This window comes from Oenanthe melanoleuca, chromosome 6 (assembly GCF_029582105.1).
Source record: "Oenanthe melanoleuca isolate GR-GAL-2019-014 chromosome 6, OMel1.0, whole genome shotgun sequence".
In the NCBI taxonomy this organism is placed as follows: Eukaryota; Metazoa; Chordata; class Aves; order Passeriformes; family Muscicapidae; genus Oenanthe; species Oenanthe melanoleuca.
The window spans coordinates 20,198,299-20,312,129 of NC_079340.1; the positions used below are offsets into that span (position 1 = coordinate 20,198,299).

At 37.6% G+C, this 113,831-nt stretch overlaps 1 protein-coding gene across 8 annotated transcripts; it reads right to left on the reverse strand.

Annotated features, from left to right (window-relative positions):
- Nucleotides 1-1,992: 1,992 nt before the first annotated feature.
- On the reverse strand, nucleotides 1,993-94,414 carry BLNK (B cell linker). 8 transcript variants are annotated; one of them, XM_056494389.1, is made up of 26 exons: nucleotides 94,324-94,414; nucleotides 86,972-87,034; nucleotides 63,574-63,620; nucleotides 31,043-31,108; nucleotides 25,926-25,982; nucleotides 23,828-23,877; nucleotides 22,837-22,877; nucleotides 21,836-21,992; nucleotides 20,482-20,651; nucleotides 19,944-20,025; nucleotides 19,103-19,183; nucleotides 17,667-17,692; nucleotides 17,110-17,141; nucleotides 16,682-16,777; nucleotides 15,921-15,963; nucleotides 13,054-13,081; nucleotides 12,689-12,761; nucleotides 12,087-12,117; nucleotides 11,062-11,104; nucleotides 10,258-10,336; nucleotides 9,807-9,838; nucleotides 8,517-8,582; nucleotides 6,847-6,926; nucleotides 4,443-4,526; nucleotides 3,912-4,067; nucleotides 1,993-2,714 (listed from the first exon to the last, which is right to left on the reverse strand). In XM_056494389.1, exons 2-26 carry the CDS (start codon nucleotides 87,026-87,028, stop codon nucleotides 2,595-2,597), a joined length of 1,797 nt encoding a protein of 598 aa, XP_056350364.1. In that variant the 5' UTR covers nucleotides 87,029-87,034; nucleotides 94,324-94,414; the 3' UTR covers nucleotides 1,993-2,594. The 8 variants fall into 8 exon arrangements, with proteins under 8 accessions (XP_056350364.1, XP_056350361.1, XP_056350362.1 ...); XM_056494386.1 differs by lacking the exon at nucleotides 94,324-94,414 and adding an exon at nucleotides 91,512-91,620; XM_056494387.1 differs by lacking the exons at nucleotides 25,926-25,982; nucleotides 94,324-94,414 and adding an exon at nucleotides 91,512-91,620.
- Nucleotides 94,415-113,831: the final 19,417 nt, after the last annotated feature.

The following is a 113,831-nucleotide window of genomic DNA, read 5'->3' on the forward strand; positions in this document are numbered from 1 at the left end:
CTGAGTGCCAATTAATTTATGTCCAGAATGTAGGAAATGGTAACTTGGTACAATCCTATACCTGCAACTTGCTTAAACCTTCTCCGGCTAAAACTGTGTTTCAAAATATATCTGCACCCTAGTCCTACCAGGCTATAACAGGTCTATCTTGGGTATGGAAAGCAGAGTAACCAGCCTGCTTTCTTTTTTCCTGTACAAAACAAGTGTAGCAAAGTAGGCAGTAACATACTTGTGTGTTTGTGTCTGTGTTTTTGGGGGGGAGGGGGTTTGTTCCCCCATGGAGCCTTACTTTGTGCCTAAGAAGTTCTCATTTCAGGCTGATTGGATTATTTTGTGGAAGGTTGTGTTGCCTAATCAGCTCCCTGCCTTGTTTTGTTGTCAAAACGATAAGGTAGTCCTGTAATCATGTAGAACATGGATAAAAATAAAGTAGGTGAAGGTAACTGGCCTGTTAATCTAGAGCATATTTATTATTTGTATGTCAGTCACAGTATTACACGTAGTTCTGAGCACTTAGAGCTGAGGGGCAGGAGCAGCAGTGCTTTAAAGTGCTTAGTGCTAATCACTTTTTAAAAAAAGTGATACCTAGTCTGTATGAAATACTTTTGAATTTCCCTTGTTCATACTGGATTTTTCCCCCCAGTTCTAGAATGATGGAGATACTGCACACTTAACTTGGAAAGAATGTTTGAAGAACGTAGAGATTTTGAGGAGCAACACAGAAAGTTTTGCAGACAGACTGTTAGTACCAAGTTTAAATACTATTCAGTACATGAATGCAAAGGAAGTTAAATACTCTCTGGCTACTTTTTCAGAGTTCTTCCATTATGAGTATTGCTTGAAATAGCTTCTAAAGTAATGCTTAAAGTAGCTAAATAATATAAAAGTATGCCTGTAGAAGGAGTAAATTAAGCTTGCAGGCACTACTAACTTTTGGTTAATTTTGACACCTTGACTTTGCAATTTTAATGTTCTAAACATTTCAGTAGTATTAAGCATAGTATTAATATAAAACCAATACAAACTGAGCAATATCCTAGACATAGCCCTTATGTCAGACTGTAAATGGCTGTCATAGGTAGGCTTGTGTGAAGTCTGTAAACATTGTTTCTTAGTCTGTAAACATTATTTCTTACTTCCAGTATCTTACCAACTTACAATACTTGGGTAAGTATTGCCTGTTTTGCAGAGAGGAAGCTGAGATGCCTCAAGGTACATAGGTAGCCATGTGCTGAGCACTGGCAGTGGTGTACAGTTCTTTCTAGAAGACAGGTGCATGACTTTTAGAAGCAACTGATCAAAAGCACAAGAAGGTAGTTGCAGAATACAGCTACACTATGGCCCAAAGTGACTTGCTGAGACTTTGCAGGTCTTGACTCAGTCTTGCCTTTAATATCTTGAATATAGTGCTAGAGAACACTGCCTAATTTGGAACAAAAAGAACAAAGTAGGTGCATATGAAGTGCCAGTTTTGGAAAATACCTTAAAGATGGATGAGTCTTCAGGTCCAGTGAAATCAAACAGTGCTCAAACTAATTAACAATTGCTTCCAGAAGTTTTGATGCAATTTATACATTTATCAAATTAATTTTCACCACTTGAACATTTGTGGAAGTTTACTTGGTTCATAATAATACAGTAAGTAAACCATTGTGATAGAACAGGCTATCACATAAAAGTTTTTTTCCTGTGTGTGTCTCCATAAACAGTAATTCAGCAAAAACTGAGTGAGTAATTACTTTAGCAATGATACAGTGCATCTGGATCACCAGCAGTAGGTAATTTGAAGACAAAGATTTGAGAGGTATTAAGCCAAATTATATGTGTGTGTATATATATATATATCTATATGAGATAGAGCTGTAAAAAGTGATACTGTTTATAAATTGTGAAGGAGCACATACAAATATATACATTAAAACATCAACAGTAGTGAATTGATGCTTTCTTGCTGGAAGGGTACTAAGAAATGCAGTCCAGTATTTGTTGAACTTATAGTATGTTTAAATTTTATTTGTACATTTGAAAATACAAACAAAAACATCAGTGAAACAGGGTGAAGCTGAGGGAAAGTACAACACATGTCCCTAAATCTAAAACATTCAGGTGGATTTATTGCCACAATCTCAAAATACAGTCCTATTTTCAACTTGTGCACAGTGGTACATTAAGTCAAGTTGCTCTAATTTCTGGGGCTGTGCACTTTACAAAGAAATTGCTGAAAGCAGTGATATGTGGTAAACATAAATCAAAAGAGTAGATCACTGTGGGTATTCTTATTTGTGAAACAAAAATGTCCTCTAAGAAATCTATCTTCAGTCAGAGGAGCAGGCTGTGGTATGGCAGTTGTTCTTCCCGTGACTTCGGATACCTGTGTTGTCACAGATGACAGTGTATCTGTTTTGGCTTCCTGTGTTGCATGTTATAAAAGTGACGTGGGGTTGAACTCTGTGAAATGCATTTCTTACTACTTTGTAGGTGTTCCTGAACAGTGTTTCCCATCATTTTGGATTTTCTTCTTTAATACCTTGTCCATGTCTTGGTATGTTGAAAGATCTGATTAAATAGGTCTTCATTTTAGCAGTTCAGTTTAATTAAGAAACTCTTACAATATGTTTCAGTTTTGTTGAGTCTTTTGTGTTGTTTTGGCTGTCAATTAGAACCAGGGAGGTGCGTTGATGATTCTCTACTATTTCAGCAACACTGTCAAAGCGCTGGATAAAGAAAACAAAATAATGAGTGCTGGCTTCCTTTAATGCTGTAGTATCGACAGTAATCACTGCATCTTTTTATCTTTACTTCTCATGTAATTAAAGAGTTAAACTACTTGTTACCAAGTTAGATGCTTTGCCTTTTAGTGAGAGCACTGGTCCTTCTCTTACATCTCATTTTAGTCATAAACAGATTAGATTTAAACAATAGAAGATATTACAGGCACCAGCTGTCTCCTCCTTTTCATTTGTGACTGCCACCTGCACAAACTGAACCACTGATTTTGCTGTGGGCCATAGTGAACTGACATTTCATTTTACCTTAAGGTATAGTAGGCTATAGACTGGCTGCTCAGAAGCTGTGGCAGATGTGGTTCAGCCACCTCAGAGGCAAGGCTATGTCCAGGAGTAACATCTATAAAACTGTTCTAGTTGCACAGTTTTAATGTTTGTCACTGTAAATTAGTATCCAGAATCTGCTAGGTCCTTGCTTGGATTATCTATTTATCCTGAGGTCATTTTTCACCCTTTGTTGAAGACCAGGTGAGCTCAAGGCTATTACACTTTCTCTGATCTCAAAACTGATGCCTGGGAGGCAGATAATTAGTCTATGTCAAGCTTACTTTCACATTGCTGAAAAGCCTGCTCTATGCAGTGATAAACTGTTTTTATTGGTATTTGTGTTCCAAGTTTCTGTTTTGCTATCAGAGTAGTTATCTCTGTGGCAGAGTAGATAACCAGTGATCTTTTCACTCCAGAGCTAAAGTTTAATATTTCCTTTAGGTGAAAACAGTATTAACAGTAATATCATTCTCATTTTTGATAGTATTAGGGTTTGTTTTTTTTTTTTGAACATGGCTGTTCTTTCTTTGCAATTTTCCAAGAAACATAACTAGAGTCTTAGAGAGAATAAATGGAGGACCATAAACAGAAAATTTATCTAGTGGCTGCAGCTCTTACCCTGTTAACTTCATTTAAACAGCTCTATGTTTTAAATTTGATCTGTGGTTTTAGTGACAGTGTACAGGAGCTGTTATAACACTGGTTTCTCTAGCTTGACAGATCAGTTATTATAAAGGGTATATTTTTATCTTCATACATGAAGAATCATTTTGGTCATAGTGCAATGTATCTTAGTCCTTGCTTATTAAAGGTATATAATTGAAAACTGTTAGGAAAAATACCCCCACATCATCTCACCTCTTCACCACTTTTTTCTCTGCCCAGTGCATATTGTCTTGTTGATTCAATAAATCGTATAGGAACGTTGTACACTCTCCTGTTGTAAAACACAACCAGTGTATATGGTTGCCGTGAGTCCTGTCCAGAACTCTTCCTTATTAGAAAAGATCCATCCTAAGGAGAGAAAAGTAGTCAGTGTATTTAGCTCATTTCTTTCCAACAACTTAGTTTGGTTTTGCACCTCTTTTAAGGGGGTGTGCATGAGCTAGAAGATCTTCCTCATCTCTCTAGTCTGCAATAGCCTCCCCTGCAGTGCTTTGGTCTTTGAGTTACACTAAAATGCAACTTTGTGTTGCAATGAAAGTCAGCATTAACTAATGTCACCACAGTAATTGCTGTCAGTTTGACAGTACTTGCATGACACAGTAGTTCTGACCTGTTCACAAAGCAACTGATGCTCTTTGAATTCTTCTGGTTATCTTTTAATTTTTTTTCAGTTTGTTTTTTTTTCCCACCCCGTAATACAGACATTCTTTAAAAGTGACCTACCTTGTTTGATCGGTACAATGCATCTTCTGCCATTTTCCTATCACAGGTAGCAGCATACCATGCTTTACTGTGAACACCAGCATCCTAAAAAGAGAGGAACAATGTTTCACCTGTAAAATAATAATGATAATAATAAAGAATATGGCCTGTAGGGGAGTTACTGCTAAATAATGACAGCTATGAAGAACTAAAATGCAGAAAACATAGAGTTTAAAATAGTCTTTAACAGGAGTTCACAGTTTTGGTTGGACAGAGGTAGGGCAAAGAAAAACTGGAGTGTCAAAACGATGGTAACAGATTTGTGATAGAAGGCTGATAAATGACAAAAGAGAGATGCCCTGAGGAGAGGAAAGCAGTCAGGTTCAACTATTTTAAAGACAGATAGAAGCTATTCCAGTAGAATTTAAAGAGGAACAAATGTTGAGGAATAAAGAGACCATTAACAATTTAAATGCTGCTCAATTGTGAGCTTGAAGTGTTTGGATTTGGTTGGTGTCTAAGTTTCCCATATACTTAATGCTGTATGTGAACACAATTATGATAGTCTCCACCTGGACAAGCATGAAGATTGGGTAAGGTTTTGCTCCAGCTTTACAGTAACAAGCTTAATGATAAAATTAATTTTTACATAGGCTTGTAACCTCTGTACAAAACAGATTAAAAGTTGCACTTTATAACTGAGTTGGTCTAGCTGACTTACTGCTGCCAGAGAGGGAATGTCTTGGCTTCTCCTTCGTGCTCATTTTGTTGCTCATCTGATCCCATAGTGAGATAATTCACTTTATTAATCTTTCAGGGGAAAAAAAAAACAACCAAAAAAACTTTCCTTTTTTGTTTTGTCTTTTTTAATGTTTGACTGCCAAGCTAGTTTTCTATCAGTTTATTGATTTGGCTCAACCCACTGCCTGATCAGGAAGGAATACAGAGAAGCTGGGAGGGGAGCTGACTGCGAGGAGAGAGCAGAGCCTCAATTTTGATGGCATTGCGCTGAATTCTTAGGCTGGCTGAAGCCATAACATATAATTTTAACTTCAAAAATTTCCCATGTATTTCTCCAGCCACACTATTCATTGGAAAAAGAAAGGGTGAGAGGAATTGCAAATATGAAAGGTACTTGCCCACATAGAGAATGAGTCCAGTGAACAAACCTTTGTTCAAAAGAAAGAATCAATGGGCCCCAGACCTTTCTTCTACCACTATCTGTGGCCTATAATGTGGAAGCAGACAGCTGCTGCCAATGTTTGGATGAGAACCAAGCAGAGTGAATGTCATGGGAATGAATGACATCTGTGAGCACCTGTATTGTGCAGGATGCTGCAGCAAATGACACCACTGTATATATGCTAGGAAAATAACACTAAAAGCTAAAATTTTTTTAACAAAATGGATCTTCTGTTAATTTCTGCTTCTGCCCATGGCTGTTACATAAAAATTACAAATGTAATTGCTACAAGCTGATTATGTAGTCTTCTGGATTGCTTATTTGAAAGTAATTTTTATAATAAGTATCTAGTATGACATACAGTTAAAATGTTTCAAGAACTTCAAATCCTTTGTGTTCTTCATTGTTGTATTATCTTTGTCATGTCAGACTTTAGAACACTTACTGTTACTGATTCTGCATGATGGAGCCTTTGTTTTACATTCAACAGAACTATTTTTATCTTGTTTGTGACTACTAGGCTTATAAGAATGGCTTTTTGCGTTTTGTAGTCTCCCTTCATCCAAAATGAGAGTAAGGGGAATAACACTGAAATGAAAATAACCTTGCATTTGCTTAGATCATTCAAAGCTTAATGTTGCAACAAAACACATAAAAAAAAGAATTGGCCATAAAACTGACAGCATTAACTTTAATGAGAAGAGATCTGTCTAAAGGAACAGGAAGGAGCTAGACTTGGGAGAGACTAAAACACATAGGGGAGGCACTGCAGCATCATTGTGTTTGCTTACTGTACTTTTTTTCCTGTACACAATTTGTACAGCTATAAGTTAGAACAAAGGAGGCAATTAAAAACTCTTCATAGCCATCTCTGTCAAAGACTAAAGTACATCACCACAGATTTCCTTGTTTCAATGATGTTGCAAATATGAACTGAAGGGTCAGGAAGACTTGAAACTAAATTTTTTTGTTGTGTAGTGTGCCAAGATCCAATATAATACTATTTAGATATTTTTCTACAATTTGTTAAACCTCTCCTATGCTATATGTTGTGAGCATATTTTAATGAAAGCTAACATTGAGATTATTTGTGCTACAGAAAAGCCTCATTGCAAAAGGGGGCATAGAAGCCCTCCAACAAAAGGAGTGTCATTTTCTTTTGAAAGGGGGTAGGAGTGGAAATACTATTTTATAATAAAGGATAAGGAGATTTATGTAATATGAATTTAGCTAATATTGTACCTGGTCAGCAGAACTTGAAATAGGTGAAGTTCTGCCAGGAGGGGAAGCACCCAAAGAACGGTTTGCAGCTTCTGGCACTTCTGGAAAAGAGAACGAAGAACATGTAAGTTTTCAAAATATGTTTATTGACATATGTAATGTCAAGATGTAAGAAATTGATTTGTTACAAGAACTTTGGAAGATCTGGAAACACTTGACCTTTAATATCACTCAGGAAACCTTTTTTTTCTACTGGAAATGCTATGTAAGTGCTGGGACAGTTGCCTGCCCAAAAGGTAGCCTTGCTTATGAAGAGAAAACCAGTTTGGATAACAATTCTGTTATTAGCCAAAACTAGACTTAGAATACAAGAAAAAAACTCTTCCACCAGCAAAGTGAATGAATGTAGCAATGGATAAGAAAATGCAGGAACATGATATAAATAATGCTCAGTCCAGGGTGATAAGCAGCCTTACCAGTGAGGGAGTCAGGAAAATGAATGTACTTCAGAGATAATTATTTACCAATTTAGACTACCTGAACTGTTTGTATGCATGTACAAGTAGTTCAGGCAGCTAAATGGAGAAGCAGAATTAATAAAAAACATTACAATGCTTAATTATAATTGGAATAACAAAGCATAGTTGAAAATAGTTACTAGGGCTGAAATACAGATTTAAGAGTTTAATAAATCAGAAGCAAACTTTTTGAGTGTTGCATAGTAATGATATGATAGAAATAAGTATGGATAATTGCTTTCTGGTAGAAAAGAATTTGGCCCAAGAGTGTAGGTGTTTGCTATAGATACTTGTGAACACTGCTGGATGCAAATTAATACACTAGAGCAGATCATTGTTGAAAATTGAGTGATACTTATTTTGTTATTATGGGAGGCTTTTTTTCTTGTGTTTTACTTATTGAGGAAACAAATGCTACTATTTCTGGATATGGTGCTCTGCAGACTGCATTGTCATATCTTCACTAATAAAATTCTGATTTACATATTGGTTTAGAAAGCAATAAGAATGTTATAGACAAGACCATACAATGACCAGAATAAAAAATTCATTTGGACTAGAGAGCTCAAAGACAACTGTGTGAAGTACATTTAGAACTTCTTTTGTAGTAGAGATGCAACTGCCTGGAAGCTGCATCCCAAGGGGAGGGGAGACATTGTAGGGAGAAGTTTCAGCTCTCAAGGAATTAATAATCACCTGAAGAAGGCTATTCATTATTACGGATTTTGGTTTTTCTGTAAAATTTTGACTGACTGGCTGTTAAAGCTACAGCTGAAAGTAGATTCTATGCATAAAGCAAGAACTGCCAGGAGTCAGTGATATTAGCAAATTAGACTTGACAAAAGGATATTAAAATAAGTAATGAAAGATGCCTTGGTTGTATGTAAAAAAGTAATGAGAGGGCTTTCTGCAGTAAGAATTTTAATGACTTTAAAGATAATCTAGGTGCTAAACAAATAGTAGTTCTGGCACAGAAGTGGAAATTTCCACATTCAAATTGGAAGTAGAGCTTAAATAACTTTAGTACAATTGAACTGATGGGCTCAGTTGATATTTACCTGGGAAATTTAAAAACTGGCACGTGAAATTCAGGAGTGGTAACAATTATTTTATGTAATTTTCTAGTCAGGATGGTACCAAATGATTAAAGAATACCAAATATAATTGCTATACCTAAAGTGGAAAAAGTGACTTGATCATCTACAGGGCTTTTTGTCTGATTCCACAGAACACAAGGCCCTAGGAGAGAATATGAAGGAAATAACATCAAGATTTGGAAGTAAAGATACAACTAGCAAGAGAAAATCTGAATCTTAGCCAAGCAGATAAAATGTTACAGCTCTTTCATAAAATAACAGAGTTCTACAAAGAGTGAATGTGGTACTGTACTTGATCTGGACTTCAGAGGAGCATTTGACATTGTGCCACAGGGGAAATAAATACTTATAATGATGAAGATGGAAGTTAGCTCTAGGCCTGTTTGGGGACACAGAAAAGATGGCAGGTTATGCTGAAGGGACATTAGTGATTATGGGACCAGTGGTATGTGTTATAAAGTTGTTATTGGACCTGGCACAGAACAGGATTATGCTAAAGAAAGTTTACTAATCAGAGCATCATTTAGCACCACATGGTGTTGAAGAATAGTTACAGTTCCAGGAGTAGTAAGAATTTATGCTTCAAGCTGAAACACATCAATTGTGTGACAGGAGCAGACAAACTTGAGTGCATCAGTCAGGAGCATTAATGTGAACCATATTATACTTCCTCAGCACAGGAGATATAATTGCAACATGCATCAAGCAAATGTTTCCAGGAAAGAGATATGCTAAGAACAGCATGTAAGTTCTGAATAGGTACAGTGAAGGGCTTACAGGAAGGTCAGACAAGTGTCTGCTAACAAGCAACTAGAAAAAAGTTGTATCTAATTTACACTTCTGTACAAAAAGGGTTTATACATATATTACCTAATTTGGTTTTAGCTGTGAACTGAAACACTGAAAAGCACTATTTAGAGAAGAGCTTTAGCATTTGCTATTATAAAAGTACCTTCTTTTTTCTTCCATAGAATAAGAATAAATTTAATGCAATAATAATCTGTCTTCTAGGCAACAAAAGCCTGGAGCAGCCCAGAAATGTAATATTTAAGATTTTTCTGTGACAAGAAAGATTGATGGAATCTTTATTATGATGGGAAATGACCCAAACTGCCTTTACTAGAAATTTTTAGTATTCATAAATGTAAATGAAGCACCCATTTTCCATCAATAATCCTGAGATACTCTCTTAATTTTACTAGCTGAGCTAAGATCCTGGATACTTGACCTCCTCTTTGTATGCATTACAGATACATTAACTCCAAATTAATTAATATGCAAGGTATTTTGAAATAATTTTAATTCAAAGATTAACTTGAAATTACACTTAAATCACATTTTGTTTCAAAAACTGAATTGTACTTACTTGGCAGTATTGAGGACTTTTGGAGCAGAGGCCTGAAATAAATGTTGAGAGATTACAGAAAGGTCTGAGAGGATGTACCCAGTCCTGATAATATGAAAATTGAGTATTTGAAGCATGCAGGGGTAGAATGTGTTCCATCTCACCCATTTGTTCATTGAGAAACATGGGTCTGATGCACGTATTTAAAAAATTATATCCCACTAGCAGGAATTTAAGCAGGTTTTAAATCTCCATCACCTTATTACAGATATATCCCCTCATACTTTTTGGTGATGATTATAGTATTTGTATGAAATAATTTGCCATGCTTTATTTTTTTGCTACTGTGAGGTTTTAGGAATCTCAGCTCTAAAAAAGTAGCAAGAAGGCTCCAGTGAAAAGAGTGCTCTCCTTTGAGCCTCTCACAGCTGGTGCACTGAAATACTCACAAGGGGATGGAAAGGGATCTTACTTTTGGGTACCACTTGGAAGGGGGGGAAGTGGAAGTCCCTGGTTGGAATTGCGCCGTCGTTCTGGTGCCGTAGGTTTTTCTGGAGTTTGAGAAAACAAACGGTAGAGTCAAGATTTCTTCAGAAATATATTATCCCAGATTAGGGAGTCCCAGTAGGTGAAGGAGGATTTCTTTGCTATAAATTTGGTTTTTTATCCTTACATGGCAGCCTGCCATGGCGCCGCTTTTTAAAACTAATTCTAGGCAAATATCTGTGCTGTGGATGCTTGGTGAGACTCCCTGACACGGAGGGAGGGTGCTGGAACCGGCTGCCTGCAGGGGCTGGGCTGGCAGGGGCATCCCAGCCTGGAGCAAGGCAGCAGCTCCTGCTGAGCCTTGCCTGGAGGAGCTGCCACCTCACACAGACACAGAGATGGGATGGGATGGATTTCCTGCCTGTGCCAGGGATGGGCTCTTGCCAGCAGTCGGCTCCATAAGAGATGATTCTGGCTGGGTTCAGGACCCGTCCCTCCCTTCCCCCTTCTCCACTTCCAGGGCTACACGGGCACGCTGCTGGTCCATTACTGTCGTACATTACCCTGCCAGTAACCTCGGCAGTTTTACTGAGACTGCTTTCAGAGAACAATGACATTCAGTGCAACTAAGGCTGCTCAGATCCAGTTTGAAATTGCTAAAACCAAACACCCCTCAAAAACCTACAGTAAGTTGAATGTGGTGTTGTTAGTTTCATGTTTTTAGTTAAAAAAAAAAACCACCAAAATCATATACATTTTTCAACTTTTTTACAGTAGAGCTGTAATTTACCTTCACTTGCAGTTAAGGTCTCTCTGGAAGGTAAACATGGTTTCTGCAGTAAAAGAGAAAGACAACCAAGTATTAACTGGCAACTTGTATAGCAAGGGTTTATCATGCATACACTTTATGAAATAGCTTAGAATTGACAACATCCTGGAAGAATTAGGAGGCAGAGACACAGCCAATAGCCATTCTGTGAAGAGCCTCTAGTTGTATGACCTTGAAGTTTGGGATTTTGCAAAGGAGATTAGGAAAGAAGCCCAGTTTGTGGGTATAAATAGATGGAGAAAAAGAAAACTCTAGATGGTTCATTCTTATCTCAGGCCCAAAAATCAGAAGTCTATCCCAAATACTTGCAAATCAAAATTTGATTTTCACCCTGAGCTATGCACAGAAATATCTGAACACATTTCTGTTTACTGGAAGTTAAACTGTCAGTTTAGCTAAGAGTAAAACTGGAACCAATCTACCAGTTTTAATTTTTTTTGTTTTCATTTTGAAACAATGATAATAAACTGCCAGCTTCGAAACATTTTTCAAATTAATTTCTTTGAAGATTTCAACCAGTCCTATTATTTTCTGCCACAAGAAGTTTTGGGATATTTTTTGAACGATGAAATGCTTACTGAAAAACCTCAGACGAATTCTGATAAAATTCCTGCATATTTCTTGAGCTATCACTTGCAGTGAATTCATATTCCTCATAGGCAGCCCTGTACATTCTGGGAATACTTCTGAATTGCATGTTTTCCTGTTTATTTCTCATTTATTCAGTTAATGCACTGTGCTTATTGTTACATCCTAGAGCATTGAATTCAAACATGGTTTTGATAAAAATATTTTTCTGCTTGAGCAGAAAGATCACTGATCTTCATTCATGTAATAGCATTCAAATATTTCCTGTCTTCATAACTCTTTCCCCTAGTATTTTTGGCATTTGTCTTGTACCCAAACCCATGATAAAATTAAGTTTTACAATAAATTTAAAATCTAATAAAATTTTGGGTTGATTATACAATTACAAGTCAACTTACTGGTGAAATTACTGCATTAGAAGTTTTCTTGCTGAAGTATGGAAGAAAACGAAAAACAATGAATTTGGTTACTTAGCAGATACATGGATTAATTTAGCAAATAAGCATCAGTTTCATTGGTTCTCAGGGTATTTCTATCTTAGATGGGATTCACTGTATACTTGTAGCAGTTAGAAACAAACAAGAATAAATAAGGAAAAAGGTGCAATATGACAACTCAGTAAAGGTACTTACACAAGGAAGCTACAACTCTGTCCAATACTTAACATGACTTGGATGGGGCAGGAGAATTTAATGAAAGCTTTCTGCACTTCTAGGCTTGCATGTGCTAGTGCTGCAGTATGGGACTGAACCAGACAAGGCAGCCAGCATCTGCCATCAGTGGCAGGCAGTGAAGGGCAAGGCCACTTGGCATACAAACAGTATTCCTCCAGAAATAACAAAATAACAGCTTGCCTTTACCTAGTCAGGATATCTTTCACAAACAGGAATAAATATTATTTCTGAATTCTAATTGTTATAGGCAAGGAGAGGAGTAATCTCCTAATAAATCTATTAAACCCATCCCCATCAAAGAAGTATTTTTATCATTTTTTACTCACAGGCCCCTTGGTAATGGAGATGGAGTTGCTCCGGTGGGAAATCTGGATTCTTGTGTGTTATTGAACCTCTGACCTAGAGGTGCAAGAATATTTAGTATGCAATGTGAGCTGCATCTGAACAGTGGATTTTCCTCAATGCCATTTTAGTGTTAATGTAATAAAGGTAAAAAATATCCCTTGGTTTAATTTTTTTCTTAACATATTTTCAGTCTAATTATACAAGAGAAGAGCTCAGTAACACTTCTTGCTTATTGCTGACTGTACAGATAAAATATACACTGACACACCATACTGCATGCTGTATTATGATAACTGGTGGCATATGAGTCCCTCTCATATTGCTGTGTTTTCATCTGAATACTTACTTTCATCATTATTGTTTGCTTCATGGTCCTGTAATAGAAAAATAGGTTAAATTTGATATGAAGGAATTAAAAAGGTAATTACTGTGTTCAGTTTTAAGTCCTTCACTAGCAGAAGGACATGGAGCAGGGAAGGGCAACAAGGTTAACAAAGGGACTGAAGTACAAGTCTTATGTGGAGTGGCTGAAGGAGCTCGGGGTGCTTAGCCTGGAGAAAAGGAGGCTCAGGGAGGCCTTACTGCTTTCTACAAGTACCTGAAAGGAGGGTAACAAGCTTCTCTTTTCTCCCAGCTAACAAGTGACAGGACAAGAGGAAATAGCCTTATGCTGCACCAGAAGAGGTTTAGATTAGATATTAAGAAAATTTTTTTTCACTGGAAGGGTGGTCAGGCATGGGATGGGCTGCCCAGGGCAGTGGTAGAACCACCATCCTTGGAAGTGTTCAAAAGCCATGTGGATGTGGCACTTACTGACATAGTTTAGTGGTGAACACGGTGGTACTGGATTAACAGCTGAAACTTGATCTTAGAGGTGTTTCTCAGCCTGAATGATTCTTTGATTATTAAATGAGAACTACATGAATAATCAATATGGTTGTGGTATTTGTAGTAATTTTTAAAGAAACATTTGTACAGAAGGTATATAGTATCCAGAATACTTTAATGATGTCAACTGAAAATTTTTTAGCAATCATCGAATTTTGAACTTTCTAATAATCTTGAGATTGCTTGTAGCAAGCATTGAGAAAATTTGGCCTTAGTTTTGCAGTGAGACCTTTTTGGTTAATGTTTCATTTCTGACCTGGAAGACAGAAATTTTGCAGGAGATTTGACTGTACTAAAAACACATCTTCCACTGAATGGAGGAAACTTAGTAGACTCTCTTGTCACCATGCTAGAACTGAAGCTAATCCACCTAATTTTCTGGCTTCTTTTGGAGATGCTTAATTTTGGCTTCCATTTCTTGACTTTTAGGGAATCAAGACTCCCATCTGATAAGTATCTTTCAAAGAGGCACCAGTTATTAATTTGTCTGTCTTCATCTACCCAGCTAACGGCTTTTTCACTACTGTTAGTGACAAATGCATCCTTCTCTGGCTGAAGAGATATAATCCATCACCCAGCAGTTGAGGAAATGAGACATGGCAAAAATTTTCTCCCAGTCAGCTCAGGCCTTTGAGAAGAACAAGGGTTACAGTTCTCTGCACATGATCAGTGTTGGTTAGTGCTGACAACAGATTGAATGGGAGCAGTTAACAGATGTTTCAGTTATTGTTTTGGCTTTGTCAGTGTGCTGTAGCCAGGGTTGGAAAGGAACAACAGAGCATTGGATAAACATCATGCTCATTACCACGTGTTTGTTTAAAATTGTTAAGGAACTTACAAGACAAGCAAGGACCCCAAAATTTGGACTGCACTGGGTAACTCCTTCCTAGGCTGACTCTTGTGACAAACTGGTGAACTGCAAGCACCCAGGAGCTGAACACACACATTGCATAAATGAATGGGAGCTTCATCCTGGAGCTGTAACTCACTCAGTGTGTGGCTCCAGCTTAAGGACAGTCTCTTTTTATTCTCTGCAAAGCTAGGATGATATCCATCTTACATGTAAGCTCTGAAAATGCATTAATGGAGAGGTTTCAGCTGCAATATGGCACTCCAGTCTGTTCTGAAGCAGGAGTATTCTTAGTGCTGACTGGATAGTGGAATTTCTGTCCAACATTCTCCCTTCAGGCTCAAGTTTTTTTTCTTATCTTGTATTGGTAAGAAAAGCTGAGAAATCAAACTATTTCATAAAAGAGACATCCCAAATTTGCACTGCTTAGGAATTGTTCAGAATCCCACAGGATAGAGATCAAAATGGGAAGAACTTTGGGATGAGGTGGAAGGGAAACTAAAATGCTGATGCTGTGGTATGTACAAACTGCTTGGTACATCTAGAAATTTAAAGACTGAAGTAAGATTATAAGGTGCTCATATACCACCTGCACTGTGTTACCATAACATCTAATCCTATTATATGACCCCAAATTCCTAGTTTTAAGTGTCTAATTTCTCAATATAGTTATTGGTAGACTGATTATTTCTTGGGGACAATTCCAAGCATAGGGCTGGGACAAGGTCTGAGCACGTAGCTTTTGGCACAGATGCTGACATAGTTACATTGCTCTGCTCTTGATAGCTGGCTTCTCATGCAGACCCTCTCAAGCTGGCACAGCTGTAAGTAGAGCTATGGTGCAGACCAATTTATAGAGCTAATCCGTCTGAAGAATAATCTTTGACTATTTGCTTTTGCTCATTTCTGCAGTTAGACAAGTATCCAAATAGTTTGCTTCAAAAAAACCAGCAGAGTGGAAGGGACAGACTAGGGATAAGAGCAGAGGGAGAAGAGGACTGGCTGAAACACAGCCTTAGGACCCAAGGCTGGTAATTAATCCTTTAAGGACTGCATTTTCTAGTGATACGGGTTACTCAGACTACCCAGCCTGACATTTTAGAAGGTTTCCACTTTCAGAAAGCATTAATCATTCACCATCTGAGAGGAATGAGGCTCAAGGAAAAGTGCAAAATCATCCTTTGCTACTTATGGTTTCTGAAGTACAGCTCATATTTTTTAGTACAAGAAATTATTTTTGTGGACTGAGACATATATCCCTTAAAACACTTGAACTTTTTCTTGGATCAATACAGGTGTCCAGTGCTTTTTTGTCCAAAAGATTAATGGCAACAATCACAACATCAGATGAATATGACATTTGGTCATCTGTTTCTGTTATTTCATCCAGGTAATAAATAGATGATCCATCTACTTATATTTGAAAAGGGACTAAATTTAACACATTCTTTTAGAGTGGCCCATTAATTACTCACTGTTTTTGGATGAAGACGACTTCTGGGGAGAGGCAAAATATTTCTGAAAAATACACATGGTAAGTTATGATGAACAGGATTTATTTATTTAATTGGCTCAGATAGACTTAAGATCTAGAGGGAAGGAGGTCTGCAGTAAATGGATTTGATTTCAGCTCTGCACAGACAGTGGTTGTGGTGATGCTGTGCTCTTGGTGTGGAACTAGAAGAGCTTCTGTCCTAGACCTTGAGTCCCCTGTGATTGCACAGGACCTCACCAAACACCCTCACACACAGAGTATTGTAGATGCCTCCTTCTGGGGGCACATATTTTGCAAGATAATGACCCAGAGATGAGGCGGGGTTATGAAGCAGCTTTCTATGCTTCTGGGGACACAGTGAAGTATGCTGCACACTCAAGTATTATTTTTCCCTTTTCCTCCAGAGACTTGGGATATAAACCACGGATTTACTGTGCCCAGTTTCTTTACAAGCGATCTTGTACAACTGCAAAAAGATCTAGTTTGAAGAGATGGCTAATAGGACCTTAAACTTGCTTGTAGAGATATTTTATCCGTGTACCAGATCCCTAAAATTCAAGCAAATTGGCTTGAATACAGAAGTTCACAAAGCAATGAGAGCTTTTGATTCTCACCTTGTCCTAACATCCCTAGTATTTGAGTGTCCTGACAATTGTCTATTGTCTGAAGTCTATACATTAAAGAGAACAGAATTTTTTCTCTGCTAATATTTCCTATTGATCAAAGCTCCTGTTAACTTACCTGGAAGTATCCTGCTTAGGTGACTCTCTGGTCACACTGTGCATGTGGGAGTGCTCTGTATTCTGAGCAGGCATAAACATGAGTGGCTTGGTGAACCTAGTAATGAAACATTAATTAACAAAGGAAAATTATATTTAACAACAGTGAATATAAGGAAAACATCTCTTTCTTCTCCCCTTCCCCCTCAAAATTCTAAAAAGTAACCTTAAGAGTATTTATTTTTGATATATATTACATTTGAGTTATTGAAATGATCATAGAAATGGTAATATTTTTGTAGATAATCTGAAAAGATATTTACTGTATATATTTCTTCTGTTACTGTACTTCTTCTAAAGAAATAATTATCAGACATGTAGTATCTAGATGAGAAAATATATTTTCTGACAGTTTAAAATAACGCACAAAAATTCATAGCAATGGGTTACCTGGTTACTGGTGGTGGTGGTGATGGTTTTTCCTGTAAGAGAAAATGCACTTAATTTTTTTTGTCACTTTTTGATTCCATAAAATAAATTTGTATGATCCTATTTATGTCACCACATCAAGATATTATTTTTGCACTGTGATACAGATTTCTACTAGAGCTCTGTCTGGTAATCTACATTAGGATGGGAGAGGCAAGAACTCAACATCAGTAAATCTGCTTTGGCCATATGTTATGTCAGTACCAGGAAATGGGAAAAAAATTACTGTGTCAGAACTGTCACTGCTCCTCTGCTGCAGTTCTGCTTCTGTAAAACATTCCCTTAGGCAGCTGCTTCACAGATTGGATCATTACCACAGAGGACTGGGAAACTTTCTCCTTCCCATTTACTCTTTTGAAATGGTTTGCCAGCTTTTCTGAAAAGGGAGTGTCAAAGCTTTAAGTGCAGGAAGAGATTTGTTCCCAGTTTTCCCTTCTGAAAGACTGATAATCTTTTCTCTCAATCACATTTGTACCCTGCCTGAGGGCAATGGGAGTCATACTGTTGAAAGGCCTCACCTCTTCTTCAGGAACCTCGTAGACTTCTATAGGACAGGGAAGAAATGAAAAGCATTCTTTAGTGTAGCATAAATATACTGCATGTTACCATAAAAGCTGATCCGAATTTGTCTGATTTTACTTCTGACTCTGGAAAAATAACTTGGAGAAACTGCTCAGAATTTGAATCTGCCACCAAAACCCTGGAGCAGCAACACCCCCTGTCTTCTAGTTGGAACTTCATGTGAAGTCACAGGAATTGTGATATACAGTCACTATATTAATCAAGTTTCCTCCCACTGCAAAACCTTTTTATTGATTTGTTCTTCTTCTCCTTCCCTCCCCTCTGCAAGCACTTGTATCAGTTTGGAAAAAATGCATTATCACACCTGTACTAGCATTGAGCCTTTCCTTGACTCAAGGAGGAAGAAATCAGATCAGTCATAAATGCAAGCTGGCTCATTTCTATGGCCACCTGAGTTCTGACCCACAAGTATATTTTAATTCAGAGATCTTAAAAGAAAAAAATACCAGCATCTTTATTTATGCCCAGTTCTTCAATGAAAACAGAATCCTATTTTAGTGAATTTCATGTCAGGTTTCACCACTTTACTGCTCCCAAGTGTCTCAGCTCCCACCAGGGGGAGATGTTTTATTTTTTAGTAGCATCTGTCAGGAGCTGGTTGTTACTCAACACTGATATACAGAAAGGCTGAAATTGAAAAGGGCATTTTAAAATGTGTGGAAAATGACTCACGAAATCTTAAGTAATTAATAAAAAATGTTACTTTACAGGTGTAGTTGGTGACTTTAAAGCTAAACACATTGCTAATGAATATGCAAAGCTTTTTAAAGAACCTGGATCATGTCTGAAAGGTTATATCCAAGCAATTAGTGAGATAGGATGCAAAACAACTCTAAGTTGGCAGAGAGAGATTAAACAAGAATATCTGAATTTACAAAAGCAAATAGGATGCCTCTTATTTGCTTCTGCTTTTGTTTCTTTTTCCAAATAAAATGCTCTTTACAGAACCTCAATGGGAACACACTTATTAAAGGCCATACAAGACATCAGTCTGTACAGAATTTTTATATGCCTAAGTCTAATGGTCTAAAAGTATTGGGTCTTGATTCTTATGGTGATATGGGATTACTGACATACTGAGTCCTATAATTCTTTTTGCTGTATTGATCCATTTGTGTTCCTCCACTAGAGCAAAAGACTAAAAATAAATTAATTGGGGCAAGTAACTCATTCTAGTTTTATTCACGCTTAAAATGGATTTACTATTCAAGCTAGACAAAGCAACTGCTACAACACAGAAAGGCTAAAGGGGAACATATTTTTGTTTTACTTTAGTATGTCATAGGGTTAGTGGTGTGAATACATCAGGCATAATTTAGTATTCCACAGTCTTACATTATTTTATTCTAACAGCACTGCAAGCTCCACGTACCTTGCATATTAGAAGTAAGAGAAGGCTTTGGAGAAATGGGGGGGGGTGGCTTTGTTGTCTTCATAAATCTGTTCACAGGTGCTAAAAACATATTTTATTAATGTATTTGTGCATGTGTATATATACACATATCTATTTATATATATATATACACATCTGTTAACAAACTAACAATATAACATTTATACAATAATAATCAATATTAAATAGGTCCAAATGACAATCTTTTGTGTGACCTTGAATAAATCAACTGAGTCAGAAAGCAGCTCTCATTTTAAAAAACAAGTATTATTCAGTATTCCAGCCTTTGTGAAGAGGTTTGATACTGTCAGTAATGTCAGAGAGCAGAACTACATACCCTTCTCTGTTTACTTTTCACCTTTGGGCTGTAATAGTTTCATTCTCTAACTAAATATACATATATATATAATGCAATTTAAAAAAATACAAAAATAAAAGCAAAGTCAGTCTTTATGTACTAAATCTCAAAATGCTTGTTCTTTCCCTGAAACACTTCAGCAAACAGAGAATTTTAATGCTACTGCTCCCTTGGATGAGAAGGTAGGTCATATGTCATAAAAAGCCTCCTGGTTGCACAAGGGCTGGACTTTGAAATAGCTGAGTGAAAGAGGCAGAAATTAAATGTGTCTTCCAATAAAGTTAAAAATAATTTTGGCCTTGTTATAAGCCAAAGGAGCCAACTGCCTTTTTGCAGGCTGTGATCACTTTAATTGCTGCATCTCCACACTTTGACCCCTAGAAACAGACATTAATTTGACCCTTTTTTTCACTCTTATTCCTAATAAAGCAATAATTGTAAGTTTAAATGACTAAAACTCACATCTTGTAGGTAGCGACATGCTGCTTTCTGTGGGTTCAATATAGTTATCATCATCATTGTCCACTGGCACAATGTAGTTATCCTATGAGAAATGCAAGACAAAAAATCCATCACATCATCATGTCAACAACCTCTTGGGACTGAAGCCCTGGCAGCAGTTTACAATAGCTGCCATTTCACAGTTACTCCTATTTCAAACATTTATCATCCTATGTGGAAGGGAATACCAGAGATTGAAAACTGTTTGTGAAATTATTCCACTGGTGTGTAGAAGCCCTCCCTTCCCTCTGGTCCTGGAGTAGCCTTTGAGGTGAGTCTCTCCCCATTGCCTGCAGCTTATTACAGCTGATCAGGAGCTATTCCATGGCCTCCTTGATACTCAGAGCAGGCATATATCCCCTAGGAACCAGTATGGTACCCTCAGGTCACTGTTAGTGGTGTACCAAATGATTTGTACTGCAGAGGCTAAGAAAGAGACCAGACCATGACACTGCTATGACATTTACACAGTTAAAACAAGTATATCTGCAAACTTTACCTCATCATCACTGCACTCCTTAGGCTTTGGTGGCACTTTTGGTTTTGCAGCAGGAGATGGCAATGGCATGGATGGCACACATGGTTTCTTTGGTCTGGACATGGCTGGACTGGGTGTACTTGGGAGAGGTTTGTTGATGGGAGGAAGCTGTGGGTTACCACTGCGATTGTCTTTTAATTTGGTAGAAAACAACAATTTTAGTAAAAATTACACATTAGTCTCTGTACTTTCTCCTATGCTTGTGCAAAAGTATTTGCTGTGGCTGCAGCACAGGTCAAATGGCAGACCTGAGCACAGCTGGACTTGATGTTGAGACCTGTGTGTAAACAAGTCCTATTTCACTGCACAGGACAGCAGCCTAGCCCTCTCTACCAGGCTGCAGAGGGTGCCCAGACACTGACTGTTGTATGAACAACTGTCTAACCTTGGGGAAAAGGTGGTGGCTGGTGGTGTAGTGCATATGAGACATGAGAAAAACACACTGGGTGGGACTAGAACATGAATTATGCTGGGTTGTCTGGGCTGTCATTTTAACAAGTCCTTCCCTTTTCAAAGAACACACAAGTGAAGAGCTTATGAACTTCTATGAGTTCAAACTTCCATGAGTACATATGTGGTATTTTAACACTTTGATGAATATTCTACAACCAGTAACAGTCTGGTATGATACAAAAATGAAAGCAGGCATTATGTCAGTATTTATTTTCTCCACGTCTCGAATCATCATTTAACTGAAGCGAACTTTCATTCACTTCAATGCAACCTATCCATAGTTGAAAAGAATCAAATCAGAATGAAAAAAAAATCCCTTTATACTGGATTGATGTAAATAAAATCTCAATCCTGTTCTGTTTTTCAGGATATTTATCATCCTTAGTACTAATTTTGAAGAACAATAATGAGTGAATATTTGGGCTACTGTTTTACTGCTTTGGGAATAATGACTGGAAAAACAGAGAAGATTAAGAAGGGACCTGTCTAGTCTTATGTGCCTCATCTTTAATAGGAATTCCTGCATTAATACATGTGGATTAATTTGGAGGCTCAAGTTAATAGTATCTCCCATACCTTTGTTTGAATTTTGTCATTAGTAGATGTCTATCAAAGTCTCTAGGACACATTACATTAAAATTATAAACATCACTACTGGCATTACTAACCTGTTTCATGCTGTAAAAAAAAAAAACAAAAACAAAAACAAAAAAACCCATACTCCTGAAGGCTTAAGAGCTGAATATCAGAATTAATAGCAAGCTCTTGAGGAAAGGACAGATTAGTGCATTTGAGGCCTCCTCTCCTGGTACTGATCAAAAAGCAATTATCAAGGTGACATAGTTAACTATTCCATAACTACCTGCATATTCACCCCTAGAAACAGGGAATGCAGAGGGAATCTTCTTTTTCTCCTTCTCACTTGGAGGTGGCTCATAGCTGTCATCAGGATTCTCTTCACTGGGGACCACATACATCTCCGAGTCAGAGTGGTCATCTGGATTTTCATAATCACTGTCCTAGAAAGACAGAACTTTCCATTTCTCATCTCATAGTAATCTCTAACAAAAATATCCTTGCAAGAGCGTGATAACAAAATTACAGCAATGTACCCTTGAATGGTCACATCATATTCCCTTTTAGTGCCTCCTCTTGCCAAGAGGCACTCTGCCTCCTCCCCTTCTGCTCCTCCCAGAAGCTCCCCATCTTCTTGCTATCTCCAAGGAGTCCTTTCACCTCAAGAGTTCAGTCTTCAAATTATGGACCAATAGCTTGTTTCCCTTCTCAGGACAGTTCCTTTCTAGATCCAGCTGTGACTCTTGATGTGTGTTGTCACTTCCTCTCCCTTTCCTGTTAAAAGGGTACTCAACATCTGACTCCACAAGGAAACTGGTCACTTCAGGCTGACAGTTGCACCGTTACTTTACATGGCTGACAGCCATGAATTGCTTCATTCCAATGTTTGCTAAAATCTTAGCAGTTTTCATTTTTAGTAAGAAGTGGCTTTCTTCTCCTCACACCTCCCACCCTTCCTGCCCCAAATAAAACCTCTTACTAATTTCTGAAATCATAATTCAGTTTAGGAAGTCCCTTAAATCGATGCCGTGTGCTTACTTATCAAAAAACCTTAGCATTCATGGTGACCATTGACTGTGCTTCTGAAAGTACTTCTAAGTTTAATATAAAAAAAATTGAGGCAGCTGAAAATCAGTGGCTAACTGTGAATTAAACTGATGTAAAAAAAACCCATTTCAATAGTATTTAGTTCAACCACAAGTAGACGACTTAAAAGGAAACTTGTATTATTTCTTGTGCTAACTTCTTGCTACGGTAACCTCTTACTAGCCCAAAATATGTACTTACAAAATCATCTGACCATTGATCCTCTTCATTGTCTGCATGTTCTAAACCAAACATTAGAGTTATTTAAGGAGATGCAATAGTGAATGCAAATGTTTATCTTAGATTGGTTTTTCAATCTATACTTATCACATTCAGTTAAATAGAGTGAGGAAGATTTCCAGAAAGTTCTGAGCAACACAGCTGGTTTAGACAGAATAGTAAATTAAATGCCTCCTTGCTTATTTTTGATAAATTATTTTAGAACTGTTGGAAAAGCATTAGAAAATGACAAACTGTGCATGGTCTGAACAGCAGAACATGCACTTTAACCACAATGTCCTGCTAATTCATCTCATTTTCAAGTAGGGGTGACAGTTTCTAGATAATGGAATTCTTGCTGACCTCTGGGCCCTATAGCTTCTCGTTGGTTAAAGTGCCAAGACAGCACACTAATTACAAGTGTTTATGTTAAACAGGGAACAGTTACCTGACAACTTCCAAACTCCTGTTTTCTTCTATTCTTATCTTAACAAGATGGCTGTTAACTTGTAAAAATAGCCATAAGCTAGTTTGTGGGCAGTGCTGTATGATAGGCAAATAGAGATCTACCTTTAAGATAACTCATGATGTCATCATTATATTAATAGTATTAAGATTTTAAATTTGTAGTGATGCATTTGTTCAATTTCTTCTGTATTTACTTTCACAGTTTCTATAAGGAGGGACCAGATGCAAATTCTCCTCCATTTTTACAGCAGCCGAGATACAGAACTCTGATTAAGACTGATTTTGAAAGAGTGGTTACTTGCTAGTCTTCATGCTGGCACAATTCATATTTTTTTCTTGCCTTTCATTTCAGAGGTGTGAACTACCTTCAGAGTTGTTGATAATGGTATCCTGTTCTCTCATTAAAAACAAATTATGAGGCAATGTATAACTGAAATACTGTTAGGCATATAGATAGCAAATTAACACAGACATGCAGTTTAAATTTACATTAATACAGCCTTACCTGAAGCATAATCCCTTTGTGGTAGACTTGGCGGTGGCTTTTTTTTAAGCCTGTAAATTATAATTATTGCATTTATGATCTCACAAGTAACATTCACTATAAGGGAACATTAGCCAGACATATAAAAAAGCTGATAACAAAAGATACCTGCAGCTAAAGAAATACAGATTACCATCACAGATGCTTAGCAAATAGCTGTAGAAGAATGCTTTGAAAAACTAGAAACTGATAAAACAATAAAATAGAATCTGAGATTTTAATTTCTTTTTTTTTTTTCCACTAAGAACATATGTTGAAAGGACAGCTTTCTTGCTCACCCCTTCTTCTTCATTTCCAGCAAGAGAGAAAATAGGGGGCAGAGATAAATGATGATCTAGTGGAAGATGAAAAACTGTTCAGGTTCACAGAGGCTTTGTTAAGACTATGGCATAAGACAGTGGTGTAGCACTCTCCATTTGTATTTTTAGAACAATAATTTTGCATACACTTTATTTGATGATTAATATTTAAATGTATACTAGGTTTCTCAGTGAAAAATTCTACTTTTTTATGATTATTTTATGATGTTATACTCCTTTTTGGTGAAAACTGTTACAATTGCATCACATACCAAGTGAATCAAAAGATAAATTGTAGAAATACTGAAAGGATCTTTTTGGCAATACAGGCAAGTTCATGTTTGTGCATGTGTATATATATATATCTAGCAAGCAGAAGTACACGTGTAAACACAGTGTAAGCACATATATATATGTATATGTACTCATGTATACTCTTCCTTACTAACTTGCAGCTGTCCAAAGAAGACTTGAATTACAGTTAGTTGAATTATTTCGCTACCCTGTAATGAAAGAGAAGAATTTGGGTTTAAAGTCAAGATGAACACTGCATGTGTGACATCACATGCCAGACTGATGCCTCTGCAGAGGGAAAAAACAACAACTCTTTGTTTTTAGTAGCCAGACAAGACATTAAGATAATTATTCTTTAAACATTAAAAAAACATTAAAATTATTCTTTAAAGTGGCTTTTGAACACTGTCTGACAGATTCCTTGTAGCACTGACGAGATCTCACCACAGACCTGAAGCTTTGTCCACTAAACTGATGACTTCACTCATTCTTCAGTCAGGTCGTAACAAATTCATTTGCAAAATAAGCGAATAATTAAAAAAAAAATCCTCAAAGAATTTAAAATGTTTTTTTCAGGATCTCTGAGCAATAGTGTTTACAAATGTTGCTTTACCACACGAATTTGACACTCAGTTTTTAGGTACTGAGCTTGCTGCCTAGGTATCATTGTTCAGGTACCACTTTTACTCAGGGCGGTGGCATGCTGGCACTACCACATCAACTTACAAATGTTCCTGTCTGCCTTGAGAAATGCTTTGGCTACTTCTGAGTTGAATTAATGGAATTCTGTTGTTCAGATAGTCACCAAAAACACCCCATGCACATGCATGAATCAATGAACAAAATGGTGCAGGCATTGCTAAAATTCAAAAAGCCCAACCTCCCCAAACCAAACCAAAATCAAATCAGGAAGATTATTTTTGCAATGTTAACCTGCTTTGTTCATGGCTAACCACCCTAATGATGGATAGCTGTCTCTTCAGAGGTTTCAACTTCCTGAAGCATAACATAACTTTACTGTACAAACAGTAAATTAAAAAGCATTCTCAACAGCTCTGCTCTGGTCTTCTGTCCAGGTTAGCACAGCCATGTTAGAAAGAAAATCCCAGGGCCACTGCCAGGGCTCATCTCACATCTTAGGAAGGGGAAACCAAGATCTCTTGATGCATTTTGCAACATGTCTACCACGAGTTGTTTGGAAATGGTGGAGACTTGAAAAACAGTGGAACTGAGGCAAGAGTAAGAGGCTGTCTGGGTCATGGTATAAAGTAGATGGCTTAAGCAGTATCACACATTTCTAAGCTGCTAAGCAGAAATCTTCCACACTTGGTCCCAGGCCCTGTAAATCCTGGCAGTGGCCCTGGCAGAAAATGTAAATATGTTATAACAAAAGCACATGAGGTACAGAACAGAGGTCTGTGTCTAAGCAGCCTATCATGCTATGGTGCAGCTATGGAATAGCATACCGATCCCAAGTATCTTTCCCAGTTTTGCAAATTAAGGCCACTTGTTCATTTTGGAACCTGAATATCAATAGAAGAAAAGAAATAATGTTTCTGTCACAAAGCTGAAACAGTTCACAGCCACATCTATATTTGCTAGAATCTTTTGAAATATGTTATTTATTCTAAAAGTCAAATCCACTTAAAAAGTAGTTTTCACAGTACTGGTATGATTTTCTGAGTGCCAGACCTGTAATCCAGGCTCTTCTGAAGTCAGCTGGAGCTTTACTTTACAGGAGCCAGAACTCTACCCAATGTGCAAACCACAACACAAGACACAATGCTATGCCAAGGCGTGGTTACCCAGCAGACAGATCCTTGCAGAATGGCCATTGACTCTGTCCTGTTCCCTGAAGTTAATGAGAAGGGACTGGAAGAATCAAATGCCATCCAACTGAGCATGTATATTTAAATGTATTTAATCCTAGTACATATATTGGAGCTACAAAGAATAACCAGGTAGCACTTGAGACATTTCATATAATGGGTTATAGATGCTTCTCACACAAGAATAGAATGCAGGATACAGAAATTCAGAACAACTTTTAGGAGAATAAATAATTCCATTTTTAAGTAATTCCAAGATTTCCCCCTATAATATGCTGAGCTTGATCCAACAAAACATTTAGTCATGAACTTAACTTTTCTAACAAATATGGTCCTGTAGGAACTGCAAATATTGAGTATTTCAAATTTGTAGCACATTTTCCTGCATTAAGTGAAGAATTTTAAATGAAACCGCAGCAGAGGTCTGGGTGTTTTGCTCTAGCAACACTTAATTTTACAAGCTACACCAAGAAAAATAACCAAATATACATATTAATAGACCTTCACTTGTAGCACTTAAATTTTCCCACAGGTGCATTTCCCTACTAGTTTCTGTTCACTTCCCAGCATTTAAGATACGCCTGAAAACTCTTTATTTTCAAAAGTCCTTTGCTTTTTGTATTGCTAGGTCTGTACAAAGTCCACTCCCTTCTTAGGAACCATATTAACATAAAAGTTTTAATGAAAATTATAGAGATATCTTTTCTGAGTATTTATAGTATGTATAAGCTTTACATGCTCTAGATCATCACACTTGTGATTACACAATAAATTAATTGAACTTTGCCAGAAACAGCTTCAGAGGTCCAAAAGATCTGATGTGAACAGAAACTTTTCCTGAACTGTGTTCTCATGACCTAGTGGAATAGTTTGTTACAGATTTGGAATTATGCAGCAATTGTACAAGATAAAATTTAAGTGATTTTTTTATGTGTTTTTACTACTCTTTAACACGTGCTATGGCAGTTATAATAATAAAAATCCTGATGCTCAAAACATTCTATTCAGCTACACAGTAATTTTCATGTTTCTTCAGCATAACAGTTAAAATTAGGTATTATACTTTTTCCTGTTTTCTTTTTCTAAGTGTGGTACAGCGTGATTTTGGTACTTTCTCTCACTTCCTGGTTCATAAAATACTGCTTTTCCCTCCGCCAAGGGTTTGATCACAAATGTCTTTTAGTTGGAGCTATGCAGATTAAAGAGACATTTAGTGAGACAACAACTATTTTTCTACCTAAAGTTACTGCCCTAATTATAAATGGTATAGAAAAATGGACCACACAAATATGAAGACTAATAAGCTGGGTAAAGCATTTTTGTTCAGTTTTTCAGGTCACATGGCAAATGTTCAAGAAATGAACATATTTGGATAGTGTGCAGTCAGAAACATGAGTACAAGTGCATGATTTCTGATGGCTTTGTGAAGGATATGATATTACAACAAGGTGAATAAATTGAATTTCTTGTTTCTTATTCAACACAGTAGGTCAGCACATACCAAAACTTTAGGTGAAGCCCTGACTTTGCTGTACATGCAGTGTGATGTTAATGCCAAGTTCAGTGGAGCCAGGATTCCACTGAACAAAGCCTAGAAGCTTAAAGGTTATGATGCACAGATGAGTGTTATGTCTTTACAATGTTTTTTAAGCATAGGTAACCATCCTACATCATGAAACCTATGATTTCTCTGCTTCCCTGTCCTGTAGTACCAAGGACATGAATATGAAAAAAATGTCCCCAGCTCTCACTGTTTATACAATGCTGGCTACACTCATTGCTTCTACACCTGAGTACATAATCCTCCTTGACACTGATTTGCACAGCAGCTGGGACCCAGTGCTGTAAACAGTTTTGCAGGTGATTAAGGGCAAGCAGGTGACAGCTATCCTGTGGTGGCCCATATTTTTACTGCCAGAAAACCTTGAGTCGGAATGGGGAACAAACAGGAACTTTTAAGCAATGAAAAAACAACCATCTATTTCTTTCCTGCTACCAGGACTGTTCAGCCTGCTTTCCAGAGAGCTTTAAGACACACATGGATAGTAGATGAATTCTTCCCCACCTGCACCCCACAGATGAACTACACTGGCTAGCAAAAGTCTTGATGCAAGACTTTTACAATTCTGCATAACTAAGAGCCAATCCAAATTTTAGAAGTGTTTTAACAATACTGATAATAGTATAATAGTCCAATGTACTTCACAAATATTTTATAATTATTTCAATTTGTGTAGCAGAGGCTTACAGCATACATCTGAGTGGTAACTTTAGATTTCAGATAAGCAAGTACACTATTTGAATTATTTCTACTTGTAATAGTGTGTGTTTGATTTTTATTTTCTTTCCCAGCATATGGATGAATCTATGCTACACAAAGCACATTTTGAATAAATTTTTTCCTGCTTCAGTCATGTTGAGAACCTTTATATTTAATAAAATAATCCTTTAACTGAAATGGAAGTTGTGATCACCTGGATAACCATGTTTTAGAGAAAGTATCTACAATCAAACAAAAAGCCCCCAAAGATTGCATAGTGAGGAACAGCTAGCTCTTAATTCTGTAAAGCTTAGCACCTCTTGCACATATCAGTGTTATCAACTCATGCTTTTATTGCAAGTCTCATTATGTGCTGGGTTCAAAACTTAAACTCTGAAGTCATGTGCAAATATTAGAAATTCCTCAATCTTTAAAAAATAAATTTATGATCTTCATAACTGTAAAAATATTATTATGACTCAGATGAACCACAGTAACATCAGAAATATTATTATGCTTTTATACCTTGGTGTGTGTTCTTATGAATGGGAGAGTTGACATGTGAGCTTTGTGCTCCAGTCATACTTTGAGTTTTTATGAGTCTGCTGTTTTATATAGATATATATATTTTTTTTTAAATTTTATTTTATTTATTTATTTTTAGTCTTGACTGAATCAAAGAATTGCAGTGCTATAGCAGCAATCTTTGACACTTAAGGATGACCTTCCCAGTTTCTGCTACATTTAGTTCATGTTACTTCTCCCTTTTCTGTTCTTCCCCTCTTACTCTCTAGGAAGAACACACAATGAAAGCAATTCATTAACAACAGAATTTATGTTCAGGCAACTATGGGAGACACTTGGTAGCCTCAAATGATAAACCTCAGATGCTTCTGTGGTATTCTGAGGCCTTTGAACTGAGGCCACTGAAACATTATTAATTACAGTTAAACAACTATTGTGAAGTAGGTAGCCACCCTTTATTAAAAAGCAACAACTGTAAGAAACTCTCTTTAATCCCCTCCCCTCCAAAACCCCACCAAAAGCCTTCGACAGCCTAGCAGCTCTTCCCCGTGAAAATGAGATTTTTGTAGATGAGCGGGGAACACAGTGGTGACTGTGTTAAAAACAAAAACACAAATTAAAACCTCAAGTATTGAAAGAGGGCCATTTAATGGCAAAATCTCCTTTTGTGCTTGCATGGAAATAAGTAAGTATAGCAAATTACTGGGATTAACTGTGAGCTGCAGAAATCTGAGAGTGAATGAGAAGGAGTAAAGGAAAAATTATCTCAAAAATATGATATATCAGGTGTTTTACCATCAGAGACTGCTCAAGGTCTGTGGGAAGAAACACAGCTGTGGAAATGAGAGCACAAAGGAGGACCAAGATTACTCCTCCTGCCTGGGGAACAGGGGAGCCAGTCAGTCCTGCTGCTCTAGGAGTGTGTCCCCCTCCTCGGGTCCAGCAGCTGCCCCACAAACACCAGCCCTGCCTTGGCTGAGCCAGCCTGGCTCTCCTGAGCTCTTGCACAGCCAAACCAGGCAGGGCCCTACTGCTCCTGCTTCCTATACACGAGAATTAGCTGTTTCCCTCGAACTCAGCCATCGTGGTACCTCTTTAAAAACAATTTAAAATAATGCTTCCACATGTCTTTTATGTACAAGAGCTGTATTTCTGGAATTTAGTATGGTTGTCCTGGAAACATTGCAGATAGGGTGTTGTAATTAACTTCTAAAAGCACTTAATACTTTTGTTGTCAATGACCCATGTAAAGAAACACATCTGAATGAGAAAATCACATCCAAATGGAATTTCAATGCAAATGAGCTGTTGCATTAAGGAAAGTGTGCTAAATAGCTAATTGCTTTAAATAGATGTTTGACTGGAAACAGTGAATAGTGTATTCATTTGACAAGGATGCAAAATTAGTGGGATTTCTTTCTATGTATAAATACATATGAATATTTTATGATACATTCATGCACGTAACACAATCTGCAAGTTGTTCAGCACATCTTAGTAGAATAAGGGTGTTAGGTAATGCTGGATTTTGTTTTATGACACTGAAACACAGGAGGACTTAGTACTTTTATGGGAATTTTAAGTATGATGTCTGACCAGTTGGTTCAAGGTGGAGCTCAAATTCAAGTTAATTGCAGCAGGAAGCCTAAACAGTTGACTAAGGAGAAAGGCACACATGCAAACAATAAACAATTACCAATCCCAGCAAAAAAAAAGGCTCTCAAATAATGTTTTTTTCAAGCCTACAAACACAACCTATCATTGGACTCCAGTTCTGCAACTCCTTTATGATAACCTTAATACTGATGACAATTCTGCAGGTTGCAGTCTGAACCAAAGCTCTTTGCATGCACTGAAGTACATCCCTCTGGAATGACATGGTCCCATCAATAAAGTACTACACACCACTATGCTCATAGTCCAAACTTCCCCACATCAATAAAACTAGGGAATGGCATTGCAAACTTACTTTTTGAACTTGTTTATTATCCCACTTTCATTTTTCTTGATGTCATGCACCATCTTTTGAAGCTTCCTGTAAGATATTAAACAAAGCCAGCATTAAATTACCAAGTGGTTGAGCAGCCATTAATATAAATTAAGAAAAATACGCTCAACATATCTTCCACAAGTAGTTAATTTAAGCAGTTAAATCATTTGTGCATGAAGCTTTCCTTCCTTTTTAAGAGCTCTTTAGCATTATTTGTGTTATCCTTCTTCTAAATACAATTAATTACAGTATAAACAATCAATTTAAGAGTAAGTGCATCAGGAAAAGAGAAGTCCTTGCCTAAATTTATAGTTTAGAATATTTAAATGTTAACATTTTATCTAGAAGCGGTTTTACAACACTGCAAAGCTATAATGGTGATGCCCTCTGATTTCTGACCATACATGGGACACTTAACATGAGAATAATGGACAAATAATTCACAAGCAAGCACATTTTTAACTCCTGCTGAAAACTATTAATTTACAGCAAAACAACATAGTGTTACCTGCTAATATAAAGAAATTAATTACTTATAGCTGTGAGAAACAGGTGTACAGCAAAACGCTCCAAAATTTCCAAAAACAATGTACTACACCTATAACAGTAGCTTGGATTATTATCTAAGCTAACCAGATAAATTAAATCTGAGGTGAAAAGCTCAGAAGAACTTCTGCTTTTCTGTTGTATTTGTTGGGGTTTTTTTCTTAACAGATTCAGCTTCTGGTTCTGCTTGAAACATCAGAAATAGCCATCATCTGCAGTTTGCTGTTTCTGTGTTGTGCCCCAGCTGGCACCTGGCAGTGTCTATAAATGAAAAGTAATGAGGAATGAAAAGAATGAGAGGAGATCTAAATGGTTTAGTTCTAGTTTGGGGAGAATGGTTGTAAGTGTTTGTGTTTCTTTCAAAAAGGCTTGCCAGACTTCAATTAAGGATGGATGTCAGCATCAGTTACATTTCTTTTGTTGTTTGTCAGAGATAGGATCACCAACAAAAATCTAATTGTAGATTTCTATCTGAATATTGCTTATTGCTCATCACTGACACTAGTATCATTATATTAGCAAAAATATTACTTTATTAAGTAATAAATTAGGTAATTAGGTGGGCTTTTTCACATTACTGGTTTTATTCTATATTGTCATTTATTTGCTAAAAATCTTCACACATGCATGCAAATAAGATGCAACACAAAATTGATAAGTACAAGTACCTGAATTTGCTTTTAATTTGATCATATTTAGATGAATTGATTAGAACATCATGGATGTTCCATAAGTCTTGAATAAGGTAGTTTAAAATATCATTTTATTATATGTTTATATTAACATAGGGTGCATTTGAATTAGGAAATCACACGCACTTGTGCTATTATGATATTTTTTTCATGCAGATGGACTGAAATGAAAACACTCCCATTTTCTGAGTAGTCAAATTTCTTAAAAAACTGTGTCTCTTATTCCATATTCCTTTTCTTGAGGCATTTAGATTTCTAATTACAACTTTGATAAATTAGAGAGTATCTAATATACATTAGTGCAAATTTTTTCAGTTTTTAAAGTTACATAGCTCTTAGAGGAGTTGTTAAAATACTTGTTTGCTGCCCCTGGAGAATTTAACTTTTTTGAGGCCTGTGAGATAAGCAGATAACCAGTGCACTAAGTGGAGAGTGCAGGAAGTCATCAAGCACAGCTGATCACTAGTTCAAGTGGAATCCCCTTGACCCATGGAGTTGAATGAGCTGCAAAAACCAGTCTGTCCAGTTAGCAGAGGCTGAAATTTCTTGAAGTGCCAGGCCATATAAAAAGCAACAACTGAAAAGCTTTAGTCTGTTTGATTAGTGATCTTAGAGAGACAGAAGAAAAGATGTGAGCCAGATAGAAAAGTCTATGGCAAGAGGATTCTCCAAATCTTGAGACACTCAATCCCAAGCCCAAAGGCCATTCCACAGCAATGAGGAAAGTGAAGAACAGAAGGGCATTTATACACCTAAAGTTTTGACTGAATCTACATATCTGACTTGCACTAAAATACTTGTTGAATGGCTCTCAAATACTTGAGACTATACTCCAAGCAAAGGGAGTTGTGAGAGGACCTCACCAGAGCAGCAGCCCCACAGCAGCCAGGAGATGGGGGCTCCTATGGCCCAGTGTAGGCAGCCCTTGGTCAGGTACATAACTACAACCTCTTTCTTCACAACACGGCTGAGTCAGGAGCTCATTACCAACTAATGTTTATTCTCTAGTGCTCTCTTGGGATGAGCAGATACTAGAAATACTCAAGGACCTCCATCAGCTAGTATTGTAAATAAAAATAATGAGTAATGCTTGTCTTACTTGGTGTTGCATATAATTAAAGATAATCAAGAGGTAAAACTTAAAGTTGCTTCTTTAACTACAAGCTCCAACTCTTCATTAAACCTGCTTGGGATGTTTTTTTATGCAAAATCAGGTTTGCAGATAAAGGTGCAGTCTGTGTTACTGCTAATCTTTGAAAACACATTTCAGCAATATATATTTTGAGATCCATTTTAATTGTAACTTGTATGGGACCCTTTGATCAGGATCTCATGGTACACAATAGATTTTCAAAGTTCTGTAGATAATAAGTTTGGAAGTCTTGGCTGTAGGTGCTTCTAAAAAACTTTAGGTTTCTTACAAATACATTAGAAATTCCTCATGTTGGAAGGAAAAATAAAAAAAGACAGAAACCTAAAGCAAAACACTTTTTAGCCCTGTGTTCCTATTTTTGTAGCTAAAAGCTCCATTAATACAGAATTATCAGATTTGTTGACAAAGGGGTCACTAGCTGTGATACATATGTGAAGGAAGGTGGAAACTTTTACCGCTGTAAATGCCACACATCCTGAAAGAAGGATTTGATATGTGACAAAATACCTTGCTGCACTCAAGAACTGGCAGAGCTGCCTCGAGATAAAACAAAATGAAACAAACCCACCCTCTCTTTGAACTGCTCACAGTCAGCTTATGAGGAATAAGTGATGATGAAGTGAGGATGATGGGTCTGGCCTGTGACATCCCCACCTTCAAACATCACCTGGGAGCTTTTGGCTCTTTTGCATACACACTATCCTACAAAAGCTTTCCAAAAGTGAAATAGCTTTTAAAGAGAAAAATGAAGAAAAATAAAGTGTGTAACAAGTTTACAACTCAGATATGAGATGAGGTACAGAGACTTGCGAAAGAGATGAATCTTAATTTCAGACAGATTTGTGCAAGATGGAATTCTCCCACCATTTAGATTAGTTTCTGAGAAACTGTATTTATGGGCATTATAAATCTGTGAAGACATTTACCAAAATGTATCCTGTAGATAAGTATGTGAAGGCTCAGAGCAGTCAGCATGAGTGGCTCCCCAGTGGTCATGACCTATCCCTGCTCCTGGAAACGGAGGGATCTCTAGTGTGCATGGGCAGCACAATTCACCCACTTGTGCCCAGTGAACCCAGTGCTTTGCTCCCTCAGTGCACAGCTGGCTGTCAGGCTGTTATCTGTGCCTGTGTCACCTGGAGAGTGACAGCCCATGGCAAGAGAATTTTGCAGGGTCTCTGGAATGGGCACAGGGACACAATTGCTTCAGAGTGTCTGGCTGTGAGCACCTGTAGCTGAGAGGGTCCTGAGAGAGTTTTTGGAAGGAAGGCTGACTGCAGCATCACTGAGGAGTGGTAGCAAAACAAAAACTAATTTTAAATTATTTACAGGAAATTTTCTATATTACAAGAATACCTATTTCTGTTTATCTGGGGGATGAAAATTACACCTTCTTACATTTCTGGTGTTTACAGGACTGTCTGAATTACCTGTTTTGCCTCTTGAAAAATCCCCATCAGTACTTACAAACCAGTTTCTTTAGTTAAAGAACAGCAGAATTTTGAACATGATATATTGACAGGTTTGCTAGGGCAGCTTTACAAGCAATATTAACACACTCAACATTAAGGGACCTGTATGTTCCTTCTCCTCCTCACATCAGTTAGGTCTTTAACTGATGAAGCTGAATTGGTTGTAAAATAGTAAAAATAATTTTAAAAACAAACACACTGTAAATCAGACAATTTGCATGCTAATTGCAACTCTTATAGCTTTTTGGGTACATCTGTTTCTCACTGGCAGGACAATCTGTAGTTCTGTACCTAGAAAGTCATATTTTCTGAAGATTACTATGTATATTCACTTGAAGTAAGATTGTGGATAGGTGCAGCATTCACTTTTGGCTTAAGAATAATCACATTACAACAAAAAAAAAAAGTTGTTTTTTAGAGTTTTTGTTGGTTTGTCTGCGCTCTTTTTCAGGCAAATTTAAATAATTAGCATTAGAAACCTAGAATGGGATTTAGTAAATGCAAATTTAGACTTAAAACAAAAATTCTCCAAAAATACTCACTTGCCTCAGCTATGAAATTTTACAAGAACTGCAAAACAGAAAGCAAGGAAGAGTATAATGAAATTTGGAGACTAAAAGCTAAGTTATTAGAAGACAAAAAACAAAACTCACAGAGCAGAAAACTAAAAATTGTTACAGCTACCTCTATTAACGAAAAGAAAAAACCTCTCACATTAAAATATGAAATAAAGATAGAACAGCATGTCCAGACCCATCCTTTATGGCTTTTCACAGCACAATTATTCCACCACCTTCTCCCCAGCTGCTCTTTGTTTTGTGTTTCTATTATCCTTCAGTTTTATAAACAGCTATGCAGGTGACCAAATTAAGAAAGTAAGTTATTGTTTCTGGACAAAGGAGAAGACTCTTGCTTACTTTTGGGGTTGGAACCTGCTTACCTAGAAGGGGATTTGTAAAAGTACCACCTGAGATTTTGAAAAGCATGAAGCTCTTATGTTGAAATATCTTCTCAAACTGAATGAACAAATTTGAAAAGGGCCACCTTTCCTATGCCAAGCTTCCATGAAAGTAATGCTTCAGCTATAGTCTTTGTGGAAGAACATGGATTTTGGTGAAGTGAGTGTCTTTCTAAGATGTATTTTCATATTTTTCAGTTTTGTGCCTCAAAGACAATGCAATCAAATGTTATAAAACAATTCTACTCCCTTCCACTTCACTTCTAATTCCTCACTAGAAAGCAAAAAGAAATACAAGTATAGAAAGCATCTAATTCCTCATTAGACCTCCTTCAGGTGCTGCAGACACCACATGCACACATCCTTATATCCTCTGCTACCTGGAACAGCAAGAGTAGGAGTCCTTTGCAAAGAAATGCCAGGTGGAAGCAGCCACGTGGGTCAGAGCTGGTGTTTTCAATGGGTGTGGTATGTGTAAAATGCATAAAAATGTGTGAGACAGCTGAATCCTTGAGATGCAGTCAGATAAACCACTTCATCCACTTGGGTTTTATCCACCCCCTGCAATGGCTTTCTTGGTAGGAGAAGAGGAAATTTGGAGCTGGAGGTGGTAACCTGTGGCACCAAACCATCTCCATTCAAGGCACTGAGCCTTTGATCTTTATCTGCAAAACTATCTCAAAAGTTCAAAGAGGTTTGCTTATCTGGAGAAGTCAATTACAGCTACCTACCTGAGAGGAAGAAGGAACAAGGAATTGTTTTCACCCGTGTTTGGGAGATGCACAAGGGAAATGACAAGAGTTTATATTCATTTTGACAAGACTGTTGATTTTTTCAAGTCTCAGAAACATCCTATTCTGCTGACTTTTGAATCATTCACTATTTTACCTAAAAGCAACCCCCACAGTTAGAGCAGGTGTGTGTTTACAAGATACACACAGAAGCACAAAAAGGCTAAATATGGATTATATTTTTAATCTTCATTTGTCCTCTGTGTAATCTTTACAAAAAAGCTGTCAGTCCTCCTTGCACTGGTAAGTACCAATATTCACCGAGTAAATAAAAAATGCAGCATGTAAAGGGATAATATATCCTTAACAGAAATCATGCCTAATGTGAAAGTAAACAGTGTAAGTACTTTGGGGCGATTGGGAGTTCTGCATATTGAAAGAGCCCATTCTAGGTTTCCAATGAATTTTCCATTTGAATTTGCCTGGAAACAAACAAAGACTCCAAGCTTTGGACACATCTGCCCTGTTATGCAGATTGCTCTCCCTTTTATCCCAACGGAGTAACAGCGACACCATAACGAATACAGAAAATAATTAGGTACTATGATATGGAAGTGACTATTACAGTCACTTATTGACATAAAAAGGTAAAGTATGTTTCCTGTTCTGTAACTGACCTTCTCTGTTTTAAGTCTTTTTTTTGGTTTACTGCTCTCTTTTTTGGATCAGCTCTCTGAATACAAGTTAATGCATTAAAAAACAAAAACACGCCCCCCCCCCCCCCCCCCCCAATCTCCCCTCTGAAGCCACATTCACAAGACTTATTCCACTTTTCTGGAAGGTTTTCAAGCACCAGGAGGAAGCTCAACACATTAGGCTACTCTAAAATACAGTTCCAGTTAAAACTAAGTGAGTGCTGTACCTTCCTGAAGGATTAGCATCCTACAACCTGGTCACTGAAGGAGATCAAGAGCAGAAATTTAAAAGAATTAAGTGACTTTTATATTTCAACATGAAGAGAAATGAATAAAGACAGGATCTGGTATGGACCCAGAATATTATTACTGACAAACACTGCTGTATTTGGGCTGAAAGTGTTCTTGCTCAAGCTACAGAAGCATTATACCCATCATAGGCATGGGGTGGCACTGACAGGACCTAATGGAGGCTACTCATGGATCAGTTTTGTTTATTTTGTTCTGAAGCCAATCAAATTTTTTAAAACTGGAGAAATTCCCCAGCTGGTCCCTATGTCACTTTAATGGAGCCCACATGGACTGCCATTGAAAGGGGAAATTCCACTCTTCTCTGCCCTTGGTGCTTCCCCTGCTATGATGAATCATGGGACTTCCAGCTGGGAAACTAACTTCTTTTTTCTTTTGCCAATTTAGATATGAGCAGGATTAGAGCTCTGTCAGGTGGTCATTGGAACCCCCGTGCCAGTGAGAGGGCAGAGAGGGGCAGGGTGAGCAGGGGCATTGGAAGGGTGGAATAAAGGGACCTGCCCTTTTGGCAGCAGCTCGGACTTATGCCAGATTCAACTGGTCATGTAGCTACAGCTTCAGTAGCACTTTGTTGCCTCTGTGTTTCTTGCAGAGATGCCTACAGCATCCCTATTTCAAGATAGGAAGAAAACATTTAACCACATGGCTCTTGTATTAATAGCTTACTTCACCCATTTTCTCCTTGAATTAAGCTTGAAAAACATATACTCATTTTTAACATTATTGCCTCAGGATGCATTATTTCAAATCTTTCTGAAGTATTTGCTGTGTAGTAATTTATGTTGAGGTAATAAACTTGTAGCATTGCACACTGGGTTTTGCTTATGTCTGGAAAATATATACTAACCAATTAGGATAAAGATGCTAACAGAAATTTCAAGCTTCTGTTACTCCTCAGTAATTTATTATGGCTGGCACAAACCAAACATATTTACATTACATCCTCTTGCAGTTTACCAAAAATCTAGAGCCCTAGAGCCAAATGGGAAAATACTGTCCCTTTCAGCCACTGTTTTCCATCAATTTTTCAATTCTTTTGTCTGCTGAGCATATAAACTAATACGGTCTTCCATTGGGACTTTTCTGCAATGATTTATGATTGTCATATTTGCCTTCCAAAAGCAAAGCATCTATCACATATTAATGTCCTGTGCAGTATGTAGGTTTTGAAGGATTCTGTAAAACACAAAACTGTTTTGTTCTGGAATCAACATATCACTGGGTACCTGCAATATCATATTATGATTTAATATCTAGCACTCTACACAGCTGTATGTGGTACATTTATAAACTAATGGTAAAAAATAGTTTTGCCACAACGTTGGTTTTCTCCCATGGCCATAAAAATTAATTTATTGGGTTATTTGCTTGACTCTTGATAATTTATTATTTTACTAAAAAAACCCCAAAAATCCTATGTCATTAGATCAACTATAAATTACTTGCTTCTGCTGAATAACTGACAGTTGGAGGCCAAGGACAGTGTCATTTATGATTGCTGTGGTTGACAAATGCTCCTACTCTGGACAGATATTTTGGCAGAACTATAGTGTCACTACAAACCCTTATTTTATTTCGAACAGTGTGCATATGATGCAGTGGTAGAATAAGCTGTGACAATGACTTCATAATTTTGCCAGCACAAGTAGAATGAAGCTATAGGTGCTATGCAAGCATAGCTGATCTTGTGAACAGATTATACCCTTACACTGCTGTCTACCTGCAGAGATTAAAGAGGGCATCTCTTGATAGTTTCAATATTATACTGCATCATTTTGTCCACATTATCATATTTTTGTTTAAAACACACATAGATCACAGTCACACGGAAACATACTTTTCTATAAACAGCATTATTGTCAGGAAATTTGGTGTGAGAATAAATCCTATGTGGTGGTTTAATTTGGTTTTTTCCTTCCCTTGAGTTTATGTTTTTTTTTTTTTTTTTTTTTTTTTTTTTTTTTGTCTTGTAAAAATTAGCGTACTTCAGGTTTGGTTGTTTTGGTTGATTGGTTTTATCGCCTGGGAATTGGTCCAGTTTGGATGACATAGCTGGAAAGAAGAAAAGAAGCTTTAAAGGGATTGATAGAATGAAGTGATTGTACAGAGAGAAGGGAATAAGGAAGGACAAATATAGATGGGATGGAGGCTATGCTGTGCTGAAGGAAGGTCAGAGGGAGAAGCAAGAGGATTTGACTGGAGAAGTCTCACTGAGTGAAAGAATGGATTTTTACAGTGGTATTTGGGGAAGTCTGCATTTCCTATCTCATTTCATTCCAAAGGCTAGAGATGAGAGAGATTAATGAACTATTTAAGCCGACAGAAAACTAGAGGAAATAGAGATTATAAAACTTTATCTTTTAATAACAATTCTGTGCTCTGTATGACAAACAGGACCTAACAATCCTACAGAAAAAACTTTTGTTTGTGCTCATCAGCACAGCAAATGTAGCCAGTGACCTTCTTTCCCTGCGCCTGTGAAACTCAAGTTTGAAGACTGCAAATCACTGAACTGTGATTTCACGTGACCTTGCGTTCATCCTACATTTTGATGGGCTAAAACATGGGTGTGCCACAAAAGCTGCTGTCACCACAGTGATACTGTGCAGTGGAAGGTTGTCAGGAGACACTGGAAGCTGAGACAGGAGGTGGCTGTGGGCAGCAATGGGTGGTGAAGACCAGAAGACCTTCACAATTGTTACGTCCTTAGGACAGATTAGACTTTTGCAGGAAAGAGGAGAACACCAGAGCAGGCAGAAGAGCAGAAGTGAGGCTGAGAGAATTGGGACTGTTCAGCCTGGAAAAGGCAAAGCTCAGGGGTGATCTTATTGCAGGCTTTTAGTAACTGAAGGGGCTCTACAAGAAAGCTGGAGATGAGCTGATTACAAGGGTATGTAGTAACAGGAAAAGGGGGAATGGCATCAAACTGAGAGCAGTTTGGATATTAGAAGAAATTCTTTATGGTGAAAGTGGTGAGGCACTGGAACAGGATTGAGAACTTGTAGCTCTCCCATCCCTGGAAGTGTTCAAGGCACATTGCTTTGAGCAGCCTGATCTAGTGGAAGGTTTCCCTGCCCATGGCAGAAGGATGGGAACAGGATGGTCCCACTGAATGATTCTATCAATTGCATGGCCTTTCCTCTGGACTCTATGTAACCAATAAGAGGTTGAGATGTTGAAGTTGGATGTTGGCTTCAATGCCTAATTCTGTCATGGGGAACATTCTCTAGGACACTTTGAAACTCCAGTTTATTTCTTGCTTGAATTTACTTTTGTTCTTTTGTCCTGTTCAAGTCCTTGAAGCAATAAACTAAGTTAAAATTTTCCTTGAAAAAACAGATTAAGTATCTAAGTCTGTTTGCTATCACTAAGAGGAATGAGTACAGCTACCTATAATGAAATGTTTTCTTACAGCACAAAACTAGTATTCAGATATTCCCCAAACATTTTCTCTAAAAGTAAATGCTCCTTATGGTAAAGCATGCTATACATAGGAGGTGTCAGTAAACAGCTAAATATTTCAATTCCAAATGAATTAATTTTCTACTATACACTTTCAAGAAGACACATTGTTAGAAGTTCCTCTTTTGAAGAAAAAGGTCTAGCAGTTACAGCCAAGCTACCAGGAGAAAGTTAAGAAGACCATGAACACCTCCAAGCTTCACAGACAACAGACATTCAGACCTTAAGGAAACTCCCCTTGATTTTCATAGAATTCGGACTTAAACCCTTCTGTTTAACAAGGGAGACCAATGCAAAATCCTGCAAAAGCCCCAGACACTTATTCAACCTGAGAAAAGTAAATTGCCTGTTTATTTCCACTTCCTATCAAATGTGCATTATGATTGAAGATAGGGATTTTAAGCCTTTGTTTTTGCTGGGGGCAGAGACGGACTGCTGCAAATTAATGAAGTCAGATGAAATTAACATGAATCTATGCTCTTGGAAAAGGCTGTTTGCAATCTGGAACTTGCTGGCTGCATGACCTTAGGCAAGTGAAAGCATGAGGCACACTTTGGTTTGTTTCATGGTTTGCCCATCACCACAGTGGTGATGATGCCTTTGAAAAGGACTTGGTGCTACACAGCAAAGCCAGCCACGGGCATAGAGTCATCATTAAGATTTGTGGTCATCATAAAAAAATGCAGCAAGTCTGAAGAGATGCTGTGACACAGTCACATATAGTAGCTAGATATTATTTAAATACCAGGAATCATAGGCTTATAATCAAGGGAAGTTAAACCACAAAAGAGTCTGCAAGGTTAGTGCAGACTTTTCTTTCAAGCTACTAACTTCCCATTACCCATGCTGCCTATTGTCCCTGATCATGAGTGCACTATTTCTGTATGTTTGCAGCATAGTATTTTTCCCTGAAGTTCAGTCTGAAATCCAGGCACACTAGAGCTTGCCATGGCAGCATAGCCATTGCTCATGTATTCACTCCACTCTTTGGGAAACAATTCAAAGTACCAAATTACTTGTATGCACCACAGATTAGTTTCTCTCACTATAAATAAAAACAAGCCTTTGAATTATTTTTTCCTGGCTATATAGAAGCAGTTAGAACACACAATGTACTCTGAGGGAATATTTGTATAATACTGTCCATGCCTTATAAGAAATATTATATAGAAATTAATAGTGGAATTCCATGAAGTTCCAGCATTCCTGTCCAACTATTACTAAAGTTAGTTGAGTGGCTTAACTGCAAACAATGTACATACCACAACATGTTAGGCAGAACACTTATAGTTCTTATTGTTGCAATAAACTTAACTAATGGAACAGGTTAAGAATTCAGATCTGACGTAAGATTTGCTAATGCAACAAAAAGCTAGGTCTGGTAGGCTCAATTATACCCAAGGAAAATAGCTGAGCTTAGCAAAACCACATAATATCTAGTTTTCTAGGTCTACACTTAAAAAAAATATCAAAAGATCCTCTCTCAGACACTGACTCAACAGTAGTGTTTTTTTAACTCTTGCTGCTACAAAGCAGAAATTTTAAGAAAGTTGTCTTTAAAAATGAAAACTATAATCACATAAATTGAAACTATGTTTGGCAGAAACATTTCTTCATATGCTACGATGCAATGCCAAGAAAAGTATGTTTGTGACATAACATTTAGATCATGTAACATTCAGTACAAACTCTGAACCACCTATGTGTGTTCCATGCAGCCAGCTGTGGTATTAGGAAGTCAACTGCACTGTCAACAGTCACAGAGCACGAGGGGGTATCCAGGTGTTTCAAAGGAGGAAAAGGCTGCTGCCACGTTATGCCAATCTCTTCCTGTATATGCATATCTCTCTTAAATTTATCCTATGAATATCTACTCATGGAAAGTTCTGCCTTCAGGTTTTATGATTCTGGTATCACAGTAAGATTTTGTAGCCACATATCCAGGTTTCTAAGGAGTATTTCAACATGCTCCAGTCGAAGCACGCGTGTCTGCTGTGTGTGGTGAGAACACTCACAGGCTTGAGAAAGAAATGGGTGCTCCTACATTCCCTGCACAAATAGGCTGAATTGGCCATGAGGAGGAGAGAAAAAGCAACTTGTAACGCTACAGGTTAATACAGGAAAGCAGAGCTACTTCTTTCTCTTCCCTATTTCACAACAATATTAAAACCTCAGACGGGATGGAGAGTGCCATCTATGTGAAGATGCAGCAGAGGTGTGGTGCTGCCTTTCAGATCATTTCACCAACTGATTCACCACAACCCAAAACGTTGTGGGCCCTTGTAACCCTCACACAGAAACCTACTTTAGATACCTGAAGGTAACCCTGCTTTAATTGTTAGCAAAAAGTGTGGAAGATGAACCCCAGCTACAATTTTATGACAACAGAGGGTGTGCACTTTATTTTTTTTTATGTACCAGTAATAGATGGAATCAAGCTTTCCATCTTGTTTCTCAACTTGTTATTTAAAGATAGCTAGTTCAGACCAACATTCAGCCCTGACACCATTTAAACCAGTTTAGACTATTTCAGGTGGTAAATTGCAGACAATGAGGAAATTCCCTGCGTTCTTCCCCTGTCCATTGAGCCATCCACAGAGCTCTTGCCTGGGTTTAGGGTCCAGCCTGCTTGGCTTTCATCAGATGTGCCTGGTTGAGGAGCATAGGAGTCACTGCAGCTGTGTAAGTACACACCCCCACAACAATATTTCAACAATATGGAAAGAGTAGCTATCAATAAACTGCATTCCATCAAAATCAGCTTTACAAGGAATTATTCCAGTTTGCACGAATGTTTCTGGGAGAGTGAGAGAGACTTGAGAAGGGTCTATAAGTCTATATAGTATTGAGTGCTTAAGTAGGACTTATTTTAGGAAAATATATTTTTCAGTATTTCATTCTTATTTTTTTCAGAGGAGAAAAAGAATTCCATGTTACTTTAACTTGAAACAGAACTTCTTTTAACTATTCAGAAATACAAGAAGTAATGATGAAAGAGCCTTGAGGTGCCAACTGTACTAGCACATGAATCGAGACAAACTAAAAATACTTCAGCAATGGCCAGCTTCTGCTTTTTTCCTCTCCAACCCTGTATTTAACATTGTTCTCCTTCACTTAGGAACATTTCCCGTTTTCCAGTTCCCTCTATTCCACCAGTTCTTTCGAAGATTAGGAAATATTACAGAACTTAACTGCAAAAGCCATCTTCGCAGGACATTAAAGCATCAAGAAATTAATTAAGCTTTTCTAATTTGCATAAGACTCATACACCATAATGAGTCACACACGATTTCCTTACAGCTTTAAAAACAGACACTTTGAAGATATTCCTCTTTGCGCTGCAGGTGAAACCGACACACATTTTGCTTTGAAATCTGCGTTATCCACTCCAGCCCCGTGTTTACCTTCCGCACTCCCTGCAGCGCCCTGGCCACTGGACAAAACCGGGAAAAACTCTGGCTCTAAAACTTCTGCCAACTTCCCCGTGCCTCGGCAATCGCAGTCCCCCCGCACTCCGCTCGTCCAGCAGTTCCCGGAGGGCACCGCCAGCGGAGCAGCCCCTACCTGAACTTCTCCCCGGCCGGCACCGTCAGCCTGTTGAGCTTGTCCATGCCCGTGAGCGCTGCCCCGCCGGGACGCGCTGCCCTCGGCTCGGCACCTGCCGCCGCTTCTCCGGGCCGGGCTGGGCCGGGCTCTCTCTCCGCCGGGTCCCGCCGCGGCCGTGCCGCGCTGCTGGAGCCTCTCCCCGTCCCGTCCGGCCGCAGGCACCGGCAGGGGAGGGACCCGGCGTTCGGCCCGGCCCCGCCCCGCCCGGGGCGCGCACAGGTGGCCGCGGAGCCGGGAGGAGCCTTTGGGGAGCGGCGGCGCGGGCCGGGCTGATCCGGGACTCCCGCGGGGACGGGCGGGCTCACGGCGGGCTGAGGGGGCTCGGGGAGCTGAGGGGGCTCGAGGGGCTGAGGGGGCTCAAGGGGCTGAGGGCGGCTCAGGGGGGGCTGAGGGGGCTCGAGGGGGGCTGAGGGTGGCGCGGGCCCGGCCGCCCAAACCCAAAATCATCCTACAAACCATGTACTGGAAAGTATTAAACTAGGGAGCATTAATTTCAGTGGAAATAAGAAAAGGTAGTCATCAAAGAAGTCAGAGAAAAACCTTTGGGAAAGAAAATACACCCATCTTGTCAGTGATAGCAGCCAAACCCTGGATTTTGCTTAATTGTTTCTCTACAACTGGCTCTGTATGAAGATGCTTGTTCTGGTCTAGGGACATCATTTAACAGACAAGTCATCTGATCCTTTCTATGCTACAGGAGTGTTTTATCTACTCAGAAATTCAAAGTCAAACCAAAAATTGTCCTAACAGTAGGATATAGAGAACTGGAGCCCTGAAACAGGACAAATGTGGCAATTCACAGCAAATTTTGACCAAATGAAGATAGGATGCTCATAGTCTTTGTGACAGAGTTTGTTTCAACACGTCTGATTTTGACCGTGCCTCAGTGGCTCTGAAACAAACCAGAACATGCCCCAGAATAAAGCAGCATGTAGAAGGAAAGAGTTGGTGGAAAACAAACAGCAGAAAATAACAGAAGTATTTATTAGAGATATATTTAATGGAGAGAAAAAACCCAGGTTCCATTTCTGAACATCTTTATCCACATTCTTTATCAAATGATAAAGAAGTTGCTTTTAAAAATCTGTGAGCATAAATGGAGAATTATTGTGGGAGAGGATGAGAGACACCAACCCAGACTGAGCCACAGCACTTGAAGAGAAGGTTGTGTTGCAACAGACAGTGGCATTTAGAAAATCTATTCAAGCATTTAGAAGGCCTTTTTCAAAATTACAATGGCATTTTGAGCATCAAAAATCTGAACTAGAAATGCACGTATATTCTGTAAGTCATGCTCTCAAGGGACTTTACTGGCAAATCCTGCATACCTGCATTAGGTAATAGTGCCAGGAATTCATCACCTATCCTTTGCAGCCCTATAAAGGAAAATAAAGTTAGTGCTTATCTACATAATCACAAAAGTGCCAGTCAGTGTGGATGGAGGTTCTTAAAACATTAGATAAGAAAATACAATTTAGGTAAAAGGCTTTCAGTAGTGTTGCTGCAGAGAGCCGGTATTGTGGGAACACCTCTGCAAATGGCATCATCCAAGACTTCAAGATACATTCTTCTGGGACACCTTTATGCCCCACACCCCAGGGCCCTGTCCCTCAGCTGGGCAGGCTGGCCCAGGCTTCCAGGCCATGTCTCAGCAGGCAGCAGCACAATCCCCACTGCCCCAGATGTGTCAGGGAGCAGGGAGGTGACACAGGCATCCCTCAGAACAAATCCCCATCTACCCAAAACAGCCCATGTGGCTGGGGAGGAGAGTTGCTTGTTAACCATCACTATGGTCAAGATGCCACCCACGTAGTAAGAAAAATCCCAGTTCCTCTTTGGCCTTATCCAAATGAGTGTATTATGTCAAAGAGGGAGAGTTGCTGGGGTTACAGCTACAGAAATAGCATGACATTATGTTTGCTGTGTGGCTCAAACCTGCCACCGCCTCCAGGCTTTCCCAGGGCTCCTGAAGAGGAAGGCAAGGGGGTTTCCTGCAGTGGGAGTCAGTCAGCCCTGCCCCCACCTCCAGCCCGGACCCCCAGAGACACTATTTTGGGGTGATAAGTAAGGCTGGAGGGATGGAGAAACGCCTGCTCCTTGCCCTGTCCCTGGTGCAGGTCTGCAGAGCCACCCTGCCAGCTGGACACTGTAGTGTGTGTGTCCCTGTCCATATGGGCTGTACAAGTACACATGACCACAGACAGAATTGGTCCCAACATGGGCCAGTTCAGACTCTGCAAACTCCTGCTGGGAAAAAAGGAGAGACCTAGGTTTGGAGAGGCTCAGTCATGTCCTTCTTTAAGGCTTTTCTGCAGTGGTTTTCCTATGTTGTCGCACTCAAACCAGATTTCTCAGCACCGGGGCAGATGGCCAGATCGGCTGACTTGGAGGCAGACCAGAAAGAGCTAAGCAGGTACAAGTCTTGTGTAATGAAGAGTTTTTTAGGAGTAGCTTCTTGGCAGCAGTACCAGTCTAAGAAGTCACATGCCCTATTCTGCTCACCCTGTGCTGCACCCTCCACAAACATCTGTGCACCAAATCAAACCAAAGAACTGATGCAGTTAACAACCCCTTTTTTTTGTGATTTTTTTGCTAGATTGTAGTGGACTCCTTTCCCAGTCCACGTACAGCTACACAAACACAGGGGCTGGCAGATGACTGGGATGAGAAATCCTGTGTGAGTCAAAGTGTCACCGAGCCCTGAGCACTCAGGGACTGCCCTGAGTGTGACACATCAGCAGCCATCCCTTTCTGGGACCAGGGAGGTGACAGCACTGCAAGGACAGTGAAAACCTCTGCACTGAGCACTGCAGTTTTAAACCTGTAGCTTTGGTTGAGCCAGGAAGAAACAAGGCGAAAACAGCGCAATATTGCAGATGACAGATCCCAAAGATCCCAAAGGAAAACAGCCTGGGATTTCTGCGACAGCCAGGCAAGAGGCAGTTGTTGTGTAAGGAAAACCAGTGCAGGAGCCTACTGAGCAAATCTCGTATTCTGGTATGTGTTCAGATAAGTGGGAAGATTATATAAGCAAAAGGAAAAGTGACACAGTAATTTATTCATATCTGCATTCATTTTCTGTGTGAATTTAAACTAATTAAAAATTAATTTGACTTTCAAAATAACTTTTAGGGAGTAAAATTGTAAAGTTGACCAGTCTGCAAACAAATACAATGCAATGTGCGATTCCAGACTTGTTTATTACATGACATTCAACATTTTATTATTCCTTAAAGCCCACAAACTTAAAGCCCAAAAAAAGCAATTTGTATACTATAAGCCCGACCTAGAAAATACTGTATTCAAACATCAAGCAATTCCTACACTGAAAGCTCAGAGAGAAAAGCACCAGCCTGCCAAGATCACAATGACACTGTTATCAAAGACAAATATCTCATGGCAAGCTATTTCCCCAGAGTTACCTGCACTAACCAGGAAAGTCTATTTTGCTCCTTCAGTTTCACAAGAAAAAACTTGAGCCAGTACAATCTGGGGAGAAGAATTCCATGTGAAAACCTAACCAAGTGGCAATGAGAATGTCACCAAGAAATACCTTCGTGTGTCTCCAAAACATATTGTACTTATCAAAACATATTAACATGATGCAGATGTACAACTACTAGGTTGCTTCTGCAGAGAGGTCAAAGATACAGAAGGGGAGCAACAAGAGTCATCCTCCAATGGTGCAGAATTCAAATGAATCAGCTCTTCAGGATAAAGCCTGGATGTGAACAACTGCCCACACTGCCCCTCAGAAGTAACTGGGTGCCTCCAAAGTTCATCTTTATAGAGGAAAATATGGCTAAGCTTAAGACTGAGCAACAAGTCCCCGGCTTAGAGCTATCAGAGCCATAAAACACAGTGAGCTGCCTGCATCTTGGGTAGGAACAGCCTTGCTATGTCTCTGGAAGCATCAGGGTTTTCTGCCTTAGTTTAAAAGTAGGGTAAGAAACTTTTTTTCATTAGAGTTACATTCAAAATAATGGGAATAAGATGATGGTTTTCTCTCCTTTTACTGGGGAACCTCGAGAAAGGGAAAGTTCCCATGCAGCATGTTCCCACCTGGCACAAATTCAGCAGGAGTGCAGAGGAGCGGGGAGGAGGAGGGGAACCAGGTGCCTGCTCTCCCTGCAGCCGGCAAAGTCACCGGGTCAGGGCAGGTGACAGCGAGCGGGTCCGGCCCCTGCGAAGCTTCTAAATTTCAGTATAATATATCAGCTGTGCATATCTTCCTTCAAGATTCATAAGTTTTGATGCTAACAGCTTTCTATGGAGATAATTTTTGCCATTGTCTTAATGCAAGTTACAGATTATGACTGTGTGACATATTAGTCTAGGGAACCCAGGGGCTGGTTTGAGTTCCTGATCTGGGTTGATGCTTGAAGCATCCTGACTGCAGGTGGGGTGAGGCTCAGTGGTACAGCAGCATCTACCCTTAGCCTACTCTGCATGGCAAGAAATCCTAGGAACAGGAACATTTTCCAGGCAGGAGCTCTGGCACACAGGAGAGATGGGCAATCTAGCTGCAGGAAAGAGTGTGAAAAGTCCAAGCCAGGGTACAGGTACAGCCTTGGCTCTCATTTCTGAGCCTCTAGGGTTTTACACAGTTTAAAAAAAGCAGACAATTTGAAACTCTATCATATAGCACAAACATTTACCAATGAGAAGCTGAATAAAAAGATCTGCAAGAGATTAAAATAATTTACAGTAAATCTCTTTAATGTTTATTTTTGATGCTTTGAGGAGACAGTGCTGCATCAAAGTATCTCAATCTATGCATGACTATTCAAGAGGAAGCTACTTTTTACAGATTACATTAATGCTCATAGATACAGCCTAGTGACTTCAATGTATATAAAACTGCCAAGAAACCTGATTTGCAGTAAGCAATCAGTTTGATTATCAGGTTTCATTTTTATTCATGACATGACCATGTAAGACTTTTTCTCTCAGTCATGTTAGGAAACTCATTTCTTAACCCCTTCTCTATTAATGAAGTTTTCTCTCCAACATTATTAGAGGTGATTGGGCCAATTTTTTTTCTTAGAAGTACTCAGGAGTGAAGTATGCAACTGTTTTTTATATGAAAGAATCATTTGAGAGAATTTAATGTACAACCTTCTTTTGCCAAGTGTATTCTTTGATTTTGACTTCCCTACTTTTGGGTAATGTGGAGAATCACAGGATATTGCACAATTTGCTCCTTAAAAGACACGTTTGTGAGCTTTTGCTCACAATCCTGGAAATAGAGCAGCACTATAAGCTCTCCTGAGCAATACATAAAATAATTGATAATTCACTTCAAAATACCTGTCTGATTTTACTGTCTTGAGGTCATAGTATTTCACCTAGCCCAGAGGTACTTCGCCCTGCCCATATCTACAGGCTGTCATTAATCTCAGATTGATAATTGATTCAAAGACAGTATGTATTCAAATATGAAGAACTATATTTAAAAGATGCATCTACTGCTTGAGCTCTGAGCTACTGGATTAACACTAAAGAGAGAGCTCCAGCCATAGGAGCACTGTTATGTGAGTGTAGATATAACTGGTCAGTAACAGGAATTTGGCTTGATCACTCTGCATTCACATGAAAGTTAGGAAATGATTGCCACAGTTCTCTTTTTCACGGCTGTGGAGTGAAAATAGCCCAGACTGGTACCATCTACATCTGCATTGGAGGACAGCCTGAATGCAAACCGTGTGAATCTGAACTGGAATCTGTAGTTGTGTTTCAAGCTCAATTTTTTTCCTAACAGAATGTGCTGTTTGATAGTAGGTTGTATGTGTTTGATTTCTTCTGCTTTCAGAATATTCGTAGGAAGATGTGCAATGGGCTGTAGCGGTGAAGAGTGGAGGGGAAACAGAAAATTAGCAGTAGACTGTCACATGCTGCCTGTGAGGGTTTTGTGCTTGATCATATGGATCTGAATGCAAATTTGTGGTACTTTATACCAGGCCAGAAATGCACTTAAACTCTATTGTTTAAAACTACGTCAATTTAAACATAGCTTTTTGCCCCCTCTATTTCTATTTTGGTGACACACTGCCCACGTAACTTACTGTTCAGTGTCCCATAGCATGAGTTTATGGGACATGATTTCTCATGATATTCTCTATGTTTGCTACTTACTGATTGCTACAAACAGGTGAAACAGTTCTGCTTTTTGTTTAAAATTATATGTGTCTGTTTTTTTCCAACTAATCTATTTCAATGAATTTTTTTCCTTTCCCAGGATGCTTGTATGCTATTTTAAACTAGGAAACACTTCTTGTACAGGGAAAGTTACATGTGGCCTGTAGCTATGTCTTACCAGATGGGAAGAGGGTACATTTCTGACCCAAGTATTTTTACATAATACTGATTTTCAGAGGTTTTGGTCTTCTCACTGTGGATCAAATGGCTCAATGGGTTTGGCTCAACCCCAAATAGGTTGGTTTTGGAGGACTCCTATCAACTGCCCTAGAAATCTTAAAATTGTAATCCTTTATCATTTTGGATACCAAATGACATACTCAAAGCTGGTCTTACAGTAATAGGAGATGCATTTGAAAATGCAACTCTAAATTTTATTGAATGGGATTTAGGTTTGTCATTAGGCTCACTGGAGGAAACAGGTCATACATGTAGGCATGTACTGCAGGCAGAGATGTGAAAACAGTAAATTTAGTAGGATTTTCTCATGAAGAGTCTTCTGAGCAAACACATTTTAGCACCTGCTGAGAATGTGTGTTTTCTTTCTCTGGGGACTGTGCAAAAAGCTGCACTTCTGCTTTTCAGTTTTACTGTCATCTGTTTCATGTGCATACAGAAACACAAAATTTGCTCCTACAGACACACTAATTATTTAATGTCAGACTCAAAGCATTTGAGATCAGATTGTCTCAGAGGCAGTGACCTGTGTTGGAGCCAGCTGATACCCACAGCGACTCTTGGGAAGAGCTCTGCTTGTGCTGCAAACCTGATCCCCTTCCACCAGCCAAGAATCATTGCAGTGGAGGTAGCCCTAACTGGCCAGCTTGATCCTACTCTGAGCCTAACCACGGAAGGAAGGGTGTAGGGACACAGGGTTCTTTGCAGCCTGGCAAACCACGCTCGTTTCTGACTTTTCTACAGAGTTTGTATACCCTGCTCTCCCTCCTCACACTTGTTGCAGTAGGATTAAATTGTACCAGTCTGCTTTCCCATCCACCCTCCTGTTTGGGGAGTGGATTTACCCTGGGGGGTACCCAGGAGGCCTCCGTGGGAGCAGCTTGGGGTTTTGGGCCCTGGCACTGAGAATGAGGGAAGAATCAGAGGGAAGCAGTGGTTTGTGTCCTTCCGTTCAGCTGGAACCTTTCAACAGGAGCATCAGTCAGCATCCAGGCATGGATGATGAATGGTCTAAATATGTTTGTGTTCCTGCTGATGAAATTGCTCACACAGACAAAAGGCTGCACAAACTTCTAAAATTTCAAAGTGAAATGAATGTCTTGAAATAAGGTTATTTTTGTATAGTGCTGTAACACATACTACAATGCCTTCAGTATCTGGAAAATGCTGAAAAATGAAAAATTTTTAAACCACTTCTTTACTGCACTGCCTGTAACATACAGCCAAAGGGAAAGGGTTGGTGGGTGTGTTCTCTGGCACAGTTTGGTAATCTGCATTTCACTGACCTTGACCATAATTATGCTGTCTGAGCATTTTCGTATTCCTGCCTAAGAATGGGAAAAGTAATTTAGTCTATAGTATTTGTTTCTATCTGCTTAAGACTGCTCTCTCTTATTTCCTGGATAACTGGAATTGCCTGACTGTGTTCTGGGAGCAGAGATGTCACTGAACAGGAAAAGTTTCAAAAGTCTTTTTTACACAAAAATGTAGTGGATTTGAAATACCATCTTCCCCCAAAAAAACCCCAAAAAACCAACAAAACCACAATACCACCAAACCCAAACAAACAAACAAAACAAAACAACCCAGTAAAATAATCAGGGAGATGGGATACTTTCTAAAGAAAGAAATTATTATCTTAATAAGTATCAAACTACTATTTGAAATAATATCAAGGGGACGTTTTATGACCAAGGATGACGCTTTAATGGAATACTCTCTTCTGTTCAGAAAAATTGTTCAGACTTGTAACTGCAGCCATGACATTTTTCTGTTGTCTACAGCTGCAAATTTTATGGATTGTTGCTGAGGATATGTTTACACAGTTTGTAACTTTAATTGCATTAAGACCACAAAACTGTAGCAGATGAATTGGAGTTAAACACTATATCAGAGAGGGTTATTATTTTTATAGATCCTAATATGAAGCATTTATTGCTGTAGTACATAATTTAAAAGAGTTACTTTACAAGTTTGTGGTCATATGATCCTGCATCTTTCCACTCTCAGAAATATTGGGAGAAAAAGTTTATATTTAGTAACAAACACTGGATTTCAGAATAACTTCCCTCCAGATTTAAAATCCAAAAATTCTGACAAAAGTCAGAAATGAAAGAAGAAAGACAATACGACAAAAGTCTACATGTAAAGAAACACATATATGTAAATTTTAATATCCATTATACTCCACTGTATTATTTATAAACAATCTTCCCTTTTTTATTATAGTCTAATAGATAACAAGAGGGTCACTTTTGTGAGGAATTTACAATCTAAAATATTTTGTGATTGAAGAAACTTTCTGACTGTTTAGAAATAATATGCATAGGTGATAGCTGTAAAAGATTTTTAATTTTTGGTTATTAGTGAATTTTACCAACATCTGCAGCATGGATTTAGATATTTAACACCTTTCTCTGTATTGTAGCTATCTGTCTGGGCTTATGTCATACATTTGAAACAGTCCTGTTTGTTTCATCACTATGATGTTGAGTCAGGATTATGTTTATAAACAGACTGATGAGTGCAGACAAGTTTGCCATGCACTGTCTGTAATTTGAAACTACTCACAAGGGGTATGTTATTTGTATAGCTTTTGCTATAAAATGTTCATATTAGTTAGCAAATAGGAAGACAATATTGATGCAGTAGAGTCTTCCAGGAAGAAGTTATTGGTTTTTAAGGTATCTTTTTGTTAAACATTGTGATTTCTTTCAAGCTTAACCTTTCCTTGAGGTTGGTTAACTTTCATCATTCCATTCATGGGAGAATTGCTCTCTTTAAAAAAAAACAAAACTACTCAGAGTATCATGAGGCTTCTAAAGAAGTTATGGATTCCTATTATTATTCTCATTCCTGGTGGAACTGATACTACCTGAGTTGGATTGCACCATGTAATTTCATTTGTTTCAGGTGGTCTGTGGGTGTTACTCCAGCCCAGCAGTGATGTTGTGCTCACACATGTGTGGAGGCACCCACCCGTACCCATTCTCTCATTCTTCTCTTCCTTGAGCATCGGGTGCAGGCTGCTGTCACAAATGTCACCTGACACAGACCTCTGAACTGACCCAGAATTGCTTTGCTTTAAGAAAGCTGATGCACAGGGATGTCAGAGTAGAAAGAAATGCCATGGTAGAGGAATGATGTTTTGAGCTTGGTGTAGAGGGAGTTCTAAGGCTAAGCCTGGGTGTCTGCTGGAGCTGTGCCATGGGGCCGTGTTTCAAGATGTTCTTGGAGCATTGGTTATGAATGAACAGCACTTCAGATCTGTCCAGAAAGTGGCGCTTTCCCAGAAACGGGTGCTCCATCCTGTGGACTCTGCAAGGTACATGACAGGTATAGATGTATACAGATATGTTGGTTTTGTCTTAGGCTTGTTTGGGAGCATTTACATCTTTAATCCTGATGAATTTATTCCCATTGTTCATCATGATTGAAAGAGGATCTGAAGCTACAGTCATCGTAATGATGGTAGAAAAGTGTTGCTGGAAAGACCTCATCTGTAATGACTGTGGTCAGGAATTAGCAACATTTGTTATTTTGCACTGTTTACTTGGCTGCCTTTTTTATTTTTAAGGGAAAGCCCAATAAAATACCAATGCATGGAGGTATATGATACATAATTAATACTGCTTTTGGTTAAAAGCTGAAATTATTGAAATTTGTTTATCTGTAATTTTGAATAAATCCCTAGAAAGGAACAATCTAACAGAGAATACCTCTAAGACTACACATGTGAATCATACTTCTGTTTCTTTAAAAATAAAATGCTTAGAAATAATTGACTTTGGAACTCTTTTTCAGAGTGTATTTAATTCTATCTATTTGTGGGCTATATATGAACAGAAGTTGTACCAGTAATATAGAAGGAATATAGGTGCTAATTAATGTTGACATTCCAAGCAATACAAAGAATTCTTTTACTTCTGTATTCTCGAACTGTAGTGTCTATTATTTAAAGTAACAGTATGAATATGTCTAATATTCTCATGTATTTCTTCAGATTATTGCCTGAGCCAGAGGAATGAAATGAGGAACTAATATACTGATAAAGGTAATTAATTATATCAGCCAGATCAGTGATTTAGGAAAGGATTGATTATACTTATGCATGTATGTTAATTGAAATGGTAACATATTTTTAGCATATAGTCTGTATTCTGAGAGCTTGGTAAAATAATAAAAAGCCATGAAACTGTGCAGTGAGGAACTAAATAGGAGAAATGACAAAGCTGTGGTAGCAGGTGTCTGTCAAACTCAGTGCCAGAATTGTGAAGAAGAAACTGAGACCTAATGCTCTGTCAAGGATATCATTGGAGAGTACCTAAAATGTGCAATGGTAGTTGGTAGAGGAAAATGGAAAGCAGAAAAGCTAGTATAAGAACTGTAAAATACATAAAATCTCCTTTTCTTTTTCTTCCCAGAATTCTTGGCTATTAGAAACAGAAGGAGATTGTCAGGGTTTGAAAAATCAGACATGCCTTATGGAAGAATAAAATAAAATATTTTTAAAGATGGATTAGGTACTACTGTTCCATTATAATTTTTAGCAGCAGTCTCAGTCCAGATCAAAACAGATTTGGACAGAGAGACTGACTTGCCTTCCTACTATAGAGAATATTCTTTAATCCCTTTGTCCTCCAGGAGTTTGATAAAAAAACCTGCAAGATGTTGTCTGAGTAGTCCTAAACTGTAACATCCTGCAGGAAAGCTGCTGTTAGTGTGGCAGAAGACTCGCCATAGTCTGGCCTGAAAACAGTTCCCTTCTTCAAGAATTCAGAGCATATCAGAATTTTATTTCTAACAATTACAAACATTAAGACTGTAAAGTCGAAGTGTGTTTATACTGTATTTGAGGGGAGCATGGTGCTGGAGCTGGTGACAACAGACACAGAACAAGACGCAGAGCTACACCTTGAAACAAGAAATTTCTGGTCATGTGTAGCATCCATCAGAGCAGTGCTCCTGCTTCTGGCAGCTGAGCAGCTCCTGTGCTTGATGGTAACTGCTCAGCCCCTATACTGCACCCACTGCAAGCATATAGGTGCTCTGAGGCACTGAAAATGAGAAGGCCAGCATGAAGATGCTTGTGACTCATAATTTGATAAATATGTACATTATGGTACTGTCTGTACTTAGGTGGTTACAGGTGATCAATCCAGAGAGGCTCTCTGATGCCCTGAGTCATGTGTTGATGAGTGTCAGTGCATCTGCATGCAGTTATGCACAAGTGCTGCAAGGTAATCCTACATTCCTCCCATTGCTTGCTCTTGGAAAGGGACTTTATAAGGAAGGTCCTAATAAAAAGGTACTTATTTGCATGCTGAACACAATTTCTGCATGGGGCAAATCTTTGAAATACGTATTTTTGGCAAAGTTGTTAATTCTATTGGTTTCAGACAGTTGGGTTTCAGGTCTTGAATTCTGTTGCACAAGGGGCTGCTGTGGCATTCCTACGAAGTGCACTTCATCTTTTCCAGCCCAGCTGCACTGAGCAGCCTCCTCTGAAGCTGTTTCAAGTGTCTGGTTGCTGCAGCCCCAACTGTCTGGCTTGCAGCTGCATCTGACCCTCCTCTATGGTCCCTTAACTTCTCCTTGCAGCTCGTAACTTCTCTACTTTGCTTGTCTTGATGACCCCATTTATAAGTAATGCAGTTTTCATTGCTTAGTATAACCTCAAGCTGTTCTATTCTTATTTCTGAACTGAATAAAGTTTATATGATTTGGTTTAATACTTTCCTCCACTATCTTGGAAATAGTGCATAGACCACCTGACATCACAGCATAAATGTATGAACTAATGAATGAAGCTCTCCACGTGCTCATACAAAAGCAAAAAGTGGTTGTTTTCACTTTTTTTCACAGAGGCTAGAATGAAATGTCTCTACTGCAGAGAACACAAATATATGTCGATAACACACTGTAAAATAAATATTGTATTTCTTCCAAAAACTGAGAGGACTTCAGTTTGGGCACTTGGAGAAAAATGGACCTGGACATCTGTTCTGTTTTCTGCCCAGTATGTACTTGAGCTGGGGCACATGTGGAATTCTGCTAAAATGAGATTATAAATTAATAGCCCTTCACACTTCATTGCTTGAGTGAGCCAGAAGTTATTTTCTTCTGGTTTTGAGTCCCAGGTGCAGCACTTTCTGACTAACAAATATGATTCTCTAAAAGGGAAGAAGGACAAGTGATTTGAAACTGCAACAACCTCTTCTCTGTTGTCTGAGTACAGACATGTAATAGAGAAAAGGAAAGCACATCAACTGGCAGGGTGGAGGAAAAGGATCCTGTCCAGAAATAAGATGTTAGTGAAGAAGTGGTTTGTGATTTGGGCAACAGCTTCCATTTCTGGTCTTCATTTCTGGCTTTGTGTAGAAACCTAAGCAGGTCATTTGCATATGTATCCAAAGCAGATGACCCATTTCTTTGATTTTTGGTTCCCAAATCGAGTTGCTATGTGGCTGATATTTCATTTCTATTTAGGCAGGTCTAGGGTACTAACAAAGAGAAAGATTTCTACTTTCACAAAAACTTGGTGAGATGAAGCTGAATGATGCAGTCCCTCCACCTGGAAAAGCAGGGGCTTCATTCTCAGAGGCTGATCTACTCTTGCTCTTCAAAGAGGGCTGATAGATCTCTCCTCGGTCTCACTGTTATTAAAAAGTATCTCTGATCTATCTTGCTGAAGGTCCCTAAAAATAAGCATAGTTTCAATATTAAAGAAACACTTATAACTGTTACTCCACCCTGTCTAATGACATTCCATAGATGGCTGAGCATGGTAGAGCAGCATGAAAAGTGATTGGTATAGGTTCACTAATACTACAATTTTCTAATTTATAAATTGTCCTGAGCATTAATGAACATTACTGTTAATGTGTAATGGAGAATCATGGGGCTGAAGAAGAGGAGACTCTGGACACTTGTAGGCTTATACTGATTTATATGTTATTTATATATATATATATATATATGTGTGTGTGTGTGTGTGTGTGTGTGTATGTGTGTGTGTGTGTGTGTGTGTGTGTGTGTACATGTACATAATTCATCTGAAGCTGCAACATCTGTGCCTCTGTCATTTCCTAACTGGGATAGGGAGGACAAAATGTGCCAAGAAGATATTTGGACAGCTTGAAACTGGTTTTCATCATGGCATCAAGGGTGTTTGGGAGATAGTTTGGGATTTTCTCTGATATTTTCATACTTCATCAGTTCTTTGGTGACCTCCAGATAATATCCAGCTGATGTTTAATCTGTTTGAGAATGGGATTATTTTCAATAAGAAGGGAAAAAATTAATTTATTTTATTGGAGTTTCCTGATGCAATTTTCAAGAAAATGGAAAAATTCCCTCCAACACTGACAATATATCTTAACCCTGAGGCCTTCCTCAAAATTACAATAGTGATAATTCAGTCTAACTGTGGTATGTGCATAAATAAAACCTTTTTTTTAATATTCTTTCTGCTCAGCCCAGGGGCAGGAATATAGTACACAGAACCACAGGAATTAAACACTGCCAAGTCAGTTCCCACTTTAACCACACCTGCAGTACTGTAGCTCAGTAAAAACTGAACTGCCTCCTCTGCTCTTTGAAAAGAAGGAAGACCCCAGCAAATATCTGCATGTCAGGACTTCATCAGAGGATACAAACATATATATTTTGTGCAGTTTTATGTATTTTAAACTTTTGAGGGAACTGTTTTGCTACTATTTCTAGAATCTTTTTCAAAGACTGAACTACATTTTCCAGTGAATTCCAATGATTCCTGTATACAGATACCTGTTTTCTCTCTATTTGGCATATTCTGCCAAATGTAATTTCTAGCTACATCTTTATGCTCCTTAGTTGTGAGGGGGCCTCTCCTCATCCTTGAGTAACTGATGTCATTGCAAAAGTCTCCATTGCTCATGGCAGGATGGAAGAGGCACTGCTGTAATGCAAGTGTCCATTGCCTCCTTTCTGCTGCAGAAGTGTAATATTTTCTGCTGCTGTAAAAGATGGCATTGTTTTGCTGAAAAAAATTTCCTAGATCCTCCTGTGAACAGGAGAATATCCAGAATTCATTCTAATCTTCAGGCAGTGGATGCCTCTGTAAGTATTTGATACCTGGGTAGACTTTCTATGCTAAAAATGATTATATAATAAAAATAATAAAAATGGGATTTGAGGTAAAATTCAGATACCTTTTTTTTTCCTTTGGAATGTTTATAGTGTCCTATAGTATGTTTCTGTAACACTAGAGTTATGTACTGGAAACCTGTTCTGGTCTCTTATAGATATAATTTTTTTACTGGGAGGTCTCACTGTATAAAGAGGTATTTTCTGAATTTCCAGCCCTAGGCTTCTGCAGTTTTGGGAATAAGTGGAGTTTTTTTAGTGATATTTAAGCTACAACAAAACCTAAGGGAAGAAAGGAACCAAGTCTACATATTTAGACATAAAACATTCAGCCTGAGTCAGGACTGGTATTTAAAGGATATAGGGTAATAAGGAAACATTATGGTATATCCCAAGGATAGGGGAAAAATCTTTCCTGCTTACTAATAGAAATCATCTACTGCCTTTGCTTTTCAGCCCAAAGTTTTCTATGGAGTGGGGAAAGTCTAAATGCAGATTGTCTGAACAAGACAAGATTTCTGTACTCTTGGATCTTGCTTAGAGAGACAGCAAAAGCTCTTTAACTTTTTTTTTTTTAAGAAACAGCCTGGTTGTCGTAGAAATCTCATTAATTTTATTAGTATTTTTATTAGGAATTGAAGTGAATAAAAGTGTTGATGTCTGTGTAAAAGCCGAAAAGTGAATTTTCCACGTTAAGTTGTTTACCTTCCTAATAAAGAAATAAAAGGGAGTGGAGAGGGGAGAACAAAAAAGTGTTAATGTGTAACATTTCTAGCTCTTGCAGTTTGAACTAGGCAAGTTCAGACGTCTCAAGTGGAACACCTCAGCATTACAAAGGTACTTTCCTGGTATGTAACAGCTCTTACAACTGAGAATTTATTCATATGATTCAGGAAAAGACATTCCCTATTCTTGGAAGGCAAGGATGGAAAATTTCAGTAGGGAGTTCTTAAAAATTATGATCAAATCAAATAAAAAAGATGTTAGAAACTAATCTAGAAATCACTCATAATTAATGAATACTTACTTGATTTAAGAATAGCTATTTTTTCTGCATATGCTGTAAATTCCTGGGGAATAAAGTAATAACATTTTTCACAGAGGTGAAAATTGATAGATGTTTATTTCAAAGGAGATCAAATGCTGCCCACACCATAATTAAACAGAACTTGTAATTATGTGTTCTGCAGCTCAGCTCACTTATTACCCAGGATCTTCCATAACTGTGTGTTGCTATATACAAATGGTAAACTCAAGACTTGACATCTCAGACTGATTCACAGGTGAGGATTTCTTGCTTACCTGGAAATCTGTCACAGTCAGAACAGGCTTCTGAATTTGCATGTGATAGAAAGTACTGACTTTTTGATGAAAGATTTCAGTCCTGATTTTGTAAAGTAGTCCCCAGAGCTCCCAAGCTGAGAGCAAAATTTATTCTGAGTTTGATCTGGGATGAATTTCTAATCACATTAGCTATAAAGGCAGCCTCTTAATTTCACGGTCCCTGGGAAAATGAAACTTGCGTAAGCTGAAAGCATGATGAAAAACCTTCTGCATAAACATCTGATACTGTAAGTCTTGGAATATCTACACTGAGGTGATGGAGCTGTAATTACATTTCTTTCTTGAGATATGCTTCCAAAGTTTGGATGTTTGTAATTGAGTTATTGCCTATATGCTGGGTTTTGCAATATACAGTTATAAATACCAATCTTATTTGCACAGCAAGACAGCATGTTTGGAAAGGCCTTAAGTTCCAGTATTCTTGTATATCTGTGGTATGAAGTTGATTATGCTACCTGCACTCTCTTAAAAAGTGCTCCTGAATGTAGCATGGTGTTTTTCAATATAGTGTTCTCCCTGGCAGAAATGTCAGCACTGTCTAAACGAGCCCATGACTGTCAGTGGGATGTTTGAAACTGCTCTCATGGGAAGTATCTGGAAAGTGCAGTTGTACTGGCATTCTTGAGAGTGAGCTAGTTCAGTGTTTTGGGTGATCTCAGGCTTTCAGGGTCAGAGTTTATCAACTGAGTCTGCTATGTGGAGGGAAAAATACAGCGGTGCTTGTGCAGGAGGAAAGGCTTTAAGCAAGGCTTGAGATTTCAACATGCTGTCGGGATTTCTGAAAACATGTAAACCTGTGAGAGCAGTTTGTTGCACAACCCTGGCAGCTCCAGAGAGGGTTTGGACAAGTGACTCAGTACTCTGCTGTCCTGTGTTTTAAAGCAGCATCTATCTTCTGATATTGTTTAGCAAGTGGGGAAAAAAATCTTTCATTATTGCATTTCAGGGGTAGGGCAAGATACTAGTAGAGTCTGCACCTTGGTAATTTCAACTTAATATCCAGTAGTTGCTCAGAAACAATTTGAGTAGACCTGTGGCTTTAAGTGTAGGTGGGAACTGGTTTATATAGGGCTGTCATTAGGTTGTCAAAGCCAACATTGACATTATAAACCCAACAGAATATAGTAAGAGACTTCATGAGAAGTGAAGTGCAAAAAAAAGTTTACTTAAGGGTATCAAAACAGAATTACTATGATAAACTCTTCCAGATAAACCATTTTGTCTTTTCTCCCAGGTAATTTTTTCCTCTTAGAGAACAATGGTACTGGCTGGAGGGAAAAGAGTCTTGCACTAAGTTAGTGGAGGTGTTTGATGCACAGGGCAGGGAGGCACGCCCAAGCACGGCTGCAGATTGTTCCTGGTACCCCTGTCATGAGATGTCCCAGCAGAATGGGGGATAACTATGTGTTTTAGCTCAAAGAGCACTTATAGCCTTGTAGACTCAAAATCTTGTGGAAAACAGGAATACCAAGTGTTGAACTAGAGTGGGAATGGCAAAGAGCTTTTGCTGGTGGTCAAAGAAGTTAACTCCTGCCTGATGAAGCCTCATAAGGAAACTTTCATAAAGGCAGAGACCTGAAAACCTGGCCACTGCCAGGAGAAACACAGGATTTCAGTCTCACCTTGTCTGGCAATTATTCATTTTATGTTTTTCTGTGCTTAGTGTTTTGGTTCATTGGGAATTACTGCTGCGTGAACGTGCTTGAACAGGCCAGTTCTGTCTTAGATGGGTCAATGTAGACTGTCTCCAGTTAAATTGTGAGTGGTAGAAACTCAGGTAGTTTTTGCAATAGCAAGTAGCACAATGTAAGAGTAACAGATTTTAGATTGGAAATTGGTGCTAAGGATATGACATCCACACTGTGAATTTATGGAATTTTAATGCTATGGACAACAGAATTCATATGGCAAAACACTTTTGTTATTCCAATATACAATTGGAGGATTCAAAGCTTGAATGCTCACATGAGTAGAGTGCAACTCTTGACCTCAGTTCCATATATTTCTGTTTGTCCCAATATTGTAGTAGATCAGATTCATATATGTAAGAAACAGAAAATGTATCCTTGGTTGACTTTATAATTATTCTCTCTATATTTTCTCTCAAAATGATGTCCTGCTAGACTAAAGTGCTTTGCAAGGAAGTCCTTTGATTTTTTTACTCATCTAGTTAATTATTAAATTAAACCCATAAATATTAAATATTTTCCAATATTTATCTATGCTCTCAATTAATTCAGTAGGAATAGGAATTCTTTAGGTAAAAATGCCTTCAAGTTTATCCAGTTTCTTACCAATAGAGGGGAATTCAGAAGACAATTTGTAAATAGATCAATGTTTTCCCAGCTAGTGGGGGAGGGGAAAGATACATGGAATAATACATGGAATAATAACAACCATTAGGTGAAGAACAGCAATACACTGCTGAAGTCTTCTTGGTTTCATTGGCTCATCGAGAAAATTCTCTAATATTATTTCTCTGTAGTACTACAAGAGAAATAATATATTTGAACATTAAGGATATCCTTTGGAATGAACTTGATTTGTCACAAGTTATATGAAGGCATTTCTCAACTGTTATATATATATTTGCTTATTCAGTACTGTATTTAAATTCTATGTAAATTACTTTCAACATAGCACTTTGTTAAACTGATCACTTAAATTAATCCCTAAGTAGCTGATAAACCAATTCTGAAAACTTGACCACAAATACAATACAAGCAAAGAGCCTTTATGCTCTGGAATAAATTGAATTTGTACTTTTACTAATATTATGGTTGTCCCTTTCTGTTCTGAGGAAGAATAACAGCCAGCATTCTATTGCAGAAGACTTTCCTGCCAGCTGATCTGAGCCACAGCTCTTGCAAAAATTCCAGGATCCTAATCCTGAGGAAGTCCCACCCCCATCAATTAATGTTAAAGTTCACACAAGCAGGAGGTTTCAATTCTCATTTTCCTGATTTATTAACAGAGCAACTGTCAGAGTACAAGTGCATTTGTCATTCAATGGGGAAATGGAAAATAATGAGACACTCACGGCTGGTGCATTGTTTTGAATCTGCTCAGCTCATAATCTGATGCATTCTGAAAAGAGAGAAAACAGGTTTTAGAGTTTACATGGAGATCATTTTAATCAAGAGCAATTAATGAAGTGAAATACATGATATTTTAAAAAGTGAATGAGGGAAAGACCTGAAAAAACAGTATTTAGTTTTGTAGCTACATGCTTGTGTCATCTTAGTTAATGCTTAACTTTTTGTTATTGGCCTGTTTTAACATTTGTAGAAAGCTGGTAGCACACACTGCATTGCTAAACTGGAATTTTACCGGGCATGTGGCAGATTAAATTAGGCTGGTTAATGAATCATTCAAGAAGTGATAAGCAAGCCATTTAATATGGTCTCTTCACCACAGAATTTCTTTGCATTTTTTCCCTCAAATCAGCAGATTAGTATAACAATGGCTGAGTGGAAGATACTTTAACAATGGTTGGGATATTATTAACCTCATGTTTGGTCTGCTCTTGTTCTAAAGTTCTGCATGACTTCTCAACCCATGAAAGCCTGGTGATGAAAAAGAAATAGGATTTGTAGTGTTCTACCTTGGCACATAAAGTGCCCATTCTAGTGCTGAACAAGCTAATTCAGGTACTGGAAACAGTTTCACCAAATTATTTCAGTAGTTTGTGTAGCTCTATATACCTTTCACCTCAATGTCAACAAGGACTTCATGCACTACTTTTAATGTTCAAGCTAATGCGCTGCTTGCAGTCAAACTTCTTAAGTCAGAGTTTTAAATTAGTCTAAATTAAACCTTTTTTTTTTTTTTTTTAATCTATGGGGTTTCCTTCAGTGCAAAATTTCTGGTGAAGACCAAAAAGTGAAGTCTCTGGATTGTACCAGGACCAAAGTTTGTGATTGCATGTTTTCAGTCCAGAAACCATCTAATGCTAAAATGCCCCCTTTTTCAGCATAGGTTTCAGCAGAGGATAGGTCAGGCTGAAAACATGTCCATTTAATAGATGCAATTCTAACTTTCCATCTATTTTTGTGTTGAGAAGAGCAAATTAATTTATTTCCTGACACATCCTAGGCATACCTATAGTGGATGTGAAATCTCTGCAATAGATACTTTCCAGTGAACTCAGTGATACTGAGTTCACTGTAGTATGACTGATGTTTTCCCAGGTCTGTTTTTTTCTGAATAATGTTCCAGCCATCAGTCCCAAACCAAACTATTTTGCCTTTTCTCTCACCATCTCATCAGCATGATAGATGGGTTTGTATCAGGCATACAAATGGAGACACTAAGTGTATGAGAGAATATCAGGTTTAGAACATATACATTCTCAGAGAAAACCTATTTCGTCAGTCTATATTTAAATTCCAGTGAATCTCTGCATTTCTTTGACATTTTTGTTGTGAAAATATGCCATTTCAGACAGTAGAGAAGCCCCTACATTTAATACTTAGCCTGTAATTATACTGTAATAAAAAGCAGCTGCATATCTACATGTAGTGGGTATGGTAATTAGCAGATGATCCAACAGATCTAGAAATCACCAAATTCCTGAGGAAATTTAAACCTGTATTGAGCTGTGTGATTGCCATACAGGCCCATCTGGGCTGGTTTGGCTTCATCAGCTGCAGTGGTGACTCACCAAATTGCTTCTGCATATCAATGACTGCCAGGAGTAGGGCTATTTCCTCATGCTTCTTGCACTTTTTAAGTAAGAAGAGGAGTGGGAGGTAGCTATGCTTCTTTGTTACAAGGGTTTGGTTCTTGCTTGCTCCCTTTTTTTTGCAATTAGAGTATTGAAACCTTTACTTGTGCATGTAAAGATGGCTAGGGTATAACGGCTTGGGAATTTCAGAGAAATATCTTGTGTAACTTTCAGTCCTCTCAAGATGCTGTTTGCAGGAATGTGCTGCCTAAGCACAGCTGCCTGTCCATTTGGGAAAGTGCTGTGTGTATGATTCAGATCAGGCACTTTTTAAACTTGCAATGGAGTTTGGTAGAGAAGGGAGCTATGGATCTAAGAAATTCTCTTATTGAGGAATGCTTTATTGAGAGAGTTCTAACTTATTTCTCCTCCCACAGGACAATCCTCAATGAGGGGATCAAGCTATATCTCACTGGGGTTTGAGATGAGGTGATTGATATCTATGAGTCCAGCTGAATGCTTTTTTTTTTTTTCCCCTTTGGTAAAATGCACTATTGATTGAAACTAAGGGCTGCTGCTGCTCTTTAGCAGCAGAATTCTGGTCCTAGGAAAAAGTATAAAAATATCTTGCAAACTCAACACTTCTGAAATTGCATGGTAGCTTCTGTAGGAAGATGACTAATGCTTCCAGGTTTTAATTAACCGTTGCTTCTGTTGTTGGTTATGATATACGTTGTTAGTGATTCATATTGGCATGAATGGAATAAGTTGCAAATGAATGTGTGTGATAAAGAAGAAGTTAAAGTAGTTTCTTTCCTGGAGGGATTTGAGTTGCCAAATATACAGTGAGGAATTAAAGGGACAGATTGTTCTTTAGTTTTTTGGTTGTTGGTTTTTTTTTTTTTTTTTGTGTTTGGTTTGTTGTTTTGTTTGTTTGTTTTGGTTTTAATGTTTACAGTTTTATATTAGAGCACAATTTAGAAAGCATATAAAAAAATCTGTTCTCTTCAAGCCTGCTGTTGATTTCCTTATTTCTACTGGCTGCTTCATTCACCCGACATCAATGTTTTCAGTAACTCACTTACTTCAGTAGCTCAGAGTAACCAAAATTCCTAGCTTGCAGATCAAGCCAACCAGCTTTGTTCTGCAGAGAGCATCCTGGAGCGAGAGAAATGCTGTAGTAGAGCAAGTGCTTGAGGTGTGTCTTTTACTCCTTTACTTGCAGAAGCATGTCTTGGACCTGAGCCTATCCTGCTGCAGCTGCTTGCCACCATGGTGCTGACAAAGGAAATGCCTTGCATCAAAAGCAAAGAGAAGGTACCATCTGTACAATCAGTGGGCTGAGTGAGATTTAGGGCATTTTGCAGTCCTGAGGATACCTGGTAGGCGGATAACTGATAGTGAGTGTGTGTAGGAAGGTAAAGGGAATGGGGCAAAATGTTGCAATGCAATATATTATATTATTTTTCATGTAGCATAAATGACACCCTCATCTGCCCCAGGCATAGCACTTCTCCAAGGAAGGCTTCTAAGTTGTGAACATTGCTGTCAGCAGTCATGGGACTTGATGTGTTTTGGATTCTGTGTTTGCCTCGGAGTTTTTCTGCCGTGCTTTTACAGTTGCTGAGATTGCTGTGCGAGGGAATGGTTTCGATGGAGTTGCTGCCTAAGAGAAGTTTTCTAGTGTCTTTGGAGAAGACTATTGATAGAATTGATTGCATCATACAGTGTTTTCAACTCTGTTTTGAAGTTCACTGAACTACATCTTTCCCCCTCCTTACTTTCCAGCCCTTTCTGGTAGGTAAGCACTTGTATGAGATGGTTACAGCTGCAGGTGCAAAGAATACTTTGAGCAGCCCAGGACAGCTGTGAAGGATCAGTAGGAGCTTGAAAATGTCAGATTTTGATGTGAATGAGGGTGAGGAGATTTCTTTGACAGGATAAACAAACATAGTGTGATGCTAGCTAAACTGTCAATATCTGGCAGTAAGCTTCATGTAAGGTGACAGCCTTGTCATTACCTTATAAAAATTCAGAGCTACATTCTGTAACATTGCCAGTTCTGAGCATGGACAGCTTTGGAGATGTTTGTTGCTTTTTGTGTGTGTATACATATATTTGAATGTAATAATGTATAATGAGTTTGACTTCCTCCTAATTTTCTTTGGGGAGAAGGAGTAATGAGAGATTTACTTGACAAAAAGTAATTCCATTTTGTTGCTATAAAGTAAATGTATAATATAGAAGTTCTGTATTCAGTATGACTAAGTTTATGTTAAGACTTGTTAATGAAAACTGTTCTTAAGAAAAATGCCTGAAAAGAGCCCTTTAGAGTGAGAGATTAGGAGGAATCTACAGCTACATTTTTGACTTTTGAGAGACAGAGATTTGAAGTATAAATAAAAGCTATCTACATTTAGGCAGTCAAAACAGGTAAAAATCTGAAAAATAATAAAATTGTAATAAACCATATCAATGATATCCCTTATTAACTGGCATGGCAGCCTATCTGTAATTACTTTGACATTTCTTAATAAAAAATGTAATGGCTTTTCTTAGTAAAAGTATCCTTATGGAATATAAAATATCTCTGGGGAATAAAAGTAAGATTTCAGTGCTGGCCTCTAGAGAGAGAACCTGAGATACAGACTTTTGTTAGTGATATCTGGCAAAAACTGCCAGTGTCTCAGACTGTGTAAATAATGGAATAAACACAGAGCGGAATTTTTTTTCTCTAATAAAGGAGAGCTATGCCCCAAGGGGCTGAGGAAGAAGTGGAGAGAGGGTGAATAAAATGTGAGATACTTAAAATTAAAAGTCAGTTCAGAAAGAACCCCATAATGGAGAGCCATTTCTATTGTGAACGGGGAGTTACTATTTTTAAGGGAATTGGCCATTTTAAAGTGTGTAAAACTGACATCTAGTGGTAGCAATAGCACTTTGTGTGCAAAGTGGCTTTACAGTGAAACCAGTTTGCAGAGCAGATTAACATGTTGTAACTATATCACATACTAGAATTGCAATTCTCTGTACTTTATCTGGGTGTTACAGAGCTTTTCAAACTAAATCTTCCTTCTTTTAGCAATCTCTCACTTAAACAATGCTGGGTTTTGAGTCATCTTTCTGAATGCATGGCCTTGTGCTAGAGAACTGATGAACAGTTTCATTAGAGGAGAAAAGGTTGAAAGGGGCATGAGGGTTAGAAAAAGGTGGGGGTAAGAGTTACAGAACTTCAGGCTCAATTGGGAAACTTTGGCAGCTACCAATCTCAGACCTCTTATGAATGAGCAGAACTTCAGCCTCAGAACTGTGATGTGTTTCTCAGGTCTGGCATCACTCATGAGTTTAAGCTCCTCTGGGAGAGGAAGCAGGACTTTATGGCCAAAACTGAGATCTCACATTAATTCAGGCAAGATATGTGGGCTCTGAATCAATAAAGCATATGGGCATGTGCTTAGATGGTTCCATCTTCATTTGCTGAATCATGGTTAATATATTAATGACTAATTCACATTTTTATTCAAAGGGCATTAAAAATACTTTTCTCTTTTGTCTGGCTTATGTTTTTTAGTGTCTTTGAAGAAAAAAATCCCTTGCTAAAACTCTGCATGATGCCTGCCCCACTGAGGCTTTAATTTATCTTTGCTTCCAGTGCCTTTATATTCACAATATATAAGTTACTAATAACAAGCAAAGATATGCAAAAATGAAGTATCAATTATTTTAAAAATTATTTTTTGAAACATGGATTAGGGGCACCATACCTACAGTCAAAGGATGCAATTTAAAATGAACATGGAAAAATATAAAAAACATCATTCAAATCTCTCTTCCAGATGATTATATGAAAGAGATCAGCTACTACTGGGTGAAGACAAAGACAAATCTGAAGGAAGAAGGGAAAGCAAGTGTGCTTCAGTGAAAGTGATTAGAAGTGGGGGGGGGAAAAACATAATAGATTATTTTTTCTGGGTTAGCAGTTTGTGGCAAGAAATGTCAAACTATATTGGTAAATTTCTCGTTGTGTTTATTTTACAGTCTTCTCAATTCATAATAACTGTTGCAAATATTTCAGAGATAAAATGCTGGTAGCATAATTCTAATTCAATGTAGCTCTGTGTGGTTTCAAGGCTGTGGTGAATCATATGCTGCCTCTTTCATTCCATTTCTGTTACTTTCAAAACATGGTGAATCATATTTGTTGAGCACAAATGTTGACATTCTGCAATGAGACTTGAGTCACAGTTATAGAAGTGGTATAAGAAACAGCAGCTGTCATTTCAGATAGGCGAGCCTGGTGCTTTAGTGGGGAAGCAGAGCCTAGCAGCAATCCTGTTTGCTGCAGAGCTGCTAAGGACAAGATTAGCTGTTAACAGTTGTGCCAGTCAGAGCTGGGAGATGCAATCTTGTCTGTCCTGAACCTGGTAATCCAGTGCAGGTGCTTAACAGTTCTAATAAGCTTTTGACCTTGGGTCTGAGTGGGAGTGGTTGCAATGACATGAGGCCAGTTGTACATGCAGAGTCACACTTTGCACTCCCTGAGGCTTCTTCTTACCTCTTGGACACTGATGCCTTTCCAAAGTTGTGGAAGCATAAGAATTAGTCATGCTAATAAAACCAGAAATGTTACTATTCATGAGATCTCTAAGATTTCAGAGCAGCTGTCTCTGTGTTTGGCTTACATAAAACCTTGCACAGTACAAATGGAGTTGTGTTGCTGGCAGTGGTGGTGGCAAGGGAGTATATTCCCTATGTAGGACTGCTGGGGTTGGGTTTCCTGGTCTGCTGTGGATTTGCCATCCACCATGGAATGCTGCTGTTAAGGCATGCTTTCAGTTAAGAAACTGCCTGTCTAATATTGTGTTACTAAGAGCCATGTTCAACATGTAATGGGAGTTAGAGATCTAGATGTTTCCTTTGCTGGAAGGAACAGTAGAGTACTTTACATTCTTTAGGGCAGCTGGAATTACTTTATTACACTGATGGTGATCTGTTTGTAGTACTGCTGCTCTAACACTTCAAAATAAAACCAAGGGGTTTTTGGAATTATTTGACAAAGTTTAATATGCATTGAGCTGTATTTTTCTGAGTATTCTGTACTGCCTCACCTACCACAACCTGTTTTTTTCCTTGACTGAAAGATGTTTTCTTTCGATAGTAGCTCATTGAACTCCAGTGGTTTGCATTGCTCTGAGCAAATTGCCTATTGCAATAGTACCATCTCATATTAAGAGCTCAGTGAAACATTAAACTAGTTGACCCTTTATTCTTATATGTGCTATGAGTGGGTTCACCTATGATTTATTTGTTTATGACCTAGGGTTTCTAAGCCCAAGAGCTCATACTTGACTGTCCAAGACTTTTTGAACCTGCTTTACTCAGTCTCACATGTGGAAGGAATGATCATCTCCTTGAAAGCCTTGTCCTAGGACAGACAGTAAAGTTTGATTTGCAATGTAAATCTGTTTATATAGTGCATAAAAAGGGAAGTGTCATGTTATTTTTCCTAGATCATGATGTCCCCATTATTCTTAGGCTAACCTGATGGAGAAAGGAGAGGTTTCCAAGGTTCTTTCAAAAATTATCCTGTCTTTCTCACTGACAGTGTAATGTTCTGTGGGCCAAGCTCTGTCTGTATTTGCATGTCCTTATTGAAAGGGCATTTACTGGAACACAGAAAATAAAACCACTTCCCATATCTTTGTAGTAATGCACCAATATATGCTTAAGCAAATTGTGTTTTAGTGTTTGAAAGAGGAAGGAAGTTACCACATGTAGAAATAACTGTGACCACCAGAAATTTAGCCTCAGCAAAAAAGCAGCAGAGCCTCTGCTGATGTAGGCTGCAAGATTAGGAAGTCTGATTTCTTTTTATGAGAAAGGAGAATTCAAAAGGGCCAGCTGAAATTCTTCTAGCAAGCCATTTATCTCTAAAAGTGCTTCATCAATCAAAACAAGTTGTTTTTTCAGGGCTTCTTTAATTTCATTGATGATAAGTCTTAATATTAAAAAATGGTAAATTTGAATCAATTACTTTTCATGTTTTTCAATATAAGGTAAAAGACCCAAAATGAGACATGTAAATTATCCTGCCTTAGTGGTTCCAAAGCACTTTATTTTTACTTTTATGGGAAGTTTGCAACTATTACTTCTGAATCAGAACGAAGGGAAATATTGAATTGTCCAAAGTCCCATTTTTGGCCACAACTAAGAATTAATGCCTGGAAAATATTTCTAGTCTGTAGTCAAAGTGCCAGTCACCTGAGAACAAGACATGCTGCAGAAATGTCCTCAGTACAGAGAGTTCTGCTAGAAGCAGACCTGGTGCTTTAAGAACTGACTTTTCCTCAGGACTGAGCCCAAGGTGTGAGTGCAATATGCTGTTGACCCAGTTTAATGGTGACATAGAGCAGAATTGACACTGTCAGCTTCTGTTAATAATCTTGTCTTTGTCAGGGCTAAACCAGGTCTGAGGCCAGCTGCTGCTTCCAGCTACCTGAGTCTACTGACAGTAAGTGCATGCAGGTGATTTGAGTCAAGTGGTGTCCTTCTGTGTCTGGTTTATTCTGTGAAAACAAAGACTGTCCGTTGGCTGTGTGATTATGTGCAATTTCTTGTTCATCTTTCCTATTGAAACAATCTGGTTTTGCTATTTGTTGTTTCCTTAAGTGAGCAGACATCTCTGCAAATATGAAAAAGTCCCTTCAGTTTACCTAATTTGCTTACTAAGGGAATAAGAGGAAGCAAGTGCTAAAATGGTTGTGATGGTGGTGTTTTCAGTATTTGAATATTGAGTCAGTAGGAAGAGTAATGCCTGTAAACAATGGCTCAGGCTGAGTCAGTGCAAAATGCTCTGTGCATTGCACTGAGATACCAAACTCAGTTTTCTGGATACTGACTCTTTTTCCATCTTGCTCTCGTGAGGGACACTGAAAATGACAACAGGAAATAGCCTGTCAGGAGTCAATTCCCTGGTCACTGGTGGCTGACACTGGCAAGGACTCTGTTAGGGCAAGTTAAGTCAAAATCTTTGTTAACTGCTGCTGTACAAGCTAAGTAACTAAATACAGGTGTTCCCCAGGTGTGTCTGGCTGTTGGGAGCAGGGGGATCAATCTTGGAGAACCCCAGAAAGTGGGTGGACCTTCAGATCTCCCCTGCTGGCCACGGGCCTGGGAACTGTGTAGATATGCTCCCTGCTGACACTGCCTGCAAAATCAGCTGCCTTCTGCTTTCCTGCATCTAGACAAAAACAATTAGAACAAGAAGTTCTGGGAAACAGCTGAGACCAAAAAAGCTGTAGAAAAGGAGTATGAGAATCATCTTACCTCTCAGAGCAAATGCTATGTCAGAGCTTGTCAGCAACAGTTAAGCTGTAACAGTAGTCTTAAAAGCAAAACCTATGTATTCTTGAAAGATTAAGAAAGAACATCTGCATAATTGTAAGCACATTACATTTCATCAAGGGAACTGGAAGTAGCAAATCTTAATTATAAAAATAAACAATCTTACTGAATCTGGAAACCAAATGTGGCTTAGTATGTGCCTGTCTACCCTAAACACTTTGGTGGCTGGCTGTCTTCTCTTTGGAAATAAACCACCTCATAAGCACCTTGAGCATCTACATTGAGAAAATTTCAAATGCCCACCTGGAAATGTGTTGAGCTACTTGGCTTTTAAAGTACACCCTGGATAGTGGAATAGATTTTCTGTACCTCCTTTGATACTGATTTAGGTTTTTGAGGTAGTGCTTTAGTTCCATTCTTTAGATTTTAATAATCTTAATGGCTATAGCTATCCTATATATAGATACTCTTTAATTCACATAGTCATGAGTATGTAATGTGTCTGTGTCTGTAAGCATCTTGAAAATGAGCACTTGATTTGCTTGATTCACATTGCCTCAGCCCTAGCAAGCAATATTATTAGCAGTGGTAATCACTGACTCCATCAGCAACATCACAGTGGCTGCATTTCAATGGCTGAAATTAGCTTGTGTAAAGGTAGACCTTAAGGTGCTGGCTGGAAATCATTGCAAGTAGGACAAAACACCACAAATAGTGATAATTTAGGCATACAGCAGATGTATCAAGATTGAGCACAATTAAGACCTGTTATTGTGAAGCACACATGCTAGGTCCAAGTTGCTGTAAGAACCCAGCCTTCACAACTGTTGTGTTGGAGAGACTGTCTGCCAGTAGTGCATGCAACATGTGGCTCTGGCTGAAACAGAGGAAACTATTTCTGCCCCTGAAGAAAAACAGCTACACATTGCCTGTGTCTGTAAATGTCTTCACTTCATACAAAGTATGAACAAAATCTGTGATGGGTCACAGCAGTGAGTCTGGATGAAGACTTTTGAGGTGAGGAGAAGGACAGGTATAGCACAGAGTAGTCACCTCTCTCCTGGTCTGTGATAGAGATCAGGTGTTGCTTAGTGATTTATGGCCAGGGCAGCCCCAGATTTTGAGAGCCACATCTTGAAGGGGCAAAGCCAAAAGCTAGCAGAGTATTACTCAATGAGAACCATTGACACAAAGAGCTTTGCAAACTTCCTCAGTAAGTACTAAGCTAGAAAGTGGTTAAGAATATTTGATTTAAAAATCTGCTTTATTTTTCTCAGTTTGGAAATTTGAAAGCCTTTAGATAGAGCATTCCCTCCCCCACACCCCAATATCCTGCCTTCTGGGAGGCCAATAAATTTATTAGTGTGCTTAAATGGTTTAATTATTTTCTGGTTTAGTGCAATCAACAATGTCTCCTGTCAGCGCAACACATCTGGTGCTAGTGATGCTTCTGGATGATAGATGTTGTGGGGATAGTTATCAAGGTAACTTAATTTGAGAGGTTTGATTTCCTATTACTTTAGCTGTCAAGACCTGAACAGTTAGTGTCAGTTAGAAAGAAGCAAAGGAAAAGGTGCTTTGGAAGTTTTTCACTCCTTTGTTCTTAAATGGAAATTTAACAGTATAATGATCTATTTGTCAAGTGACATAACTATCTTATAGATGTTAAACTGTTAGATGATTTCAATAGGAAGAAGGACATCTAGTTTTGGATACAGGACTCAACATATTAGATTAAAGCTATGGTGTTCCTGTGCATATTTATGTTGTTTACAGGCTATTAATGCTTAAATGTTACAGTATTTGTGTTTTTTATACTTCTGTATTGCTGCTTGGTCTTCACACACAAACATTTATTTATTTGGATTTCATGCTGGATCTGTATATTTAATCAAAGTCCTGAGGTACCCAGCATGTGCATCTTTCCCTTCCCTTTCAGAGTGATGAATCTTTGTAAATGATCTTTTTCTCTGTCACACTTCACAGTAGACAGTGAAGTCTGTCTACTTCTGAAGTTCTCAAACCTTCCAAGTATTCAGATATTATAATCTTTCTTTTAAGTATATTCAGGATTGATTTGATAGCATTAGATACTGTTCAGGAATGCATGTGAAGCAAGGCAATTAGCATGGGTTACAAAAATGATGCCAAATGTCATTGAAGTGACTCTTCTACTATATATAAATAAACATTAATCTCCTTTAGAAAAATATTTTTCTACCAATTTTTGAAATTTAAATTACAGTAGTTAGCAAGTATAGCTCTTGAAGTAAAATAAGTATCAGAATATATATTTAAAGTGTCTAAAAATAAATATTTTTGTTTCAAGGCTTTATAAGTCAATGACCCAACATGCTGTTGACAGCAGAGATTAAATGCTTACAAGAAATTCCAAATTTCCACTGGCATACAGACACTCCTTCCTTTCCTGGCAGTTTATAAAACAGCACTTGAGTTTCAGTATGCTGCCATTGCACCATTTTGGAGCAGTACATCTTTAAATCTATTTAAATCTATTACTAATCTAATCTAAAAACTTGTGCAGAGTTCAGAGTGTGGGGAGAAAGGAAAAGCAGCATGTTTTCTTTGAGAAAAGTTGAACTTTGAAAGCTACTGGAAGTTTTGGAATGTTAAAAGACAAACCAGCTGAGATATATTAACAGGCAAAGAGCAAGAGAAGAGGTCAAAACTGTACATGCAAATGTCCTTTCACATCCTAGTAATTTCTGAAGATTCACATGGCTTCAAAAATAAGCTCATTCCAGGAAAACAATACACATATTTTTGAACAGTTCTAATATTAGCCTGTCATTATAATGGTATCTGGAAGCCAGTGATATTTATGCTGAGATGAAAGTGACCAACATGTTAACTTTAAGTTACTCTCCTAACCCCAGTTTCCTTGTGTGTGGGAGTAGTTTCTTTTTAGGAAAAAGTCACTGTTGGTTAATTTTGTCTGTCCCTTTCTCATCCTCAAACCATTGACTAATACTGAAATTTAGCTTAGACTGAATATTCCATTTTTACATTTAAATGCTTTAATCAAGGTTTTAAAGAATTATAGTGCAGAGTGACTGTCATGTAGTGTTGCTTACATGCAGAAGCAAACTAGGAATTGTATGAATGCTGAGCACTAACATAAAAAAAAGTATGCTGCTGTCTAAATTATTTGATGATTTGTGAAAGTCAAGAGGCAATAATGGATGATAACATTACATAACAGCCATCCTTACAATTGGGCATATATACACTTGTAAAACAGGAAAAGAACACAAAAAGAGAGAACATTTGAATTTTGATATGGCAATTATCAATTGCTGGCAAATGGTTTGTTTATTAGAAGTTAATCAATCCCCCACTGTGTTAAATGAGTTTGTAATGAATTTGATATCAATGTGTGAATCCAGTTTTTTAATTGACCAGGAGCAAAATAAAATAACTTTTTTTGATAAAACCAGACAAAGTTTCTTTATAGTTCAAGAAATAATCTAAGTACTATTTTCTAGCATGGCTTTCCACATTCATTCTTGTGACTAAAGCTGCTAGCCATGACCATATTACTTCAAATATAGGTCCCAACTACTTGGGGCTTTTTCTAGTGCAATAAAAGTGTAAAAAATGAAAAAAAAGCCAAAAACTCCCTAATAGTTTAAGATGCTGATGAAATGGATGGGTGTCGTTGCTAAATCTGTATTTTACGTTCACTTATTTTTCTTGGCAAGGAGGGAAGCAGAGGTTTTAAGCTTCAGACATGGAGACGTAGAAAACAAAATCAATTTAGAAACTTGTCCTTATAAATTAATGAAATAATCCATAGTGGTGTGTATCTCCTACATAAACCTAAATAGAAGTGTTGTATTTTTAGTCCAGAGAAATAAATCTTAAGTAATAAAAACAAATTTTATTTTTACTTATTATTTTCTTAGCTTTTTACATGTGACTGTAATTACCCAGCCAAATAATATACCTGCACAGAATGACCAGATATCTTCTAGAATACTTAAATAAGGAAAAACAAATTGTATTTTGCTTTCTTTTGCATTACCTGCCAAGTAAGAGACCCTACCATTTCCCACTCTAATATGTTTATAAAATGACTACAGCTTCCCACTATTATCCATGTGTGAGAGAGGGCATCTGAAGCTTATTCAGATGTGTGAGGTGCAGAAGATCAGATGGTGGATGTTGGAGGAATTGTTGACCTGACTGATAACCAGACTTTTGCAGTGTGTCACTGAATCTGGGCACTGTTTAACATGACAAAAGTGGCTCTATTTGGCTTTAGCTGATGAAAATTCATGAATCAGGGTTTCTTCAAGCTGAAACTCAACAAAGACAAAATCTTATCCAAGAAACTCTTGATGTTGCAACCATACTTCACATTTTGTTGTGGAAATTCAGCTATTGTCTGCCAATATCAAACGATACCAGTTTTATTTGTGCTGACCCAATGGATATTTCTTGCATTTGAAACTAATGTGGTGGTTTGTGTTGTGATGAAGAACATAGGAAAACAGAAAACCCTCCTATAACCTAATTGTTGAGTTCCTCAGTTTTATATATTTCTGAATTTATTCATGAGCACAGTCACAGAAGTCCTTCAAGACTCAACAGAAAATGTAGCTCTACACTGTCAAGTTCAAGAATACTTAATTGGACAGGGAAAAGGAAGAAACGATAACACCATAAATAATGCATGGTACAGTTCTAAAAACTGTACTGAAATTTTGTCAGTAGAGGACTTTCAGTTTGGAAAGTGTATATGTGACCAAATAAAACCCAGGCTTTAGGGATGATACTATTACAGAATTTATTTGCCCTCTTTTCCTACTGCCTCTTCTAAATTCAGTGCTGTGCTTGTACACATGCATTTCAGATACTCTGAAACCACCTGAATCAAAAACATTCAGGTAAAAGAGTGAGGTTTTGAGGTTGGTTTGTTTGTTCCAGTGAAGAGTCTCCTTTACTTAAAATGTGATGCTGGCCCATAGAGACATTTCTCTAATCTGCTTTATATGTTCTACAGGACCCAGACAATCTAAAACACAAATGAAGTGTTGCATTTTCCCCTTCACAGGAAACTAGGGGTTAAGGGCAAATGTCAGCATTTGCCTTGAGTAGTTCTGAGTGAGTAAAATAGGTCATCAGCTATAAATAGATAACATATGTTTGTAGTCTAATGCCTGTATTTCTTTTTAACCAAAAAAGTCATATATGACTTGTTCAATTCATGTCTATCTCATCCCACATTCAGATGGTTAAAGCACCCTGACTACTCATATTATGCTGATTAGATGTTCTAGATATCTAATGGGACTTTTAAGTAAGTTTGATAGAAAATCAAGTTTTTACTCTATCAAGGTCATACCATGAGAAATCAACCCCATGGCATTTGTAAAGTTTTAATAATTCTGTCTTATGCTTTTCAAGGACTCTGTTGCAATGGATCCAGATAATAACACCTTTCAAAAGTGTAAATTGCATTCAAGTAGCAGGGGACAAAATAGTTAAACTGTTAAGTGAAAAAGCCCAGCTACACTGGAAGAAATAAATAGGAAAGCAAAGAAACAAAATGAAAATATTCTATAGCAGATTGAAAGAATATAAATAAAGAAGTTATATTTTGTAGGAATTTTGTGCCAAGCTGATTATTAATGTGAAGTCAAATTCTGCAGGTAAGAGTGCCTAGAGGAAATCAAATACCCTACAAAGCTGTGTTTCTGCATTTGACACACTAATGTGAATTTTGGGTAGAATTTACTGTTCAGTATTCCAGGGGGCTGAAATACATGAAATGATTGAAATTCTTATTCTTCTAAGCAGTGGTTTTGTAGGACCTCTGGGAATTCTAAATTCTTTCCAACATGCCTCTTCCTGAGCACCAGTGTGTGATGTGGTTTCCCAGCAGTCCAACCCAAACTTCAAGCCAGATTCCCCAATGTAAGGTCTGCACTTATGCATGAAATTGGCACTGGGAAAACTCATGCAAGATCTCTGCTATTGCATTTGTGTGTTTTGTTTTTATTTTTTAATGTGGGCAAATTCCATGAGTTTTTAGATATGGAAAGACTGATAAATATTTAATAGTGTCTTTTAAGCCATTCTAGGAATGGCTGGAAGTTTTTGTTCTTAGCAGTATGCCAATAACTGACAGGTCATGCAAGACATCTGCTGAACATTTTAAATTAAAGACAATATTACACTGAAATTCAGAAATCACTACATTACTAGCAACATATAGGCTTGGTGTTCCTGTTGTGTTTGCTTTTTTTTTTCCCTTCCCCTTAGCATCATGCTTATTCAGAGCAGATGTCATCCTGTAAAAAAACCCAGGATGGCTTCATTTTACTGAGGGAAACTTCCTGATATTTGGTAACTTCCTCAATTCTTCTGCTTTCTATAGTCTTGCATTGCAGACTTCATGGACTTTCATTTTAAGTGCCTTAAGCTTTTTAATTCAGCCATAATAGCTCAGTCAGCATTAGCAAAATGTGCTCAGGTTATTATGGGTTATATCTAAATCGTAGGCTACAAGTGTGTCTTAGTGAAAATCTGCCAGCAGAACTGTCCTGGCGTAATGATCCTCACATAACACCCCTGTGGATGTCTGGGTGGGTAACAGTGTACTTGTTTTGCTTTCATTCATGTCAATTTACAATTAGTAGCTTTGTAGTTGCAGTATCCAGACAGGTTTCAACAGAAGGGTATTCTGTTCACAGTCCTTTATTTTTATTTTTTTTCTTTAAGTGGAAGTTCCTCTATTTTTTTCCCAGTAATTTCTAGCTGTCTTTCATTTCTGTGCTTAGAACTCCAGTTAGTTCTTGGATTAAGAATAGCAGCTTGAAATGTATCTCCTTGGAAATTTATCTCATTTTGGCACTAACATCACCCACTGCCTCAAAATGTTAATATTGGAGGCCTTTCAGATTCCCTCTGTTTGCAATAGAAACTTAGACTATAGTCAGCTGTACTCAATGCAATCCCATTTTTACATAGGAGGCTTTTTGAACTCAGTAGAAATAGACAACTTAAAACTTCAGACTCTCTCCTGCCTATTCCTGAGGCATTCTGTATTGTCTAGTTCTCACAGGATTTTCTTGTTTTCCACAGAATTGTATATGTATTCACCTTTCCAAACCAAGAGAGCCCTAAGAGTTGTCCCTTTCCTGGAAAAACTCCTCTACAACATCAATTTTTAACCTTGTTCATACTTTCTCATGAGAATTGCTAAAATTCAGCTGCCTTTAGTCTTTACTGCAGAAAAGTGTATTTTCCCAGAAGCCTTTGGAAATATGTCAGGTTAAGAGCACTGTGGTGTCCCTCTTCACCTACCCCTTTAAGGTTGAAATAAAGAGTGGAAAATTAGGAATTTATAGCTTTGTATTGGAAACAGATACTGTGAAAGCAGAAGGACTAAATTCTGATTAGGCATGCTAGAAGATTTCTGAAATGGTTAGCAGCTGGTATTTAACAATGGGAGAGTGATTATAGTTTCTGGCTCGATTTTTAAATGTTACTAATGATTTTGGACATTAGTGTTGTGGAGCAACTTACATTCATTGTAAAATCTCCTGATCTTTCATGAAGGAAAGAGTACAAAAGCAATCAAAATAAAGATTCGTCCAATCACAAATTCTCAAAAGAGGGAGTTACTTTTCTAACTAGGATACTTGAACAGAACAGAAACAGGAGAAAATTAAAAATTACAAAGCCCAAGGCTCTGTGGGGTTTTCCTGTTTTTCAGTTAAGGGCTTACAAAGTCCAGAAACTATGACACAGTGGCTTAATTTCCACAACTTCTAACATCCTTTTTCATGTTCCCTGAACTTGAGAGGTACACAAAACTTAACATTTAAAATTATCAACAAAGTATTCTGTGTCAAAAGATATTCCTTTAATCCATATTTAATGTAATTATGACTATCACGACATTTAGAATTTGATTGAATTGTTGTGTGCTGGAGCTTAAAGACTGGAAAGCAGACAAGCACTTTGCATCCTTTGCAACTACTGCATAAACAAAAAAAAAAAAAATTCAAATAATTTCTGGCAGCAGCACCTGGAATATGAATTTCTGTCGCAGGAAAAAAAATAAGGGGCCACTCCTGCAATAAATATTTTTTCGCGGGCTCAGAATTTTTTACTGTGGGATTCCATTGCTGGCTTGTGACATTAGACAGTTTTATTAAGTTGCTTTTGAGATATTTGAAAATACTTGGCAGGAAAATAATCCAAAATGATTGGATGAAATTCAGCTGCTAAGCTATCAATCATGGGAATCCAGTGATAATTATGTTTGACTTTGTATCTCAGTATAATAATTTCTTCTGAGTGTTTTATTTGCTAATATTCATATGTGTTTAACTAATAACTTGATAGCTAAAATAATTTGTGTTCTTATGTACCAAGAATGATGCTTATCTTCACAGTTCCCTAGATTTCAGAAATTATATCCACATTCAGTAATCCGGTTTCATATTTCTTTTGCTTTTTTTTGAGAATAAGGATAAATATGCAATTTTTGTTCTTACTTTACAATTGCCTTATGCTTTGATGATGCATGAATGTGTAGTACCCTTATGACTTGGTTGAAGATGATTGATCAGCAGCAGAGGTGCTTAGATGTAAATACCTTTCTTTTAGCCCATGTCTCTTTTAGCTCATGACTCTTTGCTTCTAGTTATGCGATAAGTTAAACAATGTTTGTCTCCTTTCTAAACATGTTCTTACCATTTTCTTCTTTTTGCAATGGTGCTAAGTGACCGATTCTGCTTTTAGAAGCAGTTTCCTGTTTGGTTAGAAACAGTAAGGAACAGAACTAAAGCCCTCTGGACTTGGCAGCTGCTGATGTTCAGGGTGACCCAGGGAGCTGCTCTTACCTGTCCCTTTGCTCAGCCCCCCACTGCATCCCTGCAAGGACTGCTCGGGGGCAAACCTTGCACTACTCTACTCCTTGGTACATTTTCTTCCTTCTCTCTTAAAGGTGTGCATCTGTCTCCCTGGAGAAGAAATTTCCAGTTTCTTCCTGCCCTGAAAATTTTCATTCTGAACAACTTTATTTTCACTGTGTTTTCAAAGTCTGTTAAGTACTTGCTAGAGGGATAGGTGCAAAGATCACTCCTGTTTGCACAAAAGAGACCAAGCTCCTAAGGTGCCCAGCTGCTACTATCCACTCTTCATTGAGGAAGTGAGCACAGTCTGTAGAAATATCTGGGAATTAAGGCGTTTCTGAAAAAATACTTTTGGTATCTAAGCCACTTCTGCTGCCTCTGAGAGGAAACATTTACATCTGTGAAGAATGGAAATGAGGAAAGCCTGAAGGAGGGTAAATCCATGAGGAATGTCAGTAGGAGAAATTTCAATTCATGATCAATAAAACCTTATTAAGGAGCAAAGAGAAGGAGGACCCTGGCTAAAAGAGGAGCAGAAACCAAGCTCCTTGGAAGGTGTTGGAAAGCAGTGAAGACAAGGAGGTTTAAAGGCTAGTGGGTGAAGGGAGGCTCAGTCACTGTGAAACGCACAGTGGGAAGGTGACAAAGGTGGCAGATAGCAGATAAACAGGAGAAATCAATGTCAGAGAAATAAAAATTGTATAAAAATGCAACTAAATGAATGCAGTTACATGGCCTAATTTAGTTTTGTAGCTGAAGATGTGTATTTTTGTAACACCAATTTTCTGTGGTGAGCAATCTTTTTTTCATGGTAACCTCGTGTGCTTGCCAAGGGCAGGATAAACAATGCCTACATCACTTCTACTTCCAAAACAATTGGGTACGCCAAAACTTAATATTAAAGATTTTGTGTCTGCAAAAAACTTATTTTATGGCTGAGATATGCAGTATATTGTTAAACCCTGTGGCATTAAAGTGTTGACAGCCAGCCCAAGGATGGGACTCAATAGTACCTGAAATTGGGACCATGTTTCTCTGACCTTACCTAAGCTTTCTATGCTTGCTTGACACCCAGGGAATACAGGGCACCACTCCTTTGTCTCTTTCTCAGAAGAATTAGCTTATAAGAATGTACTTAGTAAGTCTTTAATTTCTTTTGTTTATATAGGACCTAGAAAAGAATTTTTCCCCACCTCTCTGGAAACTCAAGGCATTCATGGTCTGAATTTTATTTGTAAAACTAAGTATACAGGGGTGGATGTCAGATCAATCTGAACAGAACCTGATGCTGGTTATCTTTTTTCCAAGCAGATATCCAAGCCACCTAAACCAATTTTAGTGTCTTTCCACCTATTCCCATATCCCATGCTGTGAAAATATCTCTCCTATCATTGGGAAATACCCTTTTAGTTGAAACTGGGGAAGGTAGGATTCTGCAGATTTCAAATAGCAACAGAGGAGCTCTAGGTGTGGTGTGTTTGGTTGCTGTGGTCAGTATTGAAAGCAGATGTGGTTCCTATCCTTTCCTGTCTGCTGCTTCTGCGTTGCAGGATGGGAGGGAGCACCCAAGTGAGACAAGGGTTGCTTTTTCTGGACAAGAGCTGCTTTCTCTCAGTAGCAATGCTGACAGAAATGGATGTCAAAGGACAGGCTCGGTGAGTTGAACCTGACAAGCTCTGGCAGTGTTTTGCACTGGCAGGGAGTCAGGAATCTCCCACAGGAAGGCACAGGTTCAATTTCTAAATATTATTCAAAAATCCCCAGTAGGGTATTTGTGAATAACATGGCTCTGGTTTTCTCCAGGGCATTCCTATTCCAGCCATGCAATTCAAAACACATTTTGAAAGAGCAAGAAAGAGGAGAAATACATGAAAGTGGTTTAGAATCAATGTCTGACCATTTTTGCTGTGTTTAGATTTCTTTTAGTAAATTTCTATATACAAATCCAATAAGAAAGTCTTCTATTTTCAGTTCTGAAGTTCAAGTAAAACTTCACTTTTATATCTTTTTCAATCTGTCACTGGGAATTCAAAACAGAATTTTAAAAAAAGCATCAAACAAGCAACCTACACTCAGAGGGAGCTGAAAAGCAGGAGCACAGTGTAGCAAGTTCAGACATTAAAAAGCAAGATAGAATATAATATGCTCTGTGCAATGCAGCTGTGGCTTAATGCTGATTTGCACATTAGGACTAGATTAGCATCACTCAGATGTGACCTGCATATTGAGTAACTATCACAAGTATGGTACTATTGATGAAAAATGAAACTGCATGGTACACTTCAGATCTAATATACCACCCTTTTGTGTTTTTAGATTCTACAGAAGTGTAAAGGAAGAGCTATTACTTCTAAATTTTTATGAAATGCATGTAATTTAGTTTCTTATAAAATTTCAGTTGGATGCTCAGTATGTTTATAAAACAGAATATGATATTATCATAAAAATGATTGTTTTTTAGCCACTCAAAGGCAAGAAATATTCAAAGAAATGACCATATAAATGTTGATTATTTCTATTCTGAAGGCAGTCAAATTGATTTAGGGTGTTGTGGCCAACTTATCACAGCTTTTGTGGCTATAATGTCTCCAAGACTCTGAACACTTTAAACTTCAAAAATACCTTAGTATTGATAAATGTTTGATTCACTTTCAAATAAAATGCAGTTTGCATTTGACATGAAGGATTTTGTGCAGGACAGCTTCCTAAGTAGTTTCCTGTTAGTTCAGTGGCAGGTTTAGGATTATTTCCTTCTGCAGCATTTTCCCAACATTTAACAATATTCCTCTTTGGAAAAATTAAAAAGATGAGAGTGCTCACTGGAAAACGGGAAATAAAGGCACATCTAGTGGGTTGGTGTTTATATCTTTTATCAAAGTGCAGTGTGCTGGCTGCAGATCTTTCTTTCCAGAAAAGCTTTCCTCTGGTGCTGCCTAGAAGTGGGCTGGCACTACCTCTGCATTTTGGCATATCTCACTGCACAAAGCACCTGTACTGTGTGTGCTGAAGGTGTTGGTGCCACAGCAGCTTTGGGGCAGGCTGGAGGAGTCACACTGTGAGAGGGAGGGCTTTGTGTCTGGGAATTGAGATGGGTGCCATGTGTAGGTGTTGGGGTGGCTCCCCTTGGGCTGCCCCTCTGCCTTCACAGGCACTTAGATGTGCCTTCTACAGCTGGGATGGACGATTTTTCAGCCCATGCAAAGGTAAAGCAGTAACCTGGGCCTCTCTGAACATGCAGTGGAGGAAGCTCTCTGTGTTCTCATACCAGATACCACAGTGTTGCTTTCTTTATCTGCCAGGCTAGAAGGAATTTTCACTTTTCAGTGATTCCTGACAGATCTCGTAGCAAAACCAGATCAGTATCTAAATATTCATCTAACTTTGCTAGACACACAGAAACGCTGCACATGTGTTGTGAGATCTGCATGTGTGCACAGGGTCTCTATGCACACATAGTGGCAAACTTGTATTTGCTTTTTAAAAATTATTATGCAAAGGTAAACATGTCACTTCTATTTAGTAGGTGTCATCATGTTGAAGTGTTTTGCTTTAAGGGTTTTGGGCTTAGGTTTCTTTGGTTCAATGCTATGTAGTGATAGATGGCCAGCTTTTCTCTAGTGATTCTAAGCTCTATGTCTAAGGGTGATATTGAGTTTCTGTTTAGACTTTGCAGACAGCAGTAGAAGGAAATCATATGCATCTTATAACTGAAGGATAAACTGAAGAGCAAACCCTCAGGTTCTTGCAAAAGACAGTTAACAGGCACATAATGGCTTCAGGTTTTTTGGGATTTTTGAATTCTGAACATCTCTACACAGAACAGTAGATCAGGTAAGAAATCATGCTAAAAGTCATATAGAAAGAAACTCAGATTTTCTGAGTGGAAATGTCTGACATCCAGTTACTCTGTTGTATATTCCTAAGGTAGCTCTAATAAGGCTGTGCTTTCTGAAACATACCTTGTAGCAGATAAGGAACATTTAATTTCTGACATTGTACACATTTCTTATATATTGGGCCAGGAGCTTGGAAAAAAAACTTGCCTGTGGATTTAATTACTTTTATGTAAACATATGGGTTAGCTTGTATGTAGGAGAACAACATCTTGCAATTACTCAAATAAGGTTATTAATGGTAGCAAAATATAGGTATTTGTTGTTTTTTTTTTTTTAAAGTATTGTCATAATTTGGTTTCAAACATGCAGATTTATCACATTGACAATGCTAATTAAAGAATAATAAAATTTCTAGGAAAATTTCTACCAGTGTGAGACCTCTCTCTTTTTTTCTATAATGACATTAAAAAAAATCTATCTTGTTCATTGTATCACATGCATAATGCCATGTTTTCTGCAGTGCAAAATAATCTTTAAAGGTATTTTGAAGATATATATAGTTTGGAGAACATACTAAATAGTAAATGCTTTCATTTTTAGTCATACTGCTTTTGTATTGTAGACTGTCACCAAAGGTCATCCATTGTTCTCCTTGCTTTTTTCGCTTGTGTTTTGAATAGGTCACCACTAACATCTGAAATTACTTCTCAATCCAGTGCTGTTGTAGAGCTTTATTTGCAGAGCCACCAAACCACTCTTAGCTTTAACTTCACTGCCTCTCATCCAGAGATGGAGACTGCAGCACACTTAGTGATCCAATTTGTAATGGATGAACAGGACAGGAATCAGTGTGTATTTGACAGCTTTGTTAGTCCTACTACATTAGTATGAATTGTTGGTAAAGCCCAGTTTTACTCTGTGGCCATGCTGGACCTGCAGTCTCACAGATCATGTTACAGCACTGAAGTTCTTGTTAGCATAAACAGCAGGTATAACTCCTGATGCACCCAGGAAACAATTCTGTTGGGCAATGAATTGCCAAGCAAATATCATAGCTCTGCAGTGCAAAAATGCACCACAGCAATAATTTTGCCTTTAAAATAGATTTTAAGGAACTTTTACTTCAGTAGCTACTCAAATTAAATTATTGGTAGAGGAATTGCTGCAGTTCAAGGAGTTATTTTAGCCCTCTCTCCTAATTAGTTGTAACCAATTAAACACTACACAAAATATTCTACAGAGATCAGGAAAGGATGTTATCAGATTTTTCAGACATTGTTTCTAGTATCTCCAAACTTTTACTATAAAATTAATGTACAATTCTATGCTGGTAAATGTTACTAATCATGCAAATTTTATGAAAAAGCTTTTACATAAATGATGGCTTTAAAATATCTATATTGTTAAAAAGCCCCACAACCTCCTTATATTTCATGAGATGTCCTCTGCCACACCTGTGTGCTCATGGCTGATTATATCTGCTCTTTCTCTGGAGCAGGGGAATGCTGGCTGGGATTTCTTTTATGCAGGGGGATTCCTTGAGTCAGAGGTATAAATCAACCCACTAAAATGCAAAATTAAAGCAATTGATGAAATGTGTATAAAGAAGAAAAATTTCAGATTACTTCCTGGCACTGTAAGGAGTACAATCCTCATGCTGAAATACACCTGAGTAAGAGTGCTTATGGAATATTTGCTTACCAAGAAATGAGATCCATTCATGCACAGTTTTTCTACAATCGCAGCAGATTCAGGCATTTCAAACTGAGGTGAGAAAAAAACCAAAATTATTACAATACTACGAAGCTTGACAGTTGTAAACAAACTAATTATTAGTTCCATGCTCAAATACTCAAGGTTGTGGAAATTGTTATACTGCTTGACAAGGATAATTAGGAAAAGAATATTGAGTAACTCTAATGCTTAGGCAGTGACTTTGACATAAGAGCTAAGACACAGTATTACCTCTTTCTTAGGAAGAAAGATTACAGGGATAAGGGCTAATGAATTGTGAATGGAGTAGACAGGAAGAAATTATGAAGCAGCAAATGTCATAGAAATGGAGCAAGCAGCCCAACAAAAATACTGAGGATTGCTATGGGATAAGCCAGAATTAGAAACAGGTTAAAAGGTGTCCTGAGGCAAAAGTTCTTGTCATCATCCCACATGCCTGTTTACCAATCTGTTTCCTCTAGTGGCTGCTCAGCTTCAGCACCAGATATTTGGGCTGTGTCTTGCACTTACCATGATGATGGGTATTGCTGGAAAGAATTCAGTTCCAAAACCAATTTTTTTTCTGTAATGTGATTGTGGTAATCATGTTTTTTTAACAAAATTGATGTTGATCGTAAATTAAAATGAAACCAGAATGTCCAGAAATATTACATCTTGAAATAGAACTAACTACTGAATGGTAATTTGGAAAAAAAAGGGCACATCGAATTTGCTATTAAAAAGTGGAAAAGAATGGATCAGAGCTCAAGATATCCCAAAATGGTGTGTTAGGTGGCTTAGTGTGGCTTTTAAAAGACATTAACTATTATGCATGGAAAGTGAAAAAAAAATATTCAGGAATATTTTCTTTAATAATGTACCACTCTCAAAATGAGTTTTAGTATTTGTAATGCTTAGGTGTAAATGTCTGCATCTGTAGTGACCAAATCAGATGCTAACAGAGAAATATTAGTGCAATAAGGTCTTCTCATAGACATAGTTATGTGGCTTTCCTAAGATAATTCTGTATTTCTAGACTATTTAAAGCTGATAATGCTGAAATATTAATTGTGTATTTTATCTACTTTTAGGTATGCAAATGTCCTATTCAGACATATATTCATATTTTTTGGCTTGTTAGCTGCTATGCCTGGGTTTATATTTTTTTTTCCTACTATGGTTGGGAGAGTCCTGCTAATTTGCAATACAGAATAGATCACAATTCAAAGGAGAGAATTGCTGGGGTTGTTGGACCAGGGTTGTTTGTGGATTGTGTTAATTTGCCATCAGTTGTACTGGTCTTGGTGGAGAGGCAAAGAATCAAGGCTATGCACTCTCTGCTTCTCTTGGCTTTTCCCATTTATTTCTAGTTTCTACTTCTATCTCCAGTTACTGGCTTGATAAGCTGCTTTTGAGCTTTAATTATGCCATTAATCAAGCTTCCGTGTAAGGGAAAATTTGTTCTTTTTATGTGGTTAAATGTATCAGGCAAGTGGGTGTCTTGCTGCTGGTGTTCAGTGATGACCATGGAACCTTTAATTTTCTTGAGATTGCATTAGCTATTTTTACAAGTATGTTAAGATCAGTACTAGGAGAGGGACCAGACTACATGGCAAATGGAGGCCAAGTAGATAAACTGAGCACAGCATGGAATATTTCAGTGTTGCTATTACAGCATAGATACAAGATGACAGTAAGGTGCATTCACGTGGCTAACAGGTCTCCCTTACTTTCTTCACTTATTTATGAGGGGAAACTGCAAAATCTGTGTGGTTAATTATTATTTAGTAGTTAAGGTACTGATTTTATACAAAATGTCTTTCATGAGGCTGGAACACTTTGCAGAATGGCTTGTTAAGAACTTTTGTATTTATGACGCAGAAAAATCTGTATCATTAAGATTTTAAATTTAAGAAAATACTAAAATTGCATGGTACATATGTGTATACCCATTTTACATATATATTGTTATATCAACATGAGTATACCTCTTCTAGAAAACCCAGCCTCAGTCACAGAACCTGAAAGCTGATATTACTTTCCTGAAGGTCGATGCATTGTTTTCTGTTCAGTGCTCACTGCTTATCCATCTTGTGTACCTGTACTGCACAGTACTCAAAACCTTCTGTGAATCTGAACTCTTCTACAGCACACTTTGTTGTCCAAGTACTTCAGAAACACTAATAACTGCTTTTTCTGAGACCACTCTCTGACATGAAAACTTCATTTATAAGGGGAGTTGGGGTGCGTGAGAAATAAAACCCACAGAGTATCCAGTGGGTTTTGATACCTAACTACAACTGTTTAGATCTAAGAGATGTAAATGTATATCTGCATTTTAAGTATTTTGTTTTTGTTTACCTTCTGAGGCAGAGCTGTTACTGTGGTTGTCGCTCTTGCCTTCTACTGCTGCAAGTCAAGCACTTGGGAAATGTCTTTTCTTGGTGACTTGCATATCATCAAGTAAAAGTCTTGTGCTGGGACAGAAACAGGGTCTGATGCTTCAAGGCAGAATTAAATCAACAGCACTACGTATTTGTTCTCTCATTTTCAGCCAGTCCTGGCCTTGTGTGCCTTACAATTTCTGTGATGGCATAGAATAGTGCAGAAACCTGCTGATTTCTCTGCATTGGCTGAGAATGTGAATGGAAAAGGTAGCATGTGAAGAAGCAGTTACAAGCTATCATGATGTCTATGTGAAAATTGAAAATTATGGCTATGGAGGTAATCCTAGTTCTGGCACGATTTGGTGCTTGTTTCTGTATCCTCAACAGCCTTTTCTTAGGGTTCATGCACATATATGTCCAGTGTTAGGGTGGGGAGCTCCAGCACAGCCCCAGCATGTGGTCTGACTATGGAAATGATGGAGTAGCTGGTGTTGAGGCACTCTGGAGTGCTGGTAGTGTCCACAGTGGCCACAGGCAAATGGCTGAGCCAGTCTTTGATACACAGAATGGCCAAGCACTTAATGTGGTTACACTATAATAACTGATTTATTGAACTGCTTTAATCAGCATTGTGAGTGTAAGCATAGGCATTAACAATTGTTTATAAATTTGGAAGACTCACTATTAACAAGTATGAAGCCAGTAGTTATGGTATGCTGAAATTTCCCTGGAAGCCTTTGAGTTGTCGAACAATTGTTATTAATTTTCTGTCTTGTATTCTGCAAAGAATTTCAGAGTACTTTAAGATCATTCTAACTTCTATAAATTAGCCTGATTTCCTTTAAGCTGAAAGTCTTTGAGCTAATTAATCCTCTGAGTAGCTGTTCACAGTATCAAGTTAGCAGCTTAGCTGATCCATTACTTTTATGGCATGAATTAATTCCACGGAGGAGGTTAGCTTTCTCAGTGTGGGAACAGTGGTCCACCTGTGCTACATCTCTGTGATACTGTGTGGTTTGTTTTTTTTTTTAATTGTACATGAATAAGCATATGTGTTTATATACAGGCAAAATGAAAAAAAATAATAATACAAAATTATCATTTTAAACTGTGGCCTACTTTTTATGTGGCTATAACTGGAACTCCTGTGGGAAGACTTTATAGCATTATTATTTTCCTTGACAAAATGTTCCTTCAGTTGAAAAGGATGAGAAACCTTAACAACCATGAACTCTCACTGTTGGTGTAAACAAAGTACTGGAAAAGATTGGTGCTTTTACAGTTAGAATTAGGATAAACACAAGAAAAAAAGTCCTGTGTACAAAATTACAAGGAGTAACTTGCATAAAAAGAAACAAAAGGGATATAAAATAAGGTTATAAATCCAATTGCCGGAATGGACTTTAGAAGTTACAGGTAGAACTCTAAAACCTGAGTCATAGTATTCAGTAAGTTATAAGGAAAAATGTGATAAAAAAGATGTATCATGGAGGATATATTTTATATGTATGAGAGGAGATTAGTAAGATAGTGAAAGATGTCTGAAAATGAGCTTGGAATACTTTGTGCAATTCAGGTTATTTTAGATATACTAGAAAGGACTTTGTAGAACAAAGAAATATAAAAGCCAATAAAGGAATGACTCACCCCCCCCGCCCCCCCCAAAGCTCAAGTACATTAAACCTGAACAACATCTAGCAACTACTGTGTGTATATATGCATTGAGAAGAAAAGATGAAGAGTAGATTCTTATTGACATCCTGTAAATTTTAAAGCTATATTCAAATATAAAGCTAGACATACTTTCTCTGAAATGATTATTTCTTCCCAGCAGGAAATAAATTTGGGCATGAAATACCTTTTCTCCTATAAAAAATATTCCTGTGAGAGAACATTTTTTATATGGTTTGTAATGCTGGAGATCTTAGCTTCTACCATGAATTACATTTCTATAGAAAACAAGAGAGTACCAAAGCTCTCAAGTTATATTACTAGGTGGTGGCTAAACTATTTTTAGCACATTAAAATATTTGTACTAGATGTAGGATAAGATACCTGGTTTTCAAGGATAAATCCAGTAAGTGTTTCTGCTAGCTGAATATAGACTGAACTCCCTAAAGTCTTCCATAGAGATTCAGTACCTGTCTTAAGAGAGCTGCAACTTGAAAAGCTGTCCAGTTCTCAAACTCCTCTTGAGATGGTAGTTTTGTGGTCATGCTTCTATCCAGGGAGAAAGACTTGATCTGCATGAATAATACTGAACTCTCGCTTTACTGATTTTTACTGAAGTAGAAATCTGAGGAGGAAGTCCTTTTTGCAACTTTTTTCCTGTTTGCTCACTTAAAGTGAACGCCTGTAAAGGGTAATTTAGGAAGTACCAATGTTGCTGTGTGAGTAACTCCAGTATAAGGAAACTGGTTGTTACACCAACATATGCACATACCTGTCATTACTGAAAATGTTGAACTGTCCTTAAAATTTTCTAGCATGTATTTTTACTGTTAGAGTGACTGGCAGGGCAGTTGTTGCCAGTGAATACCTTTTTGCTATTTTATGACTTGGTAGAACACTAAATCTGGCAAAACTCAACTCCCAGATTTTCAGAAATAAAATTGAAGCCCTTGCATCTTAAATTTGTTCTGCTTAGAAAAACCTTTGAGGTGCTTGACTTGCATATTATGAAAACATTATGTTGAATTTCATAGTGCTTTGTAGTATTCAATGTTTCATAATGTTGGCTGTGAGTTTTTCCAAGGGGGGCACCGTCTTTCTGGATGACAGGAGGCAGCAATACTCTTTCCACTGTATGCACAAGCAGAAGAGAGAGGTGCATGTATTCCTTAAGAAATGTTGCTTGCTTGGTTTGAGTGCAGGAGTGATTTTGTCACTTGTAGAGTCTTCATGTGAAGGTGGGAAGCAGCTGGGTAGGAGATGTGTGAGTTACAGGTTTAATGGTTGCTTACAGGAAACAACAAAATAACAGATGGCATTAGGTGTGGAACATGAATAATAAGTGCAGGTATTTATGTGGTACAGGCTGCTTGCTTACCAAGTAGGTGTAAGCAGTCCTAGTCCAGAACACCTCAAAGGCAAATTAAAAATAGTGCTTTAAGAATTTTGCAGTTCAGTGCTTGCTGCCAGCTGAACCTGCTCATCCTCCTCTGACTGCCCATCAGGCCAGGAGCATTTTCTGAATTTTCTCAGGAGCTTCTCCTGGCTGCCAGCTGCTCACTGCTGTCACCTTCCTGCCCTGCTTGCTGGGCTGCAGGGTGAGCTGCAGCTCTGCCCTGCCTGCTGCCCTACCTTGCTGTGCCCAGGCATCCTCCTCCTCCTGCCTGCTTTCTCTCTGCTCTCCCTCAACACTAAACTGTGGCTAATTCTTCTGTGTTGGCATTGCCTTAATTTGTGTTCTAGGCTTTTAGGACAGTACTCTTAAAAGGCCAGTGTTAATGCAATCTGCCTCTCTCCACTGAGTGAGGCAGATCTGTTTGGGAAGGTCATGCTCAGTTTTGAGCTCCCAAAAGGGCTGTAGCATAGGTGGTTCAACCAAAAGGACTGTAAGACTAGCAAGATATATTTTTCCATTTGTGTTTTAGTCAGATTAAACATAATGAGAAGAGGAAAAAAAAAAAAAAAAAAGATGACCAGAGATGTGGGGAGACTCATCTGGGATACTGCATCTCATCTCTTGATGCTGATGTTGCCCTTGGCTCAATGGATGCTGTAGTTTTCTGTCCTTAAGTGTGTGTGACAGAAATTGAGAATATAGTATGCGCTTCCACTTGCTTTCCATTATCCTCAAGGGGATTATTTCAAGAGTTGTTGGCTGGAGAACCCCAAATTAGATTTCTGCTTCTACTTAGTACCCTCACACTTCTAGTTCCTCTGTGTAATGTATCACCTTCCATGGTGTGATAAACAGAAATAAATATGTGTGCTTGAACACGTGTTGGCAGTGAGGGCTTTAGTGGAGGGAGTTCTTGAGCACAATACTGAGGCTTCCAGAGTTCCCCAGATAAGGACACCCACAGAAATGCTTTCTTTCCAACCTTCAGGTGCTTACATAAAATTTTGAAGCAGATTGGAGATACTTAAATGTGAAACAGCACTAGCCTAGGGCAGGTCAGGCTTGCTTGCTACTTGAAAATTCCCTGGAGCCTCCTGATCTGCTGTGAACCCTGGCAGTCTTAAAAATGTATTTGGGTACATGTGCAGAGAGTAATCTGCTATTTTAAAAACTTATGTCTTACTGGAGACATTAACACTTTTAATCTGTACTGTTTACAATTTCACTCCTCCAATAAAAAAGTAGAAATCTGATTCTATATATTAAGAAATCTCATTTTTTTTGAGCCCTAATGAAAAAAGACATCTAGTACTTGAGAACTGCCATATTTCAGAAGAATCTAAATGTGTGCATTTTATACACTAAGTATTTTGTCCTCGAAAGAGAAATTCTTTCCCATACAGAGCCTGTATATCAAGCAGAATTAACACATCTTTGCACTATATACTGGCAAAAGTTAATTTCCTAGAGTCTGAAATGTGCAAGCAACATAAAGAACAAGTTTTTCCAGGCTACAGCTTCTTGGCTTTTTGTAAATTAAGTTCTCAATTTGTAATTTCATAGAGATAGTTAAAAAGCAGTATAAAAACTGTTTCCTAGATCATATCACTGGCATTTCTTACTAAATACCCTCTATATGTTCATGAACATAAGCACTAAATATGTGAAACTTATCTCAAAACTTTCAAAGTCAAGTTCAGCTTTGCAAAACCCCATAGCAGCTGCAAGCAGCTCGTTTTACTGGGTGTAATGCTGGAATACTGCCCCGGGAAAATATACTGGAGCAAAATAGGTCAATGAAATATTACCATGCAGGAAATATGAAACATTGTCCCTGTTTGTTTTTCCCCATTTTATACAAAAATAATGAAAGTAACATGACTTACCACATACTCATTTTCTTTTTCTCCTGGGCAGTCATGCTGGAGTTGATTCCAAACAAGTTAAAGGAGCAGTTTCTCATGTCTGCTCTTCCTCCTTAAACTGTCCCATATGTATTTTGTTGTTGTTAGTGTGATTGACAGGCTTGGCATTCATGGTGGGTGGGAGAAAAACATTCTTAAAGTAAAAAAACTGGAATATACTCATAGTCTAAATAAGTCTATAAAGAACATTGGAAAATGAAGTCTTGCTTACAGTTTGTTTAGAAGTTTGATAAAAGTCTTGCTAATTGGTTTTGTGTTTTTCTTTTTTTCATTTAACAGGAAATAAAAATAGCAACATAATCAACAGGAATCACAGAGTCTGAAAGGGACCTGGAGAGATCTTGGCAGGGCTTCAGCAGGGAGGCAGGATCAAACCCGACCAGAGGAAATTGGGTCAGTCTTGGAAATAAGTTTGGTAACCCATTTTTTTAACTGAATTTTTGGGGATGCATCAGATTTCCCATGTCCTTAAGTGGAACAGCAGGAAGAAGATCTAGAATAAATTTTGCGCTCTAGTGCTTGAAGGAGTAAAAGGAAATGTCTGTTTGTAAGGATAATTGCTGTCTAAGCACCAGATGGGCTTGACTAGGACATCCTGCTGCTTCTGAAGGAGCAAACCCAGTTTCACGAGAATTTGTTCATAAGTAGCAGTTTGGGAAACTCTTGTTAAGCCTTTGCCCTTTCAGCACACACTTCAATTTGGCTGTGTCATAATGAAAAATGACAGGTCTAAACTGGTCCCAGTATACTGTTTATCCCATGGAAACAACTTCTGGCTCAGTAATATCCTGATAGATATTTAGGATTATGCTTGTTATGCAGCACCCATGTTATTAAAAAAATCCTGAATACAGATAAGAGCAGGACAAACTCTTGTGGAACTCTACTTGAAGTACTCTGAGTTTGGAAGTGATTCACAGGATATGTCCTCAATGACAGTCAGATAACCTCTTACAACAAACAGTGCTTTAATTATATTTCTCTAGTTTGTGTGTGATGATTTTTATGTGAGACCTAATTAAAAGTATCAGTGATAATATGTGCCCCTTAACTAGGTAGCTATCATAATGAGAAAGGAAATGAGACTGATTTGAGACAGTTTGTTCTTGAAAAGTCAGTTTTTACTGCAGAAACAATTTATAGGTATATTGAGGCCCAACGTTTGTGTGTATATTTGTGACAATTGAAGTTGGGCTGACTGTTCTCTAGTTTGCTCTCCCTCTTCCCCCATGACATTCAAGGGGAGATACTTGCCCTATAAATACACAAGGTATGAAAATGCAGTTCCAGAGTCTTGAGTTTCCTTTGTGACTGAAGTAGATTGTTTTTTATGATTTTGATAAGTCAATTAAGGAGTTTTTCAGAGGCCAAAGAGAGCTGCACCCACCTAAGAACTTCATGGATCTTTGCCAATCTCCTTATTTTCTGTCATAGTGTTTTCTTCCATCCTTGTTTCTGTGAGAGCATTCAGTGCTGTAGCAGGGAGAATCACAGGACACAATAGATCCATGCTTGTCCAAGTTATGAAAATCTTGATGTTATGAAATGGGCACAAATGGGTTTCCTCCATGTCTGTTGTTCTAGTTTTGGTATGTGACATTTCTTGGGATTACAAAAGACCGGGAGCCAAAGAAGCCTCAAATGGAAAAAATATTGAAACAAAACTCAGACCCCCCCCTCCACTAAAACTTGCTGAGAATGGTTAGCACCAAGGCTGTACACTGATTTGAAACCTATCACCTTTAAATCACTTCCACTATATACAGTTTGCTGGTAAATATGCCCTTTTCTTTTATTTCAGTAATTCGTCAATCCATTTCTGGGGCATGTAGTTTCAACTGAATTTTAATTATTGCCGAATGCTGGGGGATTTTGTTTGCGTATTTTGTCACATGCAAACTGAATACATCACATGAACCTCATTGTCTCAAGGACAATGTTATCACTCAGCCTTCTGAAATGTTTTGATATGGCTTTTCATTTTAGTTTGACCTTCTCTTTGGACCTAGCTAAAGATTCAGCTGTTATGCTAGAGAGCTTTGCCACAACGAAACATGCATTAAAAATGTACTTATTCTCATAGGTATTTGTTTGTAGCCTGGATTTTGCACCTAGTTTTCTTTATCTTTTCAAAACATCATGTTCTTAACTAGTACAATAAAATATAGCAGTAATAAAACCACTACCTGCTACAAAAGTGACATTGTTCATTAGAAATTCTCTTTGATTTTTTGAAGGCAGGAATTGATGCTGTAGTTCTTGATTGTGATATCCTTTGCAAGTACTCAGTATTCTTTGCTGTTTAACTGAGACAGTTTTTTGATTATTATTCTTTTGAACACATTGGTAAAACTTGCTGTCTGTTGCTCCAGATTCATGTGCTGCCTTGTATAGTTTGCATTTAGACTTTATATAGTTTCTTTATAAAACCTTTCCTTTGAAATTCATCTGTGTTGACTCTTCTGATAAAATATGGAAAAATGTGTATGAACAGCTTTCCATCTGGCAATGTTTTTATGCACTAAAACCTAGTGAATATATTTAAAAACAGAAAATCAGTATTATTTCAGTGTCTTGCCTTATTTAAATGAAATTCCTAGGCAACTTAAATTTGAAATGCTGTGGCTGATGCTTGTTTTAAATTTTTTAAAAAATATTTTCTGATGGATTTTGTTAGTATAATGAGTTCTTGTTCAACCACTATTGATTTTTTTTTTTTTTTTTGAGGCTTGAGTATTGATATATGTAGAAAGTATTTTACCATGCCCATGACTCTTGCTATGAAATAAATGGAAAAATGTCAAAGTAATACTTCACCTCTCAGTGGGCATCATTGCATGGTATTTTACAGTGGAAGATCTCAGCAAAGCTGACCCTGTTGGTGCATATGTATTGAATACTACAGTGCCATGGTATGTTATGGTGCTGCATTATGTATGTCTGTGATTCTGACATGCAAGTTTCCTTCAAAAAATTGTACCAGGTACTCAAAGGTCAGAACTTCAGTTCTCCTACTTATTTAGAACAATTGAGATAAATAAGTGGATGGGGGGAACAGGACACTGCAAAATCCAGGACCTTTCTGTAGGACAGAAGGAGGTCTGAGGGAAACTGGCTAAATATTACAGAGAGGAGGGAGAGTCTGAGAACAGAATCTGTTGTTTGGGCAAGGTATTTATTGCTTATTGTCACACAGACAGCATGTGGAAGGAAGGAAGGAAAGGAGCAAGAAGTGATTGTTTTGGGAGGACCAAAGGGTTTGGGGAAGCTTGCTATTCACTATTCAAGAGGGATGGGGTGGAGCGTCCGTGTCAGCTGGCCAGCATCCAGATATTGTTTGGATCAAAATTGCACAAACCTCCTCTCTCTTACAGTCAGCAGATCCTTGAAAATGAAGTTGGGAAAATGAAGTTCTGAGCCTGTTAAATAAAGCCAGACAAAAGGAGACATTCCAAAGACGAATGGGAGCTTGAAGATAGATTGAGAGGTAGATAGAAGATAGAGAAATTGAGGAGAGTGACAAAGGGAGAGAGTTTTAGAAGTGGGAGGGTACAAAAAGTAAACAAAAGGAGAAAGGAGACAAGCTGTATAAATCAAGGTTTTCTTGATTCATAACTAGGGCTTTTACATGTCATATGTCCTTAGCCTGCTGACATGGATAAAATTTAATGAGCAGAGTTTATTTGACAGTCAACAGAGAATATGATAAAATCTCAAGGACCTTGAAAACTGAGAGATCTATTTTTAAAAAATTCTGACTGTATTTGGGGAGATATCAAAAAGATATTTTAAGAGATACTATATTTATGTTAATAATTGTAAATGAAAAAACTATGAAGAAGAAAATGACAAACTGCTTTTGAATTTTTCTCATTTGACTCACAAAACCTCAACTCAGTAATTTCATAAGCTTTTATTCTAGATCCTTTTTATTAGTGCAGTTTTGTTTATCATTTAGGTAATGGTAATGTTGTTGAACATCTATCACCATGGTATTAAGTGAAATTATATCTAGGTAAAATGCTTTCATGATTACAGGACAGATATGAAAAGGAACAAACACTCAGTGATGAATTGTTTCCCACAGCAAATGTGGAGGAGTCTTCTATTGTTATATGCTGAATAAAGCCAGAGTTTGATGTGCTTATGTCAATTCTCTTTTCATTTTCCTTGTGAACTTTGTTTTGTCAACCCTCCTTCTGTACCTTTAGCATCTCCAGTTCCATTGTTACAGAGACACTCAAGAAAAACCATGAATTTTCTCACAGATATTTTCTTTGCACAGTGCCAAAGTGCCTTGTATGAATCAGTGGCAGTACGAAGTTGTTTCTGTTTATTCTCTTCTCTTTTCTAAAGACAAAAGCCATCCAAGGAAATGTGTGCTGCCCATTGGAAAAATGCTGGGGGGGATTTTGTTGTACCAGGTGGAATTAGTGGGAATGAGAATAGTAGTTGACTGTTGCTTATGTTGGTACCATTAAAGTGTATCTCAAGATTTCTTGCTGTTCCTGGGGAATGTACTAGGAAATGTTTGCCTTAGTATTCATTCATATTGGAAATTAATGGAGGATATTCCAGCAGCACTTCTCCTGTGTGTTGTAAACATTTTTGATAAGATTTTTAGGGATCTGGATATGAGTTGTTTGGTATGCATCCATGTGCTGACAGCATTATAAATATTGCATTTCTGACCTTCAGATTTTCTCTTTTGATCTCTGGTTAAATGATATATTTGCCAGTCTGACACTGCTGACATTCTGTCTGTTTGGTCTAGCATTGTTATACCACGATTCCTTGTGATCCCATTGTCATGGGAATGATATATCTCAAATGATGAATATACTTTGAAGCAATGTGTGGAATAAACACACTAGCTAAACTGCATTTGGTAGAAGAGTTTTTATTTTAAGTTGCCTACTTCAGTGTACAGCATAAATTATTTACCGAATGTTGATGTATTTAACACTGCTGTTCTATCAGATAGTATAAAGGAGGATAAGCTACTATTTGGGTGGAGAGTAAGGGTCTTAATTATGATTTTAAGCAAATTTCCCCTTATTTTTGTTTTTCCTTGCACTGCATTGGGCAAATCTGCATTTTCAAGACAAACTGTAGTAGAAAGAGAAGCTTCCTGCTTTCCCTCAGTGATGAACACTTCACTTCTCTAGAAATAGTCTCTTCTCTAGAACTGGTGAATATTAACTTCACTTCTAAAGAAGTGAACCATAAACCACAGGAAGTGAGAAAGAAAAGAAATCAACACAAAAATTTGCACTCTGGTGTTTTCTTTATGCTTCTTTTAGGTTTTTGAACACTTCTAAAGCAATCCTACCTTAAAATTCCATGCCTGTTTTCAAAAGCTGATTTGAGGTATGATGTGAATAAAAACTTGATAATGTTACCTGCATTCCTGATAAATTGAAGTCTGTTTAGATTCAAGTATTTTATGAAAAGTCAGTGAGTCAGTTTTTTTACACATAACCTTCATATCCTTGTTCCTTTGTTATTAAAATGAAATGAGAACTTTAAAAAAAAACCAGTTGACAATAAATGTCAGGCTGATAAAAACCTCACCACTGACCTTCAAAGCAATGAGATTTGACTATGATATGGCTATCCACTGAGGCCAGAAGTTACAAATCGGATGATGCAATGATGACTTTCATCCTCTGGAACGTACATGTTCTGCATAGCATCCCATGCCTCATTTGTCACCTCTTTTCCACTGTCCAGAGCATGACCTATTGTTTCTGCTTGCAATTTTGCAGCTCTCCATGTTGGCAGACTATAGCAGACAATTGAATTCCCTGGCAATTCGCTCCTCTGGGTCAGCTGTGCCCCAGTTCATAACACTTTGTATGAGTGCAAAAGCTATGGGAGCATACACTGGCCCTGTATCAGCAAAATGAATTGGAGTGGCCCACAGCTTATAACAGATTAGAAGTTATTTAATGTCCTAGTAAAATTGCTTTTAACTGTATTCATCTCCACTCTTTCCTGTTGATTAGGGTGGCTGACCTTTAGTTGGAATTTCAGGCACAGAAATAATTTCATTGTTTGGAGTTAGTATTCTCTCACACCGTGTGCTGCAGGCACTCTGATCCAGTGTCTCTGTTGCATCACTGACATGATGCCATCAGTCATGGCCAGTCCAGCTTTTGGATTTTTGACAGTTTCCAGGCTGCTTACATAAGCTTCAGTCCTGCCTTTTTTTCTGGTGTTAAAGTAAGCTCAATAACAGGTAAGGGACAATACTGTCAAGTAATTTTCAGTTACACCTGGAAAGCCTCACAACCACTGACTCATTAAATAATTTCTTTTTTTCCTTAGGATCTTGGTCACCTCTTTTCCCCAATAACTTTATCTATCCAGACTTTGTAAATAATTGCAGATCCAAAAGGAAGCTTGAATTGAGGTATTGAAAGATTTAAGTGTTTTAAGAACTGAGGTTCTGCTCTGGGTTGACTGAACTCAGGAACTTGATGATACTATAAATATTTATTTTAATTTTCCTTGTTTTTCTCATAGCAGATGAATTGACTCATCTCTTTTAACTCTTGCTGTTTCTCACAGCATGCAAACTGCTGTGAAGTCAACACTTTGTGTAGGAGCAGAACAGCAGGAGAGAAAGGCCAGAAAGAATACAGTATTTTTGGTGAGGGTTTTCTTAGATCAGTCTTCTTCAGATTTTTTATCTGTATCCCAGGAAACCTGAGAGCCCAGATGCTTGTCAGAATAAATAAGCCGAAGCAGCTCTCCTGTACAAGTGTGGATAAGAATCTCAGGAACCTCCTAGGAGGGATATGGTGGCCAGTTATGGCTTTCACCCTGCTACCCATACAAATCAGACTGAAGAAAACCCCAGATCCCTCTGTTTGATGTGAGCCAATATATTAATTAATAAGAATTGCCTTTCTGCCTCCTACTTTGCCCCCTCTGAGTTTCTATCACTTTGTCTACTTTTAGATTACAAGCTGCCTGTTGGAGTGGGGTGTTTCTCCCTCCTTGAAAGATTAGAGACACCTCAAAAACAAGGTGAGGTGGGAAAGCAGCTTTTTGTGTCTGTTTACCCTGTCTGAAAGACAGAGCTTTCTTATTTATTGTTTAATTCTTTAACAAAAGCATCCTGTACTGCCTGTAACTAGTAAGAAAATACATTTACAATTAGTTCCCACTATGAACTCCAGTTTTAAAAGCTCAAAAGTATTTTGTGCAACTGCATATAGAAGAATCCTAGAACATCTGCCTTACAAAAGATGATTCTGCTTAAATGCAATCGGTCTCAGAGAGAGCAAAGTTTAAATTTAGCATTTCATGTAAAATTTCAGTGCTATTGATAGCTTCATATCAGTAGAATTTAGGAGAAATGTTTAATTACCTTCTCTGTTTCAATAGGTATTACCTCCTTTAAGACTCATAGAGGAAGTTTGGTTTTTGGATTTAACATTATTTGGAAACTTGAAAACCAAAATCAAGTAAATTTCTTGAATAGAGGTGACATCACCCCCTTGGTTCACTGAGGAGAGGAAAATAGTACTGGGAAAGATTTGTCAAATGTTAAATGGCTTTTCAGTGTTGAAGCTTAATTTTTTTTGAGGGGATTTTAGTAGGTTTTGCCAAGTTCTCTAGTTGATTTTATCCTTTGTATTGTTGGCACACATGTGTTGGCACACTTGAGTCTTCTAATAAATGTTCTAAACAATTTTTTTACATTAACTCCCACAGAATATGTTGCAGAAAATTGTTAATCTGATTATTTTGTTTAGGTATCTAAATTGCAAATCTGTTGCAGATAAACCCATTCATTTTTATAAGCAGAATAAACAAAGATAAAAGCACTTTCAGGAAGGATGGCTTTTAGTGAACTGTTTTATTAGAATGATCCCAGAACCACTCAGTTAAAGTTCAGGGAGAAGAACTTGAATCAAATGAAGTGCTGTTTATTTCCAGAGAGGGTCTTAATCCTTAATGTCCTTTGCTTAATGCTATGGGATCTTCTGGGGGAAGTTAGTGCTTGCTGTTCTTTGAAGTTGCCAGCTAAATTCTGAAGTCTGAAAGAGAACAGAGCATTTGGCTGGACTGACACAGCACAAAGGAGGTGAAATTATATCACTGTTAATGAATGTTTCTCAGCACATTTTGAGAAGATGAATTGGTGTTAAAAAGAAGTGGAGAGGAGCAATGGTAACTATGCATTTTGCTGTTTGAATAACATTTCAGATTAAAAATATCAACACACTTTCCTCTCCTCAAGCATGATGAAGACATAGTAAAGCAGGGAATGTGTACTAACACAAACTGCTTTGAGGAATAAGCTATTACAGTCAGTTTCAGCATGTGGGAGACCCTGTGTGTTTTCAGTCAGTAGTAGGGTGAAAACAGAAACCAGGAAAGATTTTCTGAATGGTGAAAGGCATTTTAAGTTGAATAGATTTTAAACTAGGGCAGCTGATCTTATATAAGGTCTAACTAATAGAGCTTTCTTCTAAAAGATTAGCATAATGAAGTTGCAAATCCAGACTGCTTGATTTAAAGAATGAATAATGAACCTGGAGGTGAAAGTTATTCTAACCAAACATGCAGAGAGTAGGTGCTGGTGGCCACATACACACACACTGTACAGTTTTTTCCATTTCTTCAGGAAAATGTAGTGAATACCATTTTAATTACATTTTATTTCACTGTTGTACATTTGATTCTTACAGGATTAACAAATATGATTTCAAATAAGTCACTGCAGTGGCAAATCTCCTAACAACATTTCTTATATATATTTATTGTCCAGGACAAATTCTGATAAGAACAAAACACTAGTCAGCAAATCCTGATTTTATCAATTATCTTCCTATATATTTACTCTATATATTTATTCTGAAATTTAATAATGATGATAAAAACACCTTCAAAGCAAAAAAATGAATGACAATTTGCAGTTGCAAAAATCTGCTATCACAAATGAAATGAAATAGTTTATATGGCTTGTAATTCTCTAGACCTATCTTAACTCTGTTGCTATATATACAGTGCATGTAGGAGGTGGTAGCATTTAGTTAAGAGAAGTACAAAGCACTATGATGTCATGTTGTAGCAGCCCATAAGGGGGAGTATTCAACTGCATTGAATCCTTAGAGCTCAGGGACAGAGAAAGAAGGAGATCTACTGCAAGGCAGCTGATCTCCTTCGACAGTGAAAAGCAATATCCTAAAAGAAGAGTTTGGCAGTTCTTTAGACTCAAAATAACTTTCACCCCATGTATGCGTGAAATCAAATAATAAATGTCTTACTGAACCAGAACCAGTATAATTAGTTTTTAAAAATGGAGTTGTTTTTTTTTTTGTTTTGTTTTGTTTTTTGTTAGTGTTGTTGTTGCTAGGAATAGTTTCTTCATTTATTTGATTGGATGGTTAATTTATTAAGAGTTAAATTTGGAATATTTATACATACAAAATTACTGTTTCTTTTGTTTCCTGTATTCGTGCAGGTTCTACCTGTAATTTCACCACAGGTAATTGATGTACTTCTTTCATCTTTATGTTGTTTACAGAAGGACCTTTTTATTGTTACTGCTGCAGCTGAGATAGGAATCTAGCCCACAGTACACATTCATGCACGAGACATTTGCAGCTGTCAGGGTTGGCAGCTCATTGGCTTGTTTTGAGATCTGTGGATAAAACCCAGTGCAGATTAATGACAAGATATAGGATTTTTTTTTTTTTTTTGATAACTGACACTTGGTATCAAGGGAGCTTAACATGACAGTTGACTATTAGTTTATCCTGGCAAATTTTGTGTGCAAGGCAATAGAGTAATGCCATGCTTTGGAAAGAAAATGCTATACTTTGCCTTTTATTTGGGAATCTCCATGTTCTTGTAAAATGCTATTTACACAATCTAAGCAAGTATTAATTACCAAAGTTAGACAGAATTCTTAATGTTCCCCTGTTTGTCAGCAGTGAAAATATAAAAAATACAGAATTTTTCTCTGTACCAGTGTGTACCAACCTCTCACTGAACCTTCATAAGGAAAATATTGTGCTAATTCTAAAAAATATTTTCAAATTCATTTTTATTTTGAGCAGCATATGAAATGGAGATAAGTGTTAAAGTTTAACCTTCTTTTTTTTTGTCTGCCAGGGCTGATATTCCCCATGAGCATACATCACCTTGTAAATGAAAGCTGTATTATGATATGCCAAGTTCTGACTTTGATTCCCTTTCTGGTGAACAGATGTTTGCTGATTATATAACTTCAGGACTTAATGTTAGCTTAGTTTGAAATGAGCTCTTTAGTGAAGACTTTATTTGAAGATGATCTACAGTCATTGATTGTAAGCCTAATGGATTTTCTCTCCACTTTTGGATTGATTAAACAGTGATTTCTGAGTTAGACATTTGGGAATAAGTGATATTGAACACAGTATTTCATGTATTCTTTTATGCTTTAGTAAGCCAAGTTCAAGAAGTGTGTCAACAGTAATTGAAAACAATACCCATCTCTATAAAACCATCTCTGAAAATGGCAAAATATACTGAAATTATTCTTAAAGAGACGGAGATAATAGTTTCATTTTTTGAAAGGATTTCTTTTTCTTGAAGTAAATTTGTGTTCAGAAGAAACAAGGAATGTGTTCTCAGTCTGGAACAGTAGTTACTGGTGCTTTCTCAGGAGAACTATTTGAGCATTTGACATCCCTTCCCCAGAAAAAACGTGATCACAAGAACAGGAATTTAAGCTGAGCTGTTCTTAGCACAGAATTGTCCTCATCCCTTTGTGTTGAGATAATTAATCTAAATTGTTCAATGAACAATTCTTTTTCCATTTCAGTTTACTGTTCAAATATTTCTGCATAAAATATTGTTAGATACAACACTGGAATCTGGCTTAAAAATGATTAATTTCCATTTTATGGACTGTATTATCTGCTTACAAGTTTCAATTAAATTTATGAGATTAGGTTAGAAGAATTTATATTTAGAACAAATCACATGAAGAAAGAAATTAAGCCACTATGGCTAGAACTAAAGTTGATGTGAGGGATCATAAGGGTCATATGTGAGACTGGACTTGTCATGCCTTAAAAAGGCATGTATCATATTCAGCCATTATGCAAAACACTGGGGTATAATGTGCTCTCCTGGATAATATAGTGATAAGCAGTTGAATAGCAAGAAAATGTTCCTCTGGTTACTGTACTCCCTCACTCCCCAAATCCCCCAGGAAAAGTATCTGTCCTGAACCTTTGTTGATGCATGACTGCTGTCTCCAATAAAGTTGTATCAGCTGAATGATAAACGTTTTCAACTTTGAGCATTTGACCTACCCAACACAGACAAAATGTTTTTAACATTCATAGAAGTGAAAAGTGAATATGTGTGAATGCATCGGTATGCAAGTTAAAAGCACATTTCTTCTGCACCAGTTATAAAGGGCACAACTCTTCCCTAAATCCTACTGAACACTTGTTTAGGCTTCTGAAAACCTTACATGAGTCTCATTGAAACACAAATTTTTCCTTGCCATCTATTCAAGTTTTAGTCATACTAGCTGAAGCAGAAATAATCCAGAAGCTGGCTTTAAACCACAAATGAAAATGAAAATTATTCAGTGTAGAAATCATAACACTCACCTTGGTCTTCTTTTTCATGAAATCTTCAAATGGATTTGTAAATTCATAGCTGTTTAGGTTGCAAATGACTAACAGTCATTACAGAGTGTGACCCCTTGCATAACAGAAATTGATTGATGTAAAAAACCTGCTTGTTTTATATCCTGTGACTGTGATTGAACTAAAAAAATATACTTCATAAAAACATTCAGTTTTGATAAAGAGTTTCCAGTGTTTGAAAATGTGCCGCCAGTGCATCTGCACAGATGTTGATGAAGGTGAATGGATCACATTTGCCATGTTTTTCTGGTGAGAGCTTGAATTTATCTATATCGCTGCATATTGCATCATATCAGTCTAAATATATCTGAGTCTATCTCATTAGGGCTTGTTTGTTCTGATGTGTCAAAATATGACTATTAAAAACCAAGTTCATAATTAAAGAAATGCCTGCAACTTATTTTAAAAAAAGCATATGTTTACAAAAACCCAAACCATAGTCAACTGCCACCCCAAACATTGTTCAGTGCTGTTACCAAGATCTGACAAAAGCCAGAGATCCAACACATAAGATATTAAACTGATTGCTCTGGGATTCATTTTGCTTATGCTTGTATAGGACTCAGTGTTTACAGAACTTAGATAAACCAGTAAATGTCACCAGCAGAATAAGGTGACTTTTTTTTCTTTTTACTTCTCATTCAAAAATGATATTTTAAAATAAAAATAGCCCTAAATTTAAAAGTAAAATAAGGAATTAGGACAATAAGTATTTTGAAATTGCTTTATGTTGCCTGGCTTCACATCAAGTGAAACACATTATTCAACCTAAGCTGAATATGGGTTGTTTTTGGATAATTGATACAAGGACTTTAATTTTTGGTTGAATAAACACTTTTAATCATAAAGAAACATTTTGGTTTCATTTTATGGTCAGTGTCCTGCCTGTCAGTATAAAGCACTTGTCCACATGAATTCACTAATTTGCCCAATAATTATATTTAATTAGGATCCTTGTATGTTGATTTATGTTGATAAAGAGAAGAAAGAAGATTAAATAGAAAAGAGGTGCAATGGCTTGGCTTAGAGTTGTTCAGAGGGAAATTATTTCTTGTGTGCCCACAAAACCAAGCCAGGTGGCTTCTTCTGAATCAGGTCTGACTCCAGTCTGTTGAACACTGTCAGGCCAAACACAGGAGTTGCCTCCCCACACCTAACATCCTTATATGAGCAGAAAGGTTTCTTTTCTTACACAGGAATTAATTGATCATAAACCCATTGGGTAATGTGAATATGTAATCCCAGCAATCCTGACTCCTGCTACCCTGCCATTGTCCATATGCCTGAAATTGCTGGCCCTGTAGTACTTTTAGGCCATGGGATCCTACTGAATTCAATGCTTAGCACTAGTGAACTTGGAGCTCTAAAGATTTATCTTGTTCATTAAGGTTCAAAAGTTATTCCATTTAGTGAAAAATCAGAGCATAGTTTTCAGACCCTTGGTCACTGCTATGCTCAATCAATTTTCTCATTTCTAGGCTTAGTCTAAAAGAAAGACAAATGAGCTTTGTTTCCTTTGAACCTAATGATTATCCTAACCTAATTGTTCATATGAAGGTTTTGTGTTGCACAGCAGGAAAAGATTGAAAAGCAGTGATCTAAATGGAAGGTGGATAAGTTTGGAGCTTCTAGTTATTAATGAAAATAAAAAGTCTGAAGAGCCCAAGTATGCTGCTTAAGCTTACATATGTGCCTGTTTTGAAATGTGAGGGAGGGGAACAGTACTGACTACTTTTCAGGCATATTCAGCATGAATTAGGGTGCAAAAGTGGTATAGAACTGTTTAGGTGTGTCTGTTTTATTTATAGTACTGAAGCAATCTTAAGGTTGGGTGTTTTTAATGTATCCTTTTAAATACATGTCAATGAAATGTGGCTTCTTGGGAAATGCAAGAACAGGACAGACCTTCAGTCATTGCTGTATGGGAAAATAGTCTCAAACTTGACAAGAAAAGAACCTGAGTGATCATTGTTTTGATGTATTGCTAAAATATTTTTTACTTGCTCTGGAGATAATTGAGAAGGCTCTACAGCCTTTCTTAAAGTGATTTATAAAGTGACTGGCTCTATTATATATGAAATGTCTTCTCAGCTGGATCTTCTAACCTCAGTTTGCTCAAGCTTTGCGAGGGCAAGGTTTTCAAATTTTCCTGGATGGTTAACAGTCAGGTGGAGCAATTGATTTCTTTTGGCTCAGACATTTTGGAGAGAGGCCGAGCTGTAAGTTTTGATGTCAAATGTAGTAGTGTGAGTGACAAGGTAGTAAAAAATTGTGACTCCATCTGTTGTGTACTGTGTATTTAGGAATTTATTTTACAAGTTTACTTTTCCATTATTTTCCTAATGCTTTTACTTAATGAATGTGCTATATTCCTGTGCCAAGCTGTGTAACGTTGTTTTGAGAATACATTATGAATGTAAATACATAGAGTACAACTGATCTGTAGAAGTAGTGCCAATAGTTGCTTCTTTCCTTCTTAGTCCTTTGAAAGCATTTTCCTTAATTTCTGCCCCTCACCTTTACCCTTTTGTGTTGTACTGCTGCTAGCAGTGTTGTTTACAGGGGTATTTGTGCTGAAACCTGCTTGTGGGTAGTGCAGCTGTGGAGGTGACATGAGGTGACCCTGTTGTGGTTTGCTGTGAAGCAGAGGCAGCCTGTGTGATGGCTTCCTAGCTTACCACAGAGGCTGCTGGGTTTCTGTTTTGTTGTCTCATGATTTTAACCAGTGAGCAATGATAAGAATGTCTAAATGGTTGCTAAAAGTGAAGAATATTACTTCTGATATCTTCTCCTTGAAATGTGAGTTTAATTTTATTCGCTCTCGGAAACATCCACTCTTACAGTCTTATTTAGGTAATTTCTTTAACCTCCCTTCGCCATTATTCATTAAAAACTATTTATGTTCAGTTCCTTTCACCATGCTGCTTACAACCAAAGCAGTAACAGTTGAAAAAGTTGATCTGAACTTTTTTTTCCCAGCCATCTGAGCAGAATTGCCCACAACTGTGTTCCTTCTCTGACCTCCATCACATGTGTGTCCCCATCCCTCATCTCTCCTTGTCTATAACACTTGTACAATGTGTAGGAAAAGATCAAGAAGACATTTTAACTCCCATAACTTGTACACAAGGGAAATAAGGAGCCAGGAATCCATTGAGTCTGTATAACAGGAAAGATACACTGTACATATAATTACTTCTGACAAAGAATATTCTGGATTTACTGAAGTATGAAAATATGCATGGATTTTTCCCTCTGCTGGTTGTGCAATATGGCACATTTTGTACTTTATTAGCTGCCTACACAAGATAATGTAATGATCAGATTTTCTGGAGATACAAACCCATACTGTTAGCAAAATATAATTTTATCAATGTTAACTGCATGGTTCAGTGATTATGATACTTACATGCATACACACACCCCTTCCTTACAATTCTTTAATTAAACTTGTGTGTACACTTTCTATATTGTGTCCCATTTTGTTTACATAAAATTTCATTACTCAGAAGAAACATCTTGGATTACTTTCCCATAGATTAAAAAGCATGACTGCATCTTATATCATTATTTTGGTAGTTCAGTAGTATTGAGTATCTTCCTCCACAGACTTCTTGACATGATTTTGATATACATTCACTCACAGCTGTCAAAGCTCTAGTCTGTATACATTGTTATGTCTTCCTTGTTCTTTGAAGGTTATTATACAGTAGCTGTGCATGTTATGTTGAGATATTCAACTGTGTGACGAGTCTGTAGAGCACAGACTGTTGGGTAAGGCCATAGAGAGAAAAAAGCACTGTTTTCCTCAGTGCCTCATGTAAGTAACTTGGTGGTTTGGCCTAAAAATATAAAAGAGATTATCTCCAAATTCTGTTTTAGTCCATTGCTTTGGACAGTGAAATCTTGAGTGGTAGGTTGGTTTGTGTCTTCTCTGGTGTTTGACTCAAGCTTCCAGAAAAGCAGCCCAGAGTAACAGGAAATGGGCTAACTGTTTTTTGAAAAGATGTATGTGCTTGTTAAAATATTGTTTCTTTGCTATATAATAATTTTGGTATTTACTGGTACCTGCTCTCTGTCCATAACCACAGCACAGTCTCAGGATTTAGGCCTTTCCTCTAACTTGTCCTGATTTTACAGCTTTGTAAAAAAACACAAATTTAGCCCCATTTTGTTTTTTGTGTCTGTATGGTTGACATTTTGAATTCTAGTGCATTATAAACCTCATAATAATCTGCCAACAGCAAAAGAAAACTATGATATTGAATTGTGTCCTTAATAACTTCCCAAAGTGCAAAGTAACTAAAAATAGCTTGTATTTTTAGTGAAATTTTGAGTAAATTGTAATAGAGCAGCATATTCAAATATGTTTACCTGCTTTATATCCTTCCTGTTGTCATGCTTCATAATACACAACAATAATGAGTTTATTGCAGGAGCAGAAAAGCAGAAGAATATGGGAAACCTTATGGGAAGAAAGACATTGAAGTTTTCTGGTAAAAATCTTTATTATTGTGTGTTCTTTGATTTGCCACTTAAATATTGAATTGCCAGCTTGATTAGTAGTTATGTGATAGTATGTTGAGTCTGACTTTTATGTAGAAGAAAATGAACTTCCATTTCTTAAAACCAAATCCTCTCTGCAGCATAAAACACAGGAAAGAGTGAAGCTCATAACATAACTACCTCAGGTGCAATTGTACTATGTGTCCTTGAAAAGTATAAAAATGCGTCAAAGCTTGTGATGGAATTTTCTAATAAGTAGAAATTTCATTTCATAAAATAATGACAAGAGACTTGCACCTATTATTCAGAGTCAGAAAGATGACTCTAGGAGTTGTCTTTCCACAAATGTTCTACAGACAGTGCTTTTTTTTGAGTACAGATTGACCAACACTTGTTCATTGCTAAGTAAACACGCAGTGCTAGGCTGGGGCACAGCTTCTGGGGGCTGTTGCAACTTTGAGTTGACTTAGTAATATGGAGTTTACTGCAAGATGAAACAATGGAAGCAAACCTCGAGATAGCCTGGAAAAAGAATGGTTCATAGCTTGGATAAATAATTTTTTTGTGCAGTTGGAAATAAATTAACCTTCATTATAGTTAAAGGTAGAGCCATCAAATCCACACTGCAAAATAAAAACTGCGTGTTTTGTGATACTGCAGGCAGCTGCCACTTTATTAGGTGAAGTCAATAAGAAATGGAAAGTATGCATTTTGTGGAAACTGTGTCAAGAGCTGTTTTGTGTTAAAAAAATCTTGCTGTCTGATGCTAAAATTTTCTGCTATGAATTAATTACCCAGCTAGGTTACTTCTGCTGTAATTAGTTCTGCATTAGTGGAACACTGCACCTAAATAAATTAAAAAGGTGAGAATTCTGCTTCATACCACTCTGCTTTTCAGCTTTCTTCAGTTCAAATTTCTAGGATAAAAAAAAAAAAGGCTTCTAATTGATTTTTCCTTCACCTGCAAAATTCACAACACATCACTTGCATGAACATCTGTTCTGTTTTTTCTCTGTTGATAACACAATGATGTGTCTAATCCTCATCAGCAATTCCTTCAGCTTCTCTGATGCTGGCTCTGACTTTTTCCTACAGCTTATTTCAGTGGAGTGTGCAGAAAGGCTCTGTAAGGACTCACCATGCTGTTAGGTGTTACCTGTTGCTTTTGCTCAATAGCCAGAAACAGATAAAATTTACCTTGGTTTGACTTGCACAAACTCCTAAGAAGGGGGCTTTTTTTATAATATTATTCATTATTTCTTCTTCCCTTTGCAACAACATTATTTATGATACTTATTCTCACTTACTTCCCTCTTTTATATTACTTGGTCAGATTATCTCCTCAGCTTGATGGTGTGGGAACTTTCCCATACTACTCAAAATTTAGTGTAGAGTTGAAAGATTTCTGTGAATCATGGCAATAGCCTTTTCCCAGTTTTCATTATTTTGGCTTAGGTACATCTATCTTTATTAATGCATCATGTTTTACTACCTGTAAATGTAAAAATGCAAAAATCTCACACATACTGCTATTTGTATATTCTGTAATGTAGGTAGGTCTGGAAATGCTGCAGTGTCACTGCAAGGTGCATCAATTCTACCACCTAGTAACTATTATAACAACTAATTAAAAGAAAATGAATGAACAATTTAGATGTTTTATTTGCAGTGTCCTACTAGGAAAGCAGAAGAGGACATAAATGTATTTTATAGCTAAAGAATGATAAGAACTGTTGTTATAACAGCATTATAATTTATTATAATTTAACAGTGTTTATTTCTAATATTATATGATTATATAAGAAGTTTCTGAAATGTCCACAGAAAAGTTATCGAGTCAATGTTGAGATAAATAATATTTATAGCTGCCTAAATTTAGACTGTGCAACCCTGCTTGTTTAGTTCCTCGTCTCTGGAAGGTTCCTTGGTATTTCTTAGTTAATGGAAATGTCTTTAATACTAACAGTGAGATAAATGAGACCAGCTAAATAAATAAATGCTGCTCCAAATCCAGGCAGATTTACCTTTGTAAACTATGCTGGGAAGAGATGTGTAACTGTCACAGGAGCTGCCTGGCCATGTGTATTGATGGGATTATGCAGATATGTCTCTGCTTGTTGCTAAAGGTTCACAAGGCTCTCGTGAGACTAAAGTAAAAAGAAAACCATTGATGTACCAGCACAAAAATCAAAGAATAGTCCAATAACAAGCACAACAAGGAGAAGCAACTACCATATGCAGAGTAGCTAAAGAGAACAATTAAACCTTGTTACTGAACAGAGAGACTGAAGGATGAGTGAAAATAATAGTTTCCAGGGAATATAGGCATATTGATGTGAGTAGGAAACAGCTCCTGCTAGGATTTGTCACCAATTACTTTTTCCCTATGCTGTAAGGGAGAACCCTGGTGCTCTATTTAATTATTCAGAACTAGGATATTGCTCTTCCCTAGTTTCTTCAGAAAGGGCTCAGGAAAAAAAAACCTCTTTCTAGAATACCTGTGTATGCAGTAAATTAAACAGGCTGTTAGCTCTTGGTATGATTTGAGAGATGTTGCCAAATAAGTTCTTTTTATTCAGATTTCATTTTCAATTAAGAAGCAAAGAAAAAAAAAAGATAACTAGCCCTTTTCACCATATAGATCAGAAATAGTGTACATTTGATGACAACAGCTATAAAATTTTCTGTCCTTTCTAAGTCTACTTTATAAGTCTGAAGTCTACTTTTAAAAGTCTAAGTCTATTTATATGCCAAATAGCATCATACAGCCAAGCAAGCACATTCAGAGCATACTATCATTTAATAAGTTTTTTGAAATTCTTGGTCAAATGGCTTCTTATGGGGGTTTAACATCTTTGATGGGAATAATTCAAGCACCTATACCTCAGAACTCTGCCACATCCCTGTACACTCATTCCTATGCCTAATCACCCCTTCTGTTAAGAAATTCCTCCTAATGTCTGACCTGAATCTCCCCAGCTGCAGCTATAAAAAGAGACTATAAAAAGAGATGTGGGAGTATTCATTTTTAAACCAGGAAAAACATCTGCTGCATTAAAAAATTTCTATGAAATGGTTAATTGAAAAATAGTGAACTACTGAAAAAAAATTACTAAATGAAAAAGCTAAGGAAAATTAATCATTGTGAGACAATATGCATGAGAAGCTCTTAAGCCTATGTCAAATAAGAAAGCCTCCAATCATTTCTCTGATTTTTATTGCTGGTATGTGAGAGATGCTTTCTCTGAAGGTTAGCGGATTGTAGCTATGTTTTAAAAGCAGATTTCACAATTCTCC

Excerpts from the sequence above, each read along its gene's own strand:
- BLNK (XM_056494386.1), bottom strand. The coding sequence starts at position 91,619 with ATGCAGATCAAGTCTTTCTCCCTGGATAGAAGCATGACCACAAAACTA. Across the intron at positions 31,109-63,573 it reads TTCAAAACAATGCACCAGCC|GAAGCTTCAAAAGATGGTGC; the intron begins GTGAGTGTCTCA and ends AATATCTTACAG. Across the intron at positions 21,993-22,836 it reads ATCAATGGTCAGATGATTTT|GACAGTGATTATGAAAATCC; the intron begins GTAAGTACATAT and ends CTGTCTTTCTAG.